The sequence below is a fragment of the Dasypus novemcinctus genome, chromosome 20, assembly GCF_030445035.2.
Source record: "Dasypus novemcinctus isolate mDasNov1 chromosome 20, mDasNov1.1.hap2, whole genome shotgun sequence".
Taxonomy (NCBI): domain Eukaryota; kingdom Metazoa; phylum Chordata; class Mammalia; order Cingulata; family Dasypodidae; genus Dasypus; species Dasypus novemcinctus.
In genome coordinates, this window is record NC_080692.1 from 23,503,409 (window position 1) to 23,647,587 (window position 144,179).

Sequence of the window (144,179 nt, forward strand, 5' to 3'; positions counted from 1 at the left end):
TTTGATGATGCCACGCTGCCTGTGGTAAGATCTCCCTAGCTAGTGAGGTAAGCAAAAAATATTAAAAATCCATAATAACTTGCTATCAGCAGCCAAACAAGGAAAGAGATATAGCTTCAAGCTAAAAAATCAAGGGGAGATACAAATATCTTGGAATCCCCTCAATCCCCAAAACAAAAATAACAATGTGACCAAATCCTGGGAAATCTCATTCGAACTCTTGAGGTTGGAAGGAGGTGGATGACGGGGATATCCTTACATTTTTTTCACTTCTGGATGGGGTGGGTGTAGACATGGCTATTAAAGAGAAAGGGGCAGAATAGGAAATGAGAAGCATAGGCTGACTCTCTGCTGGTCATGGGGCTTGTGAGATCTACTCTGTACCTGGAGAGATTCCCTCAAGGCAGAAAGAAGTGTGCCTCCCTGGAGGAGTGAGTCCTGATATAAGACATTAAACAAAATGGGCACAGCCCCAGGTGGCTTTTCAGTGAACCTGTCAGATGCTCAGGCAGAAGCAGATGGAGGACAACTTCCAACCTCTAAGACTTAGGTAAATAGGAAAGGCAAACAACTCTCAGATAAGGAGGGAAAAGAGTCAAGCCAAAATCACCTGCAGGTCCCAGAACCAATAGAAGCCTGGACAAACCACTCACATTAAGCATGGGCAAGATGAAAAGAAATGGTAATCATGTGCAAACTACAACAGCACAAAAGAGAATGCAAAAGGCAGAAGAAAATCCCAGCATGAAAGAAACATAATCCAAGGAACAGATTTACAGTGCTTGTGTTTCACACAATAGGAAAATTTACTAAGAACTTGAATGGAATTTTAAAAATAGCTTAAAGACCAGAAGATAAAACAATGAACTATCTTGAGATGTTTCCAGATCAATGAGAAAATTTTGAGGTTAAAAACAATCCTAGTACAGAGTGAATAAATAATTACAAAACAGTGAAGAAAAGAACAGTTTTGGCTGAAAACCGAAGTACTGACTTAGAGAACAAACTTGAGATAATCCTAGCAAATGCAGAAGAAAACTATAATATGATCAAAGCAATTAGAATATAATAGAAATGGATGAGAGGAGCAATAAATCAACCTGAAGATCATTTATATAACTGATTGAAGTAAAGAACCCAAAAAAGAAGCCCAAAAAATTGTACAGAGATATAATACCAGAAAATTTTCCTGAAATGAAAGAACTGAACTTAGATTTTTGAAACTTGCAGAGAACCTGTTATGGTGTTTTAAGTGTGGGAAGCAACCATCAAAATCAGGCAAAGTTTATGGGGAGCACCTGACATGTCAGGAGACAATCACTTCACCAGGAATTGGAGATGTGGGTAAGCCAAGGCTGCACCCCACCTTCCTCCTAAACTCCATAAGCCGCCTTCCTCTGAGGTTTTGTGCAAGGCTGTGCTCAAACATGCAGGCTGGAGAAGGCCACACACAGTGGCTGAAATGCAGGCTCTGCATCCACGCGAATTGAAGTTGGACCATGAGTGAATAGGCAAAGCAAAGAGAGAAAACACTGGTTCTGACTACCAAGAGCTTCAGAGTTTAATGAGATTTTATCACTCTTTCAGTTGCAAGTGACAGTAAACACACCCAAACTGGCTTAAGAAAAAAAATATGAATTTATTGGCTCTCAGAACTAAAAGCCTGGCAGGAGGGGCGGTTTGGCTTTAGGCCTAGTTGACTCCTGGTGCTCAAACAATGGCTTTCTCTATCCTTCAGCTCAATTTTCCATTTTCTTCTATGCAGACTTCATATTAGGCAAGGTTTCTTTCTCTCATTATGGAGGTACAACGGTTGCTGCTGGTTGTTAGTCTAGGCTGCCATCTTCACAGTTGTAGGTAGAGCAGAAAAAGTCTTTATTCCCAATAATCCATCAAAAGGTCTGGAATTGAGTTCCTTTGGATTGGGTCATGTGCCCACCACTGAACAAAGCCTTCTGGCTGGGAGGATGAATTGCCGGAATTGGCCAGGGCTGAACCACAGTCCTGAAGCAGGTGGTTAGTTCTACCCTAGAGTATAATGTGAAAGGAGGAGAGAGGTGATCCCTAAAGAAAACAAAGCTTTAAAAGAATGGAAACAGAGTTGGAAAAGCAAAAATAATATAGAACCTACATGAAGAATAGGAGACACACGCACAAACATACACACACGAAAACATGCACACTCATGGCCACACCCTCCCTTATACACTCAAAACAGTAACATATAAAGAAGTGCCCATATATATGGTACAAACCAACGACCTAAGGCTAAAGAGAAAAAATGAAAAAAGGAACCATCATCCAATAGGAAAGAATTCTAACACCTGAAGTTTCCAAATGCCCACGACCACCACTGTCAAGGTCACTGTTAATGGAACAGGTCTAAGCTCTTTTGCCACAGGTGTTTCAGTGGGCACCATAGTAAGAGAATAAACTAGGAAGAGTTTCTTTTAGAGGCTCACTCTATGAAGTAGACAGAGCATGGGGATCAGGTGCAGGGCAACTGGAGAACAGATACAAAGACATGAAACTAAGATGAGGATGGAATAGAATCACAGGACATTAACCTTTCACTCTGCAGGCATTCTTTTCGTGCCTTGGAGTACCAGGCAGCACTCTGTGTCCCTTTCCTAAGGAGTTAGAGGTCAGCATGTGGGAAACCACATCTTACAGAGGAGGAAACCAAAGCACACAGGGGATAAGATCACAAGCAAATTATTGGCAGAGCTAGAACAAGAATGACTGTCTTCTGTGTGTCTACGTCTCAGGGTTGTGAAAAGGACATGGGTCTAGGGGTCAGGAGACCTGGGCTCTTCTGGCTGTAAGAGCCCACCCTTCCACCTACTCTAGGTCACAGTCTGTATGGCCACCCCATAGAAGTGAAGCAGGTAAGTCATGCTGCCTCTGCCGACATCTGCTTTGTGAGCTCCAGAGTATTTCACAGAGTTTCCCCAGACAGGTTTATGGCTGGTCTTGGCTCAGTGCCCTGAAAACACTCATCATGCGATGAAACAAGAATGTCATCCTGCCGGCTAGCAATAAACCACACTGGCATTCCTGCCCCCACCCAATACCACCCACCCACACAATCCCCTCCTATCCAGCCTACTCGCTCCCCACACCCCAAAGATAACCAAACCATCTCATTAGGAATGACATCCAACAGGATTCATTGCTCCCCATCAGAGCCAGCTCTTGTCTGTTGCTTGCAGACCCTTCTCTGTTTTAAAAGCTTGAGTTTGGAAAAGAGCAAGAGCCCTGGCCAAAGGAAACTGGGGCTTATACTAGAAAGCCAGAGAAATAGCCATCGGGATCATAACAGGTCCTAAAACAAAGAGATCTCAGCTCTTGCCTGAAAAGGCACAAAATAGACTCAAAAGAGGCTTTCCCTCTGGCTCCCAGCCCTGGGCTTTCCCTACCTGGCAGATAATGGGGCTGGATTTCCCAGGAGACGTTGCAAGTTAGCCCTAGTTTTTACAGTGCAGGGTGAAAGGGATGCCACTCTGCTGAACTCCAAACATAACCCTGCAGAGATACTGGCGAGGAATGAAAGGGTTCAGTGAAGGCTTCCAGGCATGTATCAAAGGGCTTTCCTAGCACTTCCATAAAAATCGCACCAAACTTTTCCCACCATTCCTCGTATCCGGGACACTGGCCCTGGTATTTTATACTAAGGTCGCCTCCAAGGGATGGAGAGAAATATGATTCCTGAACAAGCAGAAAAAAGATGAAGATAAAGCACATTCAGTCCAGGGAGAAAAAAATAAAACAGTAAATTGGGAAAGCCAATGAAAGTAAGTGACAACAAAGGTTGAGTGAAGAAGCCAAGAGAAACCAAGTTCATTGAAAACTACCAATTCTGTTCTGAACGAAAACTCTCTTAAACCACATTCTCTTCCCAAACAAGCAAGTGGGTTCCAGGCCCTTCATGAGCCATCCAAAAAAAAAAAAAAGAAGAAGTGGACACAAGGACAGAGTGGCATGAAAAAGACCCTGAATTGGGAATTAAGAGAGACAACTCGACTCCTAGCTCCCTCAACCCCTTTATTTTCTGTGGGACATTGGGCATCTGACTTTACTACTCAGTGTGTTGAACTTGGGAACAACAATACAACTTTTCACAATGACTGAGCAAAGCAAACGAAATATGGGCAATGTTAGATAGACTTGAGAGTATTCTGGGAAGTGTAAAACTCTGCCCATATTTGGGGCACTGTCTCCTGTCCACTCCCCATCATTTGCAACCTGTTGCTATAACTATGTAGTTATGATCCATCTCCCACTCTAGACTGTAAGCTCTTTGAGGGAGGGACTTGTTTTATTTACTTTTTCTATAACTGTTGCTCCAAAACATTTTGAATGAATGACTGGAGGATGAATGGGCAGGCAGATTCCTGTCCTCTACCTGCCACTCCCAGGACCTGGAGGCACCAGTCCACATGACTGGGTCTGTTTAGACTGGCTGTACTGGGTCAGCTCAGGCACCGACATGACAGCCCACGGGCCATGCCAGGCTGGAGGCCAGTAGAACATCTTCGCTCTGACTGCCCATCTGCTCAGCAACTGCAGCCAGCACTAAACTTAGCCGTAGTGAGTCATGTACACAGGGCTACCCCAGGCCTCACCAGTCATCCCAGCAAGCTGCTCAGCTGCAGCCAACATCTCTCTCCCTGTCTCTATCATCCCAGGGCACATGTGGCCTGGCCAGTCTTCACCAAGTTTGTGAGGCCCAACTGCAAGATGTGGAGGTACGAGACAGAGCTTCCAGGAGTAGCAGCCCCACATGGGCTCTCTCCCAATTAGCAATGCCAAAAGCCAGGGTTGTCTAAGAAGTCATTAAGCAAATGCTCAGTGACTCCCTGGGGGAATCGTTCCATCTGAGAAATGGCAGGGCTGCTTCAGTCATCATGAGTCAAGGAGAAGGGGACAGTACCTGGCACATGATGGGGACACTAGTAAGCTGTTTGTTCAGTGCTTCAGGTCTGCATTCAGTGCTCCTCAGCATCTGCAGGTTAAGAGAGTGAAATCTCAAACAAAGAGAAGCTATGATTTCTTGGGCTGGCATCCAGAGACTTTTGGTCACGTTTATTCTGGTTTGAGTCATGGGTGCAGAATTGAACTTCACTGCTTCTTACGTTTATATGAGCCACACACCCATGGGAAAAGCAGTACAGGGTTGCATTCTTGGTAGAAAATTTTTTTAAAATTTTAAAATGTATCAAAAACCAGTCTGCTTTTTATTATCACCTGGAGCTAAATATTCGAAAAAGATCGGTGATAAAATAAACTTCCACACTGAGTTGGATGACTTCCCCACTGCCCTCCCAACCTCCGTTATGCCACTGGGCCACATGTTTTTCATTAATTCTTTCTTTCATTAAAGCATTCAGCCAGTCAATTAGTAAGAGAGTTTTGGAATATTTGCCTTGAGAAAGGCATTGTGCTAGATGCTGGGGGAACAGACCACAGGCCTGATTCTCAACAAGCTCACACACTGCAGGAGAAAACAAGGCCATCAACAATTACAATAGGTGCCTGTGGGTAGGTGTATCAACCTTTCAATTAACTACTTAACTATGCATTTCATCAATTCTGAGATACACCTTAACTCACATCCCAACATGTCTGAAATCAGGTTGCATCTTACATACAGTGTTTTTGCAACTGTAATTGGCAGGGTTTGTCCTTCTTAGTAGTACATGAAGTTACCGTGCACTTTACAAAGTTTTGGATGTTACAGTAAAAGAGCCCAAGCCCCCATCCGGGCATCTGCAGGAATCCAGGCTTTGCTTGGTCTTCTCACTGAGGGTTTCTGGAGTTCCTCAGGAATTGCAAGTCCAGCGTGTCTGTCCTGCTGCCGCCTCTGTCCGGGTGCTCTCTGGCCATCCATCTTCTGCTCAGCACCATGGTACTACTTGGCCAGGCTGTTATCTTTTCTCTCCCTGCTTTGCCCTTGATCCCCCGAGTCATCGCTGACCCGGGGCTGTGGCGTCTAACAGACTTGCCTGGAGGGTGGAGGAGAGCATGAGGGAAGTCAAGAACAGACAAGGAATCCCAACACCCATCTCCATGACCACACCGGCCCTTCTCCAGGGGTCCTTTCCCACACATGGCGCACCCCCTCCTGCCCTCACTCCCCAGGCCCTGGACCCAAACCCCCTCCTCTGTGACCAGGGGAAGCCAAAACTGGTCACGACGTCATCACTTCTGCCTCTCAGGACACACTTAGGCTGAACAGTTCAGGTCGTCATTGTCACCATCTTTCCATTCCAGAAAAAGGTTTTTAAAAAAAAATGCATTAGCACTTTTCTCAAACAGATGATCTTCAAGACTTCCCCAGGCCCCTGCCCTAGGAATCCTGCCATGACCCTGAGAGCTGGGAGGAGGGGGGAGGGAGATGTGGCCGGGGACAGCTGTGCCAGTAAGTCAGCCTTAAACAGTGACCAAGACCACTGAGCAGTGGAGGGAGGGGACAGCAACGAGGGGCCAGAGACATGAGTTCTTTTGCTTCAGGTGCAGAGCTAGGGGCCCATCACCAAGCGGAAGGAAGCCTGAGCTGCTGAAATAAACTCATAGTTGAGTTCCTTGGCTCCAGTACTTCCACAGTGCTATCCATTCTATGGTCCAGATTAATCGTCCTTGTAAGCCTTTTCAGTGTGCCTCCTCTTTATTATCTCTCACAAGAGGTTTCTAATCCAACTTCCTTCATTTCACAGAAGGAGAAACCGAGGACCCAAAGGGAAATGCTGTGCCCAGGTCCTCTGGCTGACCAGTGCAAATATGGTTGCGACACTGTAGCCAGGGGTTCTTAATCTTTTTTGTTCCACAGACCCCTTTGCCAGTCAAGTGAAAACCACAGACCCCTTACTAAGTCCACACTGTGCTGTGTATTATTTAATAAATAGATCACACCCGCACCAACACGTCCCCACAAGAATAACGTTTTTGTGAATTTCAATTCATACTCACAGACCCCTTGTTAAGAAGCCCTGCTGTAGCCTAAGATTGAAAACCTTCATCAATGGCTTCATTCTCACCCACCTAGCGTAAACTCTCTATTTCAGGCTGGCTCTGCTCTTTACCGTCCTACCCACAACATGATGTCATCCTTCCACGGGTCATTTATTTCTCCGCCCCTCACAAGCTGGTGAGTTGAGGGAAAGTGCACCTCCCCGAGCAGAAGAAGTAGCAATCACCACCCTGGAAATGCTCAGTCCAGCCCCTCAGCACCGTGGGAGTGTCTCGCCACGTTCCGTGGCAGTGATCATACCACTGGGGATGAGCAGCATCTGGGAGTGGGGTTGGGGGTCCAGAGTGACTTCAGGGAAGAAAATATCAAAAGAAGGGGGAAAAAGGCAATCAAAGACCATGGGAAGTCAGTTGGCAATAGCCATCAAGAGGTACGGGAACAAATATTCCTATCCTGAGTCAAAGAAAACTATTGTGGGGTACCCAGGTTTAATAGCAATGGTGTGTTTCAGCATGATGGGTTGAGGTCTTCTACATTCTTACCCTTCTCCAGGTGTTACACACTCAACACACATGCACACACACATGAAGAGTTAGCTAACCAAAGCAATGGTACAGCTCAGGGTTGACTTCTGGATCCTAATGTGGCGCTGCAAGTCTATAATAAGCACGCAGTGCTGTCTATGACAGCATTGACTGCCAGCAGCCAAGCTGTCACCATCCAAAGGTTCCAGGGCCCACTGTTTGGCACTAGGAGAGAGGAAGAGTATCTATAATATGGAGAACTTGCCATTTGTAGGTATTTTAATATGGCAAGTTCTCCAAGTTGAAAAATTTGGAATATGGAGAAGACAAATGGAAGTGGATCCCACTCCCCAGACAGAAGGGACAATTGCACGCCTCAGAGGCTTGCGCCCCTGCCCACCACTGTGACTTTCAAGCACATGTCTTCCTCCACTGAGTTCCCACTCTTCAGCAGGCACATGCATCCTTGGGAAGAGACACTGGTCTGAGAGTCTTTGAATACTCATCCTGGTGTAGAAGGAACTTTAAATATTGTTGCTTAAATGAATGAGAATAAACCTTGGGAACTCCCTGGACAAGTATCTGGTGAGAAGATGTTCTGGAACTATTGCCTTTCTCCCTCTACTTTCTAACAGTCATTGGGATAATGTCCCTATTTATTGGTCTCTTGGTAGGGGAAATATGAGCAGAGAAAAACTGGAATCAGTCTGTTTTTATTTGTTCAGAGATCTTGCTAAAAGTTATCATGGGAATGAAGTGTGCACAGATATACTACCTACAGCTATGGGATTATAGATGAGCTTTATGTTTACAATTTGCCTCTTCCTCTACTAGTAATCAAAGATAATGGCATGTTTTCTATTGGGACACCATCTCACACTGTGATCCAATCTTCAAAGAAATTGGGAATTTATTTAGGTCAAAACTCTTCATTTAACAATTCAGATAAACAGAAAGGCAATATCAGCAGATTTTCACTTGTTTCTGTAAAATAAGAAGCAATATTCAGAATGATGTCACTGAGTCCTGTTAAGACTTTTTTAAATCACCAAAGGAGCATTAAATGATTTTAAAGCAATTTTAATATTAAATATTTTTATTTGCTCTTATGGCTCCTTAACTAAACCATCTTCTGTAGATATTATAGATAGAGGGACCCAACACAGTGCCTGGCACATGATAATTGTTCAACAAATGGTTATTAATGCAAACCTTTCGGGAAAATGGCAGCATGTAAGACTTTTGATTAGTGGTTCTCAAATTCTAGTATGCATTGGAATCACCGGGAGATTGTGCTAAAACACAGATCTCTAGGTCACACCCACAGATTTTCTGATTCAATAGGTCTGGGGCAAGGTCCAAGAATTTGCATTTTCAACTAGTTCCCAGGTGATGCTGAGGCTGCTTGTCTGGAGACCACACTGTGAGAACCCCTGCTATTAACTCTTCTTTCCATTATGAAACTCTCTCCACCTTTTCTCCATGTCATCCTGAATTTTCACTTTCTCCCTTGGCTTGATAAATGGCCAATGGTAAATCTCATCAACTTGGTACCTGCACTGATATACCCCACAAAATTCTTCTCTCCATTCCAACTGTTATTTTTGGAGGATAGGCCTTCGTTATCTTTCTCCTGAGCCACTGCAGGGCCTTAGAACTGCTCTTTCTGCCTCAGGTCCACCATTTCATATGTGGGTGAAGTAACACTCTGCTCATATCCCACCCCACACACCCACCATAGTCTACCAAGTATGCTCCACCAGCTGACGCCAACATAATGCTCCACTTCTTCCCTTAATACACTTTATCTAAACTTCACCCAATTTATTCCATTTACCATCTGCAGTATCTGACCCACAATTCACTGAGAATTGTTCATGCAGGTTCATCTGCCAATAATCCCTGCTGCTTCACGCTCTTTCTTGCCTGTATCCTATCTATTCTCTAGGCCCAATAAAAACAACATTTCTTCCACAAAGCTTCCCATGATCTCTTGAGCTGAAAGTTCTCTCTCCATTCTTTCGGTCCTGTATCATTGTATATGTATATCTCGAGGCACTGAATTATTCCTTTGCATTGTAGTAATCCGGATACATACTTCACCTTGCTAATTAGCCTGTATTATTCCTCTTGACCATCCTTCAAAGTGCCAAGCATGAGATGTGCTGAGTAAATATGGGGCTGAGTGTGTAAACAATATTTTTGATTGTTGAGGGAATGACTAAACACATACAACGCGTTCAATGTCAAGGGTCACTCAGCATCCATCCCCTCTTCATCATGGTTCCCACGACCTCACATCCATCCCACCTCCTCTACTGTGGTCAAAATTGGCAAAGAGAAGTGAGGAAAAGAAAGCAAGGAAACTAAGGCCTATTCTGATATGTTCCCATCTTGAAATGCAAGTAAAATCAGGAAGAAGAGTTTATATTTAAATTGGGATTGGAAGGGACAAAAGGGGAGAGAATCCTGACATTTTTGTTGTTGTTGTTTGTTTCCAGGAAACACACGTTTGCTCCTCTAACAATATACAGGCTCTCAAAGGAGTCCTGAATCTGCTTCTGCGGCGCATCCACAGCAAATTTTACACTTGTTCGAGTGCAACCAAGCTGCCCTTCGATGAAATACTGTACGCTGCTGAAACGATCCCTGCCTTTCAAAGACTCTCCTGAGATGTACTGAGAGCAAAGCCCCTCTGAGGTTCACTGCACCGCGAGGGGAGAAGTGAAGGGCTAGGAATCAAACGTTGATGTGGGTGGGGGTGGATTCGTTAAATGATATGGGCCCAGGGCAGAAAGTGGCCCCTCCAACTTGGATATGAGACAACGTGTCTCCTGTCTGGTACCTCAGGCTCCCAGAAAGTTGAGCCTGATGCTACCCACAGGTGCAGTGGAAGAGCAGATTGCTTGGAGTCGGATTCTTGGATGTTTTCCAGGCTCCACAGCACGCTACTTTATGAGGATGCTTTAAAAAAAGAACCAAAACACCTTGGTTCGCAGTTTTCTTATTTCAATAAACCCTATAGAGAAGAGCTTTGTTTTCTGTCCCACAGAGTGTGCCTCTAATTAAGGGGGGTTTTCGTTAGCTTTGTCCAGCCAGGTCAGTCTGAGAGCAAACACATCTGTGACCAGAAGGGATGGGAGTGGACATATTCCTTGTCCTGTTTGGAAAATGCTCTCTCCAGTCCTCTCGCTGAGCACACGCTGGTCTCCAGGGAAGCCACCCCTGCAGAAGGGTCTGCTCCTGTCCGTCCAGCACCGGGGGGAGAGGTGGCAGGGTGGGGGCCTCATAGCCAGCTTTTGAGAGTTCCATGAACACAGGTATGTCTCTCTTACTCTTTGGGCTCACGACAGTCCTCTTCCTTTAACACCACTCCTTCGGAGTCTCTTTCCCCTCCAGGGATGGAATCTATAAAATTTGTGTGGATATAATTGCATATTTTTATCTTTACTGGTTCCATCCCCCAACAGAGAAATGAAGTCCCCATCCCTTCAGCCTTTTTATGCCTGAGACACCCGCTTCACGCCCTGCACTGACTTCCAACTGTCCCGCTCTACTGACTTCCAACCGTCCGGGTTCTGTTGCTTCAGGAAAAAGGCAGCGCATACTCTGGTTCAGCTCTGGGTGATCCCAAGAAGTGAGCAAAAAGGGGGTCAGGAGGGAGCACAGGTCCATGCCTGGGGGAGGAGGAAGCAAAATGAGGGCAGAAGGGGCTTCTCTCTGCACCGTGTCTGTTTCCCGCCACCTCCCATCCCCCCACCCCCCCAGAAAGAATCTGAACCAAACACATTACATCATCGTTGAGGATTAATGTCTTTCTGAAGACCCTTCATGAGAAATTAGTATTCCTCTTACTTTAATTTTATTTCGTGCAAGATAATAATCCTTACCTTATTATGCTAAAGGAGTATTTGCCCCTTCCCTGCCCCGGACTTTATTACACAGTTTCATCACATCTGCTGACTAGGAACAGTGCCTCCCCCAGATCAATTCTCCGCAATGCCTCCAGCTCCTTCCCAGGCCAGGAAACCAGGCTCTGCGGTGATGGATTTTAAACCTGGGAAGTCACAGCCTCCTGCGCTTTAGAAGTACTGACGGAATGGGCTCCTCTGTCATCTCCTACGGGGAGCCGCAAGTCCCAAAGGAGGTGGAGTAGCGGAGGTTCAACAGGAATGTGTTTTCCTACCTCACGCTGCGGGCAGTGGCTCTGCCACTCACTAGCCACAGGACTCAGGCCAAGGCCCTTCACCTCTCTGAAACTCAGCTTCCTCTGCTGTAACTAACGTGCTTGTTCTCCCTCCGGGACGTAGCACGAGTTAAGCCCAGGGCCCTACAGACTCCACTCCCAAGATTCTATCCTAAAGCAAGGTTTCTCGGCCTCATCATTATTGACATTTTGGGTCAGATAATTCTTTGTTGTGTAGGAAAGTCCCTTACACTGTAGGATGCTCACCTCACGCCAGTAGCTCCTCCCTCCAGCTGTAACAATCAAAATGTCTCTAGACATTGCCAAATGTCCCTGGGTACAGCATCACCCAAGGGGAGAACCACTGCCCTAGGATATCATAGAAAGAAAGACGGCTGCCTATGCAATGAGGTTTGCTGCAGAATTGCTTGTAATGGCAAAAATATGAAAACAACTTACACCATCAATAGGAGAGGGGTTAAGATAACTATGGTATATTCATTTGCTGGCATATTATATGACCAGTAAAGATAAAAATATGCAATTATATCTACACAAATTTTATATATTAAATTCGAAAGCAGAACACAAAATTACATGACGCAGCTATGGAAAAATATTCTGAGTTACAAACCGAAGGATTGGAAAGAATCTTCAAGGTCAGTCCCTTGGCCAAACAACCCACTTTTCTGATGCTCAGAACCCTTTGGGGACATATTTGTTAAGGGAGCATGTAGACCCTGCTTGAACTCCATCGATAAGCATCTCACTTGTTCCTAAGTCAGAAAGACTTAGAAAGTTCTTCACATACATCAGCATCCTTGCATATGCATAATTATTAGATACCTGGAGGAATATATCAATATTGAGGAAGTTGGGGGAGAGGATGAGACTGAAGACTTATCTTCTCTTGGGCTATACAATTTTTCCTATTATAAATTAAAACCTGCTTTATCTTACTTCACAGGATCAAGGTAGATAGTTTAGGGGAAAGTGCTTTGTACCTTTTGAGCTACCAAGCAAATATAAGGGATTTCACTACATTTTGCAGTTGCTTATCTGTTTGGTGGGCATTACCTGATAAACCTAGCTTTAAGTCTATGTTCTGAGCCTTAGCTAAGTAGGGTCATCAAAATATATATTTAGGGAAGAAGAAAATATTTGCAGGTTTTAAAAGAACATCAAATAATATTTGTTATTTTCAAAAAGTCATAATGGAAAAAATCAGGAGTTGGGTGGATTTTCTTTTAATTATCCCTAGGAGGAGGAGGAGGAGGAATTCATGGCTGGGGGCACCATACATTTTCTGGGCTCCAAGGAGCCTTCATGCAGTCGGTGGGAAATGATGTGATGAACACGTTGCGTGTTCTTATGAGCAAATCAATCAAGGGTCACCTCAGTCTCCCAACACAGGAACCGGTAACACCGTTCCTGCCTTTAATTCTTTCCTTTCCTCTTATTTATCTTTCTCTGCCTTCCTCCAGTCCTCACTCCCCTGTCGGTTTCCCTTTCCTCCTCCTCCTCGCTCCTCCCTCCTCTGCCCCTTCTCTGTTCCATCTCCTCTCCTCCTCCTCCCCCCATTTCCCAGCAACCACGTGTCAGACATCTGGGTCCTGCAGAAAAGCAGCTCCTCAAGTTAGGAGGGCAGGCGCCGGCTCAGCACCTCACTTGGATGCTGCGGGACCTCTGAAACGCTCCCTGAACCTTTCTGCCCTGTAAAGCACGTCCGTGCTCAGGCATACCTCCTGTCCCCTCCCGCTCGGTGACTGCTGGCTGCGTGGAGGGCAGCCCTGGAGCCTGGCTGTGCAGGGTCTGCCCAGGCCCTTCACGTCCACAAGATGTCAGACCACTTAGGGGAGGGGGACAGAGTCCCGCCTGTGGCCAGCAAGGAGGCGCCCCAGGCCTCAAGCTTCGGCAGCTCAGCACCCACAGGACACGGCCCGCCAGCCAGCAACGCCTGGGTGCGGGAAAGACATGCCCGCTTAGCCCTCCTAAAGCCGGGACCAAAGTCGACTTACCCGCCAAGGTTTTGAAAACCTTTCTGCTCATTTGCAGCCACATGACTGTAGTCGGCTGCTAAATGCCTGAAGAAACCCCACTCGGGGGCACAGGGAAAGAGTGGGTCAGATGGCGGAGATAAAAAATCAGTCTGGACCCGAGGGAGTGACCAGGACTATTTCAGATATTCTGGAATCCGCGGCTGTTTCAGAGGTAAAGGAAAGGGTCTCCCTCCCTCCCCGGTCCCACCACCGGCTGGAAGGGACCCACATGGTAACTCCTCAGGTTTGGGGGCCTTGTTTCCCCATATAGTTAGTAGGAAGCTCCATCCCTTCCTTCTTCTTCCTTTACTAGGCTATTGTGAGAAGAAAATAAGATCGTGAATGGGAAAGTACTAGAAAATGCTGGTGTTGTATATGTATTAACACTGTGAGTAAAAGAGCACACACCTCAGAGCCCCCTATTTCCACACCCTTCTTTTTCTTTTTTTTTTTTACTTTATTTTTTTAATGTTACATTCAAAAAATATGAGGTCCCCATAAACCCCCCACCCCCCTCACCCCACTCCTTCACCCATAACAACAACCTCCTCCATCATCATGAGACATTCATTGCACTTGGTGAATACATCTCTGAGCACTGCTGCAACACATGGTCAGTGGTCCACATCATAGCTTACACTCTACTTCAGGCCACTCAGTGGGCCATGGGAGGACACACAATGTCCACAATGTCCGGTAACTGTCCCTGCAGCACCACCCAGGACAACTCCAACCCCCGAAAATGCCCCCACATCACATCTCTTCCTCCCACTCCCTAACCCCAGCAGCCACCATGGTCACTTTCTCCACACCAATGTCACATTTTCTTCTATTACTAATCACAGTAGTTCATGAATAGAATATCAGTAAGTCCACTCTAATCCATACTCTATCCCTCCATCCTGTGGACCCTGGATTGGTTGTGTCCACTCCACATCTATATCAAGAGGGGCTTAGATTCCACATGGATGCTGATGCAATCCTCCTGCTTTCAGTTGTAGGCACTCTTGGCTCCCTGATGTGGTGGTTGACTTTCACCTCCATGTTAGCTGAGGGGGTAAGTGCAATAAACCAGAGTGTAGGAGCTGCAAGTCTGTTGTCCACACCCTTTTTGACAAGCTAGGGAAACATGGTGTGTGTGTGGGAAGTTTCAGTCTTGCAGAAACACCCCAAAATGTTGTTACAGAAGGGCCCAGGTTTTGGAGTCAGATCAACCTGGATTTGAATCTCAGCTCTACTCCACATCGACAATGTTCTCAGGCCTCTGAGGGCACAGGTTCATCATCCGAAAAAGGGGGAGTATGAGACCTCTATTCAAAGGGTTATGATGAACAAATGGGATAAGGTCCAGGGTCTGGTATACAGCAGGATGGAAGTTTTTTCCATCCTCCTTCTCAACCTCCTCTTCTCTTCTCCCTGCTCAGAAAGCTACGGCAGCTCCTATAATCCCTAAAACCAAGTCCAAACTCCTCTGTGAATGCTGAAACCTCTTCCCATTTGCCCACCACCTACCCACCTTCATTTCTGTCAATGTCTCCCTAAAAGCCTCTGCTTTAGACACTTGCTGATCCCTAAACCAGGCTCACATGCCTCTTCCCAAACCTTTACACACACTACCTGTCGCTGCCCATGCCAGCTCCACCCTCCCCTCCCCTTCCCTCAAGCATCCTTCCTGCAACACTTGCTCAGTGTTTCTGCATCGGGGAACTGAGGTGCCCAGGTTCTGCCTACGAACACTTAGATTAAGGTAACGGGAGGACAAAAATTACCTGGGCTGGGGTCTTCCATCCATTCTCCCCTTCTCCTGCTCCCTCGCAATACCCTCTGACTTCCTGTTTCTTGGTATAAACTTGCTCTTAACAACCCCCACCCAGCTCATTCCTAGTCTAGCGTAACAATGGTGGTAGCTTCAAACTGCCTCCCCCCGTGGACTCAAAATCCTAAACCTTAATCGTGCATTTCACACATCATTGGACTTGGAGCTACAAGGTGCATCGGGGCGACTGGGTAGCTTTTCTGAAATCACAGCCAGCCGCCTTGGCCCGCGAGGTCTGTCTGTTCTCAGGGATGTGATTCAACATACATCCCTGCCTGCCCCCACCCCACCCTTGCAGGCTGGCATTTCTGCTCCCCTCTGAGGTTCGTCTGCACTGGGGCTCGTCTGCATGCCTCCCTCTCTCTCCCCACGCTGGCCTCTTCCCTCCTCTTTCTTCCTGCTACTTCCTGTTCTAATTGTTCCCTGGGGGAGTCTCATCCATCTTGTTCACTAGGTATTCAATTAGAGCAGCCCTCCGCAGCCCATCTCCTTCCCTGCTCGCCCCCCCCCCCACCGCCCCGTTCCCTTCCTCCGCCATGCCCTCCCCCAGATGTCACCCTTCAGGAAGCAATATATAACACCCTCCTCTATAGCAGTCTGCTGGCCACCCGCCATTCCCAGCCCCGATCCCCATTAACTACGCCAAGGCAAATGAATAAATAAATCTCTGAGGGGGGGGACAAGAAAGAGGAGGAAGCACCGGCCAAGCTCTAATGAAGGTCACCTCCCAGCCAGGCCTCCTATGAAACGGAGCCCAGACTGGGGAGAGGAGCGTCTGCCTCCAGCAAGAAGCTCGTATGTGCTGCTGTGTGTGTGCAAGGGCTCCCTAGGTCAGTTCCAGGAGCGCTGTGTATCATCATCACTTTGCTGTTACTGCTTAGCTTATTTTGGTCCTCACACGGTATGACAGCTTAGAAGCAGACAGGCATAGATCCTCTTGTTCAGAGGCAACTTCTGCTTCCCTGGTCAGGAAATTGATGTACCACATTCAAGTGACACGGTGAAGTCAGTCGGTCACTGTGCTTGTTGGAAGGAGCAATATTATTACCATTTCGGGGATGTGAAATCCATCTCATCCGACATCGGAGGGCCACTCATTCCTATTCTAATTTTCCTTCATTGACAATAATATTTCTCGGAGAGGGAACATGTATCTCTGCAGATGCCTGGCTTTATGCCAGGAGGTTCATGAAACCACAGGATAAATGAGACCTGTCTTCCCGGATGGTCAATTGTATTGATTATAAGTAATTTGAAACATAATTTAATAGTAACATAAATACATGTGCTATGGAGTAGAAAAAATGTCACATTATCTTTTATGATAAAAAAGCAGAGATCAAAGTAGTTCCAAGCTTGTTTTCTCTATAACATTAGTTGCCCGGGGGTACATGATCACTCTTCCTTGATTTAGGAAGGGCTCTGGGCAGGCATCGTTTGGGAAGCTCTGCCCATGGTATCCCGGAATCCCTGAGCTGACCTAGTGAACTGACTCCAATCCCCAAAGATGCCCTCCTTTAATTCCTTTAGGAATTTTCAACATGCATGTGGAATGCCCACCCAAAGCAGACTCCTTAATCCTGTCCCTTAGCTACTATCCTTATTTCAAAAGCTTCAGTAAGTGCACCTGGCTCATCACCTTGGTTTATCACCTTGAACAAGTTCCTCTTCCAGCTTGGTTATTTCAGCAGCAGTTACCACCACCCACCCAGTCCTCCAACCAGAAACTTGGGAGTCATTCTTTCCTAACTCTTCTCGAACCACATCCCCTCCTCTGTATCCAGCCCAAGCTATCACCTAATCCAAAATAGATTCCAAGTCCACACAATTGTTTCCATCTCCTGGTCCATGCCATCTGTATTTACTGAACTACTGCAATAGCTTCCTCACTTTTCTTCCTTTTTCACTCTTGCTTCTGCCCTATCCATTTTCTACACATTAGTGAAAAGGGTCTTACTAAATGATAAGTTGATAATTTCATTCCCGAAGACTTTCCTTTGGTGTGGGATGAAAATCCAAAGTCCTTAACGAGGCCTTCAAGGCCCCACAAGTCCTGACATGGCCTCCCTGACCATCCTCATCTCCCATAAGCTGTCACCCCACTAGCCTGGTACCATTCCTGTGCCTTATATGTACCAAGTTCCCTCCTGCCCCAGACCTTTGCACAGGTTGTCCCGATGCCTGGAAAGTTCCTCTCATACTATATACATATATATATTTGGAGGTACCAAGGCTGGGATTTAACCTGGGACCTTGTACGTGGGAAGCTGGTGCTCAGCCACTGAGTTACACCTGCTCCCCCTCTCATATTTTTTTCATTCCTTTTCATGTTTCATAGCACAGCTGAGATGCCACTTCTTCTGAGAAGTCTCCTGGGCCACTCAGTTTAGAGTGAGTGCCATCTCCCAGTTTTCTCTCATGGCTTTTTCCTTGTAATATTTAACATAAGTTGTGCTTGTGGAATTATTCATTGTTGTAGTTACTTTGACATAATTCATGTCCATATCCTTCTCTATCAGCCCCTTGAGGACAGAGACCATTTGTTTTCGTTCAACATCGGATACACAATGATTAGCCTAGGGCCTGCTACCTAGAAGGTGCTCAATATTTTTTTACTTTACTTTGTGAATGAATGAATTAGCCATCTTTGAACATCAACTTGGATTGTTTTGGTTTAGTCATGGAACAGCAGTTCTGATAACTTTTTCATCTTAAGTATAGTTAATAGTTGAAGAATGGAACATGGTATTTTTCTTGCTTAGCTGAGTTTTTTAGTTAGCCTGAGCTATGCTGTCGAAAAGGAACTACCTATTTTTGAGTTTAAATTACAAGAAATAAAGAAATACAGCATAAAAATTCATATTCTGGACTGTGGAGCCAACTAGGTTTGAGTAGCAGCCCTGTCACTTAATAGTCTTAGTTTCCCCATGCATAAAGTGGGAATTATAATAGTACCTATATTATAGAGCTGGTTTGAGAATTAAATAAGATTATATACATTAACTGCTCAGTAGGTAATCGATAAAGGCAAACTATTCTTACTTTTCTTATTAATAGTAAGTCTCAGAGAGGTACCATGTTGTTCAGCCACTGAGCCACAGACTGTAGACTGTCCCCCATTGTCCATTTCCTCTTCTTCCTTTTAATAATAGACCCCCTCCTCCTAATTTTAGCTGGACACAAAGCCATCGAGTTACAGACTACATTGCCCAACATCCCTTGCAGATAGAAGTAGCCTATGGCTTACTTTCTTGCCAGGGGAATGTAAGAACAAGTGACAGGTGCAGTTCCCATGCCACTTGCTTAAAGGCCTTTGCTTGCCCTCCCTTCTTCTCTTTCCCTCTCCCCTAGGCTGGAACAGAGACTTAGTCAAGACCCAGCTTCTATCATGCAGAGGAGAGCACCACCCTAGGGGATGGCAGAGCCCTATATCGAAGCAAGCTGGGTCCCTCTACAACCATGAGAAGCAAAGCTGCTCTGTTCAACCATGCTGCTTGCCTCTGGACTGCTATGAAGTAGCAAAAGAAAAAGCCTTATTTTTGAGACTGTATTTTCAGGTTGCCTTGTTAGAGTAAATGCCCTAATTTATGTGGCAACTTATCAGGAGTCTTAGGAAGAAAATGAAGAACACCAGAACTGAGACTCACAATTCTCCCAGCCTAATTCTTTTTCTCAAACTATGGCACAAGATGAGATGTGGAAGGTGGTGGTTTTCTCTTTGAGGTCAGCCCTGGGGACTAAAGATCACGATCCACTTTAATATCTCATCCAAGGTCTATCAACCAGGCACCAGTTCTCACTCCACCGTTGGAACAGCAAGACCTTGGCCAAGTCCCTTGACTTTCTGAGCCTCAATTTCCACATCTTTAAGAATGGGTATGATATTCCCACCAACCTCAAAGACTTATGAGCATCACATGAAAGAAGAGTAAACTGGAATGTACCATGCATTGGGGAATGATGGCGATACCTCTCACCCCAAGTCTTGTCCCCCAGTTCTCAGAGACCCTGGGGGATCACCGCTCCCAGAATTGTGTCTCACCTGGGCTGAGACCAGACCTTCAGGTTAAGAAAATGCCAAGCACAACTGTACACAACTGTTCTTTCAGTACAGGAGCTGACTGTGCTTTGCACAATTGCCTTTTGTTCTAGCTAACTGTCATCTTTCTTGCCAGGGTGTCACCCTGGAGCCCATAATGCTGGGATCTTATAAAGCAGCTCCTAGGATACCTTTTCCAGATTAAGAGTCAAGCAAGGTAGGTGATGTTTGCTGGGGAGGACACCAGAACAGAAGGGGACAAGGAATCCAGTCCTGGCCCTAACATGGACTTAACCAGGCACTTCCACTTTCCAAACTCTGGTCTGGAAAGTGACCAGGTTGAATTTGGTAATCTAGAAATTTCCTTGCTCATTCTAAAAATGTGGTTCTAAACATTGTGGAAAAAGGACATGGACACCAGGGAGTAGGGATAAAGAGAATGGAGTGGGATCCCAACAGATGGGAGTACATTCACTCATCGGTTTATCTATTCATTCATTCTTCCCTTCTTTTAGCAAGAAGTCATTGAGCCCCTGCTATATGTGAGGCACTATGGGGACAAGAAAGAAGGGACCACCTGCTTTCCTAAGTGCTGAGAAGAAGGACCACTATCTGCCAGACACCAAATGAAGCCAAAATTTGTCAATGTGTAGTTGATTCAGGCCAGAGCCGGTAGCTGGAGAGCAGGCCAAGGGCCAGATTCATTGGCTTTCTTCATTCATCCCCATTTTTCAAAGTAACTCTCAGGCAATTATGGTGGAAATAAGAGTAATAAGGAGAATTACCAATGTCTAAAAATAAGTTGTGGATACAAACCTCAGCATAATGGATTCTAAAGCCACAGAACAGTCATGCCAGAACCAAAGAGATAAGGCAGCCGCAAGTACAGGAAAGAGCTTGAGCCAGAAGTCTGGGTCATTGCCCAAGATCTGTCACCAACTACAGTATCTGTGTAACTTTGAGCAAGGCACTTTCCCTCTCTGAGTCTCATTTTCCTGTTCTTTCAAGTCAGGGGTTGAGCTGGATTGTCTCCAAGGACTCTTCTAGGTCTGATGTTACATGAGTCTGTCTTGATACTATTTCATAAGGTAAAATTCCCTTCTGAAAACACAGCATAATGAAAACTCCCCAGCGTCAAATGCAACACCTCTATTTCCTTTCCATGGTTGATTAAATTAGTGAAAACCAAGCAGGCCCTCACTGGAGAGCCTGGGAAACTGCTGGATATGTGGGGAGAGTTCTGAGGTTAACGTACAGTTGTGCTTGGCAAATATGCAGTTTTTGTGCTGTGATGAAGCATGAAGAAGCAAAGAGAATTGGTCTGGGTCTTTCCTTAATAATCTCCCTCAACTAAACACTCTTTTACCATTTGTTGCAAGGAAGCTGTTCGCTTTTGACCTAATTTTTATATCCTCACAACTAGATTTTAAATTACATAAAGATACAGAAGCAGATCAGGAAAATATCTTGAAGTTCAGGTAACATTTACCAATTATTCACAATATACTAGAGACTGCATAGGGCTATTTGGAAGTGCACTTTGAGAACCCATTCCTGTTCCTGTGTGTGCCTGTGTTTGTGTCTCTACACATGTGTAGAGAGAAAAACTTGAGATGGGAATCTCTTTCTCTGAAGTCCTCTGAGGTGGCAAATGTGCCAAGTGTGTCACGAGACAGGCACTGGCAGACCACTAGCCTTCCACTAAATAGCCTCGCGAGTCTATCCAGCATTCCACCTTAATTACCCCAAGGTCCCTGTGGAGGGAAAAAGAGTCTTCAGAGCCAGAGGGGAAGTATAGTCCAAGGAGAGGTGAACTTGGCTGGGTTCAGTTCCCAGGGTTGGCAGTTGGAGGACATAGGAGTTAATATTTATTGAAAACCTGATATGTTCCTTATACTTTGTTAAATACTGTATACTTTTTTTTTCTAATCCAAAGCACATGTAGGCATACATATGTACTCATAACCCTTTGAGGTACATGTAATTATCCCCATTCACAAATGAGAAAAAGAAGGCTTAGACTGGTGAGTTAATTTGCCCAAACTAGAAAATTGGAGCCCAGATCTTACTGATTCTGGAAGACCGAGTTTTCCATAAAACCAATTGTTCCCAAATTGTTGGGGACTGAATTGGGGAAAGCCCTTTTATAATGTCAGTTCCTTTCTTTTTGTTTTTTTCCCTGTGATTTTTAAAAATCTATTCTACAACCAAACCTGGGACATGTAAAAATTTGGAAGAATGACAGGAATCACCACAGAAAACAGGACTTCCTGGGCCCAGGTAAGACATAAATGTGGGGTATAATACCTATGTCCTATCACATGTGGCATGCTCTGACCTATGAGACTTAAAATTGGGAGCCTAGATTTCAGTTTTGCTTCTCCAGTGCCTTATTTCTGAGAATAACAGATTTCAACTTCTCTATACTTCAAAGAATATACTGGAGTCTCTTAAGAAAAGCAAAGAGGGGAAGTGGACATGGCTCTACTGATAGCGCATCCACCTACCATATGGAGGGTCCAGGGTTTGATGCCTGGGCCATGTGGTAAGCTGGGCCATAGGCAGTGCTGTCACATGCAAGGAGTGCCCTGCCACACAGGGGTGTCCCCCACGTAGGGGTGCCCCAAGCGTGAGGAGTGTGCCCCGCAAGGAGAGTTGCCCTGCACGAAAACTGCAGCCAACCCAGGAGTGACGCTGCACACACAGAGAGCTGACGCAGCAAGATGATGCAACAAAAAGAGACACAGATTCCCAGTGCCTCCTGACAAGAATGCAAGCGGACACAGAAGAACACACAGCGAATGGACACAGAGAGCAGACAACTGAGGGTGGGGGTGGGGGGGGGTGGGGGGAGGAGAGAAATAAAATAAAAAATAAAGAAAAGCAAAGAAAAGGTGCTTTGTGAGTAAATATATGTTGAATGAATGAATTACCATAAACCGTTCAGCCTAGGTTCATTAATTAATGCCACCTCATCCATCAGTCACATTGTCCAATTTACTTTAGAGGACCGGCTGTTATCAACCCTGGAAAGAGTCCCTGTGTTGACTTAGGCAGGTTGAGGTCATTAGTCTCCACATCCTGAAGAAGTGGAGAGACAGCTCTCCTCTCTTGCAGGATTGCACGCTAAGAAACTGGGACCCAGAATTGGAATAACTATGAGCCATTGCCTGAGTATGAAACGATCAGGTTGATCTATATTTAAGTGTTAGAATTGCATAGACCAGACTATGTTTTCATAATAGATGAAATATTCCCTTTGACTTATTAAAGTCTAATCAGGGAATCAGGCTTTTCTCAGAACTCTTATCAAGGTGGAAAATCCGCAGCAGGCTATGACCCCTAGGTATTAAGAGAACCAGGGTAAAATTCAGAAAACACTTGTGGTGTAATCTAATGTACTCCTTTCCCTTAAAATAATCTCTTCCCCTTTGGCCTTCTAACAATGCTTGGCATACCGTAATTCGTTGCCTTGGGCTGATACATTTTTTTTCTGAAATAAGGGCAATTACCATGACCAAGAGCTGAGATGGAGCAGTGCTGATAGGACCAAACAGGAATTAGCAGTGCAGACCATGAGGTCCCCCATAAAGGGCAAATTTGGGTGAAGACACCCTGTCACTCAGGGAAAGTTTGACAGTCCATTGAGCCTAATGCACTATCAAGGTACAGATATGAAATGGGAAATTATTTGTGCATGCACATGCATGTGTGTGTGTGTGTGTGTGTGTATGTTTCAGGGAGGGAGCTGTTTAAAAGAAGGTCCCCAGCCAGGCTGCCCAACAGAGCTTGGATGAGTACCAGTTATTGTTGCTATATTCCCTCCATTTTATTCTACCTCTTTAGTCCCTCTTACCCTAACTGTATGCAGAATTTATTGAAAGCATACCAGATAGCTCTCATTATCACTGGGTAAGCTGGTGACCACCCTCCCAAAGCAAACAGCCACAAATTATTGGTGGGCAGCCAGAATCCAGAACAGGATTGGAAGTCAGCAAGCCTTGTTTCCATTCTGGTTCTTCCAAGACTGGACATGGCCTTGTTCTTCGGCAGCTCTGTCACTGTTTCTTTACCCTCTAAGTACTCCCGGAGCTCCTCAGTTCACTGGATCCTCCAATGTCTTAGCGTTTCGCATTGAACCAGGTCAGCATGTTCTTTAGCTGCAAGCATCAGTTAGTCAACCAAGAATGCAGGACTCACCATACACAGAGAGCTAGTTAAGCTGTGTGGGTGTCTATGTGTGTGGGCACATGTGTTTATGCATAGAAGTAGGGATGGAGAAGACAAGCATAATTTCACTCATTCATTCATTACAGTCAATAAACACTTGCTGTGCTCCTCCTGGGCATCACACATTTAAAAAAAGCTTTGCGGACTCTTGAAAAACATACTAACAAGCATAAATGAGAGGCACTCACCAGACTCCACAGGTGAATGTGGTATGAGGATACAGGTAAAGAAACCTTAGAATAGGTGTGATGAAAGAGGAAAGTTCATCCCACAGGACAGTCTGAAGTTCTGTTGAGCAGGAAGAGAAAGAAAAGGTCACTCTGGGTATAACTTGGCTCCAACACCAATTTTCCCTCTAGTAGAAGTTGGCTAAGTAAAAAGCAAAGTCTTTGCTAGTCCCCTATAAATGGGCTGAGACCTTTCCCCAAAGCATTATTATGCATTTTGACATTCTATTACTATATTTATATGGGAAAGAAAGAAAACAATTTACAGCCTCCTTAGTTTTTTTCTTGTTGCTCTCCATTTGTCTTTGTTCCTGGCATGTTATTTCACTAGAGAGGAATGTCCTATTTTTAAGGGGTGGAAGGCAGTAAGTGGGGTGGAGGTTATACTAATAAAAAATGTTGACATGGAAAAAAGAGACCTTGTTTTATTTCCTTATAATAAAGGAAAACCAAGCCAAGAATCTTGACATCCACTGTCACCCCAAAGTGTTGTATAGCTATTCAAGAGGGAAGAGATATCTTAAGAGGAGAGCTGAGCACGTCCCTGGCTCCAGGGAGGGGGTCTGAGGTGTGGGAGTGAATAGCAGTGTTTTGAATCCTCTACGAATTTTCTTAATGCCCTAGACTCCTAGGAATTTCCCAGATCTGCTCTGTAGCTGTCTGTATACATCCTTTCCTCCAGAATGTGGTACCTACCTCCAATTCTACCTGGGTTATGCCAATCCTAAATTCTCTGTGTCATTTGATATATATTTATTGATAATTTTCTATGTTACAAGGAGCCTTAAGTATTAGGAGTTTAAAGAATTCAAAGATGAAAAGAAGATCTTACTTTTTGCAAGGCAGTTCCTTATACTCACAATAGACTGGGCATCTTAAGCTCACACACATGAAAAAAAAGTCCTTCAATTTTTGTAAAGAACCAACAGATGGGATGGATCTCCTGACCGGAATAAATGTTTCATACACGTTTACTGAATTAACTTCCTTTAAGGTGTCTAAATGCTCACACTTCCAGGCTCTGTTTCTTATTCCAGTAGAGATTTTATATATGCAAAAGGAATTCTGGGCAAAAGGGGCAGATCATGCAAGCGCACAATATAGAAAGGTCGTAATGAAAATGTTGGGCACATAGGGTGGTGTCATATGGGAGAGGGTTAGGAAATGAGGCAGAATAGGTACATTTGGCCCAGAGGGTAAAGAGTCAGGTATGTGTGATAAAGATAAGTATTCCATTTTATAGGCCCAATAATGGGGTTGGGGTTTGGAGAAAGGAGGATATTTTCCCTTTATGACCTTTGTTTTTTCTTTTGGCAGATTACTGAAGTGGCAGCATGAAGATTGGACCAGAGTTGGGGAAGGACTCAGATAGGGGTCCCACTGAGGAAGTGACTATGGGGATTTGGTTCATTGTAGAACAGTGAGGAAGTCATAGGTTAGGGATAGAGGGTGCACTTGTTGCAAAGGTATGGATTCTTCCAAAAGGACTCTGGACAATGCTCTGTTCATTGCTCAGAACAGATAAATGTCAATCAGGTCAGATTTAGGGCAAGGTTGTCAGTCAGGGAAGGTAAACATCCCCTTTGTAAAGGCATAAAAACACAAAGCCACCGGCTTCCCATACACTTGAACCACAACCATGCCGAGAGAAGCAAGGAGTGAGATCTGTGGCCCCAGAAGTCATGTGGGGCATCTCTGTGGTCATGGTGGCTTTCAGGTAATTAAGTTACTTCTTGGGAAAGTGAGATATAGTCCCGCTTTTCCATCCTAGTATCCTTGGAAGGGAAGCATGTGTCTTCTGCTGGCTGCCTGGTGTGTCCAATTCTAAATGCCCTGAAAGTGGGTGTTGGAGCCCTTTTGTCTGAGAGGTGAGGCAAGGTGGGTCCCACACACTGGATTAGATGGATCCCCACCACCGGGAACAAAATTTATCTTGTGCAGACGCCAGGGCATAGCACTTTGGCTCTGGAAGAGGGCCATTAAGATTGGATTTTTTCTGATAGTCTTTCATTCCTTCATTCAACATTTATCAAGCACCTTGTATGTGTCTAACCCAATAATAGACACTGGTGGTACAAGGATGAATATGGCACAGTCCCTGTTCCAGAGACATCTCTTACTGTCTGGTAGGAGTCCAGGCAGATATAACCTTGGAAATCATGATGTCATATAAAAATGTATTTTTGAACTATGAACCAAAGGGCACCACAAAGAAAGAACATCTTAGTGATTGCTGTCGCCAGGCAGAGGAGCCTATCAGGACTTAAGTGATGTGATGATCTACTAAGAGGCCCATGGAAAGTTCATTGGCCTCTCCTGGCACCTGGACTTTCACATTGCTTATTCCTTGGGCTAATGCTTATTTAAATACAAGACTATTTTTTTTAAATATTTATTTATTATTATTATTTTTTAATTACATTAAAAAAAATATATGAGGTCCCATTCAACCCCACCGCCCCCGCCCCCCACTCCCCCCACAGCAACACTCTCTCCCATCATCTCACGAAGACTATTTTATTTTAACCACATTCTAAATCTTCAGTTCAAATGTCTTAAAATAACCATTCTTCACCAAAAGATATGAAAAGACACAGAACTGGCAGAGAATCCATTAATCACACATTTATTAACTATCGTCTAAAATTCACTGGGCTGGGGCACCATAATGCATGGAAGAAAACACAAAGAGCAACAAGAGGAGAGGAGAAGGGAAGGGAGTGAGCATTTATTGAGTGTAGGCATTGCACTGGGTGACTGGCATATATTACATTATTTCATTTCAAAAGGAAGGTACTGTTACCTCTACTGTATAGATAAAGAAACTGAGGTGACATACATCACTCAAGTTTACCTCAACAGCGAGGGACATGTCAGTGTGGTTCCAGGACCCATGTCCAATTCATCATTCCCTGGGATCCTGGCAAAAGTACAAGGTATATTTTTTAAAGGAAAAGGAAGGACTCCTTTTCTGTCTGTGGGTTTGAAAAAGACCCTTGAGCATATTCTGAGTAATAAAGCACTTTACCTCAAAAAGCTCTTCTGAGCTGCTGCTAAAATGCTTTAAAAGGGACTACTGAATAAATTGGGGGAAATTTCAGAGGAGTTTATTTATCATTCTAATGGGCTGCTGCTCCAGCCATAATCATATATAAGATAAACTACCCAGTGGAGAGAAAAGGAAATTCCTTGCACCCAGAGCCAGAAGACGCCAAGATGAAACTCTGCAGAGGGACTCACAGGGGCCCTTCTGCTAATTGGTTGTGAGGGGCTCCAGCCCCCCAGTACTCTGCCAACCTGATAACTTGTACTTCCAGCATGTCTGACAGGGACATTGACTCCCTTTAAATGGAATCTAAGGATCTTTTAATGCAGATTACTTTTGCTTTCTCAACAAGACCACCACCCTCTCGGTTCTCTCTGTGGTCTACCGAATCTCTGATCCTCTTGCACATGAACATCTGGCCACATCGTTTCATTCCTATCCACACAGAATCGCCTTTGAATCTACATGGAATTCTTGTCCTTGTTTTCCCTTTTAATTTTACCTTGCTAATTTTTGCCCAGCATGACTAAGTTCAAATTCTTTTGGATGTTATCTCTACCATTCCTTATTTCAGCCATGTTTCCAATGGCACCATAATTGACAGATTTGGAAAGCATGAATACTTGTCTTCTTCCAAGTCATTGGTGAAAAGTATGGGACCTGGGTACGTGTCCTTGGGGAATGACTGAGGGTTGAGCTCAACCCACTTAGACAGGCTAAGTCTCAAGCTGATGACCAGTTCAACTTCTGTGACATGTTCTCAATGAATCCTTCCTAGATCCCACAGATATTGACCTTCAATCTAAAACCTCAAAACCATGTATTTATTAATCTATTGTAGAATGTTCAACTTAATCTATAGTATCCCAAACTCATCGTTGTCTCCTATTTTGGAAATAAAAACAAGTGCCCTTTGTGAAATCGCAAAGATCAGATATAAAGCTCTCTAAAGTGTAATATGGTCCTATAGGCAACAAAGGGTGAGGGATAGAAAATAATTAAAGGGTCAAGTTAGCCAGTCTCAATGTTCCCAGCCTAACTGGATACCGAAGAATGCAGGAAAAAAAGATGGAAAATGCAGAATATACATATACAAGTTGCAGTATTTCCCAAATGTCTGTCTTTTACAAACCACATAATGCTTTCCTCATGTATGTATATCATTAGAGCTATTATAAATTTAATCTTTTCTTTAAATTGACTCATTTATTCTACTTAATTAAATTAATGCTTTATTTTTTACAAAGTTTTTATTAACAAAAATACACAGAAAAGTTCCCCAATCATAAATGTATAACTTTATAATTTGATAAATTTTCAAAAAGTAAACACAGCTATTTAACTAACATCCAAATCAAGAACCAATATCCCAGAAGCTTCTTCCCAAGCCCTAATCTTTTCTTCTCCTTTAAGACAATCACTATCCTAACTTCAAAACCTATAGATGTGTTTGCCTTCTTAGAAGTTTATAAAAAGTGAAATTAGATATAATGTAATCTTTTGTGTCTACTTTCTTTGACATAATATTTTGGTAGTCAGATTTATCCATGTTTGTTCCCTGCAGCAGTAATTCATTCATCTTCATTTGCTGAATAGTATTCCATTGAATGAATATACAACTTATTTATTCATTCTACATTTGAGGAGCATTTCAGCTATTCCTAAACTATTTCTGCTACATACATTTTTGCACGTGTTTTTGTTGCATAAATGTACACGTTTCTGTTGAGTATATATTCTGAATGAAATTGCTAGGTCAGAGGAAAGTTATATTCAAATTTAATAAATATATCATACATAATTTTCTAAAGTGATCGTACCAATTTATATTGACACCAGTGATGGATGACAGTTCTAGTTGCTCTACATCTTCACCAACACTTGCTGTTATCAGTATTTATATTTTCAGCCATTCTGGCTTGAGATTAGTGGTATCGCATTGCTGTTCCAATTCTTAAGTTTAATATGGTACAGTATCAACCTTTTTCTTTATAGTTAGTGGTTTCTTCTTGCCTTGAGAAATTTTCCCTATCTCAATGTCATGAAAATTTTTTCTTATGATATATTCTATATGATTGATTATTTTACCTTTTACATTTAGAGTTGCTATTCACCTGCAACTGATTTTTGTGCATAGTACGAGGTAGGGGCAAGTTTCACATTTTTCCACGTGGATATCTAATTGACTGAACACAACTTATTTTTTAAAAATTATCCTTTTTTCTATGCTCTGTAGCCTATACATATCCCTTTACCTGTGGGCGTGTGTCTGGATTCTTTATACTGTTTTCTTGTGAAAACACCACACTGTCTTAATTAGTGTAGTTTTATAATGAGTCAGGATATCAGGTAGTACAAGATTTCTATCATTGCTATTCTTCAAGACTGCATTGGCTCAAGGTGGCTGTTTCCAAAATAAATTTTAGAATATAAATTTTAAAATCAGCTATTAATTTTCCACATATAGACATGCACGAATAAACAAACACACCCAATCTCTCTCACAAACTTGAGCATGTGTTTGGGATTACATAGAATGAAATAAACCAGTGAAAAATGAACATCTTTATAGTATTGAGTCTTTCAATCTATGGACCTGATATATCTCTTTATCAAATCAGGTCTTCTTTGATTTCCCTCAAAAATGTTCTGTGCTTTTCTATATAGAGCTGTTGCACATCTTTCATAGATTTATTCTTAGATATAAAATATTTTTTTCTCTTGAAATGGTTTATTTTTCTATTTCATTTTCTAATTATTTGCTGCTAGTAAATAAAATTGATTTTTGCACAGTGAACTTGTATCCAGTGGTCTTGCTAAATTCACTTTTTAATTTAAATGGATTGTCAGTATATTCTTCTGAAATCTATATATACCAGTAATATTTTCTGGGTATAATGACAAGTTTATTTCTTCCTTTTCACCCTTATATTTTATTTTACTTACTTACTGTCTGACTGACTGACTGACTTATTGACTTACTGACTTACTTAGTGACTTACTTACTAACTTTATTCATTCATTCATTCACTCACTCATTTAATGCTTTATAACCCTGACCAGAACCTCCCGGGTACCAGACATTTTTATCCTGTTAACTCTTCTTAAAGTGAAGTTTTCAATATTTTACCATTAAATATGAGTTTGCTGTAGGTTAGGAGGTGTGTGCACATGTACGACTTTTATCAGATTCAGATTTTCTTCCACTTCTAGTTTGCTAAGAATTTTATAATGAATGGAAGTTGAATTTTATCAAATAATTTTTATGTACCTATTGAAATGATCATATGGTTTTTCTCTTTTACTCCTTTGATGTGGCAAGCTGCATTGATTGATTTTTCCAGTGTTAAAACAATTTTGCATTCCTGGAATAAACTCAAATTGGGAGTGATTTTATCCTTTTTGTTAATTACCTGGATATTAATTGCTAACAATATATTTAGGGTTTTTGCATTTTTTATCATAAGAGAGACTGGCTTATAATTTTCTTCTTATAATGTCCTTTTAAAGTTCTGGCCTCATAAAACAATTCGGGAAGTTTTCCCTCATTTTATTCTCTGAAAGACTGCGTAAGATTGATGTTATTTCTTCTTTAAATGCTTACAAGAACTCATTGGTGAATAGATCAGGAAATTTCCTTCAAGAAAGTTCTAATTATTGATTCAAATTTTCTAAAAGATATTGAAATGCTCATATCATCTCTCTTCTGGTATCAACTTTGATTAGTGCTTTTTCTAGGAATTTTTGCACTTCATATAAATTTTCAAATGTATTGATATAAATTTATTCCAATGTCTTTTAAAATATCTTTATTTAGATCTGTGACATCCCCTTTTTCACTCCTGACATTGGTATTTTGTGCATTTTATTTTTATTGATTAGCCTTGCCAGGGTTTTATCAATAATATTAGTCATTTAATAAAGTCATATCAAAGAAATAACTTGAAACTTTGTTAATTTCCTCTATTGTAAGTTTGTTTTCACTTCCTTTGATTTCTGCTCTTACTTGTATTATTTTCTTGTTTTTATTCTCTTTGCATTCAATTACCATTTTCTAACTTCTTCAGGTAGTATTTTGGTAAAGGATTTATAGATTTTATTCTTTTATAGTATATACAATCACAGGTTTATATTTTCCTTTAAGTATGGCTTTCATTCTCTCTCACAATCTTTAATATGTCATATTTCATAACCAGTCAGTTTCCTAATTTACTTTGTAATTCTTTAACTTATGAGTTTTGTAAAAGCATATTGATTAAATATCCAAATTTTGGGGAGTTTTCTAACTCTGTGTTATTGATTTCTTAGGATATCCATTGTAACCAGAGAAACTACTCTATGAGTTTAAATCTTTGAATTTTTTGACATTTACTTTATGGACCATCATGTGGTCAATTCTATTAATTGTTACATGTGCACTTGAAAATAATTGTTAAGTGCAGCGTTTTATATATTTGTTGCTTCTAAGTTCAAGTTTGCTTATCATATTGTATAAATCTTTTATATTTTATAACCTTATTGATTTCTTTTGGTGTCCTTGATCTATCAATCTATCAGATACTGAGAAAGATGTATTAAAATATTCCACTATGATTGTGGGTTTCTCTCTCCCTCCCTCTCTGTTTCTCTCTCTGTCTCTCTGTCTGTCTGTAAGTCTGTCTCTCTCTATATATATATGTATATGTAATTAGGTGCATAGATAAGATTTTTGGTGTAGTATACTCTTATCGTCATAAAATATCCCTCTTTATTTGTACTTAATTTCTAGTAATGAGTCTGATCTTAATACCTACTTGATCTGATATTAGTATAGTTACACCACCTTTCATTTGGTTAATCTTTTCATGGTATGTTTTTTGACCCTCTTGCTTTCAACTTCAGTATTTGGCATATAGTATTTTTTAAAATCCAGTTTGACTCTCTTCTTTCAATTGAGTTATTTAGATTATTTCATTTAAGGAAATAACTTATATTTGAGTTTAATTCCTTGTTACTTTACTATTATTTTTGTATCTATCTCATGTGCACCATGTTCATTTTTCTTACTTTCTGGCCTTCTTTGAAATAAATTAACAATTTTATTTCAACTTCCATATTGGCATCTTAACGTTCTTTTACATTCATTTTGTGGTTATCATAAACATTTCAACATGCAACCTTGACTTACTGAAGTCTAATATACATTAGTATTTTTATTACTTCCTACAGAATACAAGGAAATCTATACCTATTTACAACTTACTGCCTTTTGTGCTATTGCTGTTGTGAATCTTAATTTTTCAAGATATTGTGTGATTTTATAAAAGTAGTATTCATTTACCCTTATAACATATTTAAAATTTCTGTTGCTTTTTGCTACTTTTTTGTAGCATTTCCTTACTTTTATCTGGAATCATTACTTATGCATAGCTCCCTTTAGTATCTCCTTTAATGCATATCTTGTAATAATGAATTATCTTAAATTTTATTTATCTAAAAATGACTATTTCACATATTTCTGAAGGAATGTTTTGCTAGATATAAAATTCTAGATTGTCAATGATATTCTCTTTTCTTCTGACTACCACATTTTCTGTTGAAAAATCATCCATACAGTTTTTTTTTTTAATTTCTCTCCCCTTTCCACCCCCCTACCCCAGTTGTCTGTTCTCTGTTCTCTGTGTCTATTTGCTGCATGTTCTTCTTTGTCTGCTTCTGTTTTTGTCAGTGGCACGGGAATCTGTGTTTCTTTTTGTTGCATCATGTTGCACCATTCCTGGGCAGGCTGCACTTTCTTTCACACTGGGCGTTTCTCCTTACAGAGTGCACTCCTTGCACGTGGGGCTCCCCTACATGGGAGACACCCCTGCGTGACATGGCACTCCTTGCACGCATCAGCACTGCTGATGGGCCAGCTCCACACGGGTCAAGGAGGCCCAGGGTTTGAACCGTGAACCTCCCATGTGGTAGACGGACATCCTAACCACTGGGCCAAGTCCGCTTCCCCATCCATACAGTTTTAATGTTGTAGTTGAAGATAACATGTCCTTTTCCTTTGATACTTTATCTATTTTTGTATTTGTTTTGACAGTTTTATTGTGATGAATGTGGTGGTTTTCTAGTCACACTGTTCTAGATATCAATAGATATGAATCTGGACTGCTTGAATATATAGGTTGATAATTTTCATCAATTTTCAAAAATTCTTGATCATCATCCCTTTATATTTTGCCACTGCATCATTTTTATTTCCTCTCCTCCTCAGACACCAATTACATGAGTATTAGATATTTTCTCTGTGTATCATAGGTTTTTTACATCCTTTATATATTTTCCATTATTTTTCATGTCCCTACTTCTCTCTGGCTATTTTCTACTGAGTTGTCTTTCAGTCCACTAATCTTCTCTTCAGTTGTGTTTAACCTAGCTTCTTAATTTTTGTTGTATTTTTTTCAATTCTAGAATTTAATTTGATTCTTTTACACAGATTCCTATTCTCTCATGAAATTCTCCCTCTTGTCTCATTTTTATCAATTCTAGGATTTACATTTGATTCTTTTACACAGATTTCTACTTTCTCATGAAATTCTCCATCTTGTCTCACGTTTTCTTGAAACATAATAATCAAAGCTATTGTAAAGTCTGTATCCAGTAACTTTAATTTGTGCGTATCTTTGAGTTTTCTTCCTATTGTCTGTTTTTCTCTTGGTTCTCAGTCATTTTGACATGTATAATTGAATGATAGAAGTTGTATATGGAAAGGTGTGCAAATAATTTGAATCATGATGTATTCTTCCTTCAATGAGGATTTACTTTTGCTTCTAGGAGGCAGTTAGCCTAAGAGAATATTGCCTTAATCCTATTTTGGATTGAGCTGGGTTTCTGTCATTATACCTGTCTTCATACCCAGTAAGCCCTGAACTTCAATTTTTTTCTCCAAAGCTTGGAGAGATTGCTAAAAGCTTTTGTCAGATTTTCATACTTTCACTTACCATTACAAATCTGCATATATCTCAAGAGGAAAATAGAATCGAATGTCTGTCTCATCTCTCGGTGCTTCTCTTCTCTCTGGGATTTTGTCCCTCAAGTTCATGCTGCCTCAGAAGTTCTCCAATTCCTCAAACATATTTTTTCCTTTTTTCCCAACATTTCATTATAGGAATTGTCAAACTTAAAGAAAGAGTTAAACTATTTTACAATGAATAGCCACACACTTATAAACCAGGTTCTACAATTTACATTTTATCATGATTGTCTTGCTTTATGCCTTCCCAGCTATCTATCCCTCTCTCCATCCATCAATCCATATTATTTTTGATGCATTTCTGAGTGTTTTAAGGATATCAGGATTCTTTCCTCTAAATATTTCACCATGCATTTCACTAACTAGAATTTAAAATTATTTTAACTTATCAAATAAAGCTGCAGTGAACATACTTTTACAAGTATTTATATATATTTTTTCATTTTTCTTGGGTAAATACCAAGTAGTGGAATGACTGGGTCTGTGGGTAGGTTTATATTTAGTTTTCAAAGAAAAGTAGCAGACCCTTTTCCAAAGTAGATATACAAATTTTACCATACACTAACATTTTATGATAGTTTCAGCTACTCCACATCCTTGCCAACATTTCACATTGTCAGTCTAATATTAACCATTCTGGTGGGTGTGTAGTCATATCTCATTGTGCTTTTACTTTCATAATGATGATGTTGAATGTTTTCTCTTGTTATTGTTTATTAGTCATTTGAAGGTCTTCTTTTGTGAAGTGTCTGCTCAAATCTGCCAGTTTTTGTTGGATTGTTTGACTTTTTTTCATTGTGTTGTAGAAGTTCTTTACCTATTCTGGGTTACTAGTTGTTAACCATATTAATATATATTATATACCGTATTTATCAGATACAGTGTCCATGAATAATACTTAAGTTAAGGTGGTTGAGAGTGTCATTTTTTTCTCTTTTGGTATTGTGATCATTTGTCCTACTGATTGCCTAGACAGGAGAATTAGAATCTCAAGCTACAGTTTGGAATTGTCTGTTTCTCCTTCTACATCTATGTTTTTACCAGCTCATGTGGTACTAACTGAGGCCTGCCCTGAAGTTAAAAACAGTGAAAACCAGAAAACTCAATCCATGCCATTCTCTTCTTTGAAGTGTCAGCCTCACTCTAGAACCTGCCTGTATTTGTTCCTCTCAAGTCTTCAGTATACATAGTTGTTATCTCTATGAGGGTTGGTCTGGAAGAACTTACTCAGCCATACCATAAGTGGAATCTTCAGAATGATAGTTATATTACAGAATGGCCTGCTGTTCCTGGAAGTAAAAGTCCCCAGTAAATGTTTTTAAAGGAGGTTTCATGTCATCATAAATAGAATTGATACACTAAAACAAATTAGATACAACTATTAAAATTTAAAATGTTTATCCGTGAACCACCAAAAATAATCCCATCTAATATCAGTGGTACACACATTACACCTTTTTTTAAATAAATCGATTTAATTGATACATATTAATAAGCATGCGATTTATCCAAAGTGTACAACTAATAGTAACTGATAAAATCACAGTCATGCATTCATCACTTCAATCATTATTAAAGCACATTTATTATTTTAATAATAACAATAATAAACAAAAAACAGACGAACAAGAGAATTCCTCCCCTCTCAATCTCTGTTTGCACCACTGTACATAGCTGCTATTTCTGGCCTTTCTTGCACAATTGATTGTTTATTAAGCAGTTTTATTAAGATATATTCACATACCATATCTATCCAAAGTATATGATCAATGGCATTTTTTTACTGTTAAAAAGATCTTTATTGTAAAATTGTAAAATAAAATAGAAAAATAGATTGAAAGAAATTATAAATTTTAAGAGTTCAAAATAATCAATTGAAAAACATTTATAAATGTAAGTAACAATTCTAATATAATAGAAATTAAATTATAACAATTCTAATTTTCATATTACAGCTCTAATTATTAGACATAATAGTCTCTAAGAATGAAATAAATTATTGGTTTAGTTATTTGAGTTCCATTTATGCCATAACACATGACATCTTGCTAAAGTGTCCAGACCACTGGTATGCGATACCTCAAGTTTGGAAGGGATCTTAACTGTTCAACTGCCCATCCAAATTTGAAACCTTCCCACAACAATGCTTCTCTAAGATGTTGTGCCTGAGCTCATCCAGGGACAGAGAACAACTCACTACCTATGGAGGCATTTGATCCCATCTCTAATTTTCTGCATGTCAGAACTATATCCTTGTTTCTACTGGAAGACTGCACCCCTGTAAAATCCACCAGTCAATCCCAGTTCCACCTGTTGGAGTCTTGCAGATCAGCTAAATTTTCTTTTACATCATTACCCTTTGGACAGCTGAGTTTTCAACTTGTTTATTGAATGCTCCTAAGTCCTGAATCATGATGCTGATGATATTTGGGTTGGTTCTTTTATGAGGAAGAAATTAGGAGGTAGATAGGAGAGCTAATTCTTTGACCCTCGGTTTTATTGATAGCTTTATTGCAGGGAAAATTAAAAGAAAAATTTCTATCAAATAAGCATTCCTTTATAAAAATAAAACCTTTTGTCATCTCTAATACAAAGGAAAGAAGATGAGAAAGTAAGATGAAATATGTTGGAGGGAAGATTTGTTCAGTCGGGAATCTTAAAAGGTTGTCTGTGATAACATTATGGAAAAATAGATAAAGAGCTCATCTAATTAATCCACCTCTCTTCAGATAGGACCAGCCCCATGTCATCAAAAGCAGAAAAGTATCCAATTCACGTTTACAGCTGTCCTTTAACCTCTACTGTGATTAAAATTCTTCCCCAGTGCTTACTAACTTCTTGCCTGCTGCAGGTTAAGTTAATTTTCTCTCATTTTTTGTCAGTAGTACACAATATGGACAAAATAAAGGCAATGCAATATTAACCTGAAAGAAGTAAAGAAAAGGAGGCAATAAGAAAAGATAGGGAAAGAATTGGAGGGAAATGGAACAACATTTCTAGAAGAAAAAAAGGAGCTGTGTCTATTTCTTAGAGGTTGTTGAGACAAAGAGTAACAGCTAGAGCGTTAGGAACTTGGGCTCCACAACCTCTCCCTCCTGAGTCTGATTATCTGTGTGATATCTGGCGGGCCTCTTCAGTTTTCTGCGTCATACTGATTTCCTCTGTAAAATGAGGGACTTGACTAGGGGAATCTCAGGTACCTTCCAGCTCTGTAAGAAGATAAGTCATTCCTTCACCGAGTACACTGCAGCCAGTCTCTGTTTTCCAATGGGAGTAATGGAGTGCGGGTCAATGTTTCATGCCACGATGACTGCATTCTCATCCTTAACCCTGAACTCCTGCTATCCCTGGGCAAAATGTATTGCTTTTGTTTTGTTAGTTGCCATATAGGAGGAGGGTGACTGTTTCCAACTTGACTGTGTGCTTTTATTTATCTGTTTTAATTTTTAAGGTATTCATTAGTCAGTTTGGGGAGACCAAGGTATAAAGAAAAACAATAACTGTCATCACTTAAAAAGTTATTTTTTTCAATTTATTCTAGATAAGCTTATTTCCAACCTTTGGACTCATTGCTGAAAACTTTTGGTAAGACCTTAAGCAGGTAGACAAGAATCAGTGGAATTCTCTGGGAGCAGAGCAGCTGAGTGTGGTGGAGCAATGAGAGGCAACTCTGATGCCTCATGATTCCCATCTTGGCAGCAGCTCCCGACTGATTGCTCATTCACAGGCAGGTTTTGAACGCTGGCTTGCCTGCGGAGTCTGGGCTCTAAGTGACACTTGAGTCTTAGAGTCTATGCTAGAAGAACAGACGTTTGGATGAGTATACCTTGATGACTAGGTAGGATTCAAATAACATGTACGTAACAAAACATCAAATGTCCATAACGTTCTAATCTAGCATTTTATCTTTTCTGAGTGGGTATTTACAGAGTTATTACTTGTTAGAGGTCCAGGGCTCAACTTTTTTCCTGTGTATTTTGATGCTACAGAATAGTTTTGAATAATGGGCATTTTAATCTTTGGAGCAAAGCCACCTTGGACAAATTTCTTCATAGCCTGGCACCCCATGTCTACCTACAGAAGCGATCTTATTCAGGGATGTCATGCACCGCTGGAGCAAAAGAAGCAGCTGTAGAAGTGATGGGTGCTGAAACCCAGTCCTTCCCCCATGCGCCAAGGTCAGGGCCCTAGTGGGGTCTACACTGACCCAGAGGACAGTGCCCTTTTTCCTAACTTACACAAAGGGCCCAAGTATGGGCCTGATCCTCTTCCATTTGCAGCCTCCATTTCCTTCTTTCCCTCACCTCCCCAGGGCAATCCTGAGCCCAAAAGAAATGGCTCTACTGATACTGCAACTCTGCTGCTACTGGTTTTAGCACTGGACCAGGAGACGGGAGACCTGCTCACAGCTGAGTTCCTCTGTGTGTAGGCGGGTTGCTTGTCCCTTCCTAGGCCTCAGTTTCCTTATCTGTAAAATAGGCAACCATTACCCTCTCAAGTTTGTATGGTGCAGCAGTGACACACAGTTGGAGTTCAGACCTCTGGCTTTCCCCTCATTCACTGCCTACGTATCCTTGGGCAAGTTATATAAGCTTTTTATGCCTTGATTTTTAAAATCTGCAAAATGGAGATAATAATAGCTACTTACTTAGTAGGGTTTTATAAGGATTAAATTATATATTTATTTTAGTCTGAAGGATCTAATGTGTATATGTGTATATGTGTGTATACAGTGTTTAGAACAATGCAGGAATACATATATATATATATGTCTTAGATGCCTGTGCTACAGGAAGAGACATTTGTATATGTGTACGTTGGTGAATGGATGGGATTCGCACATGGGCTAAACATACAAGGCTTAGAACAGTCCTGGCATGTAATACCAATATTATTAACAGTTCCTAATCCTCAGTCAGCACTTAAGAAATGTTATCTGTTGTATTACTATTAGTATTATCTGTAAAGTAAGTTCCCACTGCTGACATTCCTTCATGCTCTGGAGTATGGCCCTCCGAAGCCCCAGCTTGGGTATTTTTCATTGCTTGGGCATTACGTGCATTCTGAGTGGGGGCCTAAGGACAGTGCACGCTCAGGGTGGGGACCGGGCAGAGCTGTCAGCGAGCCGCCTGGTAAATATAGAAAACCATCAGGTGGTTCGGCTGCACAGGGTGGGTCTGTGGTAGACGTTGGTGTGCTTTGGGGATTACCGTGATATGAAAGCTTATTTTCACTTGAACTCAGCTTTCCTAGGCCGGTAATGTTGACACCTCTTTTTAGTGTTTCGTGAAAATGAGGGGTACAGGGTCCTTAAAGCGAAAGATCCAGTGATGAATTCTCTTAGTTTTCGTGGACCTAGTTACAAGGAGGCATTGATACCAGAATAAAACTTCCTTGGCCCCCACCCCATACACTTCGTTCCTATCTGGCAGGGCTAGGCGAGGACCGGTCAGGAAGATGGATGAAGACACCTTTGCAGGGTCCTCCCAGCCTGGGATTCTGAGGAGCGATATGTAGGAGGCGACTGCTCGGAGGGCATCTTCTCATGTGTCACCCTCACGAGCACGCTTGATTGGACGGGGCTGCTAATTAGGAGTAAGGAGACCTGGGCTCCTGTCCCGTTGTGCCCCAACTCCTTGGGAAAGCTGCACCTTTTGGACTGACTGTTGCACATCTACTTCTCAGACACTCCCAGCCCCTTACAACCCCATAAAGGGAGGAAGGGGAAGGGGTGGCCCGGTTTGCTAATCCCTAAGCCCACCCCAAGTTCCCTAACAGAAGTAAATCCCCAGGTGGCTTCGGTATCCAATGAAAGGGATTGTGTGATGGAAAGATGACTGGTTCTCTAGCCGACTTTCTAGTCAACCTGCGTGCATCTTCTGTCCTTTTGCCAGGAGGCCAAAGTAAGTGCAAAAGGCAGATTTTGTTCTATACTGATTGCCCCAGTAGTATTGGGCAGGAGCACCTCAGCCTTGGAACTCAGCAGGGAAAATCATTAGGCCTTGTTTCGAGAAGTCACCTGGCTGTGCCTTGTAACCAGTGGGAGTTTCCCACACAGATCTCTCTCTGGGGCTACTGTAGGTGGAGAGCAGATAATACAAAGCTCCCAACTGCATTCAAATTAGCATGTCTTTGTTTTCTTATTTATATTTCCTGTTATTGAAAAAAAAAGTTGAAGTTATTAAATCCCATTTATGCCTGGTAAAACCAAGGAACTGAAAAATTAAGCGATTTGCCCTAGCTCGTAAAGGTGTGACAGGGCTGGCTCTTGTTTTCCATCTCCCAGTTTCTAGTCCAGTGATATTTCTCTGGGTTGTATTACCTCTCGGGATTACTTAAGCAACAAATTCAAGCCATAAGCTCTACCTGCAACCCTCCACTTTCCTTCCAAGCTGTTAAGATGTTCTCTAGCATTCAGACCATTGACCAGATGAGGCCACAATGAAAGGGGTCAAAAAACTGACCTTGACCAGTCACATCTCCTGAGGTTAGTAGAGCTCTAGGGAAACTTTCTGCTCCAAGGTTCTCAAATCTGTAGCGATGAAAAGCATCTGCATGCTGTGAAATATCCAAATTGGCCCTACTTTTCACATTCATCTCAGCACCTGGGGCCATCTAAATACAACTGTGGAGCCCTCAAGAACCAGCTAACTGGTCAGTGGACACAGCTCAGCAGACGAATTGGAAGGACTGATCATGTTCAGCATTTCCGTCTGAGCTACGAAGGCTGGCATACGTGACGAGTGGGGGAGCCATCAGGTATTTTCTTGTCCAAAGATGGAATTAGTGGCAGTTCCATACCTATGTTGAACCCAGGCAATAAAACTTCATGGGTTCCTCCCTGTAAAATATTTTGTTTATGTCACATGGGTTTCATCTAATGTTTTCTCTTTTTCTTCACTTCCCCACCCCCACCCTTTTCCCTGTCCTCTTTGTCTCCTGAGGCCTATTCCCTTTGGAAATGCATTAGTTACCTAGGAAACCTTAATGTCACTTTTTTTATAAGTGGAGTTTGGTGCAGCATAAAGTTAATTTATAGAGTGGCTAGGAATTCATGTCATGACTGGTGAAATAGGAGACTTTATTATGATTTCTATATCCACCTGTGTGGTAGGACTACATACCTTTCTTCTGTCATTATAGATAATTTCTCCTAACATAATTATGAATATGTATGCTTTCACAAAATGGGTTGATTCATTGTTCAGTGTAATTCATTATATTGTTCAATGTAAACCCTAGAACATAATTAGCAATGACAACAAACCAGCAATACACCAGACAATCTGTTAAGAGTTGAAGGATGTGGTGGAATCTCTTTTTAAATGATAGGTGGTCCTGCCTTAGAGGCAGGGAATGGAGAAGAGGAGATTTTGAAATCCTTTTACTATGTCTTTAATGGTCTTTGAGGTCCACAGGAGAAAGCTGTACACAGTCTAAGTATTTTCTATGAATTTGTTCTATTAGTTTCTTTCTCTCTTTGTCCAAAGGGAAAAGTGTGCATCCATGAGTTACATTAATGACATGGTTAAAGATGGCACACAAAGTAGAGGCCATTCCGGAGTCGAGCTGACCTCCGAAGCCTGAGCTCAGCCACCAGGGTGGGGGCGGCGGAGGTTACATTGTTTTCAGGATAAGGAGGGTTCTATTGGGAGGTAGTGCAGGCGCTGTGCGGAGTGTTTCAAAGAAATGATTTTCTTTGCTCCTTGCAATATCCCATGAGACTGGTATTGTTTCTGCCAATTACAGATGGGGTTCTGATGGGGAACCTGCCCAAAGACACCGAACTGCAGGTGGAGGAGGCAGCACCCAGGTTTGTCTGACTCCAAAATCTATTCTCTTTCAGTGAGCTCTAGCTCCTGATGTTACTTATATTTTCTTTCTTTCTTGTGACCCTGGAGGAAGTCATTGAAAGTCTGGGCCTCAGTTTTCTCACCTATTAAATGTGGGACAGGGTATGAAGGCTGGTAGAATTTGATTGCTAATATCTTAGTTCTGGTTAGAGAGATCAATTCTGATAACAGCAAAGCTGTGCTTTCTCAAGAAGACGGAGATTTTAGGGAAGACCCTGGTGTGCTCAAGTCAACGCAGACAAATCGCTTAGATTCTGTGGACAGCTGTACTCACTTCGAACAAAATGAATAATTCCTCACACAACTCGTCAGGGCATTTGGGAAGAGCTGCTCATCGACACTCTCGCTTGTGACGTTGGTTCACAGTCCTATGGGGAGTACAGAATGCGTGCAATAATAGGTGGGCAGCTAGGAATCTTATCTGAGTGCAGGGAGGCCAAGGTAGCACCCAGCAGCCTTCCCTAACCCTTAAATTCCAAGGGCCTATACAAACACCTTTTGCATTCCCTTTAATTGTTCCAGAATCCTAGACTTTCTGGCTCCATCAGCTGAAGCAGCTGTCGGGGGTGGGGGGTGGGGGGTGGGGGGGGTGTAGGAGTGGGGATGGATGGGATGGGCCAAAGAAAGCAGCTGCAGCCAGTGTGCCAAACCTGCCCACAGCGCCCTCCAGCAGCAGAAGATGCAGCGTGTAAATCTTGCAGCATCTGCTAAGGTGTGGAGTGTATTTTAGTAATCTCAAAGGAGAGAAAGAGAAAAACAATGAGAGGGCAGACATTCAAGGCTGGCTGCAAGATCAAGGAGAAAAGCACCCAGCTTGTCTTTGCCATGTACGGTCATAGAGAAAAGGGTTCTTGGAAGCCAATCAGCCCAATTCTCTCATTTCCTTGGTCAACATGTCACAGTGAATTAACCACAAGCAGCTACTGTAGGAGACCCCCTCCCCCACGGCGGCTACCCCTTCACACACATACAATCCACTCAACTGCAACAGAGTGGAAAACAATGCTGTTTTTCACAAGGTAAAGGCGCAATTCATCTCAACATTTCCATTTTGTTTCTGTTCAGTGTTTCAACCACACAGTGGTGCTATTGCAAAAGATAAGGGTGGGCAGGAGGCAGGCTCTCAGATTTTGCTTTAGGAGAGAGTTTTAAAGGGGGCTTTCAAACACTAGATCTGGTTTCAGCTCACACAAACCACTTTCAGGAGCTAGGGTCTTACCCTCAGATGCAGCAGAGAGAAAAAGAAAATCCGGCAACCTAAAAATACAGTCAGCAGATGGACAGCCAAGGCTGTGCCCATGGAGAGAGCTTCAAGAGGGGCAATCACCAGCTAAGTGAAAAGGACCTTGGTTCGGATTGGGCTTTGGTACTGAGACTCAGGACTGTCTAAGGGCAGAAATTCACCAGCTTACTGCCTGCCCAGGTCTGCTTTTGGCTTTAATTGTTTACACAACCAGGGGCTTTCATTCAAAAAGAAAACCAAACAAAACCCCTATATTTAGACAAACGGATTTGCTTGGAAGTCATGGTGCTCTGCAATTCCAGAGTGACCCCACATTAGATTCAATCATCTTTTTCTTTTTCTCTTTTTTTTTTTTTTTTTGATAAAATAAAGACTTTTATTTTGTCTTTTTGAAAAAGCACACACCTGTCTACTCTTTTCGCTGTCCCCGTGTTCTACTCTTCTGGTATCACCTTGCCAGTCCTTTGGAAGCCTTTGGGAGCAGGTCAGCCCTAGTCCCCTTTAGAGGAGAGAAGAGACCATCTTCAGTTCTGAAGTAGAAAGAAAACACAGTAAAGGCAAAGGCTGCTTGCTTGCTCAAGGGAGACTGCCTGAAAAAGGGTTTCCACCAAGAAAAGGGCCAAATTCTCTCGATTTGGGAAACCAGTCCGTCTGAGAATAAGTTATCTTTCACTCTGCTTCAGTCTGGTTCTCTCTCACTCTGCATCTCTCCTTCCTTCAGGCCCCCTTTCACCCCCCTCCAAAGGCATAGCACATATTTGGCAAGATTAAGGTGTCACCTCTCATATTACAGGGCGTGTTGATTGCACGCAAAGACAGACCCACCAGCTTAAGACAAAACCCCCTCGAGTAGGGAAACAATACAAATTCGTCCTGTGATCGCCTAGACCCGGGCAAAGTGAGACGGTGGGTCAGCGAGAGGCATCTGCAGGACAAAGCCCGGCGTCAACTCATTGCTGCCTTTTCTTCTTTTTTCCTAAATTTTCAAATTTAAGTTTGCCCCCCCCCCCTCCCCTTCTCCCTCCAGAGTGCCCGAGACGGAGGAGCTGCCGGCGATCAGCCCGCACATGTTTTTAACCCTTTCCTCGCTGCAGGAACAGCCAACCACGTCTTTCCCCTTCAATCTTCTGGTTCACGGAGGATCTGGAGCTCAAAAAAACGAGCTCGAGGGCCCGGAGTTTAAGAGGCCCTCGAATTCGGCCCATAGAACTGAAACCGGGGCCTGAATCCCTCCTTTGACAGCGGCGGGAAGGGAGGGGGGTAAGTGCGGGAAGTGGGGGAGGGAACGGAGGCGGGCCAGAGGAGAAAGAAAACAGGAGCCCACGGAGCACGCCCAGCCCCAGCCTTCATGGTGCCGTGTGGCGGGCTGGAGGGGACAGCTCAGCAGCCTGACCTGGGCCGGAGGAGGACGTCGGTATTTGGGCAGCGGGGGAACCACTGAAGAAGGACCCTACCCTTCCGAGGGACCGCGGGACGTGACGCCCCTGGGCCTCGGTGGGCGCTTCTGGCCGTCTTCGATGTGGCAGTCCCCATCAGCCAGGATAATGATGAGGCAGGTACAATCTATCTAGTACGCAGTCCCCAGACTCCGGGTGTCTTCCCGCCTCCCCTCCGCCTCCGCCCGCGCGGCCTCTCTCCGCGACTGGTTTGGCCTGATGGGGTAGGCGCAGTTCTGGTGCTTTCCGCTTCTCGGTATATTGATCAAATTCTCCAGCGGTTCCGAGGAATTTTTTTTTTTTAACCTGGACCCTGGCTGGAAAGTAGTGAGCACAGACACCTGGAAGGGCAGGGCTGGAAGGAGACGGGGTACTTATCCCCCTTCCGCAATCGCGCTCCAGTACAAAAGCCCTGGCAAAAGGTGGGGAAGGAGTGTCGGAGAGGGCGAGGAAGAGGGGGCGTTTTGGCGGTGAGGTCCCCCATGCCAGGACGCGGGGAGAAAAACGGGGGAGCGAGAACGCAAACTCCTCTCCAAGGCTCTCGAATGCTCCTGTCCTCCTTAGGTGAGCTTTCCCCCCACTTCTGATGGCGAATGGGCGAACGCAAAATAACTCCGTAAATGTGAAGAACGAGTCTGAGCAAGTGGGGTCTAAGGGACAGCTAAAATTACCAGCCACTCTTCTGCAAAGTCCAGCTCTTAAAGTAAGAGATTTTGCCCCACGCCATTCTTTCTCTGCAGTGGACGTACAGGTGGGGAAACGAGTGTCACTCTTTTCCAGGAGCTACGGAGAGGTTTGCTGCTTGCCTCGGCTTCCCGCCCAGTCCGATGTGTGCAGACTGGTGGGTGCAGGCGGGTGCGCAGCTGCAGGGCCAGATCCTAGTTTGGAAGGAAGGGGCGGGCGTAGAGAGAAGTTGCAAGCTGGGTGCAATGGAAGCTTCTATCCACCCCCCATTCCCCCCCCCCCCCCCCACAGAGCCATCCCTTCCCTGATCGCCGCCCCCCCCCCCCCCCCCATACCTCTCTAACTTGACCTACTGCACTAAGCTTTGGGTGCTGGACCCCGGAGCGAAGAGTTCGCTGGGGAGCGAGTGCCCTCAGGAGTGTTCCTGTTGGGGGCGGGGGGAGGAGTGATGGGTGGGCACGAAGGAGGTGGGGAGGAATCTGGAACTGGAAGGGTCCGGGATTTGGAGCAGGGGTTTGCACCACAGCCCCAAGCCTCCTGAGGAAAGGGGCAAAGAAAGCCCCTTCTGCCCTCTACGGAAAACCTCCCATAAACCGGAAAAAAGATCAAGGAGACATTCTTGAAGGAAAAGAACAAATCGGACAGACCGAAGACATTAACATGTAAAATAGAGCGAAAAGTCGAATATTTCGTTTTCTCCTGGTTATCTAAAAGGGATATCAGGAGTGGCGGTTGGGGTTACTGAGGAGCACCTCTAATTTAGAAGCTTCGTTTTTTTGTTGTTGGTTGTTGTTTTTTGTTTTGTTTTTTAAGAGGGACTATAGAAAATGACCCCTTCCCCCAGCCGGGCCCAGACCGAGGTCCCGGGGCGCAGCAGCGCGGGGGCGGGAGCGCGGCGCGGAAGGGGTTAAGGCGCTGAGCGCGGAGCCATCTGGCCGGGTTGGCTGGTTATAACCGCGCAGATTATGTTCACGGGACTCAGAGTTGAAGGCTCCTCTCCCTACCGAGCAGCTCCGCGCACGGCCCCCGCCAGAGAGCCCGGCGCAATTACTTTCTTCCCTTTACTTTTTTCCTTCCTCCCTTTCTTCCCGGCTGGGTGGCGGCGGCGGCGGCGGGGTGGGGGAGACTTTGAATGACCGAGCTCGCGTCCACCTTTCTCTTCATGTCGACGTCCCTGGAAACAGTCACACGGATGCCATGGTTACTTCTGCCACGGTAAGGGGAGGCTGGCAGGGAGGGGAGGCTGTCACAGAGGTTCTGGGGTGGGATGGGGAGCCATAGGGGGCGGGGGGGGATTTTCCAGCGGACCCGGGCGGGGAACTCCCAACTCGGCACCCCGCCCCACCCCCACGGCGCCGCTCTCACTCACTTTCCCCGGCTGGTGACTGCCCCGAAGTTTGCGCTGGGATCTGCCGAGGCCGAGGCGCAGCCACCCTCCCTCCCCCCACCCACGCCGCTCAGCACACCCGCCCGCACCCACCCACACCCCTTCCACCTCAGCCCGCTCTTTCCTCGACTGCCCGCGAAGCCGCCCCCAGTCTGGGAGAGGGATCAGGTTTAAGGGACCACGATTAGAAACGGGGACGGCGGAAGGGCAGGAAAGGGATTCTGCAACACCGCTCCCTCCCAGCCCACCCCCCACACTCCTGCAAAAGCTCCCCTGCGCACCCTGTAACAAAAGCGAGTGGCAGAGAGTGGAGAGGAGATGAGGGTGCCTCCGCCGCTCACCCCGGCGCGCGCCCCGCTTCGCCAGGCTCTTGCACGGAGCCCCCAGCCCGGGCCCCGGCGGCAGAGGCTGGGGGAAGGACGCGGAGCGCAGGACCCGGCCGCTCGCTTCCCAGTTGGTGGAGTTGGGACCGCTGGCCGCGCGCCCCGTACCTGCACTGTGGCGTCCCCCTGCCTCCGCCGAGAGCTTCCGCGGAAACGGTTCCGCGTCCCCGGCCCGCCGGGGCCAGCGCCCACCGCGCCGCTACCCCACCCTGGGTCTCTGCGCAGATGTGGGCTCCGCTCCGGCGAGCGGCGGGCACGAGGGCCGGGCGGGCCGGGGGGGTTTGCCTCGCCGAGTCTCGGAGCCCGTTCTCGGAACTCGAGATGGAGGGCTGGGAAGCCGGACCCCCGGCGGAGCGAGGGCCGGGTTCAGGAGACCCACGGGGGACCACATTGCGCCCTGGCCCCGGCGCCCTTCTCAGGAGTGGACGCTCCTGGTGGCATCTGGGACGCTTGGGAGCTGAGGGTTCGGGACCGGAGGGGATGGGGGAGGGGACTCTGCGCGTGGCTTTCGGGCGGCGCGAGTAGGTGCGCGGCGAGGAGGCGCCGCTTCTTTGCCGGAGTTTGGCCGCTGCGTTCCTCATCTGCGCTTCAGATGCACGCAACTGAGGCCCCTGCGCCGAACCGGGCGGGGGGTTGCTGACTAGAAAGGATCCGCTCCTGGGATCCGTGGCTCGGCTGGGATTCCAGGTGGAGGAAACACGTAGCAGAGCGCCTCGCCTCGCTCGACCTCTGGCGGCGGGCGGCAGGTTCCGAGTCCGAGCGGAGGCGGCTCCTGGGGCGCAGCCCGCGCGCTGGGCTCGGCGCTGCAGAGCTCGCGAGCCTGGGAGACTGTGGACTTGTTTATGTGCGTGAAAAGGAGGGGGCCGGGGCTGTGGGGGAGGGGGGGAGAGCCTGAAGAGGGGTGGGTACTCCTCCTGGAGTCTGTGGTTTGTAACTCAGCCTGACTACAGATTGTGCTGGAGACCTGCTTTTTAATAAAGAGCTGCCCTCTTCCACGTTGTCAAATGGCAAACGAGCAAAACATCTCAGCTCTCTGCCCCAAACATCAGGATGGGAGGAAGTCCTACTACCACAACACACGCATTTCCAGCATTCCCAGCCTCCCTCCTCCTACCCCCAATTCCTTCCTGAAGTGTTGCACAAAGAAAGTTGAGAGGTAGAATTCAAGGGAGAAAATCCGATCGCCCTCTGCTTGCGCTCAAGCACATGGACCAGGCTAAGGGAGGGAGGAGAAGAAAAGGAAGCCAGCGCCTGTACACGGTGCTGGAGGGAAGTAGGTCTGCGGGTGTTTGCCCTGGAGAGAGGGTGTAAGGTTTGGGGTCGGTGAGGACTGTACTGGAGCTGCAAGTGAAGGGTTTAATTCTGTGTGAACTGCGTCACTACTTTCCTAGGAGGGAGGCTGTGACCCTTGGGTGCTCTGTTGGGTCCGCCAGGGAGGGTGTGTGTGGGAGGGGCAAGAGAGCAGGAGGTGCACGATGCTCTGTGGGCTGCGGGGTGGCGAGGCGGCTGGGGGGCTTGGGGGTGTGTGTGTCCCAGGTATTTGCTGGGTGGGCATAGTGGGAACAGCGGGAGCTGAGAGCATGAGGGAACATAGGTGTAGCCGCTGAGAAATCTGTGCCTGCGTCAGAGCGGGAGGAGAGGTACAGTGTGCTGAAGACAGATGGCCTGTGCGTGCCTGCACAGACGCAGGCAGTGGGTGTGGTGGGGGAGGGCGGCTGTGTGTGGGAGGGGATCGTGGCCCCGTGTGGAAGGTGGGGCGCTCAGGATTTTCAAGGAGGAGGGGGAGAGTGTCAGAGGAAAGCCGTCTGAATTTTTTTGAGTGTGCACTGGGAAATTGGCTGGGATGGCACCTGGGGCATGAGTGGGATCAAACGGTGTGAGTTCAGACCCTCTATGGAGGGATGAGGCAATTGTAGGAAAGGGTGCTGGGTTGATGTTTGCCTCTCCCACCCCCCACCCCCAAACAGGAGGGAGTTGGAGAAGGCTTAAAAAGAGGGGTGTACTTTTAAGGGGAAAAGGCCCATGTATTGGCACTGGGTTCTGAACAGAGAGGGGTGGGTGTAAGACCGTAGTGAATGGAGGTATTTTTTGTGTGCCTCATGGCAGGGATGCCTGTTGTCCAATGCTGTATAATGGGACTCTTATTTAATAGAGGGATGCACTGTCACCAATTAATACTGATTGTCAATTAAAATTTATGGAATGCCTACTGGATGCTCAACCCAGGGCCAGGTACTTGGGCATGGCACAGTGCCCTGGAAAAATTACTTCTCTGGACTCAGCTAGTAAGCTGAGTTTTGCCAGAGCAAGGAAGAGAGTTCAGTGCTAGTTGCCTTTTCTAAAACTGCAGTTTTTAGAGATGTTTATGGATCTTGGGGGCCCAAGGGAAGCTGACTTGAAATATATGTGTGGTTTTGTAAAAAGTGGGGCATAAGGATAGGGGTGATGCATAGTTTTGTGTGCTGGGGAGGGAGCTGGAGGGCGTTACTGTTCCTTGTAGGATATGAGGGTAGGGAATTGGGGGGTACTGTCCCCCAGGTCTGAATGCAGGGCCCAGGTACATCTGAGGCTTGAGTTTTCGAGCATGTGCAGTGCCTGCTTAGTAGTAGGAAAAAAAGACTTGATATACGGAGGTGGAGAAGGGTGACCAGAGAAGATGGGGCATTTTTGTTAATCTTTGATACTTTGTGAGTACAAAGCTACACTGAGATGTGTGTATATGCACATGTGTATGCATTTGTGTGTGTGTGTGTGTGTACACACGATGAGGCTAGAACTAAGTGGGAGAAGGCTGGGTAGGAGTATTGCATATTCTGGGTTTTATGAGGAAGTGGGAGGTACATTTTTACAAGAAATTCACAGGAAATCTGCATGTCTGAGGAAGACTGGAAATTGTCTTGGATGCTCAGATGTGTATTTTAAATGGAGAAGAGTGTAGATAAAAGAAAGGCTGTAGGCTTGGGGAGAGTGTAGGGTTTTGTTTGAGGAGTGAGGGATGGGTGAAGTTGTTTGGGCTGAGTTCCTGAGATAGCTGTGAGGCACCTGGATCCGGGCAGGGCGAAGGGTGTGCTTTTATGATATGTGTGTCACCTCACTGGGCCAGGTCATGGGAACCCCATTTTATTAGGTTCTGATAGTGTGAGTGTGCATGTTTGGGGGAACTTTATCTGACTTTTGGAATTTTTGAAGTCATGAAATTATAGCTGTGACATCTTGAGGTTCTATCTTATTTTAGTATAAATTTATCTCTGTAAGGGATAGACCCAGTGAGAGTTGACAGTTGTCACAAAGTAGCCCAGTTTTGCCACTTTGGAGCAGTGTGACTTTCAGGCAGTTTTCCAATCCTTCTGATCCTACTTTTTCTTTTTGTAAAATTGTAGTGCCTCTAATGACTCAGTAAGGAGAAACACTCCTTCCTCTTTCCCCCAGTGGATGCTTGGTGGGTTTAGGAGCACAGAGCTTTACCAAGAGGATGTCTCATTGAATACATGTGCTTGCATGAATGTAAGCCACTGTAAAAATGGGATCTGTACGTCTTCTCCTTTATGGTGCAAGTTGTTAAAATAGTCTTGATGTGGCTGTCTCAGTTTGCTCATCCATACAATGGAAGTAGCCAAACCTCAAGTATAGTTGATGGAAATCTGTATCCATAAAAGCTCTTTGAACTATTCAGAAGAAAGTTGGTTCAAAAATCAGTTATTAGTTATTAGAGACAGACATTTCTTATTGTTTAACATCAGCTATGCAGACCACGAGGCCAAACAAATTTGACTTTGAGAAGAGAAAGAGTAGTAATTGCACATGGCATAGGCATGACTTGAATAAAAGAAGAGCATGGCCAGCCAGCCTTGGTTACTGTCAAGGTCTGTTTTCCCCTAGGCTGCAGGTCCTTGGCAGGTAAGAACCTGCCAGGTAAGAGGGGTGCATGGATTTTGGATTTGTGGAGTGCTGCATGCCTGATGAAGCAAGTTGGGGACAGCCACTTGACCCAGAGACAAGGAGGCAGAGGGACAAGAAGTCTCCGAGTCCTCCCAGAAGTTCACACAGGCTGTCAACTCCTGGCTCAGAGTCAGGCTCCCATCCTTGAGTTGGGTGGCTATAAATAGGCAGGAGCTAAGCTATTTCCATGAGGCACTAAACCAATTCTGTTGCTTTTCTTGGCGAGATTGGGCCAATTAAGTTGATTGGAAGAGGTCACTGCTGATGGGTCTCACATTCCCCAGGCGGGACAGGCCAGCAAAGTTTAATTACATAACATTTCCCATCTCTGCAGCTTCACTCCCAGCTGTATCAGATGTTCAGGTCTCTCCCCTGCCTCTCCATTCGGGAAGGAGCAGGCCGTGTCTTCTGCAGGTTGCTCCAGATCTTTTCCTGTGCTCTCACTAGAACTAAAGGGAATGCAATCTGTACATTGGCTGGAAGTGAGAAGGGGGATTGAGGCTAACAGAGAAAGTCTTTAAAGGTCACCACCCTGCTTCAGGTCCTTACTAGCTGCTGTTTTATTCATTATTGAGACAGGCACTTTCTGGCATCAAGAATGTTGAACGAATGACCTTTACTAGGGCTTTAGATTTAGTTTTATTTAAAATTGGGTTCATTGCAGAAGGACCAGATCTTCTCCCAGAGACAAGCCTGAGCCCCACATGGTGCTTCTGGTAAGGTCTGTTCATGGACAAGCATGTTGCAGGATGTGAGCATGCGTGCTGGTGTGCACGAGAGCACAGGAGCACCCTGGGGAGGCAGGCAGCATTTGTAAAGCTGGCATCATCATTGGTGGCATGTGAGAGCCTGACTCAGATTGGATTGGATTGTCATCTTATTGCTTCTATCACTATCAGGTGCTTGCAGAAGGCATGAGGGTCGGACACCTCGCAGGTGGGCCAGCTTGGGATAAAAGCCGGGACAACTTCTTTAGATCATTTGTACATGGAAGTGCATGTGCTTTTAAGAAGTATGAGGCCAGTGCAGATAGCACCTCACCCTTGTCTATGAATTTCTGTTAAGTTCAAGACTGGATGGAGAGTCTTTTCCGGTTTCCTTTTAGAACCCATAGGGCATATGCAGATGGCCTGAGATCTTTAAACTATTTTTATTTGACAGTTTTCCATAACTTAACCTTTCATTCTACCAGAAAATACCAAGTGGCTGGAAATTGCTTGACCCCCAGGGGGTCAGAATGCACTTGCTGTCCATGTGCTCATCCAGGCTCGGGTCTTCAAACAGTCTTAGTTGGGAACCACTGGTAGGTCTGTGCTCTGAGTGTCAAGAACCCTCAAGCTGAACTTCAGTTTAGCTGGGGAAGACCAGATTTTGAAGTGAAATTTGGTGTGATCTGTTGTGATTGCTCCCTTTTTAGCAGTATTTCCAGAGAAGACACTTTTTTTCCTTTGAGTCCCAAATCCTTTATGCGTTTGTTCAGTCAGGGATTTTGAAAGGTTTAAGGTTCTCACATTCAGGGCTAAAGGTACAGGAGTAAAAGGTAGCTTACTGATCTCAAGAGATCACAGGCCAAGGGGATGTTAAGCAGCATGGGGCAACAGAAAACCTGTTGACTTGGAGATAGGGAATGAGGCCTGAGGCTTGGCTCTGTCACTAGTTAGCTGTGGCTGTGTGACCCTGGAGGTTTTCTCCAGGCTTTGATTTCCCCATCTGTGAAAGAAGAGCTTGAGTTAGAAGATTGTAATGTCTCATTCCATCTCCGCCTTCCTAAGATTCTATGGTAGCCCCATCCTCCTACCTAATCAGTACTAATAGGCCTTACTCAGAGTGCCTCTTGGCATGCCCTGATTGAGCTCCAGTTCTTATCTTTAGGGATGGATGAGTCAAAGGCAGAGAGGCATGCAAAGAATTTGCCATAGTATTAAATTTGGCCAAGAATTTTCACAGCATTAGCTTAGCCTGCGCAGTGTGTGCAAAGCTGAAAAGGGTTGGGTTTGGCTTTCTGGTAGGTCTGGTGCTAACCATCCAGCTTCCATGCCAATTCCTGTCAGTGTCAGGGGTTCTGATTCAGAAAAGCAGCCACCTTTAAGATGATTGATGATGAGAGTAGTTTATGTCTGAGTACATTCTGAGTGGCAGGTATCATTACTAGTACTTCATGCTGTTATATCAGTGCTAAAAATAATGCCACTTACATTTAGGGACACCAGTGTTACATGAGGTTAACTGATAGCCCTCAGTGACACAAACAGTATTGTGTTGTAGATGTTGATATGCTAGCTTTCCATCCTGAAGCATCCCAAGTCCACCACCTGACAGATTCTGTTTTTTGCATTCTGTGATGTCATCCAGACAGGAGGTGGTTCAATAGCCTTCTGCAAAATCTGTCACCCCACAGGGTAACCTACTCTACTGGTAGTACATTTTAATGTGCAAGACAAATGTTTAGTTTTCTAGCCACCTGCTGGCAAGCATGTGTCAGATCTGTCTTTGCTTCCATCCACCCTCCTCCTTTACTTCCCCTTCTGTTGACAAGGGAAACTGCCCTTCCGGAATGGGGGTATTGATTTAAGCCACAATTGCCTCCTTGAAAACTCTATGAAGATTGGAGCTGGACATCTGGTTTTGATCCACACGCCCACGAGAAGTGGTAGGTCCCAGTATTCTTGAGTCCTGGGATGAAGCTTGCACAAAATGAAAGTAAAAGAGAATGTGAATGGAGAACATGAGGTTTATCTCTTCAGAATGTGGAAAATGGCTTTTTCTGATGGGCTAGGTACCTCCTACCAATTGCCCCTCCATTTAGACTGGGGCCAAAGTTAAAGTGGATTTATTGCTGGGAAGTTGGGGGAAGGGCTGGGTCTCTGGCTCCGTTTGCTGGAGAGCAGAGCAGCTGTAGAGTCCTCCAGCCCTGGCACTTGCCTCCTGCATGCCATGGTCTGGGCAGTACCAGACAGTCAGGAGGCCAGAGGGCTTCTTGGGGTGATGCTGCCCTTTCAAAGGGTATGACTAAGAGCACTTGTTCTTCCTTCCTCTTGCACTGATTCCCTTAGGAATCACTACTGGACACATACCTTCAAGGCCCATAGTGCGAGGTGGCTCTGTTCTGTTGCTCAAAGGTATTTGCAGAGTGCAAATAAATTCAAAGTGCTGCCCTAATGCCTGCTGTAGTGTAGGTGCTCAAAATATGTGTTTACCTTTTATAAAACAACTGTTCACATTTAGAGGGAGACATTCTTCTTGATGTGTAGAGTATATAAGTGTGCATGTGTGTGTTTGTGTGTTTGATAACAGCCAGGTCCCTGTGATTTACTTACCCTCTCCTGCCCTCTGTTTCTAGGTCTAAGCCCTCAGTTTTTAAAATATTCTTGGGGTATTTAAAAATATCCTGCCTCTCTGGCTCCAAATTATTCCTTAGGGATAATGTTCAAGTTCATAGTCTGGAATTAATTCCATCCTGAGTCTTGCAGTCCTGCCCCTTTTTGTTCATAGTGTACCTCACCTCCTTCCACTGGGTTCAAGAGGAAAATGGAGCTCTACAAAGTGACCTGACTTCCCAGCACGTGTGTTCCATGTTTGGGAAGGAGCTCAGCTCTCCTGACATTCAGCTGGTAACTTGAACAGCTTACCACATCTCTCTCTGCAAAGGACTCAGACTAGCTTTGAGAAAATTCACTTTCCCTCCATGGGCCTGTTTCCTCTTCTGAAAAAAGAGGGAGATGGGCCCCATGGCAGGTCAACCAGAAGCCTGCAAGTTGTGGTCCTTCAGATAGTCTGTGATTCTGCTGCTCCATAAATCTCACCATGCCTGAAATTTCCAGGTATCTGTACTGGCCTGGAAGACTTATGTACAGAAATGTGGAGGTGGTAGAGGAGGAAATTAAGTTATGTGATGCCAGATAAGTTATTGAACATATGGATGAGTGCATGTTTATAAAGTGCTGAGGAAGCAAGCCTGCCAGATTTGTGGCAGATTTTGGGTTGGGAAGTTGGGAGCACAGGGAGAGGTTTATGTGGGATAGATAAAATTGTCTGTGGGTAGCCGAATTCAGTCCGATAAATCAGAATGATCCTAAACTGCAAGCGGGGAGACCAGACTGTACCCCTTTCTTTACCAGAGACTAGTTATATAATTATGGGACTTTTCTGACCCTCACCAGGTCTCTCTTTCCTCTTCTGTTAAATGACAGAGTTAGGAGCTCCTGGCCTAGATGATCTCTAGTCTTTCCTGCCTCATTGTTAAGTCATGGGAATTGGAGACCCATAGAGGAATCTGATTGATGGAGAAGGGGATGCTTTCAAATGGTTCAGATGTAGAGAGGAATGTGTGATTGTGGCATGATAGGAGTGGTAGAGAGATCTGTTTGTTCTTGAACTGGAGATGGCAGTGCCAGATATATCCCACATCTATGTTGTGTTTAGAAAGCTCTCCTTTCCTTACTCACCAGTGGACTTGAAATCATCCCTCACATCTTTACTTAACTATTACCACCTCCGGGAAGCCTCCCTCCCTATTCCAGAGAACCTGGGGCAGTGTGAATTCTGTTTGCATTCCTATCTTCTCCCCTGACTTTGAGCTCTAGGAAGAATGGGATCTGGTCTGTTCACCTGTGTTGCCCAGCTCTTTTAACATAGTCTGCCACAGAAATGTGTGGGACGGATGGACACACGAGTGGCAGTTATAGGCAGCCCTGGGGAAAAAGGGTCACAGAGGTGACACGCCTGGCCAAGGGCCCAAAGCTGAGTATTCTGTGTCCCTTTAGACATCTGTCCCAGTTTGATGTCTTGAGTACTCACTGCCTGCCCCCCAGGAAAGGCCATTCTTACTCTCTTTAGAGTCTTCCACCTCTGCCGTGTCTTAGCCTGCCTAGCTTTTCTGCAAACATGGGCTTTGGTCCAAAGGAAATTGGATGCCCTTGAGCATGAATCAGCCCAGTCCCTCTCTGGACACTCAGGAAGCAACACGGTACACATTTTAAAAGCTGAGTCAGGAGGCATCCTTCTTAGGGCTGCTAAGTCCCAGGCTCTGGGATGTATGTTGGAGAAGATACAGAGATGAATGCAGTGGCCCTGACCTACCCACAAACAGGTGAGGGAGACAGACAGGTGACGTCCATCTAAGGCAGGGAAAATGTGAGTGGGGAGTGGAGTGTAAGGTTCCCAATTGAAGTGTGGGTTGGTGAGATGGAGGCAAAGAACCCTCCTGGCTCTGGAGCAGGCTGGTGGGTCTGTGGGCAGCCTTCGCTCGCACAGGAGAGCAGGAGCGTGAGTGCCTTCTCTCCTCACTGAGCACCAGACCTGGGCTGGGTGCCTAGGCCCACTGCCATGGGAGCCCTTCCTGGGCAGGGTTCTGGGGAAGATGGGTGTTGTTTGGGGGTTGGGGCTTGGTGGTGGGTTTGTGGGTGTGCCACGCAACGCAGGTGTCACCCGTCAGAAATATCCCTGCCCAGAGCAGGGCGTTGGTGCCTGCTGGAGCAGGACACCTGCCCGAGGCGCCTGAGCACTGCTTCTCCCGCCTTACCCACAGCGCAGCAGTGCTGGCTCTGTGGTCACTGCCGACGCAGTGACAGACTGCCATCTACTGTCCACTTGTGTCCGAGTCCCTCCTGCTCCAGGAAGTCCAGACACCAGGAGAAGCAGACGTTGCATCCTTATTTAGTAATGTCTTTAGAGTTTGGAAGGGGCCTTTAAAAAAAGAGCACATCTGCTAGATGTTTCTGTTATCTGCTTAACAAGAGTGTTTTTTTAAGGGGACCTCCCTTCCACTACTGATGCTTCTTAGCCACTGTGCTGGCTCAGTACCATGTGCGGTTCCGAGAGGTGAAAGACCTTACCTTCAAGAGCCTTCCGGCCCCGTTGGGAGTCCAGGACCGACTTGCAGATCAGTAGGCAGCAGGCCGTGGCAGTGCACGTTCCCTAAGTGGCAGGGACTCTAGAAGCTGTGGGAGGGGAGCCAAGAAGAGCACTGGAGGCAGAGACCGGTAGGGGACTGTGGGTGGCTTGTGCCTCTCAGTGTCTGTTGAGAGCCCCTGAGAGAGCCACGTGATGCCATGGAACAAGCTCTGACCCGGGAGTGGGGCCTAGAAGGCCCAGGCGCCCACCGGGATCTGTCGCCCACCCGCCCTGTGAGGTGGGGCCTCAGGTTCCTGGCCTCTAAGAAGCTGTTGGACCCGTTGTTGTCTGAGGACCCTCCCTCCCCTGACCCGGCATCGGGTGCCACGTTTGCACGCTGTGGGATGTGGCTTCCAGGTCCTACTTGGATCCTGCTTAGGGCAGGCAAGGCCCTCAAGTTCATCATCTGCTCCTGACAGCCCTGCACACAGCAGGGGAGAGGGACTCCCCAGAGGAAGTTAGGGTGCCGGGCAAATAGCAGGGGTGAAGGGCTCTATGCAGCAACTGCTGTACTATTTCTTTCCATATCTCTCCTGCACGTTCCTTCCAAAATATACCCGTGTGATACTTGAGTCTTTAAGATACTAAAGAAATTCCTTTAATATCTTAGTGCTAGTCGTAGCTCAAGTCTAAGAGGCCTTCAGGTTCAAGTTCACACTACAGTTGCTTTGAAGGAGGTTGATTTTTAATAATTCTATTATTTATTTAAAGTAGCAGAAATTCTGGGTGGCTGTTGGGTAAAATGAAAGAAAAATTGTTTTCCATAACTCGCAGTCTCATTCTGTCTTTCTTAGCGTTTAGCTTACTACCAGGCAGATCTCCAGTGTGTTTATTTCATGTTCATGTCTTTCAATATGTGTGGGGTGGGAAGAGAAGGGGGAGAGAGAGAGAGCTTAGCACAAGAGAGAAAGATATTTCAGATTATGGTCTCTTAGCTGGTCTAGGAAATCAAGTTGAATTTGGGTTGGGTTCCTGGGAGAGAGACTTCAGCTCGTTGCTCTAATCCTCCAACATTTCCCTTTTTCTTCTTGGCTCTCTTAGGAATCAGGAGTATATCTTCCTACTGCCCCCTTCAGTGTTTACATCCCCTTTGGGGGCTGCTGTATAAAGTTACTGCCTGTCTGCAGAAAGTCTCCGGAGCTGTTTGGGGGACCTTTTGACAGAAGCACAGTCAAGGATAGAGTCATTAGAGAAGGTCAGATTTTGACTAAGAGAAAAAAAAAATGTTAGGGGTCGGGCAGAGGATTCCAGTGGTTTATTTTGTTTTCCATGTGTTTATCTGCAGCACGATGATGCCTCTGACTATCGTCCAAGAGACGGACAGCAAGCCAGGGCTGGGAGGGAGATGGAAAGGGACTATCTCCCCAGGCCATCCAGCCTGGAGGGAGATAATCAGTTCTCAACAATATACAGGGAGCCAAACAGCCCCAGGAAATGTGCTGATGGCCTGGAATGCCATTTGTAATCGTCAGTGAAAGTAGGAGGAGATGAGCAAGAAGAGAATTCCAGGTAGATGGGAGTAGCTTGGGGAAAGGTCCCAAAGTGAGGTAGAGCAGGGTGTGCTTAAAGAATTAAAGAAGTCCAGGCAGGTGGTACCTGGCCAGCAAAGGAGGGATTACCTGAGATGAGGGAGAGGGTGGGCAGGGGCCCACCGCGAGCTTTGCCCCAAGGGCGAGCTGTTGAAGGGGTGGAGTCAGCGTGGGGGGAGAGGCACACTCAGCCTTCGGTTTTTAAGATCACTCCCACCTCAGTGGGGAGGAAGGTGGCCCTTAACAAATTGCTGTTCAGTGAGAGAATGACTGGATGGTTGTATTGGTAAAAGAATGAATGAATGAGTGAGTGAACAAATGAATGGAGCCCACGGGGAACACAGTGGAGAACAGCACAGCTGGTTTGATCTCGGAGTTACTCCGACCAGTGCTGGCCGTGGACCCATGATCCCAGCCCTGAAGGGTGCAGACAATACGATGATTACCTGGTTCTGGCTCCGGGAAAATGGAGCTAAAATAGTCCCTCTTAGTGTTGAGAATTTAGGGTGGCTGGAAGTGGGGGATCTTCTAGCTTTTTTCCCTCCTTCTCTCCATTTCCATGCCAATTCAGGCTCAAAAATAAAGAAAATGGCTTTTGGAGTTGCTCCCCAGAAAATCTGACAATGTGGGACTGATTTACTAGAAGCTTACAACCTTTTTAATGTTCAAAACAGAAAGTGGATTGATGCTAAGCTTCCTGGGACATGTGAAGTAGTCCCAGGTCCTGGACAACAGACACAGCCATAGATAAGTTCTGTGTGTGTGTGTGTGTGTGTGTGTGTGTGTGTGTGTGTTTCAGACTGTGGTGAAAATTACCAAATTCCACAGACCCCCTCTTGCCCATAGTCAGTCTAGGTCAAGTTTCTTGCAAGGTGATGTCCTCACATCTGTAAGGCAGTGCACCATAGAGACCCAGGCAGACGCCTGCATGCAGTCCCGCAGCTGAGGGAGGTGGGCACTCAAGAACTCCCTTAGTCAAGCCAGAGCGAGCTAGGGAGGGCCCCTAGTGTCAGCTCAAAGGTCTTCGTGCAACAAAGATTTCCCCTGCACACCCCCGCTGCTGTGTCCTGGCTAATTCCTCACCTGATGCTTCGAGATCTTCTAACTTTGACTAACGATGGTGGCTCAGGGTATTATTCAGACCAATTCAATTGGAATCTCTATGGTAGGAACCCAGGCAGCTGTAATTTTTAAAGTTTTCCAGGTGATTCCATGGTGCAGCCAACATTGCAGGCCAGTAGCTTGCAGCCCTGCCCAACTCTGCTCCCCTCCCTGCCTCTCTGCTGCTTTGCCAGAGCACCTGGCTGGTTCTCACCCTTGGTGTAATGGTGAGAATAAACCTCAGTTAGCTCTTTTGGGCTGAACCCTCTTCCTCCTTGACCCATGCAGCCATTTGCTTCAGAAGCTGGAGACCAGGAGACCAGGAGTGCAGATCAGAGGTTCTCAGCGGATGCTGCTGTGCCCGACCATTCCCTACTGAGGGCAAGTGGTGGGGAGCAAGGAGAGAGTAAGGTAGAGCAGCATCCAAAAGGCAAGAACTTTTGCAGATATCAGCTCATTTAAATTCTCCACAACCCTCGGAGGCAGGTGCTATTGTCCCAGGCTGGAGGGCACAGTTTCCAGAAGGCCTTTAGAATGCACAGTGGTTTGTGGTCTCTGAATGACCAAGTTGCTACACTACGCTTCTCTCTAGGGATTCGCATGCCAGTCAGATACCTCCCTCTAGGGACAGCTGGGATCAGGGCTGCTGATTTCTGACACTGATGGCTCAATGGGAAAGAGAGCCCCCTCTTCCCTCTTACTGTGGGCTCCAGCCCAGAGTGCATTCTTGGGCTGGTCCTTCCAGGAAGTGCCAGCTGGGGACATGCTTTATCTGACATGTCCCCATCGTGAAGGCAGTTGTTCTCTCCCATGTCACTGTTAGGTTAGGGAGTGAGGGTTCATGGGGGATGGTGGAGGGGAGTTCAGAGAAGGAGGCTAAAATATAAGATTTGACAAAGTTAAATAGGGTATGAAAAAGTTAACTTCTCAACCATCTATTTCCAAGTTGTAAAGGGACCATGTGGAATCATTGCGGTCCCTGGGTTTACGACTCTTGCAAAAGATAGATGGCCACGTATGTAGTCAGGCATGCTGAAGCCGACGTGCAGCCCCCATTGCTAAATGCGTGCTTCTGTTAAAGTCTTGGACTTGGCATTCTCTGGACTCCAGGTGGCTCAAGTGTAGTTTGGGAACTGTAGTGCGGTGGAATAAGCCTCTGGTTATGAGGACTGGGATGGATGGCTGTTCAGAGTGGCACAGACACGAGTCACAGCAGTGGGCAGTGAGGCTGGGTGTGGGCGTCGTTCTGTGCAAGGCTTGCATGTCACAAACAGCGACAAGCCCTGCAAATCACAGCAAAGGAAAACCACAGGGCCTGCTAGCTGTGTATTTCCTGTGGCTGAAACAAAAGTCATTCTTAGGTAGTTATGAGTTGTCTCACCACCCCCCACCCTAAACACACCCAATAATCACTGCCCAGCAGTGGTTTTTTTAGTTTTTAATCAAGGGACAGTTATCTTTCATGGATCAGGAGGAAGGGTGAACAGAAACATTTATATCTAGACTCTAGGCAAATTATTTTATCTAAAAGTAATTTAGAACATGGTCGTAAAAGACCATTAAGTGAGTAGAAAGTTGACTCTCCTATTGAGGAATATTTGATACATACATATCCTCTAATAAGAAGATAAAGAGAGGTCCTCCAGTAATTCCCCTATATTATTATACAGAGGAGTTTAAGGGGAAAATGTTCTTCATGCTCTTTCCACATGAGAACTAAAGATGCAGGAATAAACCTCATTGTAGCAAAAAGAAGAGAGCACTAACATTTAGGCCGGAAGGGCCAGGTTCTGTCGCCGTGAGTTGTCATGACCTCCTGGAGGCTTAGTTTCCTCTTTTGTAAACTGGAATAATAAACACTACCTACCTTAAATAATTAATGTGGGGTTCTGAGGAGGTAATACGTAGGAAACAGCTTTGCAAACTGTAAATTACTTTACAAATTTATGTTATGGTTTAAGCTGATACATTTTTCTGCCAGTAGCATATTGCTCTGTTTGGAAGATGGTTCTCCTCCAAATCAGGCTAGAGAAAATATTCCCTAGCAAGACACTGTCGTGCCTAGGTAGGTACTCATGAAACTGAGAGTTTAGGAGGGAAGCTTCAGGTCGCCCCATTTGTAATGAGGGAGGATGTCATGGTGTGGCTTGAAAGAATGACAATGCATGACTCTGCTTAGCTCTGAAGATGTCACTGGCACCTGAGACTCCAGATATGGCCATTTCGTGAGGGGTAGCTTGTGAAACAGAATATGAGAGTGGACACAAACAATGCACTAGCCAATAAAAATGCTGTCCAGGAAATGTGAGTTTATTTCAGCATAGGTCGCCCAGCATGTCTGAGGCCAATGACCTTGCTTGTCCCCAGTTGCTCTTGTACTCACCACACACATCTGTGCCTCTGTCTGCCATTCAGAACTTCTTTCCCAGCAAGATCTAGCTATAAGATTAACACGTTGCCTCACCTACTGCAATGGCCCCGCACCTTTTTTTGTTTATTTTCTATCATTATGAAAATCCCTTTGAAATATCCATGTTCGTAGTGCATGGATGCAGTGCCTCACATCTTTGAGGTTATTTAATGTATTTATATATGACTAATATATGTAAAGCACTTTTCTGATTGCTCTTGTGTTGCCTTGAGAGTGGGTTTCTCTGGCAGGAGAGTTGGCTGCTGCTTTTCTTGGAGCTGGCTTTCCTTAGATGTGTGGCTGGTTGTCACATGGCCAGCTGGTCCTCCACAGCATTTTTTCCTGCGTTTTCCTGTGTACCCTGGATGTGACTCCTGGACTGGTTCAGCTTCTTAGGTTATCTATGGCTTCCTGAATGCTTACCTTCTTTTAGTGATTTCTCAATTTCTAGTCCGTGAATGCCCCCCTTCTTGTTTTCAAGCCTAGGTAGTTAGACATTTCTACTGTATTTTCTATTGTTTGTATGGATTGGCTCCAGAAAGCAGGGGACAGCAGGGGTTACCCAGTCTACTATCTTGAAACTGGAGTCTCTTCTGTTGAGTGAAATGTTGGGTAGGACTTCCACAGGGGAGATAATGGCAAGAAGAGCTAGTCCACTAAGCACAGTGCCTGCCCTTAGGAGGGGCTTGTGTTAGACAGGCAGAGTTGTTTTGGGAGCTGTATGTTTTTGGAAATAAAAAGAGGTTCTGGAGTGCCTCAGCCTGGTGTTAAATCCCATCTCCTCTTGGTAAAGGGCCTTGATGATATCTCTAAGATCCAGTCAGTTTCCTTAAGTGTAAAAGGGTGGCCCATTTCAGTGATGACAGACCTAAATTCGATACAGCATGTAACTCTCTTAGTCTGGAACATGGTCAACATTCAATAAATGTTAGCCATGGCTATCATTATATTATTATTTGGAGCAATCCAGAAAAACAACAACAAAAAGCTGCCGTGTCATGTTAAGGACTCCAATGGCAGGAGCTGGAACCAGGCTCCATATGACACAAAATAAGCCAGCAGCAGCCATCCTCCCCCTCCGAGGCCGAGTGGGCTCTGCTCTCTGTGCATCTGCATGCCTCTCTTCTTCTCTCCCCAGCTATGTCTGCTTCTCTGTAAAGGCAGAAGATCTTAATCCAGCCATTGCCCAGGGCTCCAATTCCCAGCCACAGAGGGAGACTCTGATTGGCCTGACTCAAGTCAGATGTTCACACTAGTTTGGTTAGTAGTGGATGAGGAAGCTGGCCACATAGTACGTGGCTTAGAACCTCAATGTCTATAGGAACTGTTCACACAGTCCAGGCCTGTGGACCTAGTATGTACCCCAGAAGTTACCCCTAGCAATGATCAGTCAGTAATTTCATAACTAAAATCAGCTCCGGGGTGTGTGAGAAGATGATCAGGGGCATTCTGATAGGAGCAGTCCGAGGCCGCCGGTCTTTCTGGGCAGCACACCTGACCTGTGCTGAGTTGTAAGTCAGAGCCCCTACTTCTCTGCCCTAGGGAGAAGAGCGGCAGTCAACAACATGCACACCAATGTGGGTGACAAATGAGCAGACCACACGGAACATCCAGGTAGAAAAAGAAAAGGTTTACCTGTTCGTGCAAGACTCTAGTTCTTGTTGCGCCTTCAGGAACGGGCAGGGCCATCCCTGCTCTTTATCTTTGGGTAACAATTCAATCAGGGCCTTTCCCCAAGTAGACAAGCATGAAATGAATTCTGCATAGTCGTTTAGGAAGGCTTGGCCCCATAGCCTTGTAGGGTGGGCCCTCTTATCTCCCTGCACACAGTTCCAAGTGCTTGGACCCTGGAACATGCCTTCCAGGTGGAAGGTGGGCTGTCCAGTGTTCAGCTTCTTTTCCCAAAGGCAGATCTTGGGCTCGTCTCTAAGCAGCTTCTTCTGGGCTCTGCCTCCCTCTGAAGTTCAGAAAGTAGCAGGTGTGGTTCCCAGTTTAAGTGAACTCTTTTTCTTTTAAACCCTACATGTTTCAAGCTGAACACAAGAGTTATACAATGAAGGCTGATGGAATTTCCAAAACAGGAAAAATTCAGATCTTTAAATCTTAGGCCATTAGGTAACCAGCTTATGAGTTAGGACAAGGGTTTCTTATGCTGTGATTGTTTTGTCAGATGTGTTCAACACTTGGTGTGTTTATTTGCATGTGGGATCATGGACTGTGCGAGGGGGTGTAGTGCACAATCCCAATCCCCACAATTCTGCACGACATGTGTCGTCTCCCCATTCTCCAGGGGAGGAGACTGACACTCAGAGAGGTTAAGCAGCGAGCCCAGCAGAGCGTTCCACAGAATCTCGTCCTCTCTGCCTCCCACACTGGCAGGCTGCCCACTGCCCCACACTGCATCTCTTCTCTTCAGGAAGAAACTGGTTGTCTGCCCAGCTCCATTCCCCCTTCCTTTAATACATACATTTCTATAAGAAATAAACAATTTCCTTAGTGAAGTCCTTTTCTTATTGGAGTATTTTTTATCTAATTATTAGATTAATGTTTGAGTCCACCTCAAAAGGTCTCAAGCCATTGTCTTCCTTTTCACCTTCTTCCTTTCGAATTTAGCTGGGATTTTTGTTGAGGGACAATTTTGTGGCTTATGGGAAAGAAAGAACACAGCCAATACTACCTAACACTTGTATGTTTGAATAAAGGTGGTGAGGGAGAAGATTCTCTCCATCACTCACAAAGTATGGCCCAAGCTCTTTGACGTGACCTGCTCGATAATCCATGACTTGCTCTTCCTCCTTCCCGTCTTAGGCTCAGGTTTCCTGCCTCCATTATGTTCTGGTTGTCCACTCTGCCTGGGATCTCTCTTGACTTTGCCTTGATGACAGTTACAGGTGTTTGGTTCATCTAGGAAGCTTTCCCTGAACCCTGACATACTCTGGCTTATCATTTATCATATCATGTAAGGGTGTGTATCTGCCTCCCCCTGAGCCTGGACCCTCTTTGAGGGTAAGGGCTGTAGTCCAGTCATATCTCAATTCACCTGACCTAATACGGTGCCCAAGAAATATTGGTTACACTGAACTGCAGCCCAAACCTGCAACGGCACAGAGGTCCAGAATTTGACAATTTGACATGGTTCTTTAGCACTGACTATTCTATCTTTCTTGAATTTATCTTTATGAGAAAGTTTGTGGTTATCAATACAAGACTATTTTTTTCTCCATTGGAGATTTCAGCTAGATAACATTGAAGAGAAGGCTGATGGATTACTGGCCAGAGCTATTAAACCTCACCTTTACATTTCTGATCTCTAAGAATTTCTCTGGGCATCAATGCCAACACAAGGGATATCTCTGCTAGCAGCTACTGATTACATCAGGGTCCAGAAAACTTTGCTCCGGAAGCATTTCATAAGCTCCTGCTCTGTTCTGGGCACTGCTCCAGGTGCAGTGGACAGAGCAGTGACCAAAACCAGGCCTCTACTCTCAGAGAGCTCACCTTCCAGGGGAAGCTGTAGAGAAACACAGAAATATAGATTTTCTATGGCAATGGAAAAGAAAGTGGTATGGTAGACAGCAGAGAGAAGAATGTTTTAGATTGGTAGGGTCAAGACATGGCAAGAAGATCTTTGTGGCTGGGCATGCAGGTTGTGTAAGACCTTACAGACCATATGTACAGTATCCTTATTTCTTTTTCCTGAGTGCCATGGGAAGCTAGAGCTCCTCCATCCCTCAAGTGTGTTGGGAAGCTTTTAGAAGGTTCAGGTCAAGGAGCAGTGTAACTTGATTAACATTTTTAGAAGATCACTCTGTGTAGGGGGCTGTGAGAGAGGGGAGACAAATTACATTCTGTTGCAGTGGGCAAGAGAGAATGGTAGCTTGGACTTGAGTGGTCAAGAGGGAGAAGCTAAGAAGCCAAAAGGTCTGGGATCTGTTTTGGAAGCAGGGCTGGAAACATCCTACTTGCTGATGGACAAGCAGTGAAGTGTGAGAGAGAGAAAGAAAGATGTACTGGGAAAAGGAATAATGACAAGTCTAAGAAGGAAGATATACCGTTGTTCTTGCTGGGTTCCTAAGGCCTGAATCCTATGTGTGCTGTTACCAGGAGCACAAGAGAAGGAAAAATAGAATGTCTAGCACACTCCATTTATCTAATCTGAAAAATGAGCTCTGCTCGGTGACCTAATGGATGTAAACTCTGGTTCTAAAAAAGCCATTCATTCAGCGACTAGCTGCTGAGTGCCTGATATGGTAAGGAATTGTGTACTGTGCTGGTGGGGAATACAAAAATGCATGGTTCCTCACCTCCAGGAACCTAGTTCCTCTAGAAAAATAGGACATCCCCAAATAAATCAAACACATGCTAGCAATGACCAGGGCCATGGGAGTGTTACACATGGAGGGCAGTTGGAATTGCAAATAACTGAAGGGATATGTGGCTCAAGGGAGAGGATTTTAGGAGGCAGGGCTAGTACAAACACAGAAGTGGGGAAAAGCATGGGGTGTTTGGGACTTGACCAGCATGCCTGAAAGAAGGGAAGGTTTATGCAGAACAGTAACGGGAGCTAAGTCTCAGTGCAGCTCCCCCAATCCCAGGGCTCTGTGGTTTGGGAGCTCCCCTGAGGGGATTCTCCCCTTTTCCTGTTTTTGGTTTGCATTATTTACCCCTAAGAAAGTTCTTTGAACTTTCTGGAAACTTCTCTTGGTGTCTTCTCATCTGTTCCTAGTTTAGCACCATGGGCCATTTCACGGGGTTCTGCTTTGTAGGTTGCAGGGTTTGAGAGTCCCCCTTCCTGAAGTCTCTCTCTGGATTTAGCAGCTGGTACATGTGCTGCTGTTTTGCTGCCATCCCAGCCCCAGGTCAGGAGGACTTACCTTGTGTCTAGGAGCAGGCTTTCGAGGAGAACCTAACAGTCCTCACTCCTGGGTTTTCAGAGTTCTGCCAGATGTGGCCTTACAGGGAAGAGCAGAAGCACTAAAAATCTACCCCTTTGGTGCCAAGTGCAAACAAATCATTTAGCCCCCTCGGAGATTCGCCAAAAAGAAAAAAAAAAAAAGCTGCTCATTGTGAAACTGCTGGATAATCCATCTGAATTAAGCCCTGCGTTTAGTTACTCTTGCACATGCATTTGCTGGCATGTACATACAAACACACCCCGACATCTCTTTGTGCCTCTTCCGAGCCTCTGATGATTTCTTTTCCCTCAAGGAGGCTGGAATACAAGGCTTATAAGACTTGATTTCTGGAAAGCTTTTTCTTCTGCCCAGCCAGAGCACCATTTCTTTCCTTCTTCATTGGCCTTTAGCCCAGTGGTTGGGCAAGGATCAGAAACAGGGTAGCATTCTCGGGGTTCGTCCCTAAAGCCTGGGTGGAAATCTGCATTGTGGTCTGCAGTCAGGCTCCACCAGGCTTTGGGAGAGCTCCATTTCACAACTCACAAGTGTGTGGACTTAGAGGGACAACAGATGGCCTTTCTTCTTGGCCTCTGCAAGAACATGGTTTGATATCTAGCCACACTTAGACACGGAGGAGCAAATCATGGCGGGGCAGCATGGGAGCAGTGAAAATCCTGGGATTGCGCTCCTTTTGTTAAACCCCATCCTGGAAGTGTGAGAAACCAAAGAAGCAGATATTACCTTTACTGAGTGGTAGTAGAAGTGACCAGTGATTCCTCTGGCTTCTTGTAGGGTTGGATAAACCCCATAGGGAGGAAAACATGGGCTCTTTATTTTAGCTGTCAGGAAACTCAATATCCTGCTACAGGGTTGCTGGTTTAATTTTTTCTCGTCATTCTGGGTCCAGTACCCTTTACCTTTTCAATTTCTGAATGGTTTCCGACATTTCTTTTAATTTCCCTGTGTCTTCGCACAGAAAAGAAGAGTAGACTTTGGCTTTTTGAATCTCTGAACCAACAGTTCATCTGTGTTGAACTAGTAACTCTGCTAGGGGCGCCATATGTGGTCTCAGGAATCCTCACAACTAACTACTTAGTGAAATAGATGTTTTTCAGACAAGGAAGCTGAAGCTTGAACAAATTTTTCCCCATTGCACTTAGGATCATTTGAGAAATGACATATTTTACTTATTCTTCGAATGTGCTGTTTCTTCCTTTTATAGTGTTGATTCCATGAGGGCAGGACTTTTTCTGTCTCCTGGTTTCCCTGCTGGATCTCCATCACCTGAAATAGCACATGGCATGTGGTGGTTGCAGTACGTGCTCCATAAGCATTTGTTAAATAACTGTGTGACTTACTCATGGTTAAATGCCTAGTAAGTGGTGGCATCAAGCTGGGAATCACTCTTTTCTTATTCTAGAGTCCGTGTTCCTAACCATGATCTCACACCACCTCCCATTCTGTCCCTCATTCCAGTACCTCTCACCTCTTTTGCTGTAGTTCAGTATCATAGCTGTTTGTCACTACATGTGGTGAACGGCAGGATCTCCTTGTATTAGAGCCTCCTCCCTCTCTGCCTCTCCAACATAGACCTTGGTTGATTTTCTACTAAATCAGCAGGTACAGCTGCATCTTTGTTTCTTTTGTCTCACTCAGAAAGCAAAATAATCACCTCCTTAATGCAACAGTTCTGACTTTTGCTAGATTGAATCGGGTCTCTGAGTACAATAGAGCTGGCTAGGGCTGCGAGAAGTTTCCTCTTTCTTGTCTCAAGTCAGTGAGGAGTGGAAGAGATGAGGCTAAAGCTCTGAGGCATCCTTCCAGAAGTAAATATAGCATACATTTTTTTCTGATTATGAAATAAGTGCCTGTTCTGATGCATGTTCATGAAGAATTAGGAAAATCTTAAAAAGAATAAAGAGGAAATAATTGCCAGAAAGCCATGAACATTTTAGCATTTTAGTATATTTCCTTCCAAGTTCTCTTTCTCTATGTGTATGTTTGTGTGTGTACTTGACTTATAAGGGGATCATCATACTATATAAACTATTTTGTAATCAGCAATTTCCATTTAATATTGCATTATATGTATTTCCTTCATGTCTTCATGCATTCTGGTATAAGATGATTTTGGCTGCTTAAATATTTCACCATGTACCATATTTTATTTAGCCATTTTGTTACTGTGGCCACAGTTCACCATCCTGTTCCATAAATTTTTATACACATACCTGATTATTTTCTTAGGATAAAATTCTAGAAATTTCTTTCCTGGACTTAAAGAGGCTAACATTGTAAAGAAAGGCAGTGAATCTTTTTTTTTTTTCCTCTGCCCCTTACCACTCCCCTCCCCCAGTTGTCTGCTCTCTATGTCCATTCACTGTGTGTTCTTCTGTGACCCCTTCTATCCTTACCAGCGGCACGGGAATCTGTGTTTCTTTTTGTTGCGTTATCTTGTTGTGTCAGCTCTCCGTGTATGCAGCGCCATTCCTGGGCAGGCTGCACTTTCTTTCACGCTGGGCAGCTCTCCTTACGGGGCACACTGCTTGCGTGTGGGGCTCCCCTATGCGGGGGACACCCCTGCATGGCAGGGCACTCCTTGCGCACATCAGCACTGCGCATGGGCCAGCTCCACACAGGTCAAGAAGGCCTGGGGTTTGAACCGCGGACCTCCCATGTGGTAGGCGGATACCCTAACCACTGGGCCAAGTCCGCTTCCCAAGGCAGTGATTCTTGAGAGTTTGATAGCACTGAGCAGAGATGCTGAGCTGATGGTTATCACAGGGCAGCAGAAAGACCCACTGGCCAGCTCTAGGGTGCTGAGGGTCCCCGCTAGGGGCTCTTGCAGTGAAGGCCACTGTGGATTATGGGAAGGACTATCACCGTTCTTAATCCAATTCCTATGAGCTTTCTTGATCTGCTTTTTGGATTGCTCTCCTCCTGCCTTCTTACACAGTGCACCTCTTACATAGTATAGTGGAAAAGAACTGGGTGCAAGAGCCGGGCAGGCTTGGGTGGGAATCCCAGCTCCATCCCTTGAGTAAGGGACTTCATACCACTTTTGTCCTCAGTGTCCTCATCTGTAAAATGGAGATAACAATCATAATTACCTCATAAGATTGTGTGGCGATTCAATGAATGAATACATGTAAACCACTTGAGCTTTGACTAGTGCCTGGCACTAAGTAAAGTTTTGAAATTAAGCTAATTCTAGATTACTATTATCAATATCTCCATGCATATTGTTTTGACTTCCAGAGTCTATTGAGAGTGAGCTGGCACCACAGCGTGTGCCATTAGGCTCCCAGCCTCCTGTACTAGCCCTCTCCTCCCCACAGTGGCTTCTGGTGCTTCTAGTTCCCTTCCCAAAGAGGCTCAGGCTTTTCTCTGCCCTCCAGATCTGCCCACATGTGCAGGCTTCTCTTTCCCACCCCTCCTGGACACTCTCCTTATCAGTTTATTTGTTCCAGTTTGGAAGGACTGGAGCCTGGCCCGCAGCTTTCCCAATTGGCTTTATCTGTGTGCTGCATTGTAAAACCATTCTCTCTGTTACTTAGAAATCCCTTTGATCCATGTGGAGCTGTATTTGTTCTCCTGACAGATGTTTCGGGTAGTTGGAGGCTTTTCCCTCTTTTCTCCTTGAAGCTCCCTGCTTGTTCAGGACTTCAGGATCTTTTCCCCAGCTGAACACAGAGTAGGGACATCTGCCACGAAGGTCTCCCCTGCCCGATAACAAGACAAACAGCTCTGCTGCCAGGATGGTCTGGGGTGGCTGCTTAGAGGGAGGGGGGAGGCAAAGGATGGGGACCTGGCAGGGCACAGTCTGAGTTTCCCACACACATTCCAGGGGCTCTTTTGATCCAAGCTAGACATAATTTACCCTGTATTCTGTTGGCATGTTAACAAAAACTCAACCACACATTGTCCACTGTGATCATAGATGGAGCCCAGGGTAGGGCAGGTAGCTAAATCTGTAGCCCCTCCACATACCCCAGAAGGGCGGGCCACGCTGTGTGCAAGTCTGCAGTAAGAGCCTCCACGGGATTGAGGGGTGGGCCAGGACCCTTAAATGGAGGGCACTGTCTGTCTCAGCAGCAGAGATGGCCAAAGAGAAAGGCGTCTTGCCTTCCTTGGCTCAATCCAACCATTTTTTATTTTCAGCACTACCCCTGCCCTTAGCTTCCAGTAGTTGGGGAGTTTCTGAGTGCTCCCTAAAGAAGCAGCAAGGAGGGTGTGGGAGAGAGAGAGATGATGGTGGGTCTGGGGATGCAGAGGTGAGTGTGCACCTGAAGGAGAGCATCAGAGAGCACAGCAAGCGGAGAGCTCGGGGACCTGTGGAGGGGCGCAGAGGGTGGCTTGTCCTGCCCCGGCTGTGTGCTTCTCTGGACCTCAGCTTTTCCATGGGCAAGACTGGGAGGCCGAGGGGTGCCTGGCAGAGTTCTCATTTGGAGCGTCACGTGTGGAACAAATGGGAGCTCTCGGCCGGCCCCCCGCAGAGAGCGCACTCCTCTTCCTGCGGAAACGTCTTCCATCTTCCGTGCAGGGCTGCCCTGCCCACCGGTCATCCGGCCTCCATCTGGGGCTCGCCTGCTCTTCTTAAACTGCTCCCACTTCTCCCGCTCCCAGCTCCCATCTCTCTCATGTCGTTTGCTGCTCCTTTCAGGATTCACGGTGCACTCTGATGACACCCATCTGTCTCCTGTGGCTGTCAGCTCTGGGAGGTCAGGCCAGGGTTCCCAAGGGCAGCCCGCGCCTGATGGGACTGTACTGTAGGTGCCTGGAGCCCATGTGGGGCAGAGAGGTGGGGCCGGGAGGGCTGGCCTAACAGAGCAAGTGGGTATTTTGGCCATTTTCCACCATCCACCTTGCCTCAGTACCATACGCATATACACAGACATGCAAAAAAACAAAACAAAAACAACTCACACTCGTAGACCCCTGTCTCCAGAGTTGCTCCCAGCTCTGCTCATGTCAGCAATTTCGCCTGCTTGCCTCTTGGTCCATATGTTTGTACTCTGTTCATGGAGAGGGTGTGGAGAAGAAAAGGGAGGTGTCTTAGTTTTCTAGGGCTACCGTCACAAGGTGTCTCAACCTGAAACAACCCAAAGCTCTTCTCTTATGGTTCTGGAGGTACAGATCCAACTCCCAGGTGTCAGCGGGGCCATGCTCCATCTGAAGGCTCTGGGGAAGAGTGCTTCCTTGCCTCTTGTAGCTTCTGGTGGCTGCTGGCAATCCTTGGAGCTCTTTGGCTTGTTGGTGTGTCCATCCAATGCCTGCTTCCTCCATCTTTAGCTGATGATCTCCCCGGTGTCCTCCTGTGTCTAAATTTCATCTTCAGCATGGTCATGTTGGGTTAAGGCCTACCCTAATCCTGTTTGGGCAATATCTTTTTTTTTTTTGAGGTACCAGGGCTGGTGATTGAACTGGGGACCTCCTAAGTGGGAAGCGTGAGCTCAACCACTGAGCCACATCGGCTCCCATGGTTTGACCTCATCTTAACTAATCACATCTTCAGAGAGCCTTTTTCCAAACAGGGCCACATTGGTGGGAGTGGAGGTTAGGACTTGAACATACCTTTTTGGGGGACACAGTGTGATCCTTAATAGGAGGGTAGCTGTGGCTCAGAGGTGCTGATGTCCCGATCAGGGACGCTGAGCAGCTGGACTGGGAATGTGCTGCTGATTCACAGAGGCTGCCTTGCAAGAGGCTGGCTCTACCCGTCCTTTTACTGACAGCCCGTTCATAATTGACACAGATGGTTCTCTGGACCAGTGAAGGACAAGCAGGGAAAAGGGCCTGGAATTGGGGTCAGTGGTTAGAATCAGATGGCCCACAGAGTCTAGGGTGGCCTCTGGTAAGCTGGGGGAGAAAAACAAACTTCCGCCTCAATCTGGACAGGTCTCCTTGCTGTGTGGGTCAGTCGAGAAAAAAGTGAGGTGTGACCCCGTGTGAGGCAGCAAGCTATTTGCTTGGCAGGGACTTCTTCAGTGTCTGGGGAATTCCACCGTCAGTGGGGAACTGCATTTTCTTAGCAGGGCTGACTGCTGCCCTTATATTGCTCGACAGTTCTTAGTGGTACAGGTCACACTGCAGGTATGGGCCAGTCGCCTTAACAACCCAGAAGCAGTTCCACATAGTTCCAAATGCCCAGTCCTCTGGTGGGTCACAGAGATCCACATCAATTAAATGAGTGAAAGACGAACGAACGATACCCTACATTTTTGCTGTGCACTTGAACTTCCTTTTCTCACCCTAGAAATTCACTGAGCACTGGGAGCTGTAGGTCCTTCAGACCCATGTGGAAGCTTGCCAGAGTGATTTAATCCATCGCCCTGCTTCTGGGCCCACTGCACTCACCGCCTCAGTGGCTCGGGAGGCTCTAGGGTGGTGGTGGTCGCATTCTGTTTCCATCGTCCCCCCTGCTCCCTTCCTCTGGGGGCCGGAGCTCTGGCATCAGCCTGCTGAGTGTCTCATGGTTGGAGGGGAGGGTTTGTGTAAGAGTCCCTCTCAGCTGCTTGGCACAGATGGGATGACGAGGACCAGATTCGGTTTCCGAGCTCTAATTTTTGCCAAGATTTTGACCAGGCTTCCTGGAATAGACAGGGAAGCAGAGCGAGCTCCCTGAGGTCAAGTGATCTGGGCTGGAGGTCACCAGAGTCCCTGAAGGACTAGAGCAAGTGTGCCAAGCAGCCCGGGAGAGAGGCCGCGGGAGGAAGGGGGCGCTGCCGAGCCGCGGGCTCCACTGCCGAGGCCCGAGCAGGGCCTGTGTGTCCTGCTCTGCCCCGGTCTGTCCATCTGTAAAGTGGAGAACATAATCATCTCACTCCTTTTGCTATGGAATGAGAACAACGAGGAGACATGTATGAAGTGTCTCGTGCTCCAGAGGGACCAGCGCCTTCATGGTATATTAAGGTTTGGGGTATGTGTGGTCAGATGTTAGAAGTGAACCAAATCCAGTCACAGATGTCAGTGACGGGAGGTTCCGGGGTTCCTCTGTCCCTCTTTCTGCCCTGGGGCCCCTCCATTCCAGCTCCCACTCTGACTCCTCCTCTTCACAACCAAGCTTCTTCAATGGAGCTGCCGTTCCTGCACTTTCTGCTCAACGCTCAGACCACCTGGCTTCCACCGCAGCCCCTCTCAGAGCCTGCCGTGGCCCGCGGCTGCTGTGTCACTAAACCCGGTGAAGGCGTCTGTCCCCCTTTGCGTGGTCTTCCTGCACTCCTTCCCACATCGACTTCCTTCTGGAAACTCTCTTCTCTTGGCATGACAGCTCACTGTCCTGGTTTGCGTCCTGCCTCCGTGGCTGTTCCTTCCACTTTCCTGAGCTGACTTTTCCTTCTCTACTTGACGTGGACTCTCCTGTCTCCACACATGCTCGATAGCCAACTTCAGATATTCCAGTGGTCTCTTAAACCTGTTTGCCGTGGACTCCCAAACATGCAGGTTCGTGCTCTTAAGCTGCAGACCCCTATATTGAGGTGCTGGTCGATGACGATCCAAATGTCACATAGATACCTAAAATTCAGTGCATCCTGAACTGACCCTGGGCCCCCTTTGTCCCCCAAACCTGTTCTTCCTCCAATGAATGTTTTTCACTGTTTCCCATCTGCATAAAGGGAACCACCTGCTACTGCAGTTGTTCATATCAGAACTTGCCCTGTGCTCTCATTGCCCACAGTCACACCACCACCAGGTCCTCATAATTCTCCTGAAGATCTCTTGCATTGGTACATCTCATCTCCACAACCACCAACCTAATCAGAACCACCTTCTTCTCTTACCAGTTGCCATGCTTTGCAAAGCTCATCAGGCCATTTTTTTCTACCTGAAATCATAGAATGGTTTCCCAGTGTCCCTGATTCCAAGGCTGTTTGGGATCACCCTCCTTTTCCAGTCTCATCTTTTCCTTCTTCTCCCTCTCCCCCTATACCCCAACCCCACTACAGCTTCAGCCACTCTGAGTTATTTTTATTTCCCAGAATGCCATGCTCCATCTGCCTCTGAGCCTGGGCACCTAGGGATTCCTTCCCCCTGCCTGGGGCACTCTCTCTGTGTCCCCACCCCCTACCTAAGCCTCTTTGGCCTGATTGCCAACTGGAACACACTTCCTTTGGGGACTTAGCCCTGATCCCCTCCTCTGTGCTTGGCGTTCCCTGCCACCCTGTACTTTTCCTGACATTTTTTATTGTAACAAAATGGCTCAGCACCTTTCTCATGTGACTACAGACTTCTTGAGGGCAGGGACTATACCTGGCTGGTGTGTAGCATCATTCCCGGGACCCTACAGCGCACTTGGCTTACGGTAATCACTCAGCACATAGTCATTGAATGGATGGTTGAAAAAGCGAAAGGCGTTTGCCTGGTAGAAACCTGGAATAGGATCAAAGAGCAGGGATAGGATTAAGGAAACAATTTTGTCTGGATGACATTCGGCATTCCCAGAGCAGATGACTCCCCACATTCGCCTTGGCAGACATTTGCTCCCTGCCACACACCTGGTGAAACGCTGAATGAGGCGTTATCTCTTCTCATGAGGAGCTTATTTCTTCTTTGGACGTCATGTGGGTGAACTGGTCCTTGTTTCTGTGTCCAATGATGTAGAAAAAGGGAGATTAAAACTTCACGGTCTGTACATACACATACATCCATCATCCTCACATGGACGTGCCCAAATCCTCCTTCCATTTTCCATTTTAACTCGGTTTTCAGTTTGGGCTCTTGCATGCTGCAGGAAATCTCGCTGGCCTTGCCTCTGGAGAGGCAGGTTTGACTATTCCAGCACAGCTTTGTGGCCGAGGCTCCACTGATTTCCTTTGTGTCCCTGGTTTTCATCTGGTAAGTGCTGTGGTTCAGTCTCCTTCCTCCCAAAGTTAACACCTGGTTTGACTCTCCAGGAAACCAGCGTTCTCCCTTCTTTGCTTAGAGTTCATCTTCCTCCCCTGGATTTTCTAATGGGATGAAGTCAGAGGATGGAGACTGACCACACCCTTCCTCCTTGACCCTGATAAAGTTTCTTGGAAACCGCAGCACCCAGAGGCCACTGGTTCTCCGGTTCTCCGGGTGGAGGAGCATCTGAGAAGAGGCCAAGGGAAGCTCCAGGCTCAGTGCCTGCGCCCAGCACCCTCAGAGACTCGTCCGCCCTTACCTCTCAAAGCTCTCCCTTCATTCCCTGCTGGCACACCACATCGCATTGGCTCCTTCCCTTCTTGCCCCAGCAGGAGGCTGTATCCCTGAGGTCTTATGAGCGGCTCCCTCCTCTTCTGGACTGTTTCTGTATTTCCGCTATCTTCCGGGAGGAACATGCGTGTTGGATCTCTGCCTGGCTGTGAAATTTCATTTCCATTTCTTTACACCTGCAGCTGTAATGAGAGAAAAGAGCAGGACTCCGCTCATGTCTCAGACCCAGGTTATCAGAGTGCCTCGGCTGTCGCTTCCTGTCGGAGAGACTTAGAACAATTTCGCCAGCAGGATCTTTATGGGGCCGCACTCTTTCAGCTGTCTTCTCTTTGGGGTGTGTGGCCTCCAATTCCTCCTTCTTCCAGGCACCTGAGGTCTATGCACTCAGTCCGTGCCTTAAAGGCTGACTGAAAAATACTTGATTGACCATCAGATGCTGATTCCGATGCACAACTTGTCCTGAAAGGGCAGCTTATCTGCTTTGCTTTTTCCTTTTCCTGCTCCTCAAATCTTCCTGGAGACCTCACAAGAGGCAGAACTTGTCTCCTTTACATCATTTGGTCACCACAAGTCCACAAGTTCATCTTTGTACCTTTCTATCTCTCCTTAACCTGGTGCTTGGCATCTAATGTGCATTTTGTGATACTTTCCTTCCACGACCTGGGCCACGTTCCCAGGGACAAAAAAGAGGGGCCAGGCCCTCCTGCACCCTACTCCACATAAAACCCCATCTCCCTTCTTTCACAATAACCTGGATCAGAACCAACAGCCCTGAAGGAGTATATTTCTTTGCCTCAATACCAGGCCCCAGAGAGCATTTGATTCCTTGGCAGAGAGGTGTAGTCTTAATTAATTTTTCTCTTTTCTCCTTTGAACTTCTTGGAATACACACACATAGTCACATTCATGCACAATTGGGTGTATAATAATTTTAATGGCAGGTGGTGTTAGCAGTTCTTTTCCTCCTGATACAGACCAGGGATTTTCCATCTGGACTTTTTAGCAGGACCTTAAGAATATTGCCTTTCTCACCATTTGGATTTGGGCGGAGTGAGCAGAATGGGGGAGAAGGTTCAAGAGGGAAATATGTTGATGTATAAATCACATGTGAGGGAAGTTTTGAAGTCGTTATTGCTTCAGGATGTGTGAACTCTAATTATTTTTTAAGGGCTTGATTTGCCCAATGAGCATTTCCCAAGGTGGCTGCTCCAAGCGTGACGTCTTTGCTGTCGGGGAGTCCAGCCTGGTCTGATACAAGCTTAATCGCTTTAAAGAGGACCCAGGGTAGGATCCAGTTTCTCCAGGTTCTCAGCTGCAGTCAGTCCTGTGAGGCAGTATGATGTCCACGTGACTTAGGTGATTAAGATGGTGGAGTTGAAATAAAGAAGAGGCATTTCCCCCCTCTCTTTTCCTTCTTCTTTCTGGTTGGCTAGGCAAGGCAGTAAACCACTTTAAGGCCATCAGTCATAGAGCTCATTCTTCGCTCCCCTCAATTCCCTGCTCAAAATAATAGAGCTTGCTCTTTGCTCCCCTCAATTCCCTGCTCAAAATAGGCAGTGCTCTTGGGCCTGAATTCTGAAAGAGACTTCTCCGCTACCTGCTGTCCCCCTTTGGACCCTAAGCCAAGTCCTGCTTCTTCACCATCTTCCTTCCATGTCCCACATACCCCGTTCTCCTTACCTCCATTCCTCAGCTCCTTCAGCTGCAGCTCTGAGTTCATAATGATCTTTCCAGGGAACAGTTTTCAAGGGTCATAGAAAACATGCCCCTTCTGTGTTTGGAGAATGTTTTCCATCCCAAAGGGCCTTTCTGGATAATGAGGAAGGTCAACCTGGGGCAACTTACAGGAAGAAGCCCTTCGAAGGGAAGCCTATGGCTATAAAACAGGCTGATCCAAGACTTATTTTGGGGACTAACTGCTTAAAGAGAAATGTGGAGAACTTGGAAGACCTGGGAGAAGAAAATCAAGAGCATGTTGGAAATGTTTGAGGGGCAAGGTGTTTCTGCTTACACTTTCTTGATAGAGCCACCTGTTCTTTCCTTGAAGCATGCTTTAGAGAAGGGATGGCAAATAAATGCAGCATGTGTGCTGCCATTCCCCACTCTTTGCCCATGGCAGACATCATTAATCAATCATAACATTCTTTTCCACTGAGCTTCACAAGACCTTTGAATCCTCAGCACAGGCCTCCAGGCAGCCATATACCAATCAATTGGATTTTGAACTGGGATTGAAATCCATTTGCCACCACTAATATGATGGAAAGAACATTAAGCTTGTAGTAGACTACCTGACTTCTTGCCCTTGCTCTGATTTTTACTGCTAATAATGATTCTCGAACTTAGTTTCCTCTTTTGTAGTAAGGAAATAGTACCTATCTCGAAATTCTGAGATAAGGATTGATCAGATAACACATGTGGTGGTACCTAGGGTGATTCCTGGCACTTTGCAGGCACTCAGTGAATGCAAATGTGAAGTGTCACAGGTATATCCTGCCCCCCCCCACCCCTCTCCACAAATCATATGGATGGTATTAGACTGTCCTTCTTTCACCTTTGCTGCTCCTTTTAACATCCTCGATGAAGGCAGACAGGAGCCCCTGGGCCCTCCCCTTCTCCCTCACTTTAAATTTGTCTTCTTTAGACTCTTCTTCAGCCTCGCGTCCCGAGCTAATACAGGGCTCCCTGGCAACCCTGGAAGGAGAGGTTTCACACCTCGGCTTTGCCGTGTTCTCTGTTCTTTAAGTGCACGCTGCAGCACCAGGGTGACTTTATGCCATGCCCTGTCTCTCTGGAGCATTGCACTGTGACAGTAGAGGCAGGGGAGAGAGCTCATGCTGAGATCTTTAGTACAACTCATTTTCGTGGTATTTCCCACGGGTGGTTGATGACAGAGAGCTGGGGTGAGATGGAGTGGAAGTTCAGGCTTCTCTGGAAGAGGTTTCCTATAGTTCACCTCAGCTATACCTCATCCCAAGGTCAGAAGCCTGGAGAGAGGGTCACAAGGCATCCCTGGGGGTGCCTTCTCCAAAATCATATCAGACTTGGTATCAGACAATGGCTTCGTACGCTAGTACTCTGCCTCCAAACTGGGAAGGTGCTATTTTCAGAGCAACAACCCCAGGGAATATTCTTTGAGCAAATCCAACCCTTAAAACCATAAGTTCACACATCCTGGAATATCAGTGATTTCAAAATGTTTTTATCAAGTGACTACATAGACTGATAGATTGCTAGGTTGATAGCTATCAATGTAAATGTAGGGTGTGAGCATGTGTGTAGAGAGAGCAAGAGAGGTAGAGATAGAGAGAGCAATTTATTCCTTGCAGCAACTACTATATCTCCTTGCCCTACTGATCTGCACTGAAAAGGGCAAACTCAGTAGAGCTCTTCCATGTGGCTTCAGATTCCCTTTAGGGTTTTGCCTTGTTCATCCTTCAGTTCCTTGTGAATACTTCATACCAAAGGTTATGCAGAAATGAAAGTGGCAGAACCCAAAGAATTGCATCATATCAAGATTCAGTTTACTTAAATAAGTATGTATTGATCACCTAAGTTTGGGCTCAACAATGTAGGGGATATTGATGGGTATAAAACATAGTCTCTGCCCCTAAACAACTTCAAAACTGGCATGAGGGATAAACAGAAACAGAAAGTGCAAGACAAAATATAAGCGCTACCAAAGAGATGATCAGAATCCCTGGGAGTTTGAAGGAGACCGATATCCCTTGGTTTGGTGGAAGAGGCAGCATTTATAGCATTTGGGACCAAACTTGCAGTAGGGCTCTTTTGGGATAGGCAGAGATGTTTGGAGGTGGAGCAGTAGGATTTACAGGCAGAAGGAACCACAAGAGTGAGGATTTAAAGCGCGCCAAGGATGTAGTCTGCCATGAGGGTGGATTTTTTAAGGCGCATAGCCTAAGACAGATGACTCTTCTGTGTGCTGGGGTTGGGTTTTAGAGGCAGAAGCCTGACACATAGGTTGGGTAAGGGAATTGATCAAGGGTGGCATCTTGGTAGGTCTGCAGGGCACACAGTGACAATAGTGGTTGTTGAGTCCAACAACTAAGGAGTGAGTCCTCTTTCCATTATACCACACTAGTGGACACCCAACCCGCTGTGACCTTGGCCAAGACCCCCTTTCTGGGCCTCAGTTTTCATGCATGTCAAATCAGTAAGTTGAATTAGCCCATTTCAGGCCCAACATCAATGATTTTGTGATGATAATGAGAGGAGCTTGGCTTCATTCACTAATTAGTTAGTTAATCACCATGCCCCTTTGAATGGGAGTGGGAAAAAGTGGTGTCCTTCTCCACATGACAGTAGAAGTCAGGGGCTGAGTCTGAGCTGTGCTTTTGCCTCTGTCTACCCTGGGCTCATAGTCTTTGTACTGGTGTCACTCCTGGGAAAGGAACCAGTGGCCCAGGTAGGTGGCACTCTTCTTCTTCCCACCTGAGAGGCCCCAACATGTCCCATATTGCACGTCTACCACCCAGGAATTTCAGCTCAGTTCAGCAATCCTCTTTTTTTTTTTAAAAAAAAAAAAAAGATTATTTCTTCTATTCCAGCCAACCCTTTTTGACCAGTGCTTTGCCAGGCATTGTGCTGTTGGGTGGGATGGAGATTCCTGCCCATCTCAGGGCAGGTAGCTGTAGAGGGAGCAGTGGTTCCCAGACCTGATATTTATTAGAGCCACTGGGGGTGATATTTTAAAATTCAGGTTCCGGCCCCAAGATGTTGATTCAGTAAGTCTGGTGTGTGTGTGTGTGGGGGGGTGATGACAATCTGTATTACTGTCCCCTCCCAAGTTATTGTAGTGATGGGCCCAGTGGAGCAATCCCTACTTCATTCTGCCTTACTTGCATTTACTTGAATTTGTTGAGTATTTATGTGCTTGATGTAGGTGTCCACATCTGATGGGAGGGCTTGGAGATGGGGAATATAAACTAGACTAAGATTTCCACCTCTGAGCACCTAAACCACTAACCAGCTGGTAATGCAGGCGAGTCAATAGCATAGGAAATGATGTCATGATTATCCTCTTTACCATTCCTCTTATTTCTATAGCACAGTAGAGTTATTAACTCCTTAGCAGCCATTTAAGCCTCAGATTTTATCATTTGAGGCTGAAAAGTAAGGTGGGCGTGACAGGGCTTATTATCCCTTTATTCCTCTGCAGAGACTAAGGCTCAGAGATGAATTGCCATGTCCAAGATCACACAAGGCGTGAGTGCAAGACCCAAGACTAAAAGCTGTGTGTCCAGCCCTGAGTTTGGGGCTTGCCTCTGCTCCCTGCTAGGTGTGAAGTACCACCTCCATCCCAGTGGGAAAGATGAGAAGGGCAGCAGATTTTGGAGGAGGGAGGTCAGTCTGACCTGGGATAGTTGGGGATAGCTTCTTGAAGAGCCAGATCCAAGGTGGCCAGAATTCTGACTGGATCCGCTTGTCAGGAGCAGAGCAGCTGATACAGCTGCAGATTTCCCTTCCATCTGGAATGATCCCTGTGGCTGAGAATGACCGCTTTTTGTATCTGCATGCTAAGATAGTGACACCATGACAACATGTGTTTGTGTTAGTTCATCTACACAGCATTCACCTGAGGCAGGAAGAAGGCAGGGATGTTTTTACCCAGAAGTTTACTGGTGGGAAAATTAAGGTTGAAAGAAGGACTTTTCCAAAATGAAAGAAACTATTATTTTTAATCACCTCCTATCTACCCAGGAGTGTGTGCACCAGAAATGCCTCGTTTATTTCCCTTAACTGCTCTGTGAAGTAGCCTCATTTTAGGTTGGGGAAACTGAGGCTTATAGTAGTGATGTGGTTTACCCATGGTCATCCTCCTGGGAGTTGGCAGGGCAGGCATTTGTGCACAGGTCTGTCTGACTCCCCAGCACACTTCCTTTCCACTCGCACCTGGCTACTCAGTTCACCATATAATGACTCCCCAACGGAACTCAGTCCTGTCCCAGGCCAGTGGCCCTACCCAGCTGCTCCATCAAGGTCTCCAGTGGAAACGACTCCAGCAAAGGCTTGGCGTGTACCTGGCTCCAGCATCCACGCTTATCTCACAGGAACCAGGCACCAGAAGTGGCAACTCAAATGTTTCCAAAGGAATTTCTCTCTGACGCTTCCTGTTGAGGCTTGGAGAGATGACAGGGGTTACCCTAGACCATCCAACTCGTTGGTGGCAGAGCCGGAACTAAAAGGCAGGTCTTGACTCTTAGTCGCCCTCGGGCCCCACTTGGCTCCGCCTCTCTAAGAACGAGTGTCCCAGGGAGCTGGAACAGGGATCTGTGGGCATCATCAGCCCCAGTCAGGGTGACCTGAGCTGCACCCGGCCTGGCTCAGGTCAGGCCCGGGTGGGGACCAGAACTTGAAAGACCCCCTTTTAGCGCCACTGCATTTTCTTTACTGGCCAGCCTGGCCGAGGCCTGCTGCCGCCCTTGGTGAAACGCAGTGTGGGGGGAGCAGCTGCCCGGTTCTGCTGTGGGCTGCCCCTGTGGAAAAGGAACTGTGGCCCCTCCCATTCTGCAGTTCAGCTCTAAAACCAGCGTGCAAGGCTCGTGGGGAAGAATGCACTGCCAGCCCCAGGGCTGGCTTTTTACTACTTCTTGTTCTCTCGTAATTCTTCTGGGAAGTTCTCCTTTTGATGCAGGTTTTCATAGACATCAGTCTGTTCCAGAAGTGATGTGTGTGCATGCATATACATGCTGGAGGCAGAGAGAACGAAAGGGGGCTAAGAGGGGATGGGGAACTCTAAATCTGCTCAAATGTGCTGGGGAAATATATCCAGAAAGTACGGCCTACTCACCACAATGCTACTTGCTTTCTCTCCCTCCACCCCACCCCCCCGCCCCAGTTGAGTCTCCTGTTCAAACTTGAAAATGAAAATTCCTTTACTTCAAAATGAACAGGAAAGAGAGGCCGTAGGTTGGGATTTCCCGAGAGGACTGACAGGCCAGGCCTCTGACTGACGAGGGAATCTGAATGCCCTGTCCTTCTTTAAAGTCTGTTGATGGGAGGAATGGGAGGAGGGAGAGAGCAGCAGGGCCCTGGCACCCTAGAAATTTCCTTCTGTGTCCCAGAAGAGAGGAGAGTCATCCAGATCCCTTTCTGAGCACTGGAGTGGGGATTAGGAGGGGCAGGTCCTGGGATTTGATTTCTGTGAGCGTCGCTAGACCTTTCCCTCTGTCCTTCCCAGGACTTCAGTGAAGGATATGACAGCAGTGCATTAAAAGAGAAGTGGACTCCAGCTTCGCGCATCTCAGAGCCTGGCAGAAGGTCTCTGAGTGTGGTGGCTACTGCTCGCTTAGCTTTTGATTTCCCTGTTCTTGGGCCACACTCCCTCGAGTGTATTCTCTTACTTAGTTGAACCATTGAGGGTTACAGAGTTGACATCATAAAAGCAGTACAAAATTAGAGAAAATAATTAAAGAGGTAGAAACTTGGATTTTAATTGGACCCCACCATTAACTAACTGGCCCCGTGACCTTGAACATCTCATCTTCGCTCTTTGGGCTCCAGTTTCTTCAGCTCTGAAAATGAAGGTCGAAGAAAGTAGATAATCTCCAAAGATCCTCTGAGTGCTAAAATCTCACTTTTCTGTGATGACTGGGTTTAAGTGCCACCATCATTTCAAAGCATGTGTTTGGGGAGATGCCCCAGGTGAGCTTAACCTTGAGCTGCACCCTAGAGGTTTTGTCATCCGGTTGGTCTGTGGTCACCACAGCTGTGGGTAGCTTGACTGGTTGAGAAGTATGGCATCCTGAATTTACCATTTTCTTTTTCTCCAAGGGATTGGCCAAATGCCAAATTCTTCTGTCTCCCTCCTTCTGCTCCTCCTCATATGGTTGTGTCTAAAAAGATTCTTTTGATGCACCCTACTAGAATTATCCATTAATCTTACTCCTTTCAAACCTACAAATGATGAACGTCCATCCTTGAATTCCGACAGTTAGAGATGAGGTATGTTTCACTGCTCAATTACAAAAGCAGAGTGAATTTATTTCCCACCGTGCGGCAGCAAAGAGAGCAACAGGCCAGGCCTTATCAGTTGCCTTCCAGCTCTTCTCCCTTCCTCCCTCCCTAGATCTTTCTTTGTCCCATCATCATCTCCACTGGATTTATCATGCTCTAGGTTTCTTACACCCTTGAAAGTGGAGAGATGAATTATCTTCATTTCACTTCCCCAAACTCTGTCTACAACCATTGGGCTTCCTCCACTCCCCGCGTCCTGTATGCCACCCCCCATTTTTCCCTCTGATGAGATTTCCTCTCTAAGGGAATATTTTGGTCTTGTTCTCTGTTTCCAAGCAAATTCCCTTCGTTCTTTAAATCTGGTTTCAATCAACATAATTACAGTCTGTTCGGTGATATCAATTCTGCCTTGATTTGGTTGTGTAATTCATGCTGTATCTTCCACCTTTTGGGTTGTTTTATATACACACACTTAAATGCATATATATGTGTATATATTATATGTATATTTGAAAGAGAGAGAGATTTTCCATCATGCTTGTAATTACTTTTCATCTTTCTCCAGATCAGTACCTTAACTCATATCACCTAAATTAGATTCATTTTGAGAACCCTAGGTGCTTTTTTTAATGTTTTAGGAGCAGTTATCTAAGTCTGGGTCAAGAGTTGTAAATTGAGAGCAGACTTCCTGTATCCCCATCATAAATCTTATCAAGTAATTCAGTGAAGAGTGGAGTCGGGTGTCCAGTTCTCCAGTGGAAACCCACTTTGCCAACACCACATAGGGTTTTCTCTTCCATCTCCATTCCCATCCTGTTAGAAAGCCATTCTTTTATTTGGAAGAAAACAAGGACATGGCCCTGTGGAAATTCTGATCCATCCCGATCATAGAAGATAATGTGGATATAAACTCAAATGCGAATGCCATAGTGGAATCTCAGTAGACTTATCACATTCTGAACTCTGTCGCCTCATGATTATGCCACCCTGGTTATGCCAGGAGAGAGTGAGGCAGGATGATACTTTGAGTGGTGAAGCCCTCCACCCTCCCATTGGGTCTTTAACACTCATTACCTATGAGGGGTGGGTGGGTACCACTAGAACAAAGAAGCCAACTGAATTGCCAAGTCAGTTTTGTAAATGTGTAGCACAATTCTAGTAAAATATGACATTTAATTGCCAGAGCTGGGCGCTTGAGAGGTAAAAGTTTTCTGTGAATTCCAAAAACTGAACTTTACTCATGGAATTCTGGAAGAGTCAGGGATAATGACAGAAGAGCCATTTTCCCAAGTGATGGGCTAGAAAGGAAGGGTGGAGGGGATGACCGCGGGGGTTCGGCATGTTCTGTGAAGGGAGGGGGAGGGGCTGGAGTATGCAGCTTCTTATGAGAAAGACCGAGAACAACAGGGGTGGCATCCTTAGGCTGGGGTGGGTAAGCTGGGTGGGCCCCCACACAGAGCCAGCAGTGCCCAGATCACCAAGGTGGGTGTCTGGCCCATCTCCAGGGTGGTTGTCATGTGGAACACAGCATAAAGAGGAAACATGCACTCCCCTTGATCACAGACTATGTATGCGCACAGGAACTTTATCATTTATCGGGAACCAACACTGACCAATAAGGCAAAGTGTAGAAGCACTGGCCGGACCTTCTTGGAAGGTCACAAGTCTTGGGAAATGTATGTCTCTGACACATTCCAAAATAACACAAAATCAGTTTTGAATCATGCCTTTTAAAAATTGAGGTAATTGTAGACTCACATCATCCATTGTTTTGGGTTTCTTCTTTTAAAGGTTTATTTTTTTAATTTATTTCTCTCCCCTTCCCCCAGCCCCCAGTTGTCTGCTCTCTGTGTCCATTTGCTGTGTGTTTTTCTGTGCCCACTTGTATTCTTGTCAGCAGCACTGGGAATCTGTGTCTCTTTTTTGTTCTGTCATCTTGCTGCATCAGCTCTCCATGTGTGCGGTGCCATTCCTGGGCAGGCTGCACTTTTTTTGCACAGGGCAGCTCTCCTTATGGGGCACACTCCTTGCGCATGGGGCTTCCCTACACAGGGGACACCCCTGCATGGCACGGCACTCCTTGCGCCCATCAGCACTGCACACGGGCCAGCTCATCACACAGGTCAGGAGGCCCTGGGTTTGAACCCTGGACCTCCAATGTGGTAGGTGGATGCTCTTATCAGTTGAGCCAAATCTGCTTCCCCCATTGTTTTTTTAATTTACCCATGCCTTCGATTTAGTGTGAACCCATTTTCAAAAGGCCCAATGAACCCCATATCCCTCTTGTACTATAACCTTTTCACGAGTTAATTTTGAGAGACTTCTGGCATAGAGATTTTAATGTGGGAGAATTATAAGGTTGGGATTCTTTTCCTTCTCTGTTGAGGAACAAAAGTTCTTCCTTATCTTCACTGATGGTAGGAAGCTGGATTAACTGCCTCCAGCTCCAAGAGGGTGTATCCAATGCAAGGGTTTCAGCAGGAAAACACCCCCTCACCCTGCAGTTTAATTCCTGAGTCCTTGGTCACACTTGGTATAGACGCTGAGATGGAAGCGAGGACATCTGTGTTCCTGAGGGGCATTCTGGCTCTATCTGGAGCGCACCATTGGGGTAGTTACTTTTGCTAAATCTCCTCAACCACCTCATCTCCTTCTGTAGGCTGCAGGCCAGGGGCCACATGCCCTCCTCTTCACCTCCTGTACCTGGATACACGTGCCCCTCCTTTCTATCCTCTCCGGTGGAGTGGCTGCAGAAGGGGATGTGGAGATGGACTGAAATGGGGTTTCACACTCCCTTTCCTTCTCCTCTGCCTCCCCGACCTGCCCAGCCAAGCTTTCAACCACAAGACAGCATTTCCCTACCCCATGAAGTTCAAATGCATGTACTCCCAGCTCGGAGGCTTCTCTACAGTAAAATACCTAATTATCAGATGAGGATGTAGACCAGGTGATTTCTGATGAGGTCTATTATTTTGAAATACAAAACTCACATCTTTCAACTGCTGATATTCATGGGAGCGGGACATATTGTCAGCACCTGCTTTTCCTCCCCATCCCGACACCTTTTGGCAGCACAAGTTACAACTCATTTCCTCCATCCTGGGTCTCCTCTCTTCTCCCCCTTTTTACTAGATCTTGCAATAGACATGTTAAAGAGTTTATTAGTCTACAGTATCGCTTGTGTTCAGATCCATGGGGTCATTTCCAGCACTAAAAATCCCTTTGACTTTTATGCCCTGTTCCATGGGCTTTTAAGGGAAGCAGTTTTTCATGGGCTTCGGAGACCTGGATTCATACTTCCGGTTGTGGCATCAGCCAGCAACTGTGACCTTAGCCACATCCCTTTCTTCATTGGGCTGAGTTTCCTCATCTGCCACTCACGAGCACTATGTGAGTTTGGGAAACTCTAATGTAGTAATGTATTGAAAATTATAAAGTAATACACAGAAAAATTATCCCATCAATTCTTTTCTCCCCACCAAGAACATACCAAAGGAAAGGAACGTCATAGAGTCAGAATGTAGAATACAGGTGACCAGGGGATAGAATGGGGGTAGGAAATAGGGAGTTAAGGCTGAAAAGGTAGACTTTCTATTTGGAACGATTGTAAAAGTTTTGGTAATGAATGGTGGTGAGGATAGCATAACATTGTGGATGTAAGTAACAGCACTGAATTAGATATTGGAATGCATTTAAAGGGGGAAATGTTAGGTTGTATGTATAGTACTAGAATAAAAAATTTTTTAAATCCATCTAACTGCACAACACAGAGAACCTTAAGTTCAACCATGGACTTGGAAGTTATAAAAATATGCTCTCATCAGTTGTAACAAATGTTGCACACCAGTGCAAGGTGTTTATAATAAGGTGGTATGTGGGAACCTTATATTTTTTGCACGATGGTTCTGTAAACCCATAACTGCTCTAATGGAAAAAAAAAGGAAAGGGACTGATGTTGAGGCACAAGGATTCTGGCTGGACAGCGGGATACGCACCAATGAATGGGCTGGCCTAGGAAGAGGGCCACTGCCCTTGCTAGAAGTGTTTCAGTATTGACTGCTGATGTGGTGGCTCTCTTCCTGTGGTCATGCTTTTAGGGAGCTCTTCTAGGAAGACAACGAGGGGGGTCTGGGTGGGACTCCCTGAAGAACAGAACAGTAAGAACTCTGCAGGGGAGGCACTGGCTAGAGGGCAGGATCTCCAGGGCCAGGATTTGTATTTACTCAATGGAGAAAGATTTCTGGATCTCTAGAATTCAGAGATAGACCTCCTGGTGAGGAAATCCCTACTTCCTAGTGGAATTCAGGAAGTGGGCTTGTGATGTCCTGGACGTTTTCTGTCTTGGTTGTTGGGAGGAAGAGGAGGAGAGACAGGGAATCAAATCCACAGCACAATGCACAGTCCCTGCAAACCTGCTGCGGGGATGCACCTGTACACAGGCCTGGTGCCTTTGTCTGCCTACTGTCAGTTTTACCTGGTTTCATTTTGCTAAGTGTGATCTGAGACACTGCTCAGAAAGTACCACCAGGTGGTATTTCCCCAGTGGTAAGGTTGCCATCTATACAAAACCAGGTCTAAATATTTTTTATTTATTAATGGGAATAATTTCTAATTTTTTCACGCAAACTTTGCCTTCATGGCAAAGTGGAAATCACAGGCTATGTTGAATGGAAAGAGAACTGGGGGTTGGTGCAGTGGGAAGGGAGTGTGGTGTAGGAAAGCGATCATGAGTCAGAAAATGGGCATCTCCTCCTAACTCTGTCACTTCCTGGCTGTCTGTTATTGGACAAATCCTCCCTGAGCTTTGGTTTTCTTAAATCTAAAATGTAGGAATATTAGTCTTTATCTCATAGAGTGACTGCAGCTGTGAACTCGAATATACCCATAACAATATAATGCCAGATATTAACATGTGCCGTTTGGAGCCACCGCTGCTATCACCCCCACTTTTCCCCTTCGGGGGTTACTTATTCTCCGTCCTTTTTTTCTGGATCAGTTCAGTCTCTAGTTTGGACCTGCCTGGTGAGGGATAGGGGGATGGGGGTAGATGATTTCTCATGATGCCAGGCAATGGGATTGTTTCCAAGGCTGGCTTGATCGCCACTCCTGGTCTCTTCCCATTTGCCCCTCCACTTTTCCTCCCTGGCCTAGAGTTCCCAGAAGGGAGTGGCTAAGGGAAAAAGCCACAGCAATAAGAAGTGGGGGGGGTGGAGACTCCTGACTGCCAGGGGGTGGTCTCTTGAGTTAGCCCTTCTGCTCTTTGTTCTAGAAAACCCAATGGCCTTGGATTTCTATGTCAACGCCTCTATTAATTTATTCCCAGAGCTCTTATTCAGTGAATTCCTAAGAGCAAAGGGAAATTCCCAGGCCTTATTTTGCTTTGGGCCCGGAGAGCACCCTTCTAGTTCTATATATTCTTGAGAGGTCTCAGCAGAGCTCCTGTCTTGTTTAGTCCAAAAGCAGACCCTCTCCCCTGTCCAAGTGACCTTGCTAAAAACACATTCTCTCTCCCTAGACCCGAACCTACATCTCAGACTGTGACTTTTACCTCGCTGTTACCTGTCGCTGTGAGGGAGTTAAACCTCCTTTCCTTTTTTTAATCCCCCCTCCCCACCCCACCCCCCGCCCATTGTGGCTTTTTGCTTGCTGTCTGCTTTCTGTGACCATTTGCTCTGCGTTCTTCTGTGTCTGTATTTATTTATTTTTTATTTATTTATCTTCCCTCCTCCCACGGCTTGCTTGCTGCTGCTCTCTGTGTCTATTGCTGTGCATTTCTCTGCGTTTTTGCTTGTCTCCCTTTTTTTGTTGCGTCACCTTGCTGAGTCAGCACTGTACGGCATGCGGGCCAGCCTGCCTTCACAAGGAGGCCCCAGGACGTGAACCCACGACCTCCCATATGGTAGACAGGAACCCAACTGATTGAGCCACAGCCGCATCTCCCTTCCTTTCTGACTTGCACCTGTCTACCTGTTTCCAGATCCTTGTACATCTCTTGGGGGACTAAAGTCCTTTTAGCCCATACACATTATCACACAACTCATGTTGTGTTAGGCTCTGGGGCTGCAAGGGAGAATGAGATGAGGGTCCTGACCTCAGGAATTCGATATCCAAGTACCTAGAGCTGCCTTTGGGTTCCCAACCTAGAGGAGGCCCTCCCAGGGTCTGCTCTGCCCGGACTTGGCCTCACGGCAGTGGCTAAGGGGAATTTGGACGTTGGCCCTGAGTCACCTTCACAAGGCCCTTTGGGTGTTGTTCCCCACTTCCCACTTGTTTTTATTTGCAGATTTTTTGGTCTTGTGCATTCTCCCATTCCTAGGAATTTCCAGTGCAATCCTGATTCTCTGCCAGAGCTGAAGGGCCCAGGCAGGTTGGTGGAGGACTCCTGCCCTGGTTGGTGGGGTGTGAGACAGGGGGGCTCAGGTCCAGAGGGGCTCCAGTATCTTCTCTACCTTAGTGCAGGCGCCCATCGCTGCACACTTGAGAGCTCTGCCTTCCTCCTGCCTCTCCTTCCCATAGGAAGCAGCCAGGCTGCTTCCAGGCAGTGGGCTCGGGCTGCTGGAATTGTCATTTTCCTTTTCCTGTTTGGCATCTGAATCTTTCCTTTACATTTGCTGACTTGCAGTTTTGTATGAGTGCTCGCCCATGCCACCTGTCATCTCCCAGACAGCCAGAAACCCCTCCTGTCACCTTTACCCTCACATAAGCATCCTCAGCTCATTCCTTTTCTGTTCACCCTAACCCCTCTATTGCTCCTGATGCTGACTAAATGTCTTTAAAAGGTGCAGGTTGTCTATATCAAGGCCATTTAGAGTAGAGTGAGCATAAAATTCATTATCCAAAATGGGACACACTTTGAGATTGAGAGGGAGAGCTATTAATAATTATTCCAGGACAAAAGCATAAATGGTCACCCTCCTTAAGAGGTTCATCCCTTTCTGGTGACTGAATTACTAGGACTCTTTTATTGAGCACCTACTAATAGACGGGCATCAACGTAGGGGCTGGGAAGCCAAAATACATACTATGGATATTTACAATCTATTTGGGGAAGACCACCAACCAAAAGGATGGTTTAAAAAGAATGCTTTAAGTGCTAAGATAGATGTCCTCTTCCAGGAGGGGATGTAGGAGCAGAATCAGAAGGGACCTGGTAAAGGGAGTCATCAGGAGCCCTCACAGAGGTGAGTGGGCACGTGCCTGTTGGCAGAACTGGAGTCCTTCACCGCAGCTGCTTGTGCAGTGGGAGAGAACCAGGGAGACGAGGCTGGTGAGAGCTGCGCCGCCAGGGATCTCGTGCCACACCAAGGAATCTGGGCTCAATCGGTTATAGAGATGTATGGAGCGATGCAGCGAGGTTTACCTTTGGAGAGATGATTCCATTCCAATGTGAAGAAGAAGCTAGAGGAAGGCTGGGAGAGGGCAGAAGTAGGCTCTCAGAAACCACTGACATAAACCAGGCTAGAGAGAGAGCATGGGCTGTGGAGTAAAGGGAGAAGCAGGGGTTTTGAGAAATATGAGGAGGCAGGCTCAACTGGAATTGAAGGTCAGTGTACCCTGGGGGCAAGGAAGAGAAAGGCACCATGGTCTCTGGTGAACAGTGGTGTCCTTTTCTGGGCTAGGCCAGAGGAGGAGCAGGGTTGGGGGAAGATGCTGGCTTCAGTTTTGGCTGTATTGCCCCTGAGATGTCTCTGATGCACTTAAGTGCAGACATCCAGCAGGAGGATGGACTCCCGGGCTTGGAGCTTAGGTAGAAGTCTGTGCTGGGGATGCGCAGATGGGAGTTATCAACCCATAAACAGGGTGGGTGAGATGACACTCCCATAGCCACGGAGGAGAGGAGGAAGACAGCACTTGGGGAGACAAGACGGAAGGCATTAAAGGTGAGAGCCGGCTGTGGCAGGATGGAGACCTGGAAAGAGTGCTGTCGGGGCTACCAGAGGCAGGGTCGGTGCCCAGTGATTGAAATTTAGTGAGGAAGGGGTGGCAACGTGGCTTCTGACTTTAAAATAAGGAACGCGGCGTTCTTGCAGGGCTCCTTCATCGGAGACCCATCGTTGGTGGTGGTAATGGAGGAAAGACGCCTGTTGTGAAGGTGGTGGAGGAATGGAGACCCCAAGTACAGACCCTTGTATAAAGCTTAGCCGGATCAGGTTTTAGTAGTTACAAGAGGACAGAGGGGTGAGGAGGGATTTCTTTTTCTTTCTTCTTTTTGAAGATTCGCACCACTTGAACATTATATCCTGGGGATTGTGGAGGAGAAGAGTACAGAGAGAGATGGATTAGAGAGACAGCTGGGAAGGAGGACTTGATGGAAGCAGGCTTCTGAGGAAACCGGAGCGGGCGGGACTTAGAGAGGGGGTGGAGGTCGTTTGAGGGGAGGTGGGACAAGAATTTCCCTCACTCAGGAAACTAAGTACAGTTCTTCCCAGGGTGCCCCAGGCCCTGGCTGACCCCGAGCAGCCTGCTGTCCCGCTGGCACCCCCATAGAATTATTAGTGTCCTCTCTCAATTTCAGAAGTGAACTGGTTTGGATGACAAAGTTTCTGGTCCCCTTAATTACATACATCTAAGCCGATTTGTAAGAGGGGTTCACAAGTGGGAGTTCCTCCGTGAGGGACTCCTCTGTTCCAAGAGGCTTGAGGAGACCAGGGCGGGTTTGCAAGGACTGCTGTGAGTTACCGAAGTACACCTCACAAAATAGCAAAAGTGAAACCCAAATGAGGTTGGTGGTACAGCAAAGACTCAGCTGAACGCGAGCGCATAAATTTGCCTGACGGCAAACGGTCCCTAGCCATGCTTCCCCCTTCCCAGCAGTCTGAGTGTCAGCTGGGAAAAATGGATGTTTGAATGGATCCAAGGTTGAGGCTGCAGGGCAGATGTGAGCGGAACTTAAGAGAGGAGCTGAAGCAATGGGCCACGAGAATAACTCATGCGGGGCGTAAGCTTCGTACACGAAGGTATTTATTGCAGTGTTATTTATGAAAGTAGAGAATTGGAAATAATACATGTCCAACAAGGGGGTGTAATCCAGTAAATTAAAGCACATTCATATGATGAAAGATTATGTAGCCATCAGCATGTTGTTTAGGTAGAATTTTAATATGTTGGGACAATGCTTAGACTGTAATATAAAGTGAAATAAGAAAGTTTCAGAATGATGGGTAGTAGCCTATCTCAACTGTGTAATGCATAGAAAACCTCGGCATGTGTTTAAAAGAGGCTGTGACTGTATGTATTCCACAATCCTAGCATTGGGGGCTAATGGGTTTCTTCTTTATATATAATTTTCTTTCCTAAATTTTCTTCACTACACTCATATTACTTTTATTATAAGGAACCATAACTTCTCTATAAAAATTTAAGGGAAAAAGTCTGCAGATATCGAAAAAGAGTGTGTGCGATCATAGTTGAATTTGACTTCCCCAGAAAGCCATTCTAGAACGTTTTCCTTCAGCAGCATGGCCTGCTGTTTGAGAACATGGGTTTTGTTATCAGCCCGGGTTTGGCCAAGCTGTGCCTCTAGCATTCTTAGCTACGGTGCAGCTGTGGTGGGAGCTCAGGCAAGCTATTTTCTCTCGGGCTTGGTTTCCATGTTTAGAAAATAGAGATAATAATCCACATTCCCAGTCTCTTCTTGGCAATTCCAGAATACAAAGAGCTCTGAAAACCCAGAGTTATGTAAATCTAACCTCAACTGATGTCCTCTTTATCTCACTTAAGTGAATATTTAGAATTTGCAGCAGAAATAGCAATGTTTAGTCATGGAGTGCTGTCCCTGACGGTTCAGGTGATTAGGTAATCTTCTCTCACATACGGAATTTCAGATATGGGGTGGTGGACTGTAGGACCTGCCTCATAGTGTCTTGTGGAATTATATCAATTGTGAATGAAGAGCTCTTAGCACTTTTCCTGCCACTAAGTGCCCAATCATCATCATATTTTTTGATATGACTATTCTTGAGCCTTCAGGAAGAACAGAGTGCATGATTTCTGCTTGCCCCTTCTCTGCCTTCGTCTCCTTTTCTTATTGTTACTCTTATTGAAAAGACAACTGAACTGCCATACATTATGGGAACTTAACTGGGCCTTGTTTAGGACACAAGAGTGGAAAACTGGGAACTTCCAGCAGGGAAATTCTCCTGCTTCTCTTTTTTTTTTTTTTTTGTATTCCAGATATCTAAACTTTTGAGGAATAAGCCATTGGAAATAACACAGGTTAACAGGGCACCCAGTTAGTTGCAGAGCTAATCAAAGAATAAATCCCATTCCCTTGGTGAGGACTTTAATCTCAAGGCATTATGTGTTCATTGTGGAATTGTAGTGTATGTACAGCAGGGTTGCTCTACATTTAAAGGTAAAGATAAGATCAGGCCGGTATGTAAAATTTGTTTTCTTTTTAATCCAAACCCGGCTATTCACTGTTTTCCATAAGAATTCACAGTAGAATGTTTTTCTTTATTGTAACCCCGCCTGGTGTCTTTAAAATATAATTCAGTTCAGAAAACATTGGTTTGCACTCAACCTCGCCAGAAGCATACCTAATGAACACACTGAGGGCCCCTTCTAGGGCTACAGTGATCGCTTTTTCATTTTCTTGGATGCGTCCACACTGTAAATTCTGCTCACTTGGCATTCGTCAAGTACGTTATTATCATCACTGATGGGAATTAAAATGTTTCATGTCATAAGATCAAAAATTCCGCCTTCTGACTCAACGCCAACATAAAAGGCCTCTCCAGCCCATCAGGAGTTGGTGCAAAGCCTGTTGGAATCCTCTCGCCCCCCACCATGACTTTCTCCACATCGGGGTGGTGGTCACTGATGGCCGACAGATGTCCCTACCCCCAGCAGGCTCCCTGTGGGGGAGTCTTCTGCCGCACAGCCCCAACATAGACTCACAGACCCTCAGGTCTGGGGGAACTGTTTGCAATCCATTCGATTAAATCTAGTTTATCTGGTCATTTTTGCTGCATGCCTGGAAACTCACCATGGCCTTCTTTATTGGGAACACGGCCTTGAAATAGATGGCACTAAAGTGTTGCAAATTGATCCAGTGGCAGAAGACCTAAGCTGTTGGCTGAGATGCCGGACTGTTAGGATCTGTTTTTCCAGGTTGATTTGTCAAGGCTTTGTCAGTCTCTGACAGCAGGCCAGCCCAGGGCCAGCACACATTTCTGCACATTCTTGGGTTCCTGCTTACCCTGGGTGTTAGTCTAATCATTAGCCTCAAGCTGCAGGCTTCTTTGCCAAGCCCATCAGCACACTTTTGGAGTCCATCCCTCAATGTCATCACTTCAATGGTCTCATCACTTCAGTTGTCTCATAACCCCTGTGCATCATCCAAACCCATCACTGAGCTTGTTGGCCTTCATCATAGTTGCCGCTTTTCATAATACGCAGGTGTATTAGTCAGCCAAAGGGGTGCTGATGCAAAGTATCAGAAATCTGTTGGCTTTTAGAAAAGGTATTACTTGGGGTAAAAGCTTACAGTTACAAGGCTCCAAAGAGCCCAACTCAAGGTTCCTTTCTCACCAGTCAGTTGCCACATGTTGAAGCAAGATGGTTGCTGATCTCTGTGAGGGTTCAGCCTTCCTCTCTCTCAGCTGCAGCCTGGCATAGGGCTCATCTCTCTTCCCAGGGCTTTAGCTGTTTGAGCCTTCTCCTTTCCTTCACACGGCAAGACCGAAGTGACCAAGTCCTCTCCTCTTCTATGCCTTCTTCCATGTGTCTTCTTGAGTGTCTGTTTCTATCAGCCCACCAAGGGGGCAGGGACTTAACCTGAATTACACTCTACTGACATGATTGAATCAAAGCCCTAATCTTAATATAATTTAATCAAAGACATCTCAGCTGAATCTAATACAATCTAAGGGAATCACACCCAGAGGAACAGACCAGTTTACAAACATAATCCATATCTCTTTTTGGAATTCATAAACAGTACCAAACTGCTACAACAGATATTGTTGAGAAGGACTGTTTCTAACCCACACTTCTGCTGAACCTGTTGTTTGATCTTCAGAATACGTTCAACTGCAGACTAGGCAGAGCCTAGACGGATAGTTTTAGGGGAGGCTTCCCTCTGGCTGGACTTGGAGAGCAGCGGGTGCAGAACCCGGGCCAGAGACCCACCTGCTCCATCTGCCTGGACGGGGCAGTGCTCTTGCAGCCAGATGCGGCCCAGCTTTGGAAATGACTCACTTTGGGTATACTGTTGCATTGAAGATTTTGTGAGCCTGGAGAAAAAGTGCCACTTGCATGTTGTAGATATGGGGGCGTCTCCCCCAAATTCACAGAAAGGTGGAGGAGCCCCACTTCCTCGGGAACCACAGACCACTGAATCCTTTACTACCTTGACAATAGGACGGGCTCCCTTTTATGAGGAGGGTGCGATCAGGAGCTGGCATCCAGCGATTCTGCCTCTGGTTTTCTCTCTGGCTATGTCCGTGTTTAGTCCTTCACTCACATACGCCCCAGATTTCTCAACTTCAAAATAGTAAGACTTTCTCTTTAGAGTTTCTTCTCTTTAGAGTTTCCCTAACACCTTCTCCCCCAGAAAAGTTAGAAAGAGTGGGACGTTAGTTTTAAATTGTCATCTGTGGCACGTAGGTGCTAAGTACATCATCCTTCTTTCCTTCGAGGGGGGACTGAGCCGCTGGCCCTGCCTGCCCCTAGTCATGGGTCTGTGTTGGGGAAAGCCCGGCTGGGCAGCCTGGCCTCTGGGGCTTTAGGGTTCCCCCGTTCGCCCCGCCCTAGGCTTGCTGGGTTGAGGGGTGGCACCGTTGCCTTCCCCAGGTGGCTTCTTCTTGCTCTCCAGAGTCTCCGAGTCAGAAATCTTTGAGTTTAGTTAAGCTGGCCAGAAAGAGGAACTGCAAGCCGACTTCTCAGGCCCCCTGACCAAGCCCAAGTCCCTCCGCAGCCCTTCCAGCTCAGCGCCTCCAGAGCAGTTGAAGTCCATCTTCTTCTGTCTTTTGGGAAACCCTTAAAAACCAGTGTGAGGCTGGGTTCTGCCCTGTATATTCCAAGAGTCAGGCTCAGTCATCCAAAGATGCATCGGAAAGGCCGGAGAGGGGGTACAGGGTGGGGTAGGGTTAGGCAGGGAGGGGCGCAATATCTGTTTGCAGTGTCGGCCTCAGCTAAGGGAGCCTTGGAAGTTATGTTGGAAAAACCTCTTCAGCCTTTATTTACCACGGTGGGTAGCCACAGGAGGAGGGGGAGCTGGGTGGGAAAGGGAGACAATAGAACGCTGTGTTGCCTGGCTGTAAGAGCACGCTCTAAGCAAATAATGCGGCAAGCTCCGTCAGAGCACCCCTCAATTAGCCCCAGTGCTTAAAGGAGTGTCCCCTGCAGCTGTCGGCGGGATGGCGGCCTGGCGCTGGGCACGGGATCGGAGACTACGGAGGACTGCGGGAAAACTCAGGGGCGATGACCCGGGAGGAAGAGCGTGCCCCAGCCTGACCCCAGGAGGCTTCTGGAGCAGAAGGCCTGACCGGGGTTGGGGGCGGGGAGGTGTGCTGTTCTGCAGAGGGGTGGTACGGGGAGCCCACGAAGGAGGTGACCAGAAAAGCCAGTGCGAGCGTTTCCTGCAGAGAGTGACCGACATATGGAACGTGTTATCCAGAAGGGTTACAGGCTGGAGGGGCTCCTAGAGCATTTCAGGGGGTGGGTGGGGGAGGGGCGTCTTCAGAAACTCCAGGACGTTTCTAAACAAAAGGAATCTGAGAAGGGTTGGAGAAGGAATGGGAAATGCAAACTGGACCCACAGTCTCTCTCTTGTATCACAGGGGCTTCTCCCCTGCCTGGCCTTACGTGTTTAAAATTCACAGGGCCCAAGGAGGCATGGAGCCAAGTGCCTGCCTCTTTAAATGAGGGGGGTGGGGTACGTAGGACATCCTACCCCACTCCCTGTCCCCTCCCACCCCTGCCCAGTAGGCTTGTTTTAACCCCCTTTGGGGTCCAAGGCTGCTGGAGCTGGAATGGTCTTAGGATGATTTACTCAGATTCCCTCACTCTGGAGAAGAGCAAACTGATGCCTAGGAGGTAAAAGCAATCAATAAAATCAGATAAAAGACTTGTCCAAGGTCTTAGAGGAAGTAGTTGGAAGTGATCCCCCGTTTCTTGATATCTCGTCCCTGGTGGGTTTTCTCCCCTTGGCAGCTTCCCTTTCCCAGCACATCACACACGCACACACAGCCTAACCTATTTTTAATTAGAGAAGTTGTAGGTTTACAGAAAAATCACACAGATAAACAGAGTTCCCATCACAGCCCCATTATTCACACCCTGCATTAGTGTGGTATATTTGTTACAATTGATGAAAGAAGGTTATTATAATTGTACCATTAATAATAGTCCGTGGTTTGCATTGGGGTTCCCCATTTGTGCTGTACAGTCCTGTTTTTTTTAAAGCTTGTATTGTAGTAACATATATGCAACCTAAGAATCCCTTTTAGCCACATTCAAATATCTAATTCAGGGCTGTTAATTGTGTTCACAATCTTGTGCTCCCATCACCATCAATTACCAAAACATTTCCATCACCCCAGCTAGAAACTCTGTACAATTTAAGCTTTAACTCCCCATTCCGTACCCCCACCCCGGCCCATGGTACTCGATCTTCGAGTTTCTGACCCGATGACTTTGCTTGATCTGATTATTTCCTGTTCTGTGATACTTGTCCTTTTGGCCCCGCCTGACCTCTTTGTAACAGCACGTGCATTGGTTTGAGTCCCTCCTCCTCTCCCTGGTCTCTGCCGCTGATGACAGTGCCACTGGCTGTTGCTCCCACCCACCGTTGGGGCCAGGTACATGTGGCTTGTTTCGGGGCCTCCATGTCCGAGTCTGTGCCTTCAAAGGCAGCCCTTTGAGACTGAGCACTCGGTCTTCATGCCTTTCCCACTGGACCCCGCTCATGGCCAGCTGCCAGGGCTGCAGCACCGGCTTGTTCATTCCCCTGGCAGGTAGGAAGAAAATGTTAGTGGAGGGATTAAAAGAGCTTTGTGGGGAGGTGGGGGGGCGGGGGGGGGGGGGAGATGCCGGCAGAGTGGAGCGTTTTCTAACAGGAATTTAAGTGCCAACACCCTCTAGAGCTACAGCGGTGGTGGCTTTGGAGGAGGTGCCTCACCCCCACCCCCTTTTCCCTGGCCATGTGAAAAGAGCCACTCGTTTGTTTGTTTTTTTGACCCAGCTGAAGCCCCCTGTTCAAGAAAGCCCCATCTGCTTCTGTCTCTCTGTCTGTCTCTCTGCCTCTTTCTCTCTCATCCACACACATGCACACAACACTCTTGCCCTGAATTCTCAGTGAGCAGAGAGTAACTTCTCACCGCCACTTGGTGGCTTTGCCATCAGACCTCTTGGGTTTGCGGAACCTCGGCTGGTGCACAGCTGCCCACAGCTGACAGCACCGAGGACTTACAGAGAGTCCTTACCAGCCCAGCCTCAAGTACTCAGTACGATACCAGTCATTAACCTAGACACCCATTTTTGGTCCATCATCCAGGAATTTATTCAGCCCCTCCTTAGCAAACATTATTGACATTAACAGATGACACCTCAGATCCCTTGTAAGTTTTTCAGCTGCGAGTGTTCTCTTTAGCTTCTGCTGTGTAACGAACCACCCCAAACCTTAGTACTTCAATGAAAACAGCACCCATTTTGTCGTATCTCATGATTTTGTGGGTAGGAAATTTGGGCAGAACTGGGCTGGGCCATTCTTCTGGTCCCCGTGACATTGACAGAGGTCTCCTGAGTGGCAATCAGTGGCAGATGGGCTGGTCTAGGTCATCCAAGCCTTCGTCACTGGCAAGTTCATCCCTTGGCAGGGATGGCTGGAAGGCGCACCTGTACTGGGACTGTACAGGGGAGTGCTTATTCCGGGCTTTTCCAGCAGGGTGGCCTGGGGACAGATTACCTACAAGAAGGCTCGTGTCTCCAAGAACTAGGCAAAGCTGTGGGACGTAGCCTGGGAAGTTGCAGAGTGTTAATTCTGCCATGCTGAATTGGTCAAAGTGGTCACAAGCTCAGACACCAGGGGACGGGACAAAGACACCCCCTCTAGATGGGAGGAGTGTCCAAACCTGCAGCCCTGTTTTAAATCCACAGCATGCGTGTGTGTATGCCTGCCTAGACCCCCTGGGAGAGTAATGCATTTCCCACTTTTGCTATCTGACCCATCCAGAGAGCCTTCACCTGTGCTTACACCACCTCTCTCACGCCTCTGGGGGTGTCCCCCACACCAGCCTCTGTGGCTGCCCTGCAGCCCTCCCACCTCCACATTTTCCTGCAGAGAGGACTTAGAGCCACATGGTGCTCAGGGCAGCGGCACCTCTTGCCTAGAGTCCTGACGGCAGGGAGACGGTTCTTTGCTTTGGAAACGGTATGGTTTGGAAACCGTTCAAACATAATGTTCTTGAGGACATTGAAGATCAGTGAGAACGAAAGGATTTAAAAGGCTTCAGGTTGGAGGAGGAGTCATCAGGGCAATGGCTGGATGTGGCAGGGAAAGGAAAATGCACCTACTTCCAAAGTCCCCAAGCGATGTAGATTTGGGGAGGTGATGGTGCCTATGCCCCATAAATATTTGGGGAAGGAAGAAGGGAAGGATGTTGCTTCCGTGGGCTACCTCTGGGGCCAGGTCAGTGTTTGGGCTGCCCACCCTGGCTCTGTCACCATGTAGTGCAGAGCATGTGGTGGTTAACCACCCATGGGACCCCTACACCTCTTTCAGGGAGCCTGCCTGGATGCTGTCCATCGCTGGGTGGGCTGTGCCCCTCCATGCTAGGGTGGCCCTGTGGGAGCTGAGTTCTAGTTCTGATTCCCCCACTGATTTATTGTTTCATTTTGGGAAGTCGTTTTGGCTCCCTTGTGACCCATTACCTTCCAATTACACAGGAACTCTAGTAGATTAGGACACCCAGTGCCTAGCTCCATGGCTTCAGAGGGACCCCAGAAACAGGGGAGGAGCAGATAAAGGGACCGGTAATGAGAATTGCCAAGTCTGATGAAGAAGAATTGGCAAAGGGTAATAGAAGCACAAAGTATTCAAGCTAGAAAGAATCTTTGAAGCCTCCAAGTCAAGAATTCTTAACCCTAAGATCTGCAGGTCTCTGGGTTAGGCAATAGGGAGTCTGAACAGCTTTGAAATTTCCTGTAAAGTATTTCCTTTAAGTGCACATGTACATTTCTTAGGGGAAAAAGGTACATTAGCTCTTAGCACATTCTAGAAAATGTCGATGATCCAAAAATGGTTAAGAATCACAGTTTCCATCCACCAGCATCATGCTCTGCGATTCCTATGTGATAGGGCCTCTCCAGGTGGTATTTGGGAATGTGTGGGTGCTTTTGTTTCATTTGTCACAGTGACTGGGGGATACCACTGATAGGTGGCAGGCAGGGGCCAGAATTTCACTTGTGGGACAAAACTCAACAATGAAGGCCTGTCCTGCCCCAAATACCACTAGCACTGCTTGGAGAAACACATTTAGGAATTGATATCCAGAGACCAGCAGTGATTCTCTCAAATTCACAAAGCTAGTTAGTGGCAGAGTTGGATTTTATTAATCAATCAAAGCAGGAGATGTGCCAGATTCTCATTTTTTTTCCTTCTCTTTAGCAGCAAATACACTGCAATCTACGAAAGCCAAAGAATCAAAAATCCATTTCACCTTCAAAAATATGATTTAAAAAAGGGACCCCAGGGTTCTCGGTCTGGGAAAGGAGTATTGTACAGTTTGGAAAACTAAAATATCAATGGGTGAGACAGCTAGCTCTATAATGAACAGCGAGAGGAATAGATAGATACCCTGCTCCGCCACTATGAACTGGTGATGCCAGATGCTAAAATGCCCTCTTCCCATGCCAAAGGACTTATCTTGAGTGTCTCTTTTTCTGAAAAAAAAAAATTGTTGAAAAGCATTGCATACTGCAGCGTGATGCTAGTGCCTGGTTCACTACAGTTAAGGGCAGGTGGCTTGACTCTGGAATGAGTTGGAAGGCCCAAGCAAGGCCTGTGGGGCCACTCAGACCAGGGTACAGATGGGAGTTTGAACCTGGCTCTGCCTCAATTGATGTGTGATCTTGGGCAAATTACTTAATCCCTCTGAGCCTCAGTTTCCTCGGCTGAAAAGTGGGGATAACGATCGTGTCTGTGAGGATTAATTGAGCTAAGCCGTGTAAAGTGTTCGGCAAAGCCCCTAGCATATGGGAAGCCTCAGTAAATGTTAGCTATTATTTCAAGTGATTATTATGACTTGTGCCTGTGATTAAAGACAGCTTTGGGTTCCGAGTGTTTGTGCCAAGATTGCTTTCAGAGGACAAGCTCTTGGTTGGGGTTTAGTCTTGCCCAGCTGCCCAGAAAAGAGAGTCACTAGATTGTTTGGGGTTGGAGTCATAATGTTTATTAAGTGTCTACCACACACTCTGGTTTTAGCGGAAGATTGATTTTCTTCCTGCCTGCTCATCCCAGCATCAGTTCACATGGGGGTGAAAGGAGACTCGGAAAATCAAACCAGATCGATGTCTCTTCTGCCTCAATTTCCTAGGCTGTAAGTGTTCAAGTGAATGACGGCAGCCAGTGGGGTGGAGGGGGCAGCAGGGTAAAAGGCAGCCCTGGCCCTCAGTCTTCAGAGACCGTGTTTCCTTGAGAGGCCGTCCCGAACTAAGACGGCCGCGGACCATTGGCCAGTACCTCAGCCTCAAGCAAGGAGGTTGGCGCGTGGCCAGAGGGGGCACGAGGAGGAGACGCGGGCTGCGCTTGACACAAGCCTGACCCCCAAGCCTGGGGTGGGGAGAGCCTGCCATCTGACTGCACTTTCTGTGGTCAGGTCCTCTTTGGGCCAAGCCAGTAGGGTTTAGCCGGCCCCAGCCTTGCTGCTGCTTTTAGGGGTGATGCTCGTATCAGGGCTTGGGCATTGCCAAGCCAGCTGTGGTCTTGGTTTGGAAGAGGCAACCAGAGTGTGACTGGAAGTCGTGCTTTGGGATTTCCCTTCGCTTTCAGCTCTCAAGACAAAGCTAACTTCTCTCTTCCATTTTGAGACTCATTCTTGGCTGGGTGAACAAGATAGATCCATCATCATCATTGTCATTATTTGTTATAATTATAAAAGTCAATTTCTCAGCATCCCCTTCCTCTGTAATAATATTAACTCAAACATTTGCATAGTGCTTTGTAGGTGTATGGCTTCTAAGCTCAACTGAAACTTGGGGCATAAATCCACACACAGAAAGGTTGGCTGGGGACATTTTTTCTCCATGCTAAGAGTTTAATACCACCCATGCCTCCAACCATCCGAGTATCTGAAGCAACCTTCCTGTGCATGTTTTCAGTCATGGAAAATGGAGTTAACCCAAATGCAGAAGATGAAACACAAATCAAAATGCCTTAGAACATTAAATGGTGCAGTCATTTGAAAATAGCATAACTTTAACCCATCCTCATCTTGAGGAGTTACTCTGTGTGTGTGTCTGTCTGTGTGTGCACAAGTCCATGCATGCAGGCCGATATACAGATTTGCTAGAAAATGCTGTTATGGCCAGTAGCTGAATTGAGTCGGATTTTCTCTGAAGATTTTTCCTTGTCCACCCTCTGGCCATGAAGTGGAAGTTTGTGGTATGGAAAGGATAAAGTAAATCTCTGTTTCCAGGGGATTGTATCAGCATACCAAGCTCCTTTCAGATCTCTTTGCCAAGATGGGGGTGGCCAGCGGATTCCTTGGCCTGGGGAATGACTGCTACCTTCCCCCTCAGAGGTGCTGGTGCACATTGTTTTGACATGTGCCATACCTTCCACCTTTCATTGCTTGGGGCCAGAGGAGAATATGCTTTGAACAATGTAAAATTCCTCTTTCAACCAGTGTGCAAAGCAAACTCACGGCTTTCAACCTCCATCTCAGGGGCCTACAGCTTTCTCTCTGGATGAAGGGTCCTTGTACATTCAAAGCGTCCTCTTCTTTGTTTCCCAGCCTCTGTATGGACCCATTTCAATACTTCCTTTCTGAAGCCAGCTTTCCGATGGACTCTGTTTTGCTTCGGTTCAATCCAGCATAGGCCTGCCCTGTTGACTGGGGAACCAGTGTCTCCTGAAACTGAGGGCCTTGTCCTCGTTCTGATCTTGGGCCAGGCATTGACTGTGTGGACCTTCATTTCAGAATCCCCAGTTGAGTGTTCATCAGAGGAACTATAGCGGACAGGACAGGCCAGGACCCTGAATCCCTTCCACTCCTCTCACCTATTTTCACTCTGGGTTGATGTCCAGGGTTCAGGGATTCTCAAATGCATCCTCCCCTAACGCAGCCCAGAGAGCGTATCTTCATCCGTAGAACCTGATGGCTTCGGTGCACTGAGCATCTCAAGCGTTCTCATCAGCACCTTTGGTGGCAGTCACTAACTCACCCTCTGATTGTGCTGTCCCTGGCCCTCTCTTAAGCTCAATTTACACTTCCTTTATGCTTAGTAAGACAGGCTGTGTAATAGCTGTTGCCACACCAAAGGTGTGGTATGAGTGAATGAGGTTTTTTTTAGACAAGAACTCTGAGCTCAAGGATGGAGGTGTGGTTGGAACCCACACAGCACTCTCCGTGTGAGTTCAGTTCTCGTTTGCTCCTTGTCGCTGTTCCAAGTCTCTCCTTCCCTTTCTCCCTTTACAAGCATTTCCCTCCCTTGTTGGTTTTGGATTCGTCTTGCCCCCAGTGGGTTAACCAAGGGTTTCGAGTTTGAATCTAACCGTGCTATTTCCAGGTTGCCAACCCTCATGGGTGCATGGGCTTAATTGGTCTGTCCTCACTGGTGCTTGCGGCACCTTCCCTTTGCATGTCATCTGGGCGTTTTAATTAATCTGCCTCTTTTTCCTCCCTCTTGCTTCCAGATCATTAATAAAGAGATTAACCCAAACCAGACCAATCCCCAGTGCAGGCACCACCAGAATCTCTTCCTCCACCCCCCAAGCCCCACCCCCAGCTCACAGCCTTGGTCAAGGCATACTCACGTGTCCCCGTTGACAAATTTTCAGTCCTCAAGACCTGTGCTCAGAGCCCAGTCACTCTGAATTAATTTTGTAATTAAGAGTTGTAGAACAACTTAGCCAGTCATTTTCTTTTCCTTTTTCTCATCCCACTTTAAATCTATCCCATTCCCACCTCTCTCTCCCTCTTCACTGGCTGAACAAGATATTAGGGTTATCTGGCAGGATGTGGTCTTTTGAGCCCATAGCATCCGTCAGAGACCATGTCATACTGCCAAAATGCTCCAAAGAATTAGGCCCTTCTGGACAGCTGGACAACATCCTCTTTAAACCCAGCCAGGGAATGCATTGGCCTCCAAAGAATGTGGCTAGACAAGGACTAGTGACATCTCTTGAATTTGCATACTACAGTTTTTGCAAATTAAAAAAAAAAAATGCTTTCACGTTTTGATGACTCCTTTCTGAGGAAAACAGTGGAGAATGTTTCATATGTGGAAACTGAGGCAGAGCCTTTATCTTCTCCATAAGTCACCCAGACTTGTGTGGCTTAGTCCTCTAAGCCAGGACTTGAGAGGTCAAGTCCAGTGCTCCGTCTGCTACAACACATGGCCTCTGCAGGGGCGTGTGGCCTGCAGGGGGTCTGACCTGGAACAGCATCGGGGCCAAGAAGGACAGGAGTGAACTGAACTGTGTTTACTTTCCTCGGGGATACGGGGGAAGAAGAAGCAAGAAAGGTGGCCTTAAATCCCTGGAAACCCTGCTTAGCATTGTGACTTCCTGGGGACCTGCTCCACCTGCTGGGTGACAGCCATCCTGCCCCAGGCTTGGAACTTGAGCTTCCTGGCAAAATAAACTAGAATGTTTGAGGACAGGGACAGAGAGAGAAGCCGCATAGCATCATCAGTCAGTAAGTACATGAGCTCCGCAGCCAGGCTGCCATCATATTCTGGCTCTGCTTCTTGTTAGCTAGTTATTTCACCTCCTTGTGCCTCAGTTTCCCCATCTGAAAAAGGGAAATGTAAGAGTACCTGCTTCTGTGGAGTTGTTATCAGAATTAAGGTTTTCATGCATGGCAGTGCCTGGCTCATGCGTTATTCTTGATGCTCCCATTCAAACCAGGCTAAAAATTCGCTCCGTACCTTTGCCACAAGAGACGCCGTCTGGGATTCAGCCTGGAGGTGGTGTAGGGACACTAGCCCTGTACAGGTGGATGGGAGCCCAAGGGACACAGCCTCATCTCCTTGGGACAGGCAGACACAGGTCACTGTGGGCTCAGATCTGGCACCACCCTCCGCCCCAGCTTCCAGTTCAGCTGCTCCTTGAGTATCCTAAAACCCTCTGTTGTAAACCGAGCCTGAAAGGAGGAATCAGAAATTGCTCTCTTTTGAGTATTTTGAGAGATGGTGAAACCTGGTAGGAATGTTGCTACAGAGACTGAAAGCACCATATGTGGGAAAGCATTCCGAGTGAGGAAAATCACACATGCACGTTGGGCAGGATCTTGGAAAGCTCTGAGCCGGAGAAACGGGCACCGGGGAGAGTGTAGGAAGGGGGTTTTACTGAGGTCTTTAACAGGTCTTTTTCCAATTATAGCCAAGAAGAGCCTGGGGATCGGGGCCTACCTCAGAGCCAGAATTTTCTTTGGGGAAAGAAGGCAGAGTTGATTGGCCGCCAAAACCAGACTTGGCAGAAGCCCTTCAGGCTCAGGCCAGGGCGCAGCGTCCGGGCTAGGTCTTGCTCGTGTAAGCGCCCGGTCCATCTGTTCCTCCATTCATAAGTACACAGAGAGTCTCTGCGCCTCAGCCAGCCCTGTGGGAGGCATCAGCGATACACGGGTGAAAAAGACATTCTCCCGCCCTCAAAGGAGAGGCATCCTGGCAATGACAACACAGTTGCTTCCACGGGGGTCCCATGAAGGACAGTGATATGACTGGGTAAAGAGCATAGCAGGCCCCCGAGATAAAAAAAAAAAAAAAAAGAACCTCACTGCTGAGCCTGGCCTGGGCCACACTGGCACTGTCTTTCCTTCTTCTCTCCAGGAAACGAGTTCCCTGGAGAAGTGGGGAGGTGGGGTGGAAAAGGAAGACACGGTGACCAAAGCGAGACTGAAGATCAAAATCAGCCTCTTCTCATGCTCAGCTTACTCTTAAACCTCACACACAATCAATTTTCTCTGCACTTCCAGTTCACAATATTCTTTTCATCTCACACAACCACGGTGACTGGCCCGAGAGCCACGCTCTTGCTAGCAGGGGCGTTTGGGAGAAAGCCTTGGGGAGGTCATGTTGGCACAGATGGCTGCTACCTGGGGGCGGGGAGAGCAGTTCTCGACTTTAGGTGCTTGGTGTTTTGTGGGTGTGCATCAAGGGCAGATGTGTCGCATCTCCTGTTGCCACAGATGATTCAGGTTCATATTCCAAGTTGCATTTATAGTGTACTCATTCTGTGCCAGATACTGTGCTAAGTGCTTTCATATAGATTTCATTTACTTCTCGCAATGAGCTGGAATATGCACAAGCCACAGGATTTTTGTTGAGCTTAAGAACCAACTCCTGCCTCCATCACTCACAATAACTAGCTGACAAATCGCAGTGTGACCTTATGCAGGTCATTTCACCACTGCTCCAGGCCTCAGTTTTCTTGTCTGTAAGACTGAGGATAATATCTAGTCCTTTTTTTTTTTTTTTTTTTTTTTAATTTGGGTCCCTTTCAGTTCAGACTCAGACTTTCCGTGTTTTGGAGAATTCTATTAGCAAATATTATTGGACTTGCTCTCTAGGAAAACTCTAAAAGCTGATGATGAAGATGGAGTCCACAGGGAGTCAGCTGGATTTTAATGCACTCTTGCAAATAGTTTAGAAACATTTAACAACCTGCAGATGAATTATTCCCACCCTTTATTCCAAAGCATCACGTCATGCTTTTCCTATGATGGTAAGAACAAATATGGATACAAAAATGGGTAGAACCTACACTAAGGGCATTTGGGGCATTTTCTATTATTGGTTTCTTTTTTTTTTTTGACCTACCCCCACCAGTGGAGGCCTGATTTGTTTGCTGACTTTGTGAGCTTGGGTCCCAAGACAGGAGAGATGCACAGCTGTCTAAAAGAGTTGGGAGACCAATGTTCTAACCCATCGAACGATTCTGGATTCCCAAAGACAGTGGGAAGCCAATGGTGTGGATGGTAGGAAAAGTCCCCCGTGCAAGCACGAGGTATCATCTGGAGGGAATTTAAAAACAATAATGAAACCAACTGCAAGCCAGCCTGCTCTTCATTATCACTATGCTTTGGCAATTCATAACAACATCAGTGATAAAATATTCCTCTCTGAGGCTACCCTCTCCCACTGTCCCCTCTTCGTCTCCCTGCCCCTTGGTTTGTCACTGCCCAGAGGAGGAAAGTGGGCATTCTCTTCTGAGGGCATTTGAAAATGGGAGAGAGAGCCTTTTCACATCCACAACCCCAGGCTGTGCAGCAGGGTTGCAGCCGAAGTCCTGGGTCCTGTCCCCAGCTCTGACGGTGATACCTCCCTACACTCAGCACTCTCAGGCTTGGCCAAGAATGGATCCCTGTGCTGACATTGAGTCTCACCAACACGGAACGTCTTGGTTCCTGCACCCAGGGCCGGCTTCATGGGCATGCAACTGGTGCAGTTGCACAGAGTCCCATGCTCCAGAGGGCTCTGGGCTTGGGGCTGAATGGTCTTGGAATTCGTAATCATTTTACCTTTGAATATGTGTTTTGTAAGTGAAGTCCAGTGGGACAATGGGGCGGGCGTGTAGGGCGTTGGAGCCTCAGCTCACACGGGGCACACCCCCTGCTGCCACCCTGCCTCCTCTAAATAGTCTTTGAACAAGGGTTGCTGCATTTTCATTTTGCACTTGGCCCTACACGTTATGAAGCCAATCCTGCCTCTGGTCACCCTCGCTTCCCTGCCAACTCACTGCACCCAGATCCTCACCTCTGCCTTGTGTTCACTGCGGAAAGGATGCTTGGGAGGGCCGCGGGCACAGACAAGGGGCTCCCTCCTGGCCTTGGGGTACAGCCTATAGCACTGTGAGGAGCTGGTTGCCTGCCACACCTTCGTTCAGAAACTACGCTAAGGGGATGGAAAGGAGGTCGCAGTAGCCACTGTCAAGACTGTTGGGGGAGCATCATGGAAAGGTTAGCTTTAGAGCTAGAACTTCAACAGGAGAGGGGGTGGAAGTGTGCAAGGTAGAGGAAAAGCAGCATGTGCACGTGGGGCACAAAGCTTATTTAAGTAGTGAACAGGGAAGGTGGCTGGAGACACAGGGTGCAGGGCACAGTGGGAGGATGGTAGAAAGCAAGGGTAGGGCCCCAGCAGAGAGAACCCCTCTCTTCACCCGTCGTGTGTCTGCAGTTGAGGTTTTCCTCTTCAGTTAAATGAAGGAGCTGAAATAGATGCTCTTTTATGTGACTCTTCTTCTAAACCTGGGGGTTCCATATTCAGGTCACTCTTAAAGATGCTTCCTTTTTCACCCAACCCATCAGCATCATCGAACACCTTCCTGTCAACTCACCCATGATCAATTTACTAATCTGTACACCCACTCTTATCCTACCTGGGACCTCCTCCCATGTACCGTACTTGGCTTCTTTTCCCCTGAGCAGATATCTTGCATGTTTATAGCTTATAGTGGATGGGCTTTTTGAGGGTGTCATAAATGCTTTTTTGATAGACACTCAGTCCCAAGTGATTTCATCTTTCTTGGGTGTGATCCTCATTGCCCACTTTTTTGTACTCCATACTCTTTGAGTTGTTCAAATTTCATTTTGTTGGGTCTGCAAGAATGAAGGCAGTCTCAGTCAGAGCAGAGAAGATCAGGTATGCTGGCGAGGACCGTTTTCTTAGGAAAATACGGTTCCTGGTGCAGTCTCTCTTAAGGGTGGGCAACAAAGCTAGAATCCTGTCTTGGCTTTGACCTTGAAGGGGTCAGCTGTCGAGAAGAATTGTCCTGTGGAAGTAGGATGGTCTCCTTATCACAGGCAGGCCAGGAGCCAGGAGGAGAAAGTCTGGGGAAGGTGCCTGCTACATCACTGGCATTCGGGGGCAAGAGTGCAGTAGCTCAGATGAGATTGGGAAAAAGGCAGCGCCCGTGCGTCCGGGGCCAGGCTACGGGGCCAGGCTAGCATTGGCAGGCTCAGACATGGGCACCGGGAAAGCAGGCCTGCTTTTCTGTTTCTTGTGTGAACCTTTGTTTATTTCCCTCCTGTTTTCCCCCTGGATTTAGTAAAGTCTTTCTGAAAATACCAAAGGAGAACCAAGGGAAGGGTTTTTATTTTCCACACTCAGAGCCTTAAAGAGGAAATGATGTACCCTTAGGGGCCAGCAAGGTGGTAGCAATGGTAATTAAGAATGGATACCTCAAGAGGGGTGTGCGTGCATGTGTGTGAATCTTAGGGTACAGGTCAGGATCACTAGGTTAGCAACTTACCCCCCCACCTGGAGGGGCTCCTGCCAGTGCTAGCCCTCAGAAAATCTGAGCTTTGTTCTGCTAAGGAAGCCACTAGCAAGGAAGGTGTCTTGAAAATCTAAGCTTTGCTCCACTAAGGAAACTGCTAGCAAGGAAAGTGTCTGGAGATGAGCTCAGTAATTCCACAAGGACTCATCAGAAACCCTGTGTTGGGGTTCTCCTATGGCAACAGAGTGAGCGTGTTGACGGTTCAGATGCTGTTTGAACAAGGAGATAGCAGAAGTAGAAATATACCCACTAAAAGAAGCATTTTTAATGGAAACTTAAGATAAACAGAGGCAAACAAGAAGAACTTAATCAGCAATGAACCTTCTCTTGGGGGCAAACCCGGCTCTGTAATTTGAAGGGGTTGCTGCCACATCTTCTCTTTCTGCAAGATGTGCTTTTGCAGGGCTGCATTTTGTGAATGAAGAAGGTCTCTGGGGATCCACCAGCTCGGTTGGGTGTCCTGGGGAAGCATCTCTAAAGGAGAGCCTGGCCGAGCACCCTAAAACGCCTGCCCTGCCGCAGAAGGGGCTCGTTTGAAGGAGAGGAGATCCGACTCCACGAAGCATGTCTGGCTAGAGAGGAGCCCCCTCTGATACCACGGTAGAGACACCTGGCCCAACCCCCGGCTCAGTGTGTCCTCAGAGAGACCCCAGGGGCTGCAGTTGGGGGGTGGGGCGCTGAGCTTCTTGAAACAGGTGCGAGGCTGCTGCTGGTGATAAAGGCGTGTGAATTCATGGTTCTGATTCTCAGGTTTAATTTGTTCAGAGCTGGCCAAGTAGGCTCTGGGTCTCTCCAGACTAGCGTGATGCTTAAGGGAGTTGGAAGGACATCATCCACTCACAAGAGAAGGCTGTGGAATCGAGCGATCACCAGCTGCACGTGCAGTACGTGTGTGTTTAGGAACGGGCACGCAGAGTCAGAGCCGGGGGGCATCCCCGCACCTGTCTCTGTCTTGGTCCCAGGAAGAGACTCTCACCCTTTTGCAGTTTTCTCCAGTTATTTTGGGTCTATTTTGTTAAAAGTATTCTTTTGCTACCCTCTCACTTTCACCCCACCTGCACCCACCCACCTCTTTCCCTACCTCACAGCCACATTCTTCAAAGTGAGACTGGCAAGTGGGTATAGCTCAGTGGTCGAGTGCCTGCTTCCCACATATGAGGTCCCGGTACCTCCTAAAAAAAAAAAAATAGCAGCAAGACTGTTGAGGGTAAAGCACTTGGAAGTCTAGGAAAGAAGCATGCTTTGAAGATCCAGGGACTCTCCCTGAGGCTCTCTTTCCCAGGGGTGGGGGCATGATATCATCTGCCTCTTCCACGTGTCCAGGGAGGAGTTTGGGGTTTTGGCTTCCCTTGGACGGTGCGCCCCTGTCCTCTGGCCCTGGTAGGGCTCCCCAGCCTCGCGTAGCGGGTCTGGAGCCATGTGGACGCAGCTGCCACGGCCTGCTATTAACACCTGTGCTTTTTTTGCAGGTCTTACAGGTGAACAAGGTGATGTCCATCTTGTTTTATGTGATATTTCTCGCTTATCTCCGTGGCATCCAAGGTAACAGCATGGATCAGAGGCGTTTGCCAGAAGACTCGCTGAATTCCCTGATTATCAAGCTGATCCAGGCAGATATCTTGAAAAACAAGCTCTCCAAGCAGATGGTGGACGTTCAGGACAACTACCAGGGCACCCTGCCGAAAGCCGAGGGCCCCCGGGGGCCGGCGCGGGGAGGGTCCGCCAGGTCGGACTTCCAGCCCGTGGTTGCGATGGACACGGAGCTGCTGCGGCAACAGAGACGCTACAACTCCCCCCGGGTCCTGCTGAGCGACAGCACCCCCTTGGAGCCCCCTCCCTTGTATCTCATGGAGGATTATGTGGGCGGCCCCGTGGCGGCGAACAGAACGTCGCGGCGGAAGAGGTACGCGGAGCACAAGAGCCACCGAGGGGAGTACTCGGTGTGTGACAGTGAGAGCTTGTGGGTGACGGACAAGTCGTCGGCCATCGACATTCGGGGACACCAGGTCACGGTGCTGGGGGAGATCAAAACCGGCAACTCCCCGGTCAAACAGTATTTTTATGAGACGAGATGTAAAGAAGCCAGGCCTGTCAAAAACGGTTGCAGAGGGATTGACGATAAACATTGGAACTCGCAATGCAAAACCTCCCAAACCTACGTCCGAGCACTGACTTCAGAAAACAATAAACTTGTGGGCTGGAGATGGATACGGATAGACACCTCCTGTGTGTGTGCCTTGTCGCGAAAAATCGGAAGAACATAAATTGGCATCTCTCCCCATATATAAATTATTACTTTAAATTATATGATATGCATGTAGCATATAAATGTTTATATTGTTTTTATATATTATAAGTTGACCTTTATTTATTAAACTTCAGCAACCCTACAGTATATAAGCTTTTTTCTCAATAAAATCAGTGTGCTTGCCTCCCCTTGGGCCTCTCCCATCTGTTAGACCTCGTTTTGTGACGTGGCTCTCAGCAGCCTCTGTAAATTCTGTGTACACCAGTATTCTGCATTCAGTATTGTCAAGGCCATGGCTGTCGTTTTAGTAAACTTGTTAAAATCAGATGATGTCAGAGTTGTGTATAGACACAGTGATGTCCCCTACTGGTATTTTTCATGTTCGATTAATTAATTAAAAGAACTGTTAACGCTTTCATTGAAAACGATGCCCTGTAGCTTTGAGTGCAACACTTCATTCTTGCCAGCAAGCTTGCTCTCAAGTCCTTGCTTGCCTCCCTGTACTGTTTCCCTTTTGCCAAAGAATTATGATTTGCTCCAATATTAGGGGCCTGGAACAGTAACAACAAACCTGGCAATTTTAGTTCTGGAAGTTTCTTTTCAGCACATTTGTTGTTCTGGAGTTTGGGGTTGTTTGAGGGTGGGATTTTTTGAGGGGAGTTGAGTTTGTTTTGCTTTTTGTAAGTGGTTTTCATCCTTTTAGACATACAGGAAAAAATTTAACCCGTGTAATTTTATGGCTACTCAGAAGCAAACTGAAATGAATGATGGATGAGCTATACCCAAAAGATAAATTTACTCAGGAGACCTTCTTTGTGTGTCGCCTTTCGTCCACATCTGCCCCCACCCACCCACCCAGAGCTTGAGGGGTTGGAAAGTGCTCTGACTTTGGAGTCAGATGTGGGTTCAAATCCCAGCTCCTCCCCTTTGATCTTGGGTAAGGTTTTAAATCTCCCTGAGCCTAGGTGTCCTGATGTCAGAGAGTCAAATGGGGATCAATAATTGCCTCAGAGTTCTGAAATTCAGTGAAATAACCACGGTAAACATCCAAGCACACTGTAAGAGTTTGAGAAGGAGCATTTCTTTTTTTTAAATAATTATATTTAATTCCTTTTTTTGTTTTAATGTGTACTCCCTTCCCCAAGATGGCTCCCTTGTTTGTTTTGCTCTTTTTTTTTTCTTTTTTTTTGGCTGGTTGTTTGCCCAAAGGTTTTTTTTTGCTTATTTTCTTCTCATTTTTTTCTCATTGTTTGTCCATTGTCTGTTTTTTCTTTAGGAGGCACTGGGAACTGAACCCAGGACCTCCCGTGTGGGAGGCAGGCCCTCAATTGCTTGAACTACATCCGCTCCTTTATCATTTTCCTTCCTCTGCTTTCTTAGGTATTCTTTTCCTCTGTATCAATTTTGGTTGATTCATTACCATAAGACATAAGAAGCCTGAATGAAAGGAATCTTCTTGGAATCTGCTAAGTCCCAGCCATGGTCCATGACAGCCCACAGTCACAGAAGGGTAGTCATGCCTGTCCTGAGGAAAGACAGAAAGGATACCAGTGGTGTCCGCAAGGACTTTGGTGATCCTCTTGCCCATTGGGAAGCAGTTCTCCTTCTGACTGGAGTACATGGGCTCTCATTTCCTTCTTGCCAGGAGGTGCAAGGTGCCTAGTGAGCCAGCAAAGAAGCTGTGTTAACTGCCTTGAACCTCTGTCCCATACCTTCCGTAAAAGCTCACATGTGCTGCCTCTACCTAGAGCAGCCTGCCCCCCAAGCTCTTTCTAAGGGAGAGCAGTCTAGAATATGTGTCCTTTATGTGATGCATGGCAGTGACTTTAGTTTAGGAACATCATTATGCTACGTTCGACTCTGGATGCCTACAGTATGAGGGCAGGAAAAGAGGAATTTACCTTGCATCCACTCGAGCAAGCCACTTTCAAACCCTGTAATTAATCGTCACCCAGTTCTTTGAGGTGGCCATATCCTCTCTATGTCATCGGGGGGAAACTGAGACTCAAGGATTTAACTGCCCATGGTCACTGCATAGGTCGGTGGCAGAGTGAAGATTTAGATCCACATTTGAATGATGACAACAGCCTTTTTTCCTTTATCACGAATCCTGCTTCCTCTCCCTTGTACCTGACAGTGTTGCATTTTAGAATAAACACTGAAGTCCTGGAGAAAAGGAAAGCATTCCTCTCTGTCCATGGAAGTCTTCTGTACCTGTTGATTCACTGGGCCTACATCAAGAATAAAATCAACCTGCTGGCAGGATAATGGGGGTCTTAAGATTGACCCAAGTCCAGGTCTTGGAGAGAATTCATCATTGGAAGGGGTCTGGGGACCTTTTTCCTGGGCATCCCTAAAGGAGCGCAGCCAGCCCCCCACCAGCAGGACGAAGGGCCCTGATGCTGGGAAGTATCTAGAGAGCTGGGACCTGGACTGCTTGGCCAACATCTGCAAGGTGGGACAAGTAGTTTCTGGGCACAAGAACCTAAACCTGGAATTTTGTAGTCTTGATTAAAGATGGATTTGGGGAAGCTATGGATCAACTGTCAAAGACTTCCAGCAAAGACTATCCAGTATCTATCTATAATAGGGCTTTTCTTTCCATCTCAAGGCCTGTATTTGAGGAACCCTCATGTTCCTCTTCTAGAACTTCTATGCCCAATTGTTAGAGGGCCTGTCTAGAGAGTGTGGCTGATGAAGAGATGGGCTTGTGTGACGGAGACCCAGACCCCAGCCTCAGAAGGCACTGTCCTTACACAGCAGGGCTAAGTCCTGGCCCTGCCTCAAAGCAAAAAAGTTTGCGTGTCAGGAGCAAGTCTGGAGCTGCATGTTTCTGGGGCAAGCACAGCTCTGAAGAGAATGTGAACCTGAGAGGAACTCCGGGCTTCGGGCCACCTGACAGCTTGGCCTCTCCCATTCGGGGTGGCAGGGCAATGAATCGCTATCCAGTTCCCTTTCGGTAACTTTATTGGCATAAGAGGCCATTCAGGTGCTGCCAAAGTCAACAACAGTCTCAGCTTAGGGACCCGGGCAGAGCTTTCCTCAAGGTCAAGAGGACTGTTTCTCTGCTGTTGTGACTGGTTGAAAATGAAAGTCCTCTCTGGGGTGGGAGGGTCCTGAGGGAATCGTTGGCTGGCTCCTGGAAAACTCCACTCTGCTTTGACTTCCGCTGTTGCTTAGTGTCCTGTTGGAGCTTCATTAAGTGGAGATGTGTTGAAGTGTGAAGAACGTGACTGGACAGGAGAAAACGGGTTCTGGCCCAGCGTTGTTACCAACAGCTGCAGGACCTTGGATCCCTCACTTGTCCCCACAGGGGCTTTCATCGTCATGAGATTCCATTACAAAGAGAAGCAGTGTCCATCCTGGATTGCCTTCACTTCCTTGGTGAATGGGGCAGTTGGGAGCTCCGTTGGCTGTACTTGGGGGCTTCTCCCTGCCCTTGTGGGAGTCCCCCATTTACAAGCTGTGTGAATTTGATCAAGTCATGGAACCTCTGAGCCTTTGTTTCCTTGTCTGTATAATGGGGATAATGTCTACTTCACAGTTGCTTCATGACCTAATGCCATCATCCAGCACCTTGCTCATACTAAAGCCCCCTTAAGTGATGATGATGATAATGATGATGAACTCTTGGGGAGGTAGTGTGCCTTGCTGAAGCCCCCATTCTGGAACTCTGGTAGGACTTTTAACTCTGGTAGGACTTTCCAAGCTCCACGATAGAGAATTAGTCCTAATGAAAGGGTGTCAATCACCTATCACATGGGAAGCAGAGCCCGGAATAGCGGTTTGCCTAGTTCTTTTCTGCAGGTCTCTAACAAAAACACTGGCCCAGTCTTGCTGACAGGCCTTTAATTCTTCCTGTTGACACACTAGGGAAGGTATTTCCAATTCCTTGGAAGGTATTTCCAAGCAGTGAAACTTAATATTTTGCTACACGTTCTGCCTATGTGATTTTCTGAAGTATGTATGTGTGCGTTTTCTTTCCTTCTTGAAAATTGATGAGACTTCTCTCTCTCTTTCTCCTTTCCAACAATGCTTTCTCCAGGTTGGTATTTTAGGGTTTGCCATTTTTGAGGACTTTGTTGTTGTGAGTGCATGTGTGTATATGTGTATTTTACAGTCCATTTAGTCAACGGACAAACCCTCCACTGAGGCTTGGAGAAACCATCTGCATTTATTTTATCACCTTTGAACATATGTTTGGGAATGAAATCTGTGTAGTCATTTTATGGATACCTGGAGATTTGTGTTTATCAAGAAGACGTGGTCACCAGGCCCCGAGTTCCAGTGACCCTGCATATGCAAAACCCATGCCAGATCCGCAGGTAGGCTCTAGCTCTGCCTTGCCAAGCTCCAGCTCCACTCAGCCATTCTGGAACCTGGAGAATTGCCAGCTCTCTGCATCCCTTGCCCAAGGGCCTTGAACGTGCTCTTTTCCACAAACCTGAGGACACCACAGAGTCACTGGAGACCCATTATCTCAACTGGAACCTTCTCTATCCTAAAACCTAAGGAGACCCCAGCTCCTTACACACACCCTTCTCACTACAGTGGATGAATGGACTTCTCAGAAGGCACACACACTTCACCACCCGCTGAAATGCAAACCACCTGCTGTGCTGGCTTGAACCTCTGGGGTTTTGATGGGTCTGGATGGAGGTTGACCCAGCTTGGAAGAGCAGAACCACAGAGCAGGTCAGAGCATTTTCAAGGGCTGGGGATTGGTTTTCTTCAATCCTCGACTTCCCTTTGCTGACAGGTAAGCAAAGTGAACGAGGCAAGCGCAGATGTGCTTGTGGAGGGGCCAGGGCTGGGGAGAGCAACGAGGTGGAGAAAGGGGATGGCCAAAAGATATCAAAAGCCCTTTCTCTCGAGCTGGGCTGAATTGTTCCTGGGTTTAGAGTCCCTGTTAAATTACAGAAGTCTCTGTGGCAAAAAAAACAAAAAAAAACAAAAAAAAAAACAAAAAACACCGTAAAAGTTAATTAGGAAATTGTGAAACACAGCCGAATGAGTCAGATGGCTTTTCACAGGGAGATGCATGGAGGGGGGTGTGTGTGTAACTGCTTTGATATCCTAACCATTGATGTATTGCATTTTTTTATGGAAAGGTAATGCTTGAAAAGAATGCTCCTGAACATGAATTTAACCTTTAGGAGACTAAGCTGGTAGCCAGCTGGGGAGCATATGGAGAATGCACATTCTTGGGACTAGAAAACAGGCTGATTGGGGTTGAGGATTTACAAACAGAAAAGGCATCGGGCAGACTCCAGCAGCCAAAACCGAAGGAATTGGAGTTGGGGCCTTTGGATGTGGTAGGAAAAAGGTGGAAGCTGGTGCTGGGGGTGAAGGGGTAGAAGAGAAGAACAGACTGAAGAATTCCTAATAATACTACCACTGGTTGCTTCCTGCATGTAAGGCACTGTGTTCTCATCCTCTCTTTGGATCCTCTTGCCAACCCTGATAGTTTTTACCCTTTTGTGCACTCAAGGACACTGGATGAGAGCGGCTCAGGAACTTGCCTGAACTCATCCAGGTGGAAAGCAGCAGTGCCCAGATGGGAACCCGGGAGGCACACGTGGCTTGGAAGCTCATGCCCCTACCTGCGGTGGGTGAGACAGCGACGGGGAGGGGGCCGAGGGTTGCGGGGGCCCTGCTGCTGAGTTTGGTTGGGCACAGGGTGGTTAGGAGGACAGCACGTCCTTGACACACACGGAGAGATTATAGGGTCAATTCAGCAGTGGTTCTCAACAGTTTTTCCATCTGAGCGAAATGCCCCTGACTCATTGTAACAACGGCTCGCTGCATCAGGTGTTTTCAGTGGGGTGGGAAGAGGGGCGGCCCTCTACCCCCACATGGCAAGTGAAGAGTCACTGTGCTGGGGGAAGGTGGTTGAGGCTTCTCCCTGCCGCAGAAAGGTCAGCGCTGCTATGATATCCCTTTGGGGCTTTTGCAAAGATATAGAAAACAAAGAATTTCCATTTTTTATAAGACCTTTGAGATCCAGTATCCATCCTCCTTTACAAGGCAGAAATCTTTTTTATTCATTTGACCTGTTTGGGGGTTTTGGGGGGATTTTGGGGGTTTTGTGGGGTTTTTTTTTTTTTCTTTGTTGTTGTTGTTGAGGGCCTGCTAGATGCTGGGCACCCTGCTTGATCTATGGATGCAACGCAAGAGACTTCATCCCTCCTGGAAAAGCAGGGAGTAGAAAGTATGGGGCCTTAGGTGCTAGCAGCTTTGATTATCCTTGGTTATTTCCACATCCTCTTGATAAGTTTCTGCTCCCAAGGCAGCTTGTTCTATCTTAAAACAGTGCTAACTGATGGATAGAAATCTGTCCTTTTATGTTGAAGGCAAACCTACAGATAAACAGCTGCAATTATGTTGTCAGCAAAAGGGCTGCAGGTGCCCAGAAGAGGGTGCAACTGAATGCTGCCTTGGGAAGTCCGGGAAAGCTTCATTGAGGAGGTGACTTCTGAGTTGGCGCTTACAGGATGAGCTGGAGTTTTCTGGGGGCAGTAGGAGGGGAAGGATATTCCAAGACTGAGGAAACACCTTTGAAGGTCCTGAATGCTGAAAGGGTCTGACATACGAAGAGAAAAGTGAAAAAGGTTTGTAGTAACAACTTCAGGACTATGGGAAGCTAGAGGATAATTCAAGACCACATATGGAAGTCTATGAAGTCTGGATTTGTTTTGGGTACTCCCAACTTTAGCTTGCATTAGAATCACCTGGAGGGCTTGTTAAAACAGATTTTGGGCCTCATTGCCAGAGTCTCTGATTCATAAGATCTGAGGTGGGGCCCTAGAATTTGCATGTCTAACAAATTCCAGAGAGATGCTGCCGCATACTTTGATAACCACAGGTTTATTAGGTAATGAATCAAAAAGGTTTTCTCAGTTACTTTTTTTTAAAGAGGATCATTTCAGTGGCAGTATAATTGATGGGTGGACTTGAGACAGACGGATGTAAAAAATCCAGGTAATAGTTTAATAATAATAATTACCCAAGTAATAGTAATATATAATAATATAAAATTCAACAATAATAAGAAGACTCTAAGGAGAGGCGGTGAGTGCCTGGATAAGGAGAAGGTGGTGGGAGTCGGAAAGAACATTAGATTAGAGAAGCATTTTGGAAATTTCACCAGTAAGACTGGTGTCAATTGCACGTGGAGGGTGAGAGAGGGGAAGGCGTTATGCAAGATGATCACAGCAGGAAGAGGACTTGGCCCAGTGGTTAGGGTATCCGCCTACCACATGGGAGGTCCACAGTTCAAACCCTGGGCCTCCTTGACCTGTGTGGAGCTGGCCCATGCACAGTGCTGATGTGCGCAAGGAGTGCTGTGCCACGCAGCGGTGTCCCCTGCGTAGGGGAGCTCCACGCGCAAGGAGTGCACCCCGTAAGGAGAGCCGCCCAGCGCGAAAGAAAGTGAAGAAAGTGCAGCCTGCCCAAGAATGGTGCCGCACACCCGGAGAGCTGACACAACAAGATGACTCAACAAAAAGAAACACAGATTCCCGTGCCGCTGACGACAACGGAAGCGGACAAAGAAGAAGATGCAGCAAATAGACACAGAGAACAGACAACCGGGATGGGGGGGAAGGGAAGAGAAATAAATAAATAAATCTTTTAAAAAATGAAAGATGATCACAGCATTTCTCAAGGCATAACAGTTCTAAATCAAACTTGAGAAGACAGCAGGGGGAGAATGAGTTTGAAGGCAGGAATGGTAGATGAGTTCGAGGTGCCGAGGGACTTTAGAATAGAGCTATCCAGTAGCCAATTGATTATCAAGGTAGGAATATGCTCAAAATGATGGAAGAACAGCTGTTATGTCTAGAGATAATACAGCATAGATAGTCCTCTCCATTTACAAATGAGCCTGAGCTATACTTCCTGGGAGCCCAAATCATAAATCTATCAGCAAATCAAGGTGCAGGGGTCTGGACTTTCACTATGGGGATCTATGGTTCAGACCTCGATGTCAGAAAGGCTAATCCACCTTCTACTTCATCACTTTGGAAACTGAAGGAAAAAAAAGGGCTTGGAGGTCACAGAAGAGAAGGACATGACTGCGCCGAGGCTCAGGGCATCTGCAACTTTAGTCAAGTGTCACTGCCTGGAGGCATGTCTTAGCCATCAGCGTGAGGGCCCTGCCATCGCAGACATTTCAGGTAGTAAAGAATAAAGCGAGATATTAGGCAGCTGACATATAAAGATTCTGGTCAGAAAGGAGCTATCACTGTTTTGTTTCCCAAGCTAGAGCCTTCCCAGCTATTAAGTGGAACTTGAGAACTTCTTGGCCAATCAGGAAGATGAAAGATGTCTTTCTCCTACCAAAATCTTAGAAGAAGCCAAAGTCCTTCTGCTCCAGAGCTTTCAGATCTGCCCTCTCTCTGTCTTGAAGGCACTTCCTTTGTCCTCAAAGTTTCATTCACAACTGTTTGGTGCTCACTTCTCAGTTTATAACTTCCTTTTCCTCAAAAGGACCTTTCCTGACACATTCTCTTGAATTAGTTGTTGTCTACCTTCTCCACCATTTTCTATTCTCATAGCACCCAGTATTTCATTTCATGTTACTTAACACAACTGAAATTGTAACTGAATGGTTGTGTAATTATTTGTTTGATATGCTGCCCTATTTGACTGTAAGTTCCGCAAGTATCTATGGCATGCTAACTTCAGAACTGGATCCCAAATGCTGGGCCCTGTACCTCGGATCTCAATAGGCACTCAAGACATATGTGTTGTTCACGCAAAGGAATGGATTCCCTTCATAAACTGCAATTACAACAGGAAGAAGGATTTGGGTCAAACCATAGGAGACTAGATTAAGGTTGTATTGGTTATTATATATATAATAACAGAACTATTATATTAGTTATTTGGATATCTATGATGAGTTAAGGGAACATTTCTTGGAGGTTCAAAGCTATAGAATCATAATGTCCTTTTTTGGTCCAAAATTTTGAGGTTCTATTATTCCATCGGTGAAATGAAATTTCACATTGGAAGAAAAAAACTTAAGTACAGGTTAAGGGAAATAAAACTCAAGGTCACAAACAAGGTCTAAGCTGAACTTCTTAGATGAAGAAGAGTCACAGGCTGGTTTAGCAGTCATTCCTCGATTCAGCCATGCATTCATGCAATAATTTTTTATTGAGGCCTACTATGTGCCAGCACTCTTCCTAAGAGTTGAGTACTATAATGATAAATATGGTAGAAGAGGCCTATGCCTTATAGAGCTTACCGTTTAGTGGGTGCAACAAGAAAAAGATATATACATAAATACATATTTAAAATAATTTCAGGTCATGGTAACTGCCAAAAACAACTATATAAAACCATAAAAGAATAAAGAATGAATAGGGAGCAGTTGGGGGGAGGGGGGGATGGTGGAGTTGTGTACTATGTTTTTTCACGATTAAAATGCTTGCTGCTATGAAATTCAAGACCTGAAATGTCAGTATGCCTGAGGGAAGTCAACCACATTCTCATATACTCTCAGCCATTAATAGCCCTAATTAAGTCATGGGTTCTTTAACACAAAATCAAAAGCCTGGCTTTGGCAATGGAAGTGCAACCAGGGCCCAATTCATGAATCACTCCCTGTCAAGCCTGTCCCATTCCAGAGGAACAGGACTCAGTACCCTCCTGCTGTCAAGGTGGGCCTTCAGGTCCTGGGGTCCTGGGGATGTGGGTGGGGGCAGGAGGGGAGGGCCACCCCATTTGAATTCCTCTGCCTCTGGCTCCTACTGGCAACTCCCCCACCAGGGTAGGTGGGGAACTTTGCCCAACCCAGGGCTAAGTTTCTGGACCGGCATCCCAAGAGAACTTTCTTTTAAACTAAAGTCAAGAAAAGCACCCTTGGGATCCCACCAGAGTGACTTTTTGGAGGGACAGTAGTTGAATCACTGTATTCCACAACCTTCAATTTTTCTTCCTGAAATGCAAATATAGAAACATTCTTAGTTCAATTACTAGGTATCCAGGGAGATCTCTGGAGAATGAAAGTGGCTGGCAAGGGTGAGAGCTTTGAGATTGTACAGGAGAGAAGTCAAGCTGGGTGGTCTCTGAAAGGCTCCAGAAAGGCCACTGGAGCTACCTGCAACACCAGTTAGCAAAGCCAACTAGACCCAGGCTGGTTAAGCCAAGCACACAGTTACTATGTGGGACAAAACCGAGATGAAAACTAGACCTCTACTATTCCATTACCTTAAAGGCATCTTCTCAGTGGGACAACTGGAGTGACACGAGGAGTTTGGACACTGTCCCTGGGCCAGCATAAGAGCCTTTGCAAGGGCCCTAAAGATCTACCCCTACCCTCACCCCCATTCCCACTCCCAGAATGACCTTGGCCAGGAAATACTCTGCTGTCCCCAGAGTCTTCTCATAACCTGGCATTTTCCACATTGACTCATCAATCCATGGTAATCAGACCCTTCAGGGGTTGCCCCCCACTTACATCAGGTGCCATGACCAAAGCCAGGCCGAGCCAGGCCCAAACACTTATCCCGCCTCTAGTAATCATGTGACTGGGGCAAGTTCCCTGGCATCATTCAGTCTCAATTTCCTTTAAAATGGGGTAATAATAGTCCCTGCTTCCAGGGGTGCTGGTAAAGATGTTCATGACTGGAATAGCCTGCAGGGACCCTAATGGCCTGCTGTGGACTGGAGCAGGGGCAGGGACCTCCACTGTGCCTTCTTTAATGCTGGCAATTAGAGGATTCCCGAGGACCCCAAGAGAAGGGCCAGGGCAGCCAGGTAGGTGGGGGCTCCCTTGGGACACTCAGGTCAGCAATTATCACCAACTAGTACAGAAGTCGTTTGGCATTTTAACAACTAGCCCAGCTGTACCAACACGTACCGGTCTGACATGTGCTCTGCCAGCCTCCCAGGGATGTTGTCAGGATGCAAGACAAATAACTAAGGCACTTGGCACCACCCTCGGCATTCAGAAAGCTCTCAGTTCCTGGGCTTTCCTCCACCAGAAGGCCCCAGAGGAGGAAATCCAGCCTGCCACCATCTCCACTGCCCAGATGCCCTATCGCCTTGTTCTTCTTGTGACCCTCATTCTTAGGGAACTCTCTTTTTCTTGACAAAATCCTTTCTGCTACAGCCCAAGTCAGTTCTAGACTTGATTTTAAGTCCAGACCAAATCTGGACATTTCCTTAAGCTTTGACGAAATACCCTCAGCTCCCAGGACAGCAGCAGCCCAGCCCAAACTGGATGGGAATGAAGCCACAAAGCCAAGGACTCCTGACTCCCAAAAGATGTTGTTTTTTTTTCAGCATCTTTCCTTTCCCTCCTCCTTACGTCTTGCAGACAGTGGCTGCAACAGGATTTGGGTCTGGCCTGCCACGGGTTCGGCGCTGCCTCTGCCCTGGCCCTTTTAGCTCAGTTTCTCAGTGCAAGTTCACCACAGGCCCGCTCTGGTTAAGACGAGGCAAGCAGATTGCAACTAGATCCTTGGCATTTCCTGAGTGCCCACAGACCCTGTCAGCCACGACGAGATAAAAAGAGATGGGGCATGAGAGAGGCAGAGTAGACAAGGAAGAGCCTTACGTGTCCATCAAGGACTCTGGATGTGAACCCTAGAATTTTGGACCTCGGCACATGCCTCCTGCAGCACAGACTCAGTGTCAGACCCCTTGCTTGGTGCAGGGATACTGGTTCCAGCAGAGTATTCTGGAGAGAGAGAGCTAGTTGCAATGCCACCAATGTTCAATAGCTTCTTTACCGCTTGTTGTCAGGGCACAGAGAAGGGACTCAGCCTCGCCTAAGTGGGCAGAGGAGAGTGGATCCAATAAGCCTTCCTGGAGATGATGCCTGCAGGGGAACCAGAAGGGATCCCAGATCCTGTAGAGTGTGCAAGAAGCCTCCAAATAGGCTTGTGCTGTGGGCACATAGAGAGAAGACAGCAAGGGCCCATGACAGAGGCTCATGGTGCCACACCCAGGGGCTTGGACTTGGTCCTGCAGAAAATGGGGAGCCTGTGTGGGTGGGAGGTAAGCAGGAAAATGACCTGGTGGCTGTGTGAGGGTGGGCCCCGGGTGTCCTCTGACAAGAAGGGCTTGAGCATCATCGCTAAGCCCTCAGCTGCTCGGTGTCCCATCTGCATTTGCGGCTGGGTGGAGATGAGCAGGTGCAGGTGTGCCTGGAGGCCTGGAGCTGCACGGCTGGCTGACTCCAGTGGGATTCGCATTACCATGCCCTCTGGGGATGGGCATTTCCACAGCCAGGGCTAAGGGAAGCATCTGGAGGTGTGTGCTGGTGACTTGAAAGCCAGGTTGGGAAAAGTGGATGCAAGCCTGGAAGGAGGTGTGGCCACTGTCACCGCTCATCCCCCTCTTCTGGGTTTGGCCCATCACTGGACACTGCCCCCAGGTGCTCCCGGGTCCCCTAGCCCTGGTGGGAGGTCCACCTCTGGCCCCTGCCCTTTCTGGTCTCTTGCACCGGGAATCCAGGTGCTGGGTCTCATTCCTGGGGTGACTGAACCGTACACACTGCTTCCTCTCCTTTTCCTCCTGAACTTTTGACACGGTCCCTGTTTCATGTCAGGGCTACTGTCATGCTCAGGGTGGGTCCTGCAGCCTGCTCAGCCACTGAGCCCCAGAGGCCCTGTTCCAGGGCAGCGATCCACCTCCCTTCACCCTCCACCCCACCCATGGAACAGCAAGGCTCTGGCTCCTGAGAAGGGTGCACAGGCAATCAGTGCCCCACTGCTCCTTTTGCTCCTACCCAAGCCAGGGATCTGGCCTCATCCTACAAGAAACCTGCCTCGCAGCTGGCTGTCTTCTCTCCTCACCCGAAGTGGCTGAATGAGGGGATCCCCAGGCAGGAACGTCCACAGAATGCCTCGTTCTCCATCTTCACGCTCCGCCCAAAGGCTTGCAGGTGCTCCCACCGCAGCCCAAGCTCCCTGGCCTGGTGCGATAACAGCGGAGCCCGCCTCTTTGCTGGCTGCAGCTCATCTCACCAAGCCTCAGCACAGCCCCACTGACTCCCCTGCCACCCCTTCTCCGACCTGCCTTGCACCCCACCCCCAAGCCTTGACATTGGCCATTCCCGCACCCGTCCCTGCAGGGAGCCTGCCCCCACCACAGCCATCCGCACCCACAGCAGTCTCTCCCTACCTCGACCCAAATGTGATGGCAGGAAAGAGGCAGCACACAGATGAAATCCCGCCTGGAATGTATGACTTGTCCTTCTCTGGCGGATGAGGAGGCTTGAACCTCAGGGAGCGTGAGGAACTTGCCGTCGTCACAGTCCTGAGAGAGAGAGCTGGCCCTCGGACCCACGTGCTCCCACCAGTGCTCAAGTCTCCGAGAGGAGGGGGAGACTTCTGGATTACTATAATCAGTGCTGCCTGGCCCTGGCCTCCGTGTCTAGGGACTTCTTCCTGGAGTGTCCTTCACTTTTGTCGGCCTTCTAGAGTTAACTCGAGCCACACTCAGACACCGTATCACAGCCGACTGTGTACTTTGCAAAATGCAAATGCATGGTGACTTGTTGGCCAATTATAAAGAATTTCAGAATGCTGCCAGCACAATATTGAACAGCACAATATTGAATACCCAGGTCCCAGGAAGTTCTAGAGCCCCCAGGACTTAGCCTGACTCCTGGCTGCCAGGCTGCACAGCCCTTGCTTGCGGCTGGGCCTCTCCCACTCGGCAGGCCTGGGCCTCCAGCATCGAGAATGCAGTTGGGTCCTCAGTGGTGCATGATGAACTAGAAAGCCTGTGGGCAAGAGGCTGTATACTGCAGAACAGGTGATTTTTAGGAGCAGAAATACCCCTCTACCTCGGTCAGAGGCCGGCCAGGCTTCCTGGGGCTTGAAACCTAATTTGCAGATGCCTCTCTAAGAGAGAATACAAGGCTGGGTACTTGGAGGATAAAGGAGAAAAGACATCACAACAAATTATAAATAGTAAAAGCTGACGACCACCACAAAAATAACAATATATAGAAAAATAACAATAGTCATAGCTTTAGTAACTGCATGGCCTACCTCTTAATCTTTTATTCTCCATGTTTTATTCTCCTTCACACAGGACAATAGTTTTTATTTTATTATTTTCTATAGAGAGACTAGAAAGACAATTTAGCTTTCCTTGGAACATGATTGATCAAATTTTCTTATTCTTGACTGTTTCGAAAAAGTTCCTTTCAGCTTCACAACTGATTAGTGCAAATGTACATTTGCAGATTTGTTACCAAATTTTGGAAAACCTCTACCAAGGTTCTTTCATATATAAGCTGGAAAATGTCAGGACATTTCCTTTTTTTTTTTTTTTAATGCAGTGATTAATCTTAAATGCTCTTAGAATTGCCAACACTCATTAACCAGTTTGTTATCAACGTCCCCACTGTAGTGTTGTTATCTTTGTCAGTGTTAATATTTTATGTTGAATCAGCAAGAAAGAAAAATCTTTTTTCCAATGCCAGCATATGATTCATTCCATTAATTGGATTGTGCAATAACCCCTGAGCCTATACATTACTTCTATTGGAAGTGTTACCATTTCTACTAGAAATTTATCTCTTCCCCTTAATGAATTAATACTTTTAAGCGTGGACTGAAATTTTTTGTTACAGTTCATTTCTCGACATCAGAATAATTTTAATCTCACTCTCACAAAAAATTTTAAACCATATGGCCATGTAAATGCATTGCTAGAAGGCCCTACCCCCCAACCCAGGGATTTTAAAGGGGCTTCAAGCGAGAACCTTGCAGTGGAAGCTTCATTAGCTTCCGGGTCCACCAGCTTTGGTCAAGGTTGGAGGCAGGAGCCCAGAAGAACTGAGCAAACAATCTCCCAGCCACACGCTCCCTTGCCCCAGCAGCTAATATGCTCGCCCTTCAGAGCCGAGGCGGCTAGCTTCTGTTGTATGAAATGGCGCTCGTTGTCTGCATTTGTGTGTGGGAGAGAGAAACAATGTCCTGAACCCCAGCTGAAGGCCAATCTGTCCACCCTAGCCTTCTTTACCAAAACAAGATTCTCTTTAGTTTCATGCGTGAGGTCTTCTCCTGGTCTTTTCAGCAGCTTACTCTCTCAGGGTTTGTTTTTTGTTATCCATTTGACACCAAAACTCGCCTTCCTTCGGGGAGAGGTTGTTAGAGGCAGCTGAGTCATTTCCACTGGGTCCAGCGTGGCCCTCGGTGGCACGAGGTTGCCGTGGTTAAGGGTGGGAGCATGGAGCCTGAGGGCTGGCCTCTCCTCTCCACGGACCCTGGGTCAGCTGACCCCTCTATTCTTGCCTTTCCTCATCTGGAAAATGAAGGACAAGTACCTAGTAACAGAGAGTCTTGATGAGAATTAAGTGACTGTTGCCGGGAAGGCATTTGGCACGGATCCTGGCATCTCCTCAGTGTGCACTACAGGATGGTCCTTGTTTTTATTAAGTGTGTGATCCAGGGAGTTGGGGGTCACTGGGAAGGGGTAGGACCCCGTCCTTGCCTGGGGGGGGGGGGTCTTCCCATCCCCATCCCTTGAGACCTTGCTGGGAGTAGCAGCCTCTGCCTCTCCAGCCTGCAGAACAGCCTCGGATCTTGTCTCCCTCTTCCTGTCGGAGAGGGGTTCAGGCCAGGGAGGCTGGCGGCTCCGGCTCCTTCCTGACTGCGTGCACGAGGGACCCTTCCCACTCTTAGGCCACTCAGCGGCCACTGAGTGTGTCCTTGTGTTCTCACACGCCCCAGCTGTGAGTCCCAGACCGTCAGGTTCTGCTGCAAAACCTAATCCCAGCAGTGCTAGATCTCAAACCAGAGAGGGGAAGCACACACTTGCTTCTTCCAGGAAGCCTTCCCAGGTGTCACTCAAAGGCTGTCCCCTGCTCAGATGCTGCTGAAAGTGTGCACGGATACCAAAAGTCAAAAGCTTGAACATTGACATACCTGGCAGAAGGGATGTATTTTCCCAGGGCTCTAAAAGTAATTGTAAAATTGTAATTTTAGTGCACCTTTCAGACACAATTTTTGTAATACATTACCCGTAGTTTTAACATCTTCTTTAGTTTATTTCATTTACAATCCGACATTTATTCACTCAACGGATATCTATTGGACACCTTCTCAGTATCAGGCATGGTTCTCAGTGTTTGGAATCAATCGTTCATGGAACTCGAGTTTGCAGTCTAGTAATGGTGGGAGATGGACAATAAAAGGACAGTTAAGACATAAGTCAGTCTGTTAGATGCTGATAAGTGCTGTGAGGGAAGAAAGAGGAAAACCAGAGCAGGTAGAGGGGATCCGGGGAGCGGGAGGGGCACAGGCTGCAGTTTAAAAGAAGAGGGTCAGGGAGTCTCATTGATAAGCAGAGATTTGAGCAGTGACTCCCAAAGGCAGCAAGAGGCGAGCAGGGTGCAACCGGGGAAAAGGGCATCGGGGGAGAGGACCCTTGGGTGGGACCTGCCTGGCATACATTTGCAAACAACGAGCCAACTTCTGCCCAGGGTCTGACGGTGGCTTTTCCTTAGGAATGCCTAATGGCTCCTATCTCTGTCTCATTTACTTGGTACTTAAGAGACCTGTGCCCTGTCTCCCTGCTTTCCCTGGTTTTTATAAAGCGGTAAGGGCAAAATTAAATTAAATCTGTAAAGTAACCACATGGACTCTGTTCGAGGCAGTGGGCGAGTACCCCTGCCGCAGGCTGGCAAGCTGCACGTAAGTGCCAACCTGGGGCCTGGAGGGAAGTCCAGGGGTGGCAGTGCACAATGTCCTGGTTGTGCAGAAGTGAAACCCGTGGAGGAGGACTTCTTGCTATTTTAAAGAAGAGCCTAAGGGCAGAGGCAGGGAAGGGGGGCGGTGCTGATTGGAATGTGGGCCACACCCCTGTTCTCCTCCCAGTGAGGGCTTTCCTGTCCCAGTGCAGGGGAGCCCAGGGTTTGCCCAAGGCAGCAGGGAGGGGGCGGGCAAGTGGGCCTTCTGGGAGAGGGCGAGGTGCCCGGGGGCCCGCAGTGCTGTGCGGCCCGGGGACACGCGTGCGCTCCGCTATCTCCTGGGCACAGGCCCTTCTGCTCCTGGAGGTCTGCGTCTTCTTTCCCCAGGAGCCTGTTCTGGGTTAAGACCCTCCCAAGGCACCCATGCTGCGGTCCCCAGAGGCTTACGCCAGGCCACGGGACATGTGGGCGTCTGGGCCGCTGAGCCTGGGAACCGGGGAGGGGGCGTCTGTGCAGAGAAGCCGGCCTACCCGGTCATAAATGCCATAGTCTTAGGGACACGCAGGAGTATTTTATTGTTTCATTGAAAACTGAGCCCCCCGTGCAGCTGTTCTGCCCGAGAATTCCAGGGGGAAGGGACTGGATAGGGTGGGCGGGGAGGGGGGGGGGACGAGGGGAAGCAGGAGGGAAGTGGGGAGAGGGCCTGGCTGTCAAGCCTCTGGGATCTTGTTACTGGGGTTTGGGGGAAATTGGATGCGGTTCCAGGGCTCGAATCTTTCTTGCCCCACGCACCAGGGCGCTGGCTCCTCTAAAGCCGATCAAGACACAAGGGTCTGCATGTTTATTCACCACCCCCCCACCACCATCAGCAGAGCAAGTGTTTTCTGAGCCAAGTCTGTTCTAATAGGAAAAAGGTTTTTTTTAACAAACGTTTTGCTTAGAGAGTGAAACCTCCCGGCTTGGGCTCCTGTGCAGACAGGCTCTTCTCTTCCGGGGTTTGTTCTGCCCACCTGGAAGGCTCTTTCCTGGGATTCCACTGGGCCACCTCCTTCCTGTCTTTCAGAGCTGAAGGTCACACCCCCAGGATGCCTTCCTGAGCACCCTCTGTAAAGGGGCACCCACGTCCCTTCCTGCTATAACCTTCTCCTGGCAGCCCTCTCCACCTGATGTTTTGTCCCGTTGACAGTTGTCTGTCTCCACCCACCAAAAGGCAAGCACCCTGCGAGCTGGGGCAGTGTTGGTCCTTTTTGCTACCTCATTCCCAGGTCTCTAGAAAAGTACCCTGCACATAACAGGGATTCCATAATATTGTTTAAAATATTGATTAAGTGAATGATGCTTAAGACCTGGCGTGCTTTTTCTTTGAAGAAGTGATGGAGAAAACATAAAATGTGGAGTAGACAGGAGATTGAGGACAGGGACAAGAATCAGGAAAGAAAAGCAACCCTAGTTTTAGTCTTCAAGCATCACCTTCCTATGGACGAGCTCCTGGAAGTCAAATCTCATGAAGGGTCCTGTCTGGCAGCTTGGAGACCCTGGGCCAGGTTCCCAACATCTGTGGCTGCTGTTTTTCTTCATTTTATAAATTGCGTCCCTACCCTACCCAGTGCTGAAACCCCTTTCTCACTTCCAGAATGGTTTCCCTAGAGTCTAATGAGTTTAACCTTGTCCTTCACCCTTGGAAGGAGTGGTCCTTGTACATTTTAAAAATTCAAAAGGAAACACCTCCTATCTCTCCAAATAGTGCCTAGATTCTCCTGGGTCCATGGGCTCTGTGTCCCTAAGCAAGTCGTTGCCCTTCTGCAGAGGGAGGAGGCAGTGCTGGCTGATATCCAGGGTCCCTGCTAGAAGGCTATCAGTGTCTCATGCCCACACACCCACGTAACAGCCATGTGGGTCTGTGGCCACCCATTGGAGCAGCCTTGTGGCTGAGCATGTAGGAAGCAGAGGATCTCCTTCCTCATGCCCTCTGAGGCTGTCCTTCCCTGGGACTAAACTTCTGCAGTTCGTCATGAGGACCCACAAGGCAAGAGAGGAGAAGCCAAGTTGCTTCGGGGGCCTGACTGCAAAAATGGCCCCAGTTTCCCATGTCTTTCACAATGTGAACTCACAGCTCCTCCCATCAAGAGATGGAACCTCTTCTCCCACTCCTTGAATCTGGACTGGCTCTGTGGCTGCTCTGTCCACAAGAAAGCACAGAAGTAAAACTTGTCAAGTTTCAAACCCAGGTTTCAAGAGGCCTTAAACAGACTCTCTCTCTTTCTTGGGCCCCCATAGCTGCCGTGAAGGTGCTCCCAGGCTAGCCTGCTGGACCTTGAGACACGTGGAGAAGTGGCAGTTGCCATGAAGGTACCTGGGCTAGCCTGCTGGACCTTGAGACACGTGGAGAAGTGGCAGCTGCCATGAAGGTACCTGGGCTAGCCTGCTGGACCTTGAGACACGTGGAGAAGTGGCAGCTGCCATGAAGGTACCTGGGCTAGCCTGCTGGACCTTGAGACACATGGAGACGTGGCAGCTGGCTTAGCCCAAGCTAGTCGAGATTAGCCACCAGCCCGCTGAGCACCAAGAATTTGAGTGAATCCTCGTCAGGACCAGAAGAGCTGCCCAACTGAGCCTGCCAAGATCAACCGTGCCTGGTCCAGATGAGAACAGTACAGCTCCCCCGTATGCTGGTGAGTGTTGAGGAAGGGTTGTCTTTGGGAGGTTGGTTATGCAGCAATAGCTGATTGGTGATTGGCCCTGGATCTGGCCCCATCATGTCTCAGCCCTCCCTCTTTTTGCCCCCTTGAGCATCCTGGCCGTGGTTTGCCCTTTCTGCCTCAGCACGGCCTGATTTACGTAGAGCACAGCAGCCCTCCTGTCATTCAGCCTCAAATGTAAAGGTATACAGACTACTGCCTCCATGACATGGGTTTATTTTTCAGGGTCACTTTAAAGCTGAGTTGCATAAAGGATTGGCTCCTTAAGCCAGTTATATCTGAAAGTGTGGCCTTGGAACTACAGTATACATTGAGTGCATGTGTATATCACATAGACAGACACCCTACCACCTCCTCTCCTGTGGACATGAGGTGGAGTGGAAATCGGATGTGGAAACTGTTCTTCCTGCTTCCATCTTTCTCCCCTAAATTCTTTTCAAACAAGTAGGTAGAGAGACCCTGTTAAAACAAAACTCAGAATATGTTAACTCATCTCAAAATGCTCTGAAGATTTCCTAACACACTTAAACTTCTCGTTAGGGCATCCCAAGCCCCGCATGACCTGACCTTGACCACTTCTCTAACCACGTGGCCCTTTGTCCTTCAAAGGACAGGTTGACCCTTCCACAGGGCCTTTGCACTTGCCATTCCCTCACCTGTGGCCTTCCTGACCCAGATCTTCCGATCATTTACATGACGTTTCCATCTCTGCTCAAAGTCTACCTCTTCAGAAAGAACTTTCCTGACCACCAGAGCTAAAATCACCATACAGCTATCCTACCCTATAGCATCTGTCATTCTCTATGCCTCTACCCTGCTTGATTTTTCTTCATAGCACTTGCCACTCCTTATATTACATTCGGTATTTGTTTAGTCATTTATTTGTTGCCTGCTCCTCTCCCCTGGAAATGAGCTGCCCAAGGGCTAGTCTGTCTTGGGCACCACCATAGACCTAGCACGTTGAACAGTACCTTCCTCTTACTAATCGCATAATAAATATTTGTTGAGTGAACGCTTAAGTGATCTCACTAAGTCTTTTTTTTTTTTTAGGAGGTACCAAGGATTGAACCTGGGACCTTGTATATGCAAAGCAGGGGCTCAATCACTGAGCTACACTTGCTCCCACTGAGTCTTTTCATATTCTTAAAATTTTATATTGTGAAATAATTATTAACTGCATTGTAAAGTCTATAGCATAGCTCAAACAACATTGTTCTAGGAATTCAGAAGGTGTGGAATTAAATCCCATTGTTTCCTAGTAAAAAACAAAAACAAGATGACAAGACTTTGGACAAGTGGCCTTTCTTCTCAGAGCATTTGTTTTCCCTTCTTCGAAATGGGTATAATTGTGCCTTCTCTCCTCCCAACCTAAAGGGTAGGTGCTATTTACAAATGAGGAAACTGAGGCTGAAACTGTTAGGTCAGTCTTTCCTGTCGCACCTAGGAATTGCGGCCAGTAAAAGTCACTGTGGGGCACTTTTGAGGCAAAATCCCTGCACTCTGTGCTCTCAACTCAGATGGCATAGGGGAAACCCCTCCCAGGCCCCTGCCTGTTTAGTTTATCCTTCTCCCTGTAGGGCAGGGTGGGCCTGGTTCTGCCTGGGAACAGGCCCAGTGCCTTTGGGTGTCTGGGATTTCCAAGAACCTCCAGGTGCTCCTTCAGGAGCCCTAAGGCCCTCATTATCCAGCATTATTAGGGGCAAATAAACAGTTGCTAATGTCTTCCTGGGCTTATGTGTTTGATGTCAATGTGGCAGATTTCTGCAACTGGCACAGGCCAGGGGTGCCAACACCTGAGGCCTCCGGGCTGACAGGTGCGTGGGGTCATTTTCAATTAGAGGATGAATTGGAGGGGAAAAAAAATCCAGCCTTCCTTGAAGCCTGTCCCTGAAGCCTGCCTGTGGCCCGGGAACTTCCCAGGGAAGCCAGGGCTTGCCACTATTCCACGCACAAGGAAGGCAGCCAGCGCTGTGCCTGGCACGGGGGCAGCCTGTGGAATCCTGCCCCTGGTGCGCGCTTCGCTTGCAGGCAGGAGACAAAGCACAGGTGCCTTGACGGGCTGACGGCCTTCCGGCAGCCGCCCAACCCAGGCGACTGGGCGAGAGCTTCGGAATCGCGCAGAGTTGGACTTGAACCTGGCTCTGCTACCTGGTAGTTGCGTGACCTGGGCGAGTTCCTTAACCTTTTTTTGTATTCGTCAGGACTCCAGCAGGAAACCGTGGTCACTCAAATTGCTTTGCTATGAGCTCTTTTGGCTATCTTCACAGCATCTCTGGCATCATCAAGCACAGGCTATGTTAGCTGCTCCAGGATAGAGAAGGAATTGACAAAGTATACCTGCCCACCAACCACTCCCGGCTCCAGGCAGCTCATGAGTACATCACAGACAAGGTGAAGACTCTGAAGATCCCCTTTCTCAGTCGTGGCTCTGGGCTTTATATCTAGTTCAACTTGAAAAGGTACCTATACATGTGTACCTTTGAGGAAGAGCTGCTCCTCCATCGCCACTTCCTGGAGAACAAGTTGATAATATCCTGTGGCAAGAACTACATGTGTAAGGAGCCTGGCTGGTTCCACCTCATCTTTGCAGATAAGCCTGCCTGGCTAAAACTGGCCATGCATCGATTTCATCGGGCACTAAAGGAGCGGGAGCAGGAGTTAATAATGCAGCGCCTGGCAGATGCAACGAGGGAGTAGGCTGTCAGCCTCTCAGCCAGCCTCGTGCTCACAGAGCCCCTGAGGTCAGCAGCTGGCCCAGAAGGTGGAGGTGTTGAACTGGTGCCATGCTGGACCAAACAGTGGGCTCCTCCAGGAATGGTCTCATCTGGCTCAGGTATTGACTCCCTTTAGCTGAGCATCTGTCATTTTTGGAAGTTTTGCATCTTTATTGGCCGCTGTATATGAGCAGAATGGGTGTTTTTACTAGGGTGGGAGGGCATAGAAGGCTCTTGGAGTAGGATAAAGGGGGCTCCCTGGGTTCCTATTTAAATGTGCTTATTTTTAAAATTCAATTCTTAATAAATTCCATATTCTTTAAAAAAAAAAAAACAGTATTGAGGGATGCTGTTCATTTCCTTGGGCTGCTGTATCAAATTACTGCGGACTGGGGCCTTAAAATGACAGAAATGTGTTCTCCCCCAGTCCTAGAGGCGGCAGGTCAGAAAACAAGGCGCTGGCAGGGCCACGCTTCTTCTGAAGACTGTAGGAGAGGCTTTTCCTTGCCTCTGCCAGCTGCGGGGGCTGCTGGAAACCCGCGGCGTCCCTTGGTTTGCAGACTCGTCACTGGAATCGCTGCTTCTGCTGTCACGTGGCCTTCTCCCAAGTGCACATATCTCTGTTTTCTCTTCTTACAGGGACATGGGTCATTGGAGTAGGCCCCAACCAATGCAACTTGACCTCATCTTAACTTAGTGCATCTGCAAAGGCCCTCTTTCCAAATAATACCCCATTTTGAGGTTATGGTGGATATGAATTTTGAGGAGACACTGTTCAACCCAGTACATGGACTGTTTACAAAGGTGTGGGCAGAGGATATGGAAATTATAAGGGACAGTGCAGTGCCCCAGGGCTAGGCAGAGCAGAGCACCATAACCTGGGTGGGGACTAGGGTGAGGCAAGTGAGGCACTTACATTGGGCACAAAATTTAAGGGGGTGCCAAAAACTCAATAACCAAGATACATATGATTTTTTAAAAATAATCAGTGGTATTTGGTGTAATCACATATCTGTGCATTCATCACTGCAATTGTTTCTTTTAGCACTTTCATTATTCCAATAATAATAATAATAAAGAAAAACCAAGCAAACAAAACTCATTACCTCTCAATCTCTCTGTGCTTTTCCTGCCTTACATAACTGCTATTCGGTTTCTTTCTCTCTAGAATATTGGTATTTATATTTTGTAAATATAGATTTTTATATGCAATATTACCCTATTTGTTTTACATGAGGTCTTACATCTTATACAGTGCCATGTTAGCTTTTAGCTTTCCTTCTAGTAATACACATGACCTTAGACTTTCCCTTTCAACCACTGTCAAACCCACACAATAGCTCTGCTAGTTCCAAACACCATGATATGCTTTCACCGCTTCTATTCATTTCCAAAGATAATAAATATGATTTTAATGCAGCATTTTAAAAGTCAAAACTAATACAAAAAAGTCCATGATAAATCAAATATCAAAACTTTAAGTATAGACAGAATCCAATGGTACCATGTTGAGCCATATTGGAACCTGAAGCAAAGGGGGAAAAAAGGTGTGTACTTACATATATATATGTGGGGGGTTTTTTGTTTTCAGTTTTTGCATTTTTAATGGTTATAGTTTTCCTCAGAACATTAAAGTAATTTGAAAAGTTGAAAAGTAAATGTCTTAAACTCACATGATTTTAAGTTGAAATATTTTTATTTATACCCAAACCAGAATGTATTATAATTTCTCTTTCCTGACTGGAAATAGAAGCAAACTCATCGATAATATTTTGTAAATCTACTTCTTTGCTTATCTCATTTTCACTTGAGACTTATGAGTTACAATAAAGAGAAAGTAAACATGAAGTTATGTTTCATAAATTTAACACTTCAGCAAGAGATATGAATACACTCCCTGAATGTGAAAATAAATGAAGAGAAAAAAAGAGAAATTGAAAATGTATGAACTGACAGATGAGTATTGGTTATTACGAGACAAGTACATATCAAATAGAAATTAAGGAGATTATAGATATCTTCATTTCACATGTGAAATAGAGATATGACAAATTATTTTCAGATTTTGAAAATTTAAGTGGAGAAAAATTATTTTCCATGAAAACATATGATTAACAAAAATCAGCCACTGATTTGGCACTTAAATATTCTGACAATTTAAGTCCTGTAGAAATTTCAACTGAAATAGTTTTAACTAACATGCAATACCAATAATTTATAATATAAAATCAGTATTTTGTTAAGGTCTTCTAAAACTGATTCACACGTATTAGTGTACTAGTGTAATCTTATCCAAATTTGGAAGTGGCCTTCAGAATTTTTTAAAAAATACCATTAAAAATGCTGTCTTGTGAAAAGCGTTTCTGTGAGCTGAAGTTATTAAATAATTTAAAATTACTTAAAATAGTCACTTAATCAAGATAAATCGTCAAACATGGCAATCCTCTCAATTTAAAAGCATTTGTAACAAAGGTACCATACTAGCGCAAAACGTTATTAATGGGGAAAAGAAAAGGAAAAAAATGTGAGTTTTAATGCACTTACTTTTCAATTTTCCAATAGTTTTTCAACTAACAATCTGGGTAGGCATTAAAAATAATACATAAAATATGTATATAAGGCGGGGGACTGTAAGATGGTTTCCCCACCACACTGCCACTCCCACCCCTTGGCCTGGAGGGGAAGGCGAGGCAGAAGTTACCTGAGCTGGCAGACAGAGGGGGCGTGTGCGGAGGACTGATTGACAGCTGTGACCTCCGCAGGGAGGAGGTGGGAGCGCGTGCCTGCCCCTCCTCCTCCCTCAGCCCTCTGCTGACCTGCATCCACTGTGGAAGGTCTCCAGAACACTCGGTGGATTAAATACCCTGAAAAACAAGCTAATGGCTCCCTTGCTGGGTTCTTATGTGCTTGGAATAGGACAGTGTAGGTAAAGTGCCCGAGACGTAACAGGTATTCTGCAGACTGGAGCCAGTATCACAGCTGAAACAATAAAGTCACCACCGTCACAGGTGGCAGAAGGAGAGCACTGCTCAGGGAGGGGCAGAGCTGAGGAGAAACAAGAAACAGGTGGTGGAGGGGTATAACTTTAACCCCGGCGCCTCAGTCCCCTCACCTGCAGAAAGAGTCTAAAAGTGACAAAACAATGGCTATCTTGCCCGATTTTGAGGACTAAGAGAGAAAATGCAAGTGGAAGCATTTTGCAAACTATGAAACATTAATTTTGTACTTTGAATGGGAGGGATAGTGCTGTCTCATCCTGGAAACAGAACACCACATAAAAGTTATAGGACGTACTGTGTTCTTTACTATGAAATCAGATGTGGAAAATACTTTCCTAACTTTAGGATGCCATGTGGGTTGTCCTTGTTCGACAGAACTAGTACCAGCTTTTTTCACGTTCCCCTGAAATACTCTAAGTCCACGTCCTCCCTTTAGCTCTGCTTCCTTGGACTCAAAATACGGTCTGTGATATTCCCTAAAGTTTTTTATGCTTTGAAGAAGAGAGGAGAGGATCACCATGAAAATTCAAGGATTTATCAAGCAGAGCAATCTGCTCCGAGGGGACCTTGTATTCCACAGCGGAGTTTGGGAATCTGGAAGAACGTAGACACAGCTAAGAAGTTTCAAACACTGCAGTGATTATTTCTGGAGGCAAAGTTGGTTGGAAAGATCTCATCGTTGGGTCCCATGGGCAGAGCCCAGTACCAGGCCTTCTGGGCAGAACTAGAAGAAAGAAGAAACTGCATTCCCACCCCCAGTTTACAGATGAAGATGGACTTAGAGCTGCTCCAGGGCCTAGAAGGTCCAGAGCGCTGAGGGCGCTGGACATGGTGATAGCTGTCAAGCCGAGGGCAGATGTTCTTATAGGGCCACAGAGATGGGATCCTGTGGCAACGAGGGGCCTGCTCTGTGGGTCTGCCCAGTCCTGCTTTGCCTGACTCTGACCCTGGGAGATGAAGGAAGTGGGCCAGGGCAGAGGTTCCGTATCCTGGGTGTTCAGCAGAATGACCCAGGGAGGATTTTTTTTTTTTTTGAGGTACTGGGGTTGAACATGGGAGGAAGGCACTCAACCACCAAGCTACATCCACTCCCCAATGAGAGTGCATTTTTTTGTTTGTTTTTAGGGGCTACTGGGTATTGAACCTGGAACCTCGTACATGGGAAGCGGACGCTCAACCACTTGAGCTACATCTGTTCCACATGAGGAGTTTTTAAAAATCCAGTTTCCTGGACTTCTTTCCCTGGAGATTCTGAGTCAGTCAAGTTGGCACAAAACCCAGGAATTGGTATTTTCTCAAAGTACATCCTCCCCACCACACCCCCCATGATTCTGAGAATCAGCCATGGTTGGAAACCATGAGTCTAGGTCATCTCTAGAGCCCTGCCAGCCCTGGCCCTGCTTTACTCTAAGGGTAGGAGCAACAGAGGCAGCAGGCTTAGGGAAGAATATCACTGAGAGGGTGGGAGGGAGAAAATTTCTCTGGCAGAAGGATGGTGCAGGTAAAGGCAATGGCAGTTCAGATAAGATTTTCTTTACCCTTTTTGAGCCCTGGTTAGTTTTCAGATACCATAATTTCTCACCTACACCCAGTAAAATCTAACCATAATTGATCTAAATAGTTTTTTTAAACCTTTTTAAAAAATTTTATTGAAGTATATCACTCATACATATACATACAAACAATAACTGTATGGTAATAGTTGTGAACTTACAAAACAAACATACATAACATTATGCAGGACTCTTGTACCTCACCCTACCACCAATACCTTGCATTGTTGTTAAGCAATATTAACTAATGATTTAAAAGCATTGTCAAAATATTACTATTAAACCAAAGTATTTTCCCCAGCCCACCCTATTATTATTATTTTTATATCATTTATATATAAACAATAAGTGTACAGTAAAAGTTGTGAATTTACAAAGCAAACATGCATACCATCATACAGGGGTCCCATACATCAACCCTCCACCAACACCTTGCATTGTTGTGAGACATTTGTTACAAATTATAAAAGAATATTGTCAAAATCTTACTACTTATTGTAATCCTTATCTTACATTTGGTGTATTTTCCCCACAACCCACCCTATTATTTTTTAAATATATTTTTTATGACAGAAGTTGTAAACTTACACAACAATCATGCACATGTGCAGAATTCCCAAACAACACCCCTCTATAAACACACCACACTGTGGTGGAACATTCATTACAAATAAGATAATATCATTTGTTACCATGTCCATAGTGTACATTTGGCACACATTTTCCATACTACCCCCATTATCAGCACAGTACATCTTTGGCATAGGTGCAAGAATATTATATTTTTACTGCTAACCACAGTGCATAGGTCACTCCAGTTGTATTTTTTCCATGCTTCTTCACATTCCCACCACCATGCAATAGTGATGTAAACTTGCTCTAGCTAACAAAGCACACTCCTGCACCTGTACCATCAACCACAGTTCTCATCTACCTCTTGGTTTACTGCACTCTTCAGTTCCCAGATTATTCTCTAGCATTCTGTCAATTGGCATTTACATGCCTAGACTACCATTTTCAGCCACATCCCCACTTATAAACTAGCTGTTACTCACTATGTGTTACCATCCACTCTATACATTTCCAGTTTTATAGTAAAGCTAATTAAAACTTGTACATACATTAAAAATCAGGAGTCCATCTCAGTCCTCCTTTTATATCCTTTAAGAATCTACCACCTACCACCAGGGCTTGAAGATAATATCCTATAATTTCTTCTAGAAGCTTTATGGTTCTTGCTTTTATTTTTAGGTTTTTGATCCATATTGAGTTAATTTTTGGATAGGGTGTGAGATAGGGGTCCTCTTTCCTTCTTTTGGCTATGGATATCCAGTTCTTTCCACACCATTTGTTGAATGGACTGTTCTGCCTGAGCTATGTGGGTTTGACAGGCTAGTCGAAAATCAGTTGACCATACATGGTCTGTTTCTGAACCATCAATCTGGTTCCATTGGTCTATGTGTCTGTCTTTATGCCAGTACCATGCTGTTTTTACCACTATAGCTAGGTAATATGACTTAAAGTCTGGAGATGAGAGTTTGCTTTTCCTTTTTAAGATGTTTCTGGCTATTCAGGACCCCTTACCCTTCCAAATAAATTTGATGTTTGTGTTTTCGATTTTTAAAAACTGCTGATGGAATTTTTATTAGGATTGCATTTGAATCTGTATATCAATTTGAGTAGAACTGACAACTTAATGATATTTAGTCTTCCAATCCATGAGCATGGAATGTTCTTTCAGTTATTTAGGCTTTTTAAAATTTCTTTTAACATTGAGTTGCAGTTTTCTGAATACAATTGCTTTATATCATTGGTTAAGTTTATTCCTGATATTTGAGTTTTATCTGTCTTATTTTATTTTCCCTACTCTTTAACACTTTTAGTTACTTTTATTGATATAATCTTCATTTCTAGACTCTCTTCCAGGCCTCTCTCTCCGGTCTTTTTATTCAGGCTGTAGCACGCCCTTTACTATTTCCTGGAAATCTGATCTCTTGGTTAGAAATTCTCTCAGTTTCTGTTTATCTTTGAATATTCTAAACTTGCCCTCATTTTTGAAAGACAGTCTTGCCAGATATAAGATTCTTGGCTGGAAGTTTTTCTCTTGTACTATCTTAAACATGTCATACCACTGTCTGCTTGCCTCCATGGCTTCTGGTGAGAAATATACATCCCTTATATGTTATGCATTGCTTTTCTCTTGCTGTTCTCAGAATTCTCTCTTTGTCTTTGGCATTTGACATTCTGATTAATATGTGTCTCAGAGCTGGTCTATTTGGATTTTTTCATATGGGAGTACATTGTGCTTCCTGGACATGGATATCTATGTTGTTCAATAGGGTTGGGAAATTTTCTACATTATTTCCTCAAGTATTCCTTCTGCTCCTTTTCCCTTCTCTTCTCCTTCTGGGACACCCATGCCACATATGTTTGCACATCTTTTGCTGTCATTTAGTTCCCTGAGACCTTGCTCAATTTTTTCTATTCTTTTCTTCATGTGTTCTTTTGTATGTTCACTGTTAGAGGCCATTTCTTCAAGCTCACCAATCTTCTGCCTCCTCAAACCTGCTATTGCATGATTTCAATGTTTTTAACTTTTCATTTATTGTGCTTTTCATTCCCATAATATCTGCTATTTTTCTATGTATGCTTTCAAATTCTTCTTTGTGCTCATCCAATGTCTTCTTAATATCCTTAATTTCTTTAGCCATCTCATTGAATTTATCACGGAGATTTGTTTGAACATCTATGATTAGCTGTCTCAACTCCTTTATGTCATCTGGTGGCTTATCTTGTTCCCTTAACTTGGCCATATCTTCCTGTTTCTTGATGTGGATTGTAATTTTTTGTTGGTGTCTTGGCATCTTACTTACTAAAGTATTTATTCTGGGTGCAGAATAAATATTTCTGTTTGGTTTAGGGCTTCCTGCCCTTTTTCTCTTGCTGGTTGTGCTGTAGGAGCCAAGGACATAGTTGGTGCTATAAGCTGTAAAGGCTCAAGCTCCCCCCATGACCCAGGGACTGATGAACCTTCTCCCAACTTTCTCCTTTGCCAGGGATAGGGGCAGAGTCACTTGTGTGAAGAATCCAAATCGTGCAGATCTAGACTGTAATTGCCCAGAGAGAGTGATGAAGCTTGATGGCCCTCTCTCCCCTGCCTGGAGAGGGGATGGCTCTGCAGGTGTGGACAACAATCTATGTAGTGTGGGCCCAAGGTGACTGTGGTTGCCCTGGTAGACTTTTGACTGTTCAGTCTGTGCCAGCCAAAGTTGCCTGCAGTTACCTGGATAGACTGATGCAGGGCCCAGCAGCCTCCTCCCTTGCCAGAGGTGGGGCTGAAGCCTGGATTAGAGCTGCAGGCCGATCTGTGTGAAAGAAACCAGTTCCTATTGTCACTGTATTTTTCAGTCAGCCCATCTTCCTCTCATGCTGGAGGTGGAGTAAAAATGGTGGCTATCAGCCTCTTTTGACTTGGATAGGTTCAAACTTTAGCTATTCTTAAGGTTATACTTTAGCCAGCTGAGTATACTATTCAGTAGTTGAAATCAGTAGCCAACCATCTCTTCCTCCCCTGTTTTTGGGAAATGGAGCTTCAAATTCCAGCCACAGAATAGCTCGTGGGACAGCTTGCACTGCCAAAGTTGGATGATCACTGGCCTCTGTGGCATGGCTGGTTATTTTCCAGAGAGGCTGGCACAGGTCTCCCCAGCTTCCTCCCTGCTACAGGTGGGACTGGGGCCTAGGCTAGCGCTGCCATCTTATCTGGATGGAAAGAAGCTGGTCCCTACCAGCACTGTGAGTTTCAGTCTGCCCCATTCCCTTCGTGCCAGGAGTGGAGTTAAGATGGTGGCTACTTTCTGACTTGGAAAGTCTCAAACTTTAGCTGTTCTTAGGGTTATACTTTAACCCACCAAATTTACTTATCAGTAGCTGAAGTTGGTGCCCAACCATCTCTTCCTCTCCCATTTTTGGGAAGTGTAGCTTTCAATTCCAGCTGCAGAACAGCTCCTGAGGCAGCTTGTGCCTCCATTGAAAGATGGGCACAGACCTCTGGGGCATGGAGCACTCTACTTGTGAATCTTCTCTTCAGATGAGTAGTCTCCTCCTTCCATTCCTTCAAGGATGTGGCAGGATGCTCTTCTGGTCTCCTGGAACCCCCGAACATGTGCTTCAGCTAACTCCAAATGGCTCTGGGTGTTTACTAACTGCCCTGTAGCAGGAACTAACTCTAGGAGCTCCTTACACCACTGCCATCTTGCTGGTTGTTAAGTAGATTTTTAATAATATCAGACCCCAAATATTTTGTGCACTCAGTCCTGCGTAGAATTCCATGGTGGCATGAAAACAACTTGCAAGGCAACTTATGTCCAGTGCTAGGTTCTTCCTCAATGGGCTGTTTCCTAGACAAACAAACATCCCCAGAGACTATATCTTCACAAGAGTACAGTTCAACCAGCCTAGGGGAGACAACAAGAGCTGGGGGGGGGGGTGAAGAGGAGAGGAACAAAGAAGAGATGGGGCCAATAGCACCCACATCCTGGGAAAGCAGAGCCCAGGGGCTGGATCTGGGTGCTGGGGTATGGCTCAGCCCCACTGGGTGGACCAGACTATTTGGTCAAAGCTGGGGTGAGAATGGGGCTGCAGAAATATCAGGAGGCCTTAAACGTAAGGCCCAAGGCACACTTAGTCAGGCTCCATCCTGTAAACTGGGTAGGGGGATAGAGCCTCCACATAGCAGACTGTGCTGATGTGTCAGCAGTCTCAGGGGTTCTGCTCAGGCTACCAGAGAATGGCTGGACACCAGGAGCCAAAGGCTGGTTTCTCAGACCCTAGGTCTGGGGCTGGAGGGTGGGGAGGGCCAGGGTTTGTTTACT

At 46.4% G+C, this 144,179-nt stretch overlaps 1 protein-coding gene across 1 annotated transcript; it reads left to right on the top strand.

The window, feature by feature from the left end:
- The first annotated feature begins 45,820 nt into the window (after positions 1–45,820).
- Positions 45,821–113,105, top strand: NTF3 (neurotrophin 3). Its single transcript, XM_004485017.5, has 2 exons — positions 45,821–46,511; positions 111,899–113,105. Exons 1-2 carry the CDS (start codon positions 46,494–46,496, stop codon positions 112,691–112,693), a joined length of 813 nt encoding a protein of 270 aa, XP_004485074.2. The 5' UTR covers positions 45,821–46,493; the 3' UTR covers positions 112,694–113,105.
- The last annotated feature ends 31,074 nt before the right edge of the window (positions 113,106–144,179 follow it).